Here is a 144,179-nt window from a genome sequence, read left to right as displayed (position 1 = left end):
GTGTGAAAGGGGTATTATTTCAGCCAGGACCTGCAGTGCTCTGAATCAGCCCACTGCTCTCTGCCCGGCTGTCAATGGCTGTCATTTCTGCCTGGTGGTGGCTGTCCTCCAGTTACCACGAGCATGTAATCCCACATGGCAATGAGCATGGAACCCCTGGCAACCAGCATGGAACCCCTGGCAATGAGCATGTACAGATGGAGCCACTTAAACCTTGCAGGGGCTGGCAATACTTACCCGCCACTGTGGTGCGTGCACACGAGACGCTTGCATGCCCCGTGGCAACGGAGCTTCCCCCGGGTCCCCGTCGCCTCCCCCGCCGGTCCCCCTCGCCACCCGGACACCCCCCCCCCTAACCCTGCCTATCTCCCTGAAGCGGAGACGGGCAGGATGCCGCTGCCCCACCGACTGAGTATTGGGACGCACAATCGTCCCAGTTCAGTGTAGCCCCTGTCCATTGGTGCTGGCCAGAGGGGAGACTCTGGTGAGCCCTGGCCAAAGATGACAGGGGCTACATCTGTAGGTAAGCAGCACTTATGTAGAATAACTTTTAATAGGCATTATGGTGTTTGGCATAATAGGTAATGGACAATATGGTGTGTGGCTTAACATGTAATGGGCATTGTGGTGTAAATTTTCAATGCACGCCTATGGCGCGCAATGCCCCTGTTTATGAAGCATATTGTGCATTATTGCTCAATCTGTTTGGTATAGTGTGCATTTTGGCTCAATACATGTGGCAAAATGTGAATTTTGCCTTAATCTGTGTGGCATTATGTGAATTTTGACTGAATCCGTGTGCCATAGTGTGAATTTTGGCTCATTCCATGTGGCATAATGTGTAAGAGGCAAGTACAGTATAAGGGGGTTACTATTGTGTTGCATGATTTGTATAAGGGGTATATGGTGTGGTAAACTTAGGTGACCACATAAAAGGCGCTGAAATGTTCTCTACCAAGTTTCGGCTTTCAGTATTCTTTTTATGACTGGAGTGCCGCCTGACCCAGCAAGTATCTTAGGACATCGGCATCCTGCGGGTGCACCTTTGGAGGGCACCCACCAATATATCTCGCTGCCTTTTCCAGGCATATATAATTAGTTGAAAGCATTTACACAAATAGAGACACACCCATGAGCAGACCACCCAAACAGAGCACTGGTCACGACTCCCACATTATTAGGTGTTGGCCACAACCCCTATTATTGCGCATAATAGGCCCTTGATAATTTTCAGCTCCAGGCCCATTTAGACCTTAATCTGGCACTGCCCCCAACACCCAAAAGACTTGAAATGGTACAAAGGAGGTTGCAGGGACCACAGGCGCTTACTAAGTTCACAAATATAAATGTATTAAACTTTGTCCAATGTGGACTAAAAACACAATAAAAATTGATCACAATATCAATACCAGATAAAATGACAGACAAACAAATGAAATGTTCCAGGGATTGCTCCTTACCCAAGCCTAGTAGTGGAGCCACAGGTGTAAAGTGCAAAGTAAAACTCCCCCTGCCAAGTGCTCATTGGCAGGGGGAGTTACATGCGTTTTGCCAGGGAGAGGGTTTACATGCTTATTGCCAGAGAGGAATTACATGCTCATTGCTAGGGGTAAGGTGACATGTTCGTTGCCAGGGGGGTTACATGCTGTTGCCAGGGGGAGCTATATACTCATTGTTGGGGGGGGGTATAACCTCCTTGCCAGGGGGCAGTTATATGCTCATTGTCAGGGGAGTTGCATTCTCATTGCTAGGGAGGAGGAGTTACATGCTCTTTGTCCAGGGTATTCCATTCAAATCGTGCCAGCACTCCTGGAATCTGCACTTCTGGGTAGCGCTGGGTGAGTTACGCTCCTCTGACAGACATTTGGAGGGCCAATTTGAACAGAGACTGTGGTGCTGCTTCCCCGCTGCCAGCAGCTGCTTCCTGTTCTCTGGGACACAGCGAAGGAGGAAGGAAAGGGCCACCGGCACACCCTCTTTTCTCCATCAGAGCCACCCTCCCTACGCCTCTGATCATATTCATTTTCCAACTAGTTTTCTTAATTACATTGATCACTATATTGCTTTTCCCTAAGTATGTAGATTTTCACTCTCAAACAATATTGTTTTGGAAAACTCCATATATCTGGAAGTTCTTTTGTAAATTTATGTAAGTGACCATGACACACATTGTACAAACACAATGTAAATTCATATCAGCATTTAGCTCTGGGTCAAATGCTGCCTCAAATGTTTACATAGTTGCTAATATTTTAATACAATTACCAGGTAGACATTAAGGTGTGTTTTGGGCATAAAATGCAGCACACAAGCATCATATTTGTTTTTGTTTGCTGCTTATTATTATATACTCTTAGAGATGCAGAAAATGGTGGAAAGGGGCCGACAAGTGTAGGCTAAATACAGTAAATGGGACATATACCAGGATACAGAGGCATGACTGAGGAATACTTTAGCCTGTCATTGGTCATATATCTGGGGCTTGACCCCTAGGGCAAAATATGCATTGTTGAGTAAAGACCCATACGCACTAGGCAACTATGAGCTGAAAGCAGCTCAGTTACCTGCCTGAGCTGCTTTCAGCTCGAAATCCACCCAGTATGTACAGGGCAGCGCTGAGTGGTGATCTCTGATGCGTGTCTATGTGGTGGCCGGTGCACGAAGGGAACGGGTTCCCCTTACCTTGATGCTTCAGGGGCAACTCAGGTTTGTCCGTTCTCCTGTTCTCCGGTGGACGGGGGCGAGACACTTCAATGAAAGGGGACAACGTTCTGCGGTACAACTCAGATTTATTATGAAATAAAGGCAACTTGTGCCCACTGACCCTCACGGCACAGTAGTACTTGGGATTTAAGGCACGTTAACAAGTAACAACAGTTATGGATATGAACTGGCAATTAGGCTCAGCAGTATCAATAACAGGCAACCTTATCACACTGCACATGTACCCAATAGGGCCTACAGGCTTCACGTGTTCAAGGTACCATGACGGCATTCGGGGTCAAACACCCCCGCTTTAACGTTACTACTGGATCAATGAGTCGGCACGGCACCGTTAACACTGAAGGTTACCTTTGACATATACACACATCAAACCGTACATGGACATACCACGATAATACATATATAACAGTAAGCAACGATTTGGTTAACTGGTGCACCAGTGTACCCTCTTAACCAATAACCTGAGGTGACGTCACCCTTAATGTAACTCAGTCCCGGTCTACCTGCGCACAGGGGTTGGGGAATGTCACGGCCGCAAGGGCTTTCGGTATAACAATAATCTCAGTATCCTTTAAGCCTAAGGGGTCCTTGGCCAATGGTGGATTAGACATATCCCATGAAGGTTCCGGAACTGTTTGTCCTACAAACGGAAGCGTCCTGTTAGGGCAGGGCTACTGGGCAGTATACCCTACCCCACGGGCAGCAAGCCCCTATGTGAAGCGTTGGGGCCTTGCAGTCCCTCCCTTGCGGGAGAATGGTATCCCACTGCCGCGGAGGGCCCAGAGGAATTTACTTTTGGGCACTGGGGAACTCTTCCAATCCTTTGGGAGGACGGGTGGCCAATTGGAGACCTGTTATAGGGGTCTGTCCCAATTGAGTGATTAAGTGGAGGGTGGCGTTTGGTGGGGCCGACAGGACAAATGCAGTGGCAATTAGAAGGCTGCTGCTGGGGCTGGGCTAGGAGAGAATACCAGATGGCTGGTCTCTGCTGCAGGCTCCTGCCCGTCCCGTGCTCCAACTCCGGGCTCTGGTAGCTTGGGGCGGGTGTCTCCGCTGCTCCTGGTTATCTGGCCGGGGACACCAGTGTGGGCGCCGCAGACGCGGCGTTGCCGCACTCTGTGTCTTCCCGGGTCCTGGGTCAGCTCTGCTGGTCTTTCTGGGGCGCCGGGCGTGAAGGCTGACCACGCGGCGCTCTCTCTTTCCCTGCTGTGGGCGGCGGGCTCTGAGGTCCCCGCTTGACGCTGCTCTCCAGCTGCCGTCTATTACCCGGCACCTGCTCCCCTCTCCTTCACGGGCGCCTCTCCCGGAGCGGCCGTGACGTCACTCTCGGCTGCTGCCGCTCTGGACTCGGCTCCTGCTGCGGCGTGGCGAAAGTGTCCGGTTGCCGCTCGACCCACTCGCCCTCTCTCTGCTTCACGTGAGTCCTTCTTCTCTCTCCTCACCTCACGAGCCCGGCACTTCCTTCCTGTCCCTCACAGCCAATCCACACCTCTCTCTCCTTCCTGTCACTCAGGGTTGCTGCTGCTGCAGCAGCTGTTCATCAACCCTGCGTGTCCCATCCGGCATTTCCGATGGGGAAAGTCTTTCAGGGGTGTCAGGGCACCACATTTCCGCATCACCGCTGGCCCAGCCGCTCATCTGCTGGTATCACCTGCAGAACAGCAGAAAACAATATACTTTGAGCGCTGTGGGCTAGTGTTTTGATGCTGTGTGCAAGTGGCTGCCCTCTGGGAGGGGGTTGCCGCCCCCAAAAAGTTAAAAGAAAGAAGAAAAATACCAGTGGGCGCCTTATGCACACAAATACAACAATTTATTGAATGGACATATCAAATAAAGAATTAAAACTAATTTAACACAGAATATACACACAGGAAAAAATTAATTAATTATAAGATAAGCATAAAATGATTAAAAAACATGTGCAATAGTAAAGTGCTGATTCAATGTGGTATATAGTTACCAAGTCCCGGTAGGTGTTTCTCATATGCGCATATGAAGCCAGGTACTAATGTCCCGATTTAAAAGGTAAAAATACCAGCGCTCTGTGGGAGTGAATGAATATTGTAGAGTCTCCCAACAGGGATTTTGTAATCCACAAAAGATGTTCCTTACAAGGCTTTGTAGCAGCAAACCAAAATTGCAGAGTCGGTGCAGTCAACTCTTTTTGTGTCGATGAAGACGACAGCCGCAGGTCTTACTTGCCGATATGATGTCTTCAGCAGATCCCCATTCGGGTAGATGAATGCGCCAATCCGCCACACGCCTGACAGTGTTGGATGGTAACAGAGCAGCTGCACCGGCCAGCGAGCCAAGTGCAAGCCGCTGAACACTGTGGCGGGCGGAGACTGCCTTGTTTGTGGGTCTCGTGCGCTCTGCTGTGACTGTAGCAGTCGTGTGCCGCAAGATGGTAAGGTGGCTGTGTGTCGTCTTCAGGGACACTCCGCTGTTGCGCTTTTGAGGTAGTGACAAGGACCGGGGTATATTGGATGTCGTGGAGCTCAAATAAATGAGAAGTTCCTCCAGGTCCACTGTCTCAATGGCGGCAACAGGAATTCCTATTCAAGACGCGTTTCGCCGCGCTACGGCAGCTTTTTCAATTGAGGATAAGGAATTCAGCTGAGTGGGCTGGTCTTATACCTGGCTAGGTGTTGTACACAGGTGTGTATGACCAATCATTAGTAGCTTTACTGTTGACAGATTCATTTCCGTATCTCTTGTTACGAGTCAGCTGGAGAGATCGTTATAGCCTTTTAGCAGGATAAACATAGCTATTTTATGCACAGTATCAGCGTCCCATATTAGCACATGTATATGTATGGATTCTAATATATTAAATAAAAGTAGAAATAAAAATAAATTATTATTTTTATTTCTACTTTTATTTAATATATTAGAATCCATACATATACATGTGCTAATATGGGACGCTGATACTGTGCATAAAACAGCTATGTTTATCCTGCTAAAAGGCTATAACGATCTCTCCAGCTGACTCGTAACAAGAGATACGGAAATGAATCTGTCAACAGTAAAGCTACTAATGATTGGTCATACACACCTGTGTACAACACCTAGCCAGGTATAAGACCAGCCCACTCAGTTGAATTCCTTATCCTCAATTGAAAAAGCTGCCGTAGCGCGGCGAAACGCGTCTTGAATAGGAATTCCTGTTGCCGCCATTGAGACAGTGGACCTGGAGGAACTTCTTATTCATTTGAGCTCCACGACATCCAATATACCCCGGTCCTTGTCACTACCTCAAAAGCGCAACAGCGGAGTGTCCCTGAAGATGACACACAGCCACCTTACCATCTTGCGGCACACGGCTGCTACAGTCACAGCAGAGCGCACGAGACCCACAAGCAAGGCAGTCTCCGCCCGCCACAGTGTTCAGCGGCTTGCACTTGGCTCGCTGGCCGGTGCAGCTGCTCTGTTACCATCCAACACTGTCAGGCGTGTGGCGGATTGGCGCATTCATCTACCCGAATGGGGATCTGCTGAAGACATCATATCGGCAAGTAAGACCTGCGGCTGTCGTCTTCATCGACACAAAAAGAGTTGACTGCACCGACTCTGCAATTTTGGTTTGCTGCTACAAAGCCTTGTAAGGAACATCTTTTGTGGATTACAAAATCCCTGTTGGGAGACTCTACAATATTCATTCACTCCCATAGAGCGCTGGTATTTTTACCTTTTAAATCGGGACATTAGTACCTGGCTTCATATGCGCATATGAGAAACACCTACCGGGACTTGGTAACTATATACCACATTGAATCAGCACTTTACTATTGCACATGTTTTTTAATCATTTTATGCTTATCTTATAATTAATTATTTTTTTCCTGTGTGTATATTCTGTGTTAAATTAGTTTTAATTCTTTATTTGATATGTCCATTCAATAAATTGTTGTATTTGTGTGCATAAGGCGCCCACTGGTATTTTTCTACCTGCAGAACAGCGGCGGAGTGGATGGCTTTCCATAGCATCCTATTTTCTGCAGATCCATCACATAAAATTCAGTTAAAAAAAAAACATTTAAATTACAGGTTGTAATGTAACAAAATTGGTAAAAAGCCAAGGGGCTGAATACTTTTGCAAGGCTCAGCACCCCACTTTTGCAAGGCTAGTGGCACCGCACACAGCACCCCGCTGCCACTAGCCTCTTCTATTAGCAATATGGAGGCACTAGGCAGACACTGTTAACATTAGTGCCTGCCGGCTTTAACAAAACCCTTACTGCTTCTGCTGCTCTTTCCAGCCCTGCCCGATGATGTCCGCATTCAGACTGCTGATTCTCTACCATCTCCACTACCGCTGCTCCCTGTTTCCATCCAGAGATGCAGCACACAGTGGCGTAGCTAAGTTTTGGGCCCCCCCCCCGCCGTTAGGGGGGGTGCCCACCCCCCCCGTCGCCGCCCCGCCGAGCACCCCTACCCCGCCGCCCCGCCGCCCATGCAAACCCCCCCTCAATCCCCCACAGCCTTACCTATCGAGCTGGTCCCGGCGGCTCCGTTCTTCTGCTGAGGATCACCAGAAAATGGCCGCCCCCATACAGCAGACAGTTTCAGAGAACTGTGTGCTATATGGGGGCGGCCATTTTGTGGTGGTCCTCAGCAGAAGAACGGAGCCACCGGGACCAGCGCGATAGGTAAGTCTGCGGGGGATTGAGGGGGGGGTTTAACTTTAGCACCGCAGCCCCCGGCGCCCCCACATGCACAGCGCCCCCCCGCGGTGGCGGGGGCTGCGGTGCTATAGTTACGCCCCTGGCAGCACACCAGCTTCCCTGATACTGTCACACTGCAGCAGCACACTCAGCTCCGTCACCATCTACACTCCAACCAGAGATGGTCCTAAGCATTATCCTATCCAAGATTTTTGTGTGTGCCCCTAGCAAATTCCATTACTTAGGTAAAATGTTAATGGGGACTTTAGGTAAAGATTAGCGCCTCACTACTAGGGATAGCGAGGGTTGGAAGCAGCTAGACCCTAGTCCCCCTACATCCCCACTCTTCCCATAATAAGTCCCTTACCTTTAGTAGTGGTTTGGTCTGAAGGAAGGGAACAGGGAGGAGACGGCCCAGGTTGTCACTGCTGGCCACAGTGATCGGGACACATAGCTGCAGAGAAAAAGAAAAAAAAGCATTCAGTGCTTGAAGTGGCGGTATGCCATACTGCTGTATACCGCCCACTTCGAGCACTGCGTAATGCAATACTATTAATGGGCAATACTGTGTGTCATAACGCAAATAAAGGGCACTTATATGAATCATGGGCAACACATGCCGTGTAATGTGTCTTAAATTGTGCTCCTCTTATTGTGCAAATTGGCTACGGCCAACCCAAAAAAGTCTTCAAGACTGGAGGCCCCAGTTATCATAAATTTGGGGGGGGGGGGTGCCAAGCGCTCCCCGAGGTGACTTTTATTCAAAATTTGCAACTTTTTACATAAGTAAAACAGAAGTGACAAAACAAGATTGGCAAAATACACTGACCACTGGTACTGTACATCTGTATATGACTGAGGGGCTTATTCAGCCCTGATGACAGGGCTGCAAATGAACATTGCTGGTGGTGATCATCGGAGGACTGTATATGCACACAGCTAGCAGTCCCTGCGCAAGCCCTCCATGCGGTCACAGCCAGCGATGGCCCGTATTCGCAGGCCATACAGGTCGAAAGTCCAATAGGAAGTCACTGCCAGTCACAGTGAAGCCAGTGCAGTCTCATCAATTACATCTGGCTTCCCTACAATGGCGGATTTTACCTGGGGGTGGGGGCTGCAGCCCTGCAGCCTATAGGTAAAAACCGCCACTTGTCATAGGTTAGACAGAATGAAGGTCAACACACATTAGGTTGACCACTAAAGGTTAGGTCTACACATGAATAGGTCGACATGGTCAGAAAGTCATCACAAGCATTAGGTTGACAATGTGAAGGTCGACAGTCAGAAGGTTGATTTTTTAAATTTTTTCCATGTTTATGTTGCCGTAACGCCACATGGACAATGTATGCATCCCCTCGCACGATTCTATTCTCCCTCCACGCCCTAGTGCAGGGATGGGGAATCTTTGGCCCTCCAGCTGTTGTGGAACTACACATCCCAGTATGCCTTGTTACAGTTTTGCTATGTGGCCATGCTACAACTGTTGCAGGGCATGTTGGGATGTGTAGTTCAACAACATCTGGAGGTCCGAAGGTTCCCCATCCCTGTTCTAGTGGATGGTAGGGTAAGAAATACCACCTGTTGGGGAAAACATTTTTGAAAACTTATTTCGACCTTTTGACTGTTGACCTTCCCATTGTCAACCTAATACTTGTGTCAAACTTCTGACCCTGACAACTTTAGGCCTGTCGACCTATTTCATGTGTTAACCTATACTCTGTCGACCTTTAGTGGTTGACCTAATGCAGGGCCAAAACTAGGGTTTCTGGTGCCCAAGGCAAGGCAGTCATTTGCCCCCCCCCCTAACTTGGGGGGGGACCAAGTGACTACTTTGCCCCTTGCACCGGAGGCTGAGCGAACCCTGTGCCCACATACCTGATGTGCAGCGGGGTCCTGGGACGGGCAGCAGGGTCCGGGGACGGGCAGCGGGGGTTCCGTCCCGGCAGCGCCATGGCGGCTTTCACTTGTTGCAAGCTACACTATTTGCCTGGCGGCGGGAAGCGCTGCTGATTTTGAAAACACTTGCCGGACGCTGATTGGCTGAGCGAATTCAGCCAATCAGCATCCGGCAAGTCTTTTCAAAATCTACTTCCCGCCGGGCAAATAGCGTAGATTGCTACCAGCTGCCGCTATGCCCGTCCCTGGCCCCCCGGTACCCATCCTCGGCCCCCCGTTGCCCGTCTTCGGACCCCTGCTGCCCGTCCTCAGACCCCCACTGCCCTTCCCCGGAATGAGGGCATCCTCCACTCTCTGTACATCAGCTGTTTCTCCAACAATATGAGACTTGTAAGTATATGAAGACATATATAAGTTAGTTGGATAAGGTGTTGGACCAGTGATGGAAATACTGGACGCAATGGAGGTGGTTGACTTCAGGCACCTGCCCTGAATAGGGCACCCAAACACTCCAACTTCCCCCAATGTCCTGGCTGCTTTTGCATAGGCCCTGAGCCAGAAGCCGCTCACAGGAGTCAGAGTCTGGGCAGAATAGCGTGCAGCAGGCACCTAAACTGCATGCACTATCTGGTGCTTCTATTACTGTCTCTTTTCCACCCCAACCCTCTAGCACAAACAGCTGTTACCTCTGCTCTGGAAGTGGAAGCAGTGTGTGCACTGAGCAGCATTCTGCAACAACAAGGCCTCCTTTCAACAACAGCAGTGAGTGGGGGTTGGATATCTGGATGTTGTACTGCAGCTGTTCTCAAACTGTGGGTCCTGACCCCAAAGTGGGTCCCGGCCTTCTCAGCATGGGTTCGCGACTCCATGTTGCTGACCATCAGGCTGATGACTTTTCTAATCTCAGTCAGTGATTCAAAGAGCCTGAAAGATCTGTTGAATTGTCCGTTATGTTAGACTCCTTCCATCATTTTGTGCCTCCACAATGCTGCCATGTATGTGTTCTCTGCTGCCTACACGTTTGACGTGATGACCTTTTGCATTCAGTTGCTGGGGTCCTGTAATTATTTCTATTGTCCAATGGGGTCCCAGAGGGGGTGTATTTGTGTTGCAGTATATTGGGGGAGTTTGTGTTGTAGTGTATGAGAGGGGGGTGTCTGAGTGTATTAATGTATGAGGGGGGTGTCAGTGGGGTGTCTGAGTGCGCATGGTGCGGGGGGGTAACTTTTAGAGTGTATGAATGTGAGGGGAGGTTTCTGGCTGTTGGAATGTATAAGAGGGGCCTGCAGTGTATGCAGGAGGTGTCTGTGTGTTTTAGTGTTTGGGGGGTGGGGGGGTGAAGTTGTAGTGTATGGCAGAGATTTGAGGCAGGGGTGTTTGGATGTTGTAGAGTGTGGCGGAGATAGCGTGATGAACTATCCTTTGCGTCACTGATCGCATATGTTAGTGCATATGGATGCGATGCCCAAGCAATGGGTGGTGGGATGCACTGGCAAGGTTAATGCATAACACCGTTTATTAAATGCCAGTTAGGAGATGATTACTTGGCACTTTCTCTCTCTCCACTCCTATCTATGGGCCCAATTCAAACTTCGCTGGGCTGCAAATCTTCGGAGCCCAGCATTCAGGTAGATGCTGCCCCACTAGAATGTGTTCGCATTCATGCCAACACGGGGTATTCCATTCGGAAATACTCGCCATCAAATGAATTTCCCTCTCTTGTGCAGCCGCCAAGTAAATCTATACTTACTCAGCACTGCGATGGCCATGGGGAGATCAAGTTCACTTACTGTATGAAGTCAGCATCCCTTTTTAAATGGCCAGGCCCGCTATGATCTAACGGCTAGTGAGCCATCGCAGGCTCCATTCGCAGGGAGGCCTGGGGAATGCACACAGTGTACCATGCGAGTGCGAGGTATATCAATAATCGTCAGGGCTAGGAATTCCCTGTGAATAGGTCTGTATTGGGCTGACTGTCCAAGGCTTAGTACACCTTCCCCGTGTATGAAAACCTGATGATATTAATTTCCTTAATATTTTAATCCTGGCTTCTCTTTCCTGCCTCTTAATCTATATCAAGCCTCCTAAGAATCTACTTTTCTTGTATTTAGCACCTTCTAGATGATTGTGGGCTGAATGTTCTAACATTCGCCGCCCTACATCTGCCCTTCGCCGGGTACCGCATTCTTAACAATTGCATATGCGATTATTAACACAAGGGAAAGCTCTTGCGATAAAAGCTGTCCCTTGCTCCGGCGCTGGACTTCCGGATCTGAGAGCCGGAGTCCGTCTGTACATGCGTAGAGCACCGTAGCTCTATCTTCAATAGAACTTCCATCTTAGTAAATAAACCCCTTATTATAATAACACACAAGAGGAAATAAATATGTTACAAACACACAATGGAAACAGACATCAAAAAGACAATATAAATACTTACAGCTCTCAGAAATCATTATTTATTAAAAGTACTCACAATCAAACTGTACCTCTCCTGTCTCTCTAACATAGTTCCTCAAAATTTAACAGAGCTCATTTATTTTAATATTTGTGGAAGTTTTTACAAAAACACCAGATAGATTGTAAGCTTGCAGCAGGGCTCTCCTACCTCCAAGTCTGTCTGTTGTTTCCCAGTTTTATCACTGTCTACTATTGTAAAGCGCTACGGAATCTGCTGCACTATATAAGAAACTGTTAATAATAATAATAATAATAATGCCATCTGAAAATGGCGTTAGTCCATCTAAGCCTATTGGCTACTCTCCAATGCACATGCATGGTCAATAAAACGTATGGAGGAGTCCTTCCACACATCGAACACAATGCAGGGACAGGCTACTTTCAGAGCGCCTTTCAGGTAGATGTAGTGTGAGACATCTGCGCAAAATACAATAATCCTATACTGAAATGTGATTTTGGGTGCACCAGAGCATGCAATTATTGATAACTAGACATCTTAATGAGAAACAGTTCATCCTTTAATACAGCTTATGAGTATTGAGTTCAAAATGGTGTGTTGTTTTATAAGTCGATAGAAAATAAACATTTACACCATTCCATTAAAACAATGGGGTATTTTTTTTTTTCATTTGGAAGCCATTAAATTTTAAGGAGGCCTCTCAGGCAAATATGGTTTTTGGGGTTTCTGAGGAAGTTGTGGGGGCCTCTACCAATAAAATTAACAAGAAATTCTGAGGATACTATTAAACACCAGCAACACAATCATATTGAACAAAATGTAGTGCCCCCAGTTCATATTATTATAAGAAACCTCAGATTACAAATGCCACAGTGCCTTTCATGCTGGTGATGTGGCTATGTGTGGGGGCACCCCAGTGTGTTGTTAAGCTGCCTCTGTTGAAAACCACAGCTTCTCACTGGTGATTTAAGAATTACCTTCCTCAACTGAAAAATATATCTAGTGGTTTTGAAGTGAAAAATTGCTGTCCGGCCAGCACTACCCCGCTAAGCAGGGAAGTGCTCTAACCTGCTGCTGTTGCCGATTTCTGCCTCTGCATCTGTCAAACAGTATGGCATCACAGCAGCAGTGTCCCAGGTCATGCCAATGATTCCTGAGAGGACCCTAGATGGGGGAGGAGGGAAATGCAGTCACACATTCTAGCCATGGACAGAATGACAAGAGCTACCTCCAAGCCTGGAGCATATATATATATATATATATATATATATATATATATATATATATATATATATACGAAGTATCAAGAGGGTGCGTGCGGTAATGGTAGACCATCTAGAACATTTTTTGCCTGTTTGAGCTTAGTAAATACTTATTTAAGAGACAGAATTAAAAACAACTAAATATTTATTCACAATGTTAGCAAGAAAAAAATCATGCGATCAATGTCTTCCTCATACATCAAGATACAAGCAATTTCACAGATATATCCAAAATTGCTTCACTGATTTAGACACAATATAGCAGAATAGATCATCACGCCCCAATGCATTTCATCATATAGGCTTCATCAGGGGTTAGTTCCAATGTAGCCAAGAACTTTAATAATATTCTCATAGATATATTTTAGTGTCATCAACTTTCAACAGCACAGTCACCCCCAGAATAACTGATCATAGTAGTCACTAATGGAGGACTGTCCTAAAGGCAAATTTTGTGCCAATAGTGATGAAGAACACACCCAAAGTAATTTGTTAGGGTACCGTTTACACTTACCGGCCACAATTACTGTAAGTGGGCATTTTGTATAAGGAGCACTATTGTGTGCTGTAATGTATATAAAGGGTAGTGTAAAGTGAATAAGGGGCACTTCTGTGTGATGGACAGAAAATGGATTCCGGGTAAATAACTGCACATAGCCCCGCCCACATGCTGTATACAGGTACACTCACCTATATACAGGACATATGGTCTGAAACGCGTTGGAGGAGGGGACTTGTAAAACACTGGACGATACATCAGGACTTAACACCTACAATAAGCATCCAGGGACGCCTGTGGTTTATCATCTCATGCTCTGTTTGTCTACTTTGCATAGTGGACATTAAAATCTGGTGAGAGTCCATTGTTTACACCCATCATGAAATGTATTGTTTTTTAATCTATTAAAACGTTATTTCACTATCAGGACATATATTCTTTGGTTTTTCTACATATGGAATAATCTGGAGAATATTGAAGCATCCATTGGAGTGTCATTGCTCCCTCAATCCTGAGAGCTGATTGTCTACTATTAAGTGGACAATTACACAGTGTACGGTTCTCATCATATACAATTAAAATCTGTTAGAATTTGTATCTGACGGTATTACACTATATTTGGTATTTTCTTTTTATGTCACACAAGCCATTATCAGAGATATCTATGATGAAGTGACATCTGGATCTATACATAGAAGGAGCGCTTGAAACACTGTCGGTATTTTCTTCCATCACTTCTGTGTGATGTACAGTATAAGCTCAGGATTCTTAGGTTCTAACCTTTCTGAATGAAACTTAACATGTTACATTTCTTTTATGTTGTATGTACCAGGGAATGACTTAATTTCTACACGACTGTAAATAACCTAATCTGGGTGTTAGTACCTTAAAATTACATATTGTGACTTTTAGAACCTAAAAAATACCTAATTCTGTTACTTAAGTTGAAACTATATAAAATTACTTCGGAAATGTGTGCAATGAAAAGTTTTCATATGTAATTCATATATACAAATGTTTTATTTTACAGCCTTGCTGCGCAGTGTAAGGAGCGAGACTGCCATCTGAGATTCACTGGTGCAAACGTATGCATGCCCTCATTTGCCACTATAGCAAAGCCATGGCTGCGGCCTCATGTGGTATAGTGCTCTACTGGAAGGCAGTGGCAGGTCATGAATGCAGTGGCTTCACATGGAGGATGCGGGCCACACCCAAGTGTCAACCACTGATGGGTGATCCCAAAGTACCGGCTACTGCTCAGAGCTGGGTGCTGCACATAATGTCACAGTGTAGGAGATAGCACTGCAGACATACAGTCTCAAGGGGCAGCCAGCATCTCCTGGACCCCCACATTTATAGAAAAGGGAGGTCGGTACACTTATCCATGCCAATCTCATGAAGTCACAACCTGTCTCGTGAAGCCACAATCACTTTTTAGTGTTTTCAACACCAAGGGCGGGATGTATTAATATACATCGCCGCCCTTCGCCGGGTGTCCGCCGCGATGCTGCCGCATCGCGGTGCGGAAACGGAGACCCCCGCGATACCTGTACTGTGGTCTCCATCTCCTCCCTGCCGGCTCCTGATGCCTACACACCGGGGACAGCTAAGCAGGTTGTCCCCGGCGCCTCCTCCTCCCCCCTGCAGCGGGAAGGACGTCCGGCTGCGTTGATAGGGGGAGGAAGGGCTTACCTTCTGGGGGTCCTGGAGGACCTGCAAGAAGGTAAGCCCAAGGGAGGGGGAAAGGGGGGGTCAGTGACGCGGTGGGGTTGCGGCGACGCGGGTTGCGGCGACGCGGCGGGCGGCGAAATGAAGCCCATAGGCTTCTATAGGGCGGATGGGTAATAGTACATAGGAAAATGCGGTAAAACCCCCATTTTACCACATTTTACCTTTAGTACATCCCGCCCTAAGTGAGGAAGGTTAAGTGATGCCACAGCACAGCACTGTAATAAAGGCGCAATGTTTCAAACATAATTAAAATGTTGTATGATTTTGTTTCAATTTCATGCAATGCAGAAATTCCTAAAGTTATATTTTTATAACCTATAAAATCCTAAAGCGGGTTTGGCCAAACTTTTCAAGTCGGCAATCTACTGTCAAAGCTGACATGTTTTCGTGCTCTACCTGGGTGGAACAATATGGGGGCATGATAGATAAAAGGGGCGTGGCCTCACCGCATTAGGTGTAGGGTCTTGCCAAAATCACACATTGCCCCCACAGAAGGGAATCACATTGCACCCCCCATAAGTGAACCATATTGCCCCAAACAAGAGTAAAACACATTGCCCACACAGGAAAAAAAAAAAAGAAACCTATATTGAATTGCCCCAGCCATTCTGACCAATCAAAGCAGAGCTCCAAAGTCCAGAAACAGCCTCAGTGTGGCAGACCAAACGGGAGCCAGCGGCGGTTACTACCTTAGCCAATAAACAGTAGGCTAAGTTTGTATACCCCCCATTGCACTTCTGGAGACCCCTACCAAGGCCCCGCGACAGGGGGGGGTCAAAGGGGACAGCTGACCCGGGCCCCAATGATCAGAGGGGCCCCAAATTCATCCCCGCTTAGCCGCCTGGTCACTAATTTCTCCCTGTACCCAGCTGCCCAGCAATCGATTGCTGCGGGCGGCTGGCACTTGATTCCCCCATCTGCCCCTAAAACAAGAATTTTCATGGCAGTCGCGACCGTCGCAGCCATCGTGGCACCGCTGGGACTCGGGAGAGGGGAGGGTTCTTAGGGCGGAATGTATTAACATACATCGCCGCCCCTCACCACGCCTCCGCCGGGATGCCAGCGCATTTGTACTAACATTTGCGGCTGGCATCACGGTGTAATGTGGTTTACGGGGGCTCTCCATCACCTCCTGGACTCTGCGGAGTCCCTTGCATCTCCTCCTCCCCCCTGCAGCCGGATGGACATCCCCAGCTGTGACATGCTGCTGGGAGATGAGGAGCAGCACGGAGGACAGGGGAGGGGGGTGTGGATGGCAGGCAGCGGGCAGCGATAGAAGCCCTTAGCCCATAGGTGACGATATCCTGCCCGCTGAAGACGGTGCAGCTGGGTTTTAGTAAATTTGAAAATGCGGTAAAACGGGGGTTTTACCATATTTTCCTCATGGTACATCCCGCCCTTACTGTGTTGCCTGGGGATAGATGGACGGTCGGCACATGCAGCTCCCACGGGCACCGCTTACATACTCACACTGACATGACCCTGCTGCAGAAGGCTCCCAGCCGCCGCTTATACACACTGACATGAGCTGGTGCAGCTGCGGAAGGCTGGAAAATGCCTTTAGCAGCAGCCTGGCTCATGTCAGTGCCTGCAAGCGGCGGTAGCTCGGTGTCCCCATAGGCTGTCCCCTGGTAACAAGCATTTAACCCGTCTGGCAACAAACATTATCCCCCTGGGCAAGAAGCATGTTATCCCCCTGCAACAAGCATTTAATTACCCTGGCGATGAGCATGTGATCATTGTGAGCATTGAGCAGGTGATCCCCACTGGGCAACGAACATGTACTCCCCCATGGCAACAAGTATGCACTCCCCCATGGCAAGGAGCATGTAACCCCCTGGCAAGAAGCATGTAACCCCCTGGCAACAAGCATGTAACTCCCTGGCAAGTAGCATATAACCCAATGGCTGGCACCGAGCATGTAACCCACTGGCACCGAGCATGTAACCCCCTGGCACCCAGCAAGAAACCCCTGGTAATGAGCATGCAGGTAAGTGTGTAATGGGCATTGTGGTGTGTGGCATAATGCGTAGTAGCTATCAGTTCAGAAGTGATACTGTTTGCACTGGGGGCAGCCATTATATGGGACTGCTTGCCACCAATATGCCCACCATCCATTCCTGCTTCACACAACTACTATTGTTTGAGGGGATGGGGGCCCCCAGAAATATCAGTGTATGGTTCCCCAAGATTTCTGTCCCTACCTGCGCCTCTTAGAGTCCTACAGCTGGGGTGTTTGGGTCATGGAGCCAGGAAATGCCCGTGTCTCTTCAGATGTCTGTGAAGTCGGGACCTAGATTGCTGGCCGGGAACTGAGGCAATCTCCCCCACCGTAGACGCCATAAAAAGCTTGCTTTAGGTGCAGCACCTCGCGTGTCTCATCTTTGGCCTCAACAGGGTCCCGGCACTGGGAGTCGCTTCTCCGCCTCCTACTGCTGTCCATGCGATCTGCTGTTCTATCCACAGCTCGCTGCTTCCCACCACTGCTGACAAGATCAAGCAGGCTGCCAGGCTTCTCACTTGTGGTGCGTGGGTGCACGGGTGATGATACTTGTTCACCCACTCATTGCATTACTGGAAACGCTGAAGCCTCTGCTTGTTTCACCAGCTAGTTGGCTGCAATTACAGAAGTTAATCATGACCAACCAGCGGGAGCTCTGCAAGCTAGCGGTAGATCATTTGGCCACCCCAGTCCTAAAGCATGGATTGAAAAAAACTAAGTTTAGTTTTTTAGATCCTAATAATGCGAGGCTTAATGATGTATTATGAATAAGGGACACTACTATGTGATGTAATATGAATCAGGGGCACTACTCTATGTGAATAAGATTGTGTTACTGTGTGATGCAATTTCGAGTGGGGGTTTTATTGTGTGGACATTGTAAGAGCACACCCCTTCACTGTGCATCCATTTATTAAATATAGGAGGGGAGGCACAAATTTAGAGTTTGCATGGGGGAGCTGAGCATCATCTGCCCTACTTACTGTGATGTGTAGAGATTTCAAACCAGCAACAACTACAATTTTTCGAACTCCCCTTAAGACATCTTCATGCAGAGGAAAAATAATAAATTTTTATGTTAAAAAGCAAACAAAGAAAAAATCATAACCGTTGTCAGGGGCTAAAACTTGAATAAATAGAACACTAAAACATACATTTTCCACAGTTAGTAACTGTGAGTTTGGTCAACATGCAATTTACTGTTTTGTTATAAGGTGGAGATGGAAGAGCCTGGGAAAAACCTTGAAACTGTTGAAGGGGTGGGAGGGCCTCAGTATTGTCATTTCTAATGAGTAAACTAGTTGGGTGCGAGCAGCTTTCTATATTAGGAAGGCTACTTTGTAGATATTGAAACTGTTCAGTTCTTTACAATGTGCAGCAGGGTTCTGGGTACTTGCGTAGTTTCAGGTACTGGGTACTTGCGTCTGAGTCCCCTTGCGGGGCTCGCTTCGCTCGCCCACGCTGCAGGCTCGGTGGCTTGCTACGCTCCCCGCGCTATGCTCGCCACGCTATTTAAAATCAACTCCACGCCAACATGGATAGTAGAGGTATGAACTATCCATGTTGGCATGGAGTTAAGTTACTTTTTTTAACATAGTTTGTGGCGAGCGTAGAACCCAGAATGGTTCCGTGAAACAACACAAGTACCGGGTTCTGCACATTTGAATAAGATGTAAAGTAAAATAAATCAAAATCATCAGAAATTAATAAATCAAAAATTAATTAAATAATCAGAAATTAGGAGTCTTGGCCGTAACTAGGATTTCTGTCACCGTGGCAAGGCAGTAATTTGGTGCCAGCCACCACCTACACTATTGGACAATATTATCCCATGCACCCCAAATGCCCTAAACATATTTTACATGCCCCCCCACCAGCTGCATGTTACACTACATACCCCTCTGTGTGTCTCCATAGATTCCCCAACATCACTGCCTTACATCACTGCACTACATGCCCCTATATACTGAACAATGCTGATCAATTATCCTACTCCCTACAGGTTGCACTATACTAATATCCTACATTCAGTGGCGTAGCTACAGGGGTCGCAGCGGTCGCACCTGCGACCGGGCCCCTGAGCACATTGCAGGCTTTCTGGGGGAGGGCGGGCTTGCCGCCGGGGCTCTCCATCTCCGGGGACTTCATAATTCAGCACGGTGGTAGCGGGGAATCCTCCCCGACAGGGCCTCCAGCCCCCCGTCCCCCGCTCCGGGGATGCAGTCCTGGCTGCTGTCAGCCGTGCCCGCTCCATCACTCTCCAGGCACATCATCAGCTGCTGCCCGGAGCTCCGCCAGTGTGCAGACCCCCTGTGACTCAATATTTTATTTAAATAAACTACTATCCTATGTTTAAATGTTAGTTCTATTATTAACATAATATACTTGATGTATTAAAATATAAACTGACCGAGATTTTAATTTTGTTGTATGTAGGGGGGCCCCAAGCTGACCTTTCGCACCAGGGCCCATGAACCCTTAGCTACGCCCCTGCCTACATTAATATCCTACATCCCCCTAAGTGCTGCATTTTATCACTACACTACATGCCTCTCAACCCTGCACTACATACACTATATGCTACACTATCCCTAGACTACATCCCCCTTCATTCTGCACTACATCACTACACTACATGCCACTCAACGATGCACTACATACCGTAATTGATAGATTATCTCTAGACTACACCCTACAAGCTGCATGATATCATTACACTACATGCACCTCAACAATGCACTATATACACTATATGCTACACTATCACTAGACTACATCCCCTACATGCTGCACTACATCACATAGAAACATAGAAACATAGAATTTGACGGCAGATAAGAACCACTTGGCCCATCTAGTCTGCCCCTTTTTTAAACATGTTACCTCAAACCATATTTGATCCTTATTTTTTTGTAAGGATATCAATATGCCTATCCCAAGCATGTTTAAATTGTTCTACTGTATTTGCGTCTACCACCTCTGATGGTAGGCTATTCCACTTATCTACTACTCTTTCTGTGAAGTAATTCTTCCTCACATTTCCCCTGAATCTTCCTCCCTCTAGTTTCAGTGCATTTTCTTGTGTTCTGTTGCTCCTCTTCCTGTGAAGAATGTCTCCCACCTGTACCTTGTTAAAACTACACTTCATGGCCCTATACACTGCACTACATCACTACACTACATGCTGCACTTCATCAATACACTACATGCCTCCAGTGCCAGGTTAAGGTCTAAATGGGCCTGGACCTGACAATTACCAAGGGCCTATTATGTACAATAATAGGGGTTGTGGCCAGCACCTAATAATGTGGTGTTCTGTTTGCTTGGTCTGCTCATGGGTGTGTCTATTTATGTAAATACTTTCAACTAATTATATGCCTGGAAAAGGCAGGGGGCTGGTATAGGAAAAATGCAGGGAGATATATTGGCGGGTGCCCTCCAAAGGTGCACCCGCAGGACGCCAATGTCCTTAGATACTTGCGGGGTGAGGCCAGTCATAAAAAAATACTAAAAGCCAAAACTTGGTAGATAAAATTTCAGCACCTTTTATGTGGTCTCCTAAGCTTACCACACCATATACCCCTTATACAAATCATGCAACACAATAGTAACCCGTTTATACTGTACTTGCCTCTTACACATTATGCCACATGGAATGAGCCAAAATTCACACTATGGCACACGGATTGAGTCAAAATTCATATTATGCCACATAGATTAAGCCAAAATACACACTATACTTTACCAAATGGATTGAGCAATAATGCACAATATGCCTCACAAACAGGGGCATTGCTCTCCGGCGCGCATTAAAAATTTACACTATAATGGCCATTACATGATAAGCCACACACCATAATGTCCATTACGTATTATGCCAAACACCATAATGCCTATTAAAAATCATGCTACATAAGTGCTGCTTACCTACATGCTCTTTGCCAGGGGTTCCATGCTCATTGCCATGTTGGATTACATGCTCATTGCCAAGGGGGAATACATGCTTGCAGTAACTGGGGGACAGCCACCGCAGGGCAAAATTACAGCCAGAGAGCAGGGGACTGCCCGGCTGTATTCAGAGCTCTGCAGGTCCGGGCTATTTGAAATGATACCCCTTTTGCAAAAGAAAATGCAGGAATTTACCCCGAAATATAGTGCCAGGATCATGCTGGGAAATTCCCAGCACCTTTTACACCAGCCTAGTCCCTGGATTTTCTGGTGTGTTTCTTTAAACAACCGGATATATCTTCGGAACCCACTGACCAATTTACATGAGACCAGTATCATATTGAAGAACTTTCAAGTGGGCTTTAAATAATTTTGGTCCCTTGAAATTGGGCGTTTGGTTCCAGAGAAATCTGCCATGAAATTACATTTCAGAAATGTAAAAATCGGTTTACCCGCAATATCTCTGGAACCAATGAACCCATACCTAACCTAGTATCAGAGTGAAGGCCCAGCGATTTGGGTTCGAATGAGATCAATCTTGAGCTTCTGTGATGCCGGAGTGTCCCACAGCACTCCCTTGATGGCAGTGGTGTAACTATTAATTTTTCTCCCTCCTGTCAAAAATGTTGGCAGCGCCCCCCCCCCAGTTACACGCTGCCATCCACCGTGACCTGCCGCCGTGACCTGCCGCCGACTCATCTGACTCACGGCTCTCCATGCTCCCTCCCGCTGCTTATGAAAAGGGTCACTCACAAAATGGCTACTCCCATACAACAGACCATTTTTAAGGATACTAGAGGAGACCGCCGCCTCCTCTAGCATTCACAAAAATGGTTTGCAGTATGGGGGCAGCCATTTTCTGAGCAGCGGGAGGGAGCCTGGAGAGCTGTGAGTCCGTGACCGCAAACAGATGAGCTGGCGGCAAGTCACGGCGGATGGCAGCGGGTAAACATAGCCCCGCTGGCGCCCACACTTTCTCTGCGCCTCCCTGCCACGGGCTGCGGGACTATAGTTACACCACTGCTTGATGGTGGCCCCTATCTATACACTGCCCTACACAACTAAATACCCTACATTCTACACTACATCCCTTGTACTTTACCACTGTAATTAGTGGATAGGTGGCTGAATGGTTGTGACTTACCCAGGAGAAGTTCTGTCACTAGGGACCTCCAGTGGCTACTATTTCAAACAGTGAAGAGTCCACAGGAAAAGTTGGGGATTGAGCCTTGGCAACCAGTTGCCTCATGTAGAGACCACCAGCTCAGACACCACAGCTGTCCTGGGGAGTTTAGCAGACAGGAGGAACTTGTGTGTGTGCAGGCAGGGCAGAGGTATTCCGAGACAGTAGCAAACAAAGGAAAGATCCCAGGCACTGGCGTTCACCCGCATCAGCAGGAAGAATTACCAAATTCCAGGAGGCGTTGCCAGGCCCCCTATGAAAAAAATAAAAATAAAAATATTTGCCATGTCTCTGCATGGACAGAGCAGCCTCCCTGTTTGATCAGTAAGTATATATGCATATTAGAATAAGACACTCATTCAGTGTGTCTGATGTGAAAGAGTGTACCCATCCTTAAATGTATCAGGCAGGACCGCTAAGACGAGGCACATAACACCAGACAATTTTGGCATCAGCTATGCCGTACATTCTGGTGTCCCAAGAAAAAAGAAGAATCTATATTTCTGTTACCTGTTATGGCACATTTTGCAAATTTAACCACAAAGACATGTCCATACAGACTCACAATTGTGCAATAAACAAACAGAATGTTATTCTGTCACAATGCAGTTATATGAGATTATAAGGTATATGGGTCTAATTCAGCTGGCTTGCTTCTGCGATCCACTGCGCAATTCCTGGTGGTGGGGAACTGTACATGCGTCCTGTGCATTATGGGTCCTGTGAATCATGGGATAAGACCTGATTGACTGGTACATTGGGGGTTATTTTGATCCATTCCCAAGGACTGTATGTTCGCATGGGGAGTGATGTTTTGTGTATGCGCATGCGCAGCTACATTTCTGTGCATGTGCATATTCTGGGAGCGTGCAGCTGCGTTGAACAAACTGTTCGCTGGGTGCATGCACCCAAGACTGCGGCTGGGGGGCGTGGGGCAGCGGCGGATAGTCGTGCTTATGGAAATGCCCAGCAATTTATGGGCATTCCCATGAAAACACTGGGCGTTCACGTGGAAATCGCCCGGTGACGTGGGCACCAGGTGCGGGCAGCTGATATCACCACTTCCTTCTGAAGGGCCAGCGCTACCAATAGGCAGGAGCGCTGGCCACTGGAGGACGCCCCTTGTTAAGCCCAACATTTAATTGATGTACCACCCAAACAGCAGCCGGTCCTGTGACCACTGTTTTTTTAGTTTTTTATCCATTTTTTTGGTTTTCTAGGGGGGTCCCTACTAATAACTCCCTCACCCACGACATCCTTCTGTGCCACTACTACTCCCAACCACCTGTCATGTGTCCATACTACTATTAAATCTCTGGTTGGCAATACGAATAAAAAAATAAAAATAAACATCTTATTGTTAAAGCATTTTTTTCTTTAAGGACTATTTTTATTTTGTAGCATATTTTTTATCCAGTTTCTTTTATTATGCATATATTTAATATTGGGGATGTGCACTGGCCACTTTTCGCGTTTTGGGTTCTGATTACCTTCAGGTTTTGGGTTCTAATAGGTTTTGCCAAAACACCCCCTCAAGGTTTTGGGTTCTGATTTTTTTTTTTTTAAAAGCATAAAAACCGCTAAAACCGCATATTTTTTTTTTTTTTTTTGGCCTAGTGGCCTAGGGCGCCGGCCACTGGAGGGCGACATTTCGCCCCCCCACCGTGCCGCGGGGGTACCTGTCCTGCGGCTGTGTATATAAAGCTTGCGGCGGCAGCGGGGGGTCCCTGCAGTCAATAAGAAATAGAGCGCTATCCGCCTGGCTACGCAGAAGCGCTTCTGTTGTGGAAACACTGGCCGCACGCTGATTGGCTGAGATTCAGCCAATCAGCGTGCACCGTGCGGCCAGTGTTTTCACAACAGAAGCGCTTCCGCGTAGCCAGGTGGATAGCGCTCGTTATTTCTTGACTGCAGGGACCCCCGTTGCCTGCCGCCGCAAGCTTTATATACACAGCCGCAGGACAGGTACACCCCCCCCCCCCCGGCACCGGGGAGCCCCCACCCCGACTCGCCTGGGGCGCTCCGGTGCCTTGCACCGGCCCTGGGTGCAGCGGATGCAGCTGCTATGGGGCCCGGCGGCTTGGGGGGCAGGAGGGCCCAGCAGGCATTCCCCTGCACCCTCCTGAAGCTGTTCTTTTTTGAAAAAAAAAAATATTAAGTTGTGCGCAGTGGCTGCTGCGCTGTCTTGGCTCCATCAGTTGTGCAGCCCTGTAGAACATGTGCATGAGACCCGGCGCCGGCAACACAGGGCTGCATCTCTCTGGCGCCTCTCTCAATAGAGCTGCAGGAACACTGACAGAGAGCCGGCCCAAGACAGCGCCTGGGATTGCAGGGAGGAGGAGCCTGCGCTGTGCATCGCAGGGAGGAGGAAGCCCACACTGGGGATAGCAGGGAGGAGGAAGCCTGCGCCGGGGATAGAAGGGAGGAGGAGAAGGCACCACTCCAGGGTGTGCAGGGAGGAGGCACCGCACCGGGGAGCGTGGGGAGGAGGAGGCACAGTGCTACTATGAGGAGAAAACGTGGCGGATCGGAGTAGGAGGCCCAGCACAGAAGAAGCACATCTGGAGGTACCTGCACTATGACTGAGGGGGGAGGAGGGGATTAATGGCTGTCACTGATTTTCAAACCCCTGCTATCCCTCCACTACAACCCCACTCCTACAACCCCTCTCCTACAACCCCTCTCCTAAAACCCCTCTCTGTCTCTACCCCCCCTCTCCTGTACAGCCCTTCTCTCCTGTACAACCCTCCTCTTTCCTCCTCTAGAACCACCCTCTCCTGCTCTACACCCCACATCTCCTATACAACCCCATCTCCTTCTCTACACCCCCTTTCCCTCTATACACTCCATCTCCTCCTATACATCCCCTCTCCTCCTCTACAACACTGTAGTAATGATAATGGGGGGGCCCTTACATTTTTTTTGCTATGGGGCCCACAGAGTACTAGTTACACCCCTGCACTTAGCATCACCCCTGGACTGATACAGCCCACTTAGCAGCACCCCATGAATTATGCAGAAGACTTGGCAGCAACCTATGAATTATATGACACACTTGGCTCACCCCAGGAATTATGCGTCACACATGCAGGCACCCCTGACCTAATACAGCACACATGGAATTATAGGGCACAGATGGCAGCAGACATGGAATTATATGGCAGACATGGCAACATTCCTGCAGTATAAAAAAGAAAAACTTTTATTCTTTTAATTAGTAAAAAGAGCAGCCCACCTGGAATTATACAGCAGACTTATGCTGGGTACACACCAGGACGACTAGGGCCCGATCAGCACAATCTAGATCCGATTCCGATCAATTGGATGCAGATTGTGTGCTGATTGGGCCCTTTTCTGAGCTGGTGTGGAGCGATTCCGATCCGATGCGCGGTCCCGCGGGTCGGTCGGTCGTTATTGAGATCCTACCTGCTGCAGGTAGGATCTCAATGACGACCATACAACCGGGTGCGGGTCGCCATCGGATCGGACCCGCTCACGGTGCACATCGTGAGCGGGTCGTGCCCTCCCGCGTCATCGTGAGCGGGTCGGACGAGACACTGACGACCCGCTCACGATGTGCATCGTGAGCAGGTCGTCCTGGTGTGTACCCTACATTAGCAACACCCCTTGAATTATACAGCACACTTGGCTCACCCCTGGACTGATGCAGCACATTTACCAGTCCTTGCAGTAAAAATAAAAAAGGCATCTCCCATGGTCTGATACAAGACACATGGGGACACTCCTGGAATTATACGGCACGCATGGGGGCACCCCTGGAATTATACGGCACACATGCGGGAACCCCTGGTCTGATACGGGACATATGGAGGCATCCCTGGACTGATATGGGACACATGGGGGCACCCATGGAATTATACAGCACATATGCGGGCACCCCTGGACTGATACGGGACACTGGGCAGCACAGCTGGACTGATATGGCACACTTAACACCCCTTGCAGGTTAAAATAAAAACACCTTTTTTTATTTCAATAAAAAATTGGGGGCAGGTCCCCTGGACTGATAGGGGACACTGGGCACCCCTGGTATTATGCGGCACACAAGCGGGCACACTGGACTGATACGGGACACATGACTGATGCGGGACACATGGGGGCACCCATGGAATTATATGAGACACATGCGGGCACCCCTGGACTGATATGGGACACATGCGGGCACCCCATGTCTGATAAGGACACATGGGGAAACCCCTGGACTGATGCGGGGGAAGCGCTGCTGGGTTTGGAAACACTGGCCGCATGCTGATTGGCTGAGATTGAGACTCAGAAGCACTTCACGCGCCGCTGGCCTGCGGATAGCGCTAGTTGTTTATATGTCACTGCAGGGACCGCGCCAACTTAATACACAGAGTATTGATACTGCAGGTACCCCTCAGACACCACCCCCCCACCCCCCATGAACCCCCCTCATCTGGAGCGCTCTGGTGCCTTGCACCGGCCATGTGCCTGACTTCCGCTTGCCGTATGAAGATGGCGCCGGAGCCGGGACTTTTATAGAGATTCGGTCTCGCGAGAATCCGACGCGGGATGGTGGCGGGACACGACAAACTCCTCGAATCTGGCCTCGGATTAGGTAAGTTCGGGGGGGGGGGGGGGGAGGGGGGGTTCGGATCTCTAGGCTCCGAACTTGCTCATCCCTATTTAATATTCAACTATTTCACTGGCATGTTAAGTATGCTAGTGCAAAATGGTTGGGTACGATATCCCGACCCACGGCACAATGACGGTCAGGATAATGCCAGACCCCATTGAGTATTTTTATCTTAACCGACCCTTCCTACCAGGATCAGATTAATAATGGATATATGTATGGATGTAGTGTGTAATTGTATGTATGTGAGGAAGTATATGGATGTGTGTGTGTGTGTGTGTATATATATATATATATATATATATATATATATATATATATAGATTCTTGTTGCCAGGCACTCGCTGTTTGAATAGGTTGGTAACACCCGGTGCCCTCCTCAGTGGGGTCTTACGCCCTTGCAGATAGTTGGTACAGATAGGCCAGGACGGGCAAGACCCGAAACATGTTGGATCGTGTTTGAAAATAAAGTAACACGTTTGTTCACTAAGAAATCCTGAGAGTGCCACCTATCTGTACCAACTATATATATATATATATACAAAATGTAGATCCAGACTGCGCACAGCCACAAGCTTCAGAAAATAGGAGTGCGTCCTTGGGTCAGGATGTAGTGCAGCTCTCTCCAAATAAAGCCAGACCGTAGCTTTAATTGTCCCAATCACATGTAAAAGGAAATTGGAGAAAAAGCGCAGATATGAGCAAAGTGTAAAACAAATTTTACTAAAAGTGCAGGCTCACATACATCATAGATAACAGCAAACAGCTTGCCACAGTGATATCCAACACGGTGCACCAACGACTTGAATAGCCGGGACCAGCCTTTTCGCCGCCGCCAGGGCCTCCATGTTCAGGAACTCCAAAAGCACAGCGTTGTCAGTTTAGGCCACGCCCAACCGGTTTCATCATCTGGGGACTTCGTCAGGGGGTGTGGCCATCCAAAGTACCGGCGTTATACTTATAGTAGGTCGCACAGCTGATATTGATGTGCTGACAAGCTGCTTTAGTCATGCTCCAAGCTCTCACTGATACCTATCAACATCGTTAAAGCTAATTGCCTAGCAGCAGTAATAAACCATTTATAAAGACTCAAAGAAAGAAACAATATATGTGCCTCTCACACACATAAGTAAAATACAATCCATACAAAAAAATACAAATATAATACAATACAATTAATATACAACAATTCAAAAATAAAATAAAATGCATATACATAGAAAATATAAATCTGCACAATATGCAGGTATGTAAAAATATCATAAAATGTTTAATGATTACTTTTTAAAAAAAATTATGTAGCGAAGCATAAAGAGATACATATACTCATTGTAGCAACTCCACATTATAAGAAACATGCCATCATTATTCATGCAAGAAAGAGAAAAAAACTTTTATATATAAACAGGATTTGATATACTAACATGTAATCATGTATAAAAAAGAAGAAAAGGAGAAAAGAGATAACTATTAGTCACATTATATAAACAGAAAGTCCGTCTATAGCTTTGATTACGGACAGCAATATTCTCAACATTACATATGTCAAAGGAATATACATATATTTCAATACTAGAAGGAAATCAGGCTGTGCAGTCAGCCCATACCAGGATCACTCTATCCAATGCACTGTATGCGATAGCTCTGGGGTCTGCAGACCCAACACAGTGCTATGCCAGCAACATAGATATAAGAGCGCTCACTCAGTATAGGGAAGAATATATATATTGTGTATGAGACACGTGGGAGTAGAAACAGATATAGGTGTGTGTGGCAGGAGAGTGAGACTGAGATGTGAAGGAATATGAGAGAAGCACTGTATAGATATCTATATATGTATCAGAGACAGAATGAAATACAAATAGATACTCAGCTGCATAGGGTGCCAAGATCTGGGAAGGGATGTCACTAAGGGTGCCAATGAAATAATTACAGATGCCTTTGAGATACTTCCTTCCTCTCAATACAGTCAGGTGGTTGGAAAACATATGAGACAGCGCTTTCACCTGACTATCTGGAAAATAGTGTGTATGTGTGTGAGGGGAGGGGGGGGGGGGAGGCAAAAGTTTTGCCTAGGGTGCCAAGAAACCTTGCACCAGCCCTGATGCCCATGCACATCTAAGGTTACCTTTGAGTAACCTTAATTGTGCGTGTGCATTCCACATCATTCGAATGATTTGGGTGTCCCCCCACAGCCTGCGTATGGATGTTTATATTAAACATGCATTCACAGCCCATGCATATAAATGCGGCATGCAAGGGGGGGCGTGCATATAGGAATTCGCAGGGCAGCATCGGGTGGTCTCGCAAGGCTGTGAATTAAATCCGAGTAAGGTCCATACATAGACAACTAAGGCCCAGATGTATCAAGCTTCAAAAAGTGATAATGTAGAGAGTGATAAACAACCAGCCAATCAGCTCCTACCTGTAATTTTTCAAACCCAGCCTGTAAAATGACAGGTAGGAGCTGATTGGCTGGACGTTTATCACTCTCCACTTTATCACTTTTTGAAGCTTGATTCATCCGGCCCTTAATCCTTTAAATCTGTACAAATCTCACTTGTAATCAGAAATAAATTAATGAATTCCGCCGCTAGTAGCTAGCTGTTAAGTGTTTTAATAAGTACATGACAAAGTGTGAATAGTCGTGTAAATGTGTATGTATTCAGGAATTTCCATATTGTATATCTATGTACATGTGTTATATACTGTCTGGATTATTATGTTAGGAAGTTGTCTCACAATCTTTATCATTTGTTTGCACATATATATACGCTGGTATTTGGCTGCCTGTCACTGTGTCACTGAAGGGTTAAGCGGGCAGGTCCTGCACCTGCTAAATGTGAGCACACAGGGTGTGTTGACTCAGGTACGGGACAGCAGCACTATATAAACTAAGATGATTCTACGGGAGAGATCAGGAAAGAGAGAAAAACAAGACAGAAAGAAGGGGAAAAGAAAATAAGTAAAAGGGTATTTAAAAAGAAAGGTAGAGGTAGAAAACAAACCTGCATAGAAAGAGTAATGAGAAGCTATAAAATCAGATTAAGAAGAGGTGTCAAAGATAATAATAAGATTCAGAAGAAGGAGGAAAGAAGAAAAGTTTAAAAACTATAAATAAAATACCATGGAGAATCTTGAAAATAAGGAATAAAAAAAAAAACAAGACGGGAAGTAGAGAGATGGTAATGACTGAAAAGAAAAGAAAGTAAAGAAAGTAGAAAGAAAAAAGTGGGAGAGACATCCCTTACTCCAGGGACACGTGTCTCTTCCAGGATTTAAAGCATCGTCAGCGAGAGACAGAGGGAGGGGAGAGGACCTTAGAAGAAAAGAGGAGGGAGAGGGTGAGGAGAGAAAAAACACTAGGTAAGAGAAGGAGATAATATAGAGGTAACAGACAGGTGTCATAGAGTTGACACAAATGACACTGTGACACCCCGCCGGTGGCAACGTACATTCTGCACAGGTAACATTTTATCTTTACTTTCAATATGGCATACATCCATTACTTTTTCAAATGAAGGAAATAATTGAACATAAAACCATACTGTACGATTTGTACATATATTTTCTGTACTACAATCTATTGGAGCTCATTGCCTTATTGTATGACTGATGTACACATTTTGTATATACCTGCTACTTTAATTGTGTAAGTTTATGCAGTTGAACCTGTTTTTTAAAGAATAGTTTTCATGTTTATTATTATGTTGTTAGTATTAGGGGATAAAAGGTGTAGAACACTGTGGGATTTATCTATTTTTCCAATCTGGTCCCATTAGACCCTATAATCTGTTATGTAACTGGTCAAATTAGAGGCGCCATGTAGGAACATTTTTCTCCTACTATGTCCAAACCAAAATTGTTCAGTGTTTGGTCCAAAGCAAAATGATGCTGTTATATATATAGTTATATATATATATATATATATATATATATACTTTAATAATAATAGACAATAGTGGCACATACACTGCACAAATGTGCGTAAAATGATAGTACAGTATTTCACTGTCTGTCCCTTGTGAATCTTTGTGTCATTGTGTCTCTGTTTACAGAACACTTTGCTTCAAGCTCATTCACTTTTTGAAGTGTTTCCAGGAGGCGCTAGCCCTAAACTGTCCCTGATAGATATAAGTGAAAATCTTACCCACAGTTATTTGCCATCTGTATGTCCATAAAATATTTTGATTGTGTATATTCATAATGAGCATCTGCATCATACATCCTTTTAAATTCTATTATTTAAAGTTACCTGTACTGCCCGTACCGATATTACATATGCCATTATGAAAAAATGTAGCTTTATTAAAACCGTTCTTTAGGGTAATGGCAGTAATACATTACAAAAGTAACTTATTCTATATGTTTTATGGTAACATAAGTGTTAAAGATAAAATATCCTGCAGGGATAAACCATTTGACCTTAAAACAGTCATGGCTGCCACTTTTTGTCTCCATTCTACATCTCTTACCCCTTCAGAAAGGGTATTTCATTATGCAGAGCGTGGTCTCCTGTAACAGGCTTAGAAATGTCTTTATCTCTGTTCATCCACTGGAATATATGGGATTTTAATGTTTTGAACAAAACTTAGCAACGTATACAGCACAAGTAAAACTGACCAATTCACAACATATCATTTAGATAAAACATAGGTAATTACCATGTGAATGAATTCTATGTTCTGTGTCACATACAGAGTTATTACTAATTCTGATGTATCACAATAGTAGTTGTAAATAGCTAAAATGATAAAATACTAGTATATATTTTGTATGAGAGACCTTATGGTGTGATAGGTTTCCATTGCTCGAAGAAAAAACTTTGTTTAAGCTGGCTAAGTAAGCATTTAATGGATTAACGCGTTAGTCACACAAACATGTAATATCTCTGTCACAAACATTTGACTTGCGTGCAGTAGAACAGAGAGTGGCCTGACCATAGTTTTACAGGTTACTTCTCTTTCCTTGCAAGACTGGAAGGACGCAGGATTGGGCTATAGGTAAGTTACACAGCAGAGTAATCTGTACCAGATGTAGAGGACCATGAAACACTTGCATCTGGTGGCTTTTTCTTATGCGGGGCCTTATTTGCTAACTGTCTTCGTTTCCAAGGATAGTCCCACGCATTAAAAACTTCTCCATGGTAATTTTTGCTATGGAGAATGCTTTTTATTTTTATTTTTAGAATATTGTCAACAACTTTCTTCTTTTCTTGTGTACTAAACATCATTCTCAGTAATGTTTTATAGTTTATGTAAAGCAATATCTATTGAACGTCTTCAAAATATTGTCACAAACGTTATGATATTGGGGGGAGTACATCAGCATTTCTGTATGGAGTGCACCCTCACGAGAAGAGCTGAAAGCAAGTTTATATTAATTGCTGTGACATCATGCCTGGAACTGAGGCAGTGAATTTGTCCCCTCTGTAGATTGCTGCACATGTGCATAAGCACTATACACATGTGCAGACCACCGCTGAGCACCTTCAGCGATAATTTCATATGCTGGGGCGCTTGTACAGTAATTGACAGGCAGGGGGCTTACCAGGGGGACACCACAAAAATGGTGGGTGCACCCATAGAAATACTGTGCAGGCCCCAGGGAATGCAGGCATTCCCTGCCTGCTTGGGGCAGGCGTCTGAGGTCACATGATGTCAGCACCCACCCCCTCTGTGGGGGGTGGGTGCCTTTGTGTGAATACCCCATTACAGCCCAGTTACATCTACCATGCTGCAAGAGGAGATGCCCTTGAGATCGGTATGACTCTGCATCTCCTGTAGTTTGCGTTCACATGGGTGAAAATGTATTATACCTTCTTGTTGTTTCTTACGTCATCACCTTACTGAGGTGAAGCACCAACATGTATTAACATGTTGGAAGCAGTGAAACCTCCCTCTGGCGATCGCTGGCAGGCCCACCACAGCACATCATTTTAGAGCTCATGTGCCGCGTGTCTCCTATGACCAGCTATCTGGGCATGTGCAAGATCTTGTGAGTCTAGCAAGGTCTTCTGCACAGCCAGGAGCCAGCAGATATCGCAGCAAGGGAAGCACTGTTCCTACTGCGGTGTATGTTATATTATAGGGGGCATAGCACACCTGTCACTGAGCAAACTACTTCATAAATGGGGAGAAGCTGTGTTTATACCAAATCTCCCCCATAGCGACCAGTCATACATTTACCCCATTGTTCTGAAGAACAGTGTGAATCATGCAAATTACGCTCCACAAACAAGACGTGACCTCAGCACTCAGCCCCAATGTTTAAAGTCACCCGTAAAGGGGATATACAGTATAACTGAGTGTTAACAAGTGTATAGGTATATATTTAATTGTTAAACATAATATTTCATTTGAAATAGTAACTAAGGTTGAAAAAAATACGTTAGTCCATCGATTCATTGTACTGTGTTATGCATTCAATATATTTACAATCAAACATATAAATGATGCTATATAGAAATATTCATGTTTCAATCAGAATGTCATAGTCATGTCTAATTATGTTCAGCCACAGAAAGTCTTTTGTAAATACATTTATTGCAATAAAAAGTTACAGTGGTTAAAATATATGACCTAGCACATTTGCAAGAACACTACAGCATCGAACAGCTGGTGATGAGAAGTTATAGAGAACATTCATAAGATCCTATATTGTGTACCGCTTCTGTAATTATAGGCCATTGTGATAAGGTCAAAATGACATCTACAGTATACATACAATATAAACATAGGAGACTGCAGCACTGTACTAGTGCTTTATTGGGTGTATGATATCATATTATTGTAGATACCAGAATATTTGTACTATTCTTTATCTTCAGGTTTTTGTGCTACACAACTCTGCGGAATGGGCAGCAGCGGTACAAACCTTCCATCCGTCACGCACACGCATTTGGAACTTCAGGATTCCTCACTCAGTAGCTTGGACAAACCTCCTGAAGAGGGGACACCTGGGTACTACCTGCCATTTTGTGACATACTTTACAGTAGTGATGGAGGAAACTGGGCTGCTAAAAGTCTTTTGCCAAATGGACATAGAGGAGATGGGCAAAAGGAACCTGAGCAATGCCCTGTTATAGACAGTCAAGGACTTCACCATGAGCTGGAGTACCAAACCTCACTACATCTAGAAGATCATTCCCTTGAACAAATGCAAACCATGGTAGTAGGGGAAGTTTTAAAAGACATCGAGACGGCATGTAAGCTTCTCAATATATCTGCTGGTGAGTAGCATTTCTTTTTAATCTATGCACCCAGTCAAAAAGATTCTATGTAGCTTATTAAGCATAGAAAATGTATTTAAATGCACATTTTTACTGTTTTCATGGTTTCTTTCTGTGGCTGTATAAGTAAGCAATATTAAGCAGGAAATAGGAGACAACACCTTGCTTATCCTATCTCCCAAGATAAGGGGAAGCCTAAAAGGCTTGTACCAAACCCTACAGATTAAAGCATAATTAAAGAGGAGTATAATGCTCTCTGCTGCAATTTGTGAATTTACAAAGTTACAGGATGATTTTGTACTTTTGTGAAAGCCACAACTCACATTTATCTTTACTATATTTTGATATGGATCACAGACAGGGCATAAAGTGGTCATGCAGAGGTGGGGGAACTAATTTCTCTATGCCACCTAATTATCCCCCTTCCCCTCCCCCCATTAGTCATAGACAGGGCCAGTGGTAGGGTTTTTGGCATCCCCCCTGCAAACTAGAATGCTTTTCTGTGAGAATTACTGTGCAGGGCCAATGTGGAGGTTAAAATGTCCCACCTCACCATTAGAGGTGGTGGAACTCAGTTCCACCCCGTTCCCCCTCACTTTAACCCCTTATCACAGGATAGTAAAACCGGTTCTCAAAAATAAATAGCTAGGCTTTATCACTGTTTTGGGACAATTAGACCACTTAATAGCTCAGTTATTTCTGTCAAGCATATCCATGCTTAAAACCTGGTTGGCTAATTAAGCAAATTAGGGATAAAACTGACCCTGAAACTAAGGTTGGTTTTAATTAACTTAAGCACATGCTTAACCGGCTAGCTCTCCTAAACTGTATGTTTGTTCTCTGTCAGAAGGTTGACAGAATTTTAACATTTACACCACAATATTGAATGTCAACATGGTTCAGACTGTCGACAGGTTGACACACCATCACAATGTTCACAAAGTGGACATCTGAACTGTCGCACCCACCCCCATATATCATACCTCCCAACATGACCCTCTCCAGGAGGGACAAAATACTCTGTTTCTGGACTTCCCTCTTATTTATGATTGTGATCACCTGTGTGGAAATAACTTTCTTAAGGTGCATACACACTGTACAATTTTCTTTGACCAATTTCATTGAAAGACACTTCCCTTGAACCCAGTGTCCTGGATGAAAGATATTGATGACAAAGATCTAGCTACAGTTTATAGGCTCTTTTTGTAAGATATCCATGCATGCACAGTTGACGAACAATCTTGATGAACAACTGGCGGGTATGCGCATCATCATTCATCGTTCATCGCAAACGCACTGAAAGATATTTTGACCAATTTCATTCAGAATGGCCGAAATGAACGAAATTGGTCAAAAAAATTAATCAAACATTAAGAGGGAAGTCCAAAACTGAGCACCCTTCTGGAGAGGGTCATGTTGGGAGGTATGATATATTTCATAACTATTCCCGCTGGGCCTAATTCAGACCTGATCGCAGGTAAAATTTGGGTACTTGTGTACTAGCACGGCGCCCATCGCATCGCAGACCATAAGGCATGCGATGATATGCGATGTAATGCGATGGCAGCCGATGTTATACAATTTAAAATTGTATACCATCGAATTGTATGGCATTGTATGCCATTCTATCGCATATACAATGGTATGCAATTTAAAATTGTATAAGCACCCTAATGGGGGCTTACAATGTTAAATGCACCCCCACGCCACCCCCACTATGAACGTGAACCCGAAGCGTGGCGAGCGCAGCAAGCCCGCGAGGGGGGGCGGTACGCATCCTATGACCTTTTCCTACCCCCACTATCCACGTCGGCGTGGAGTTGATTTAATATAGTGTGGCAAGCACAGCGAGCCACCGTGCCCGAAGCGTGGCAAGCGCAGCGAGCCCCGCGAGGGGACGCGGAACACATGTAAAGTAATACACAGCCCCTCGCGGGGCTCGCTGCGCTCGTCACGCTTATAGAATCAACTCCACGCCGACGTGTATAGTGAGGGTATGAAAATGTCGTAGGACGCATACCGCCGCCCCTCGTGGGCTCGCGGAGCCTGCCACGCTTCGGGTTCACGTTCATAGTGGGGGTGGCGTGGGGGTGCATTTAACATTGTAAGCCCCCATTAGGGTGCTTATACAATTAAACATCTTATAGGGGGCTTATACAATTTTAAATCCATCGCAGTGCATCGGGTGTATAGCATGCGATGCGATTATATGTCTTGCGACCAAATATCGTGGGCGCCGTGCTAGTACACAAGTACCAAAATTTGTTCTCAAAATGGGCATAAACATGTGCACTGAAGGTAGGGCAAATGTATTTGCCCTTTTTAAGAACAAATTTGTCCTGCAATCAGATCTGAATTAGGCCCACTTTCTTGACACATAAAATGAATACATTTCTATCTCCTTATGCAAAGTATATAGAGTGTATGGACATCCTCATATATCACCATCAGTAATCTTCTTGGCATGAAAAAACTGCATTCATATTTATTGACTTCATTACATTTCATTTGCATAATATCAACCTTATTATAATAATCCAAGTTTTGACATGTGATTCAAACTGTCAATATGAAGAGGGATAATTGTACTGAAATAAATTTTGGGTAAAATAACAATAGCAGCAAACAACTGAAATCAACTGTAGTCTAAACTAAGTGAAAAACCTTTAGCTTTTCTAGAAATTATTTTATCTTCATTTATAAAAGATTATAGATGACAAATGGCTTTATGCAGTTGCGCAACTTGAACTTTGTGGACCCCATAGCAAAATCTTAAAATGTCGTCCCCCCCCCCCCCCCCCCCCTTCTGACATTATATCAGCTGCTTTATTCAGTTGGGTTCCCGCATTTATATATATATATATATATATATATACGCAAACCAAGGGTGCTGTGTAGTATTCCATTATGCACCACTACACAGCTTCTTTGGTTTGAGTACACATATATACAGTAATTGTACAGCTGAATAAAGCCACTGTTGTAAATTGTGATTGTATCTAAATGTAGATATTTTTGGTGAGTGTGACATTATTAGATACATAGTCGTAGTATTGAGTCCCTTAACTGTGTCCATTTAAGAATGTTTTATGTATATATGCTTTAGTAATTGTTATGTATATGTGTATATTGTGATTTAATACTGTGATATAATAAATATCTCAATAATCAATATTAACAGGGGCCATACGGGAGCACATTATGGGGAGGGGGGATAGGGCTAGCTATAGGGGAGCACACTATGGGGAGGAGGGATGGAGGGCAGTACACAATGGGAAGGGGGTATGGAGCTGGCTATAGGGGAGTACACTATGGGGAGGGGGTATGGAGCTGGCTATAGGGGAGTACACTATGGGGAGGGGATATTGGGCTGGCTATAAGGGAGAACACTATGGGGAGGGGGTATGGGGCTGGTCCAAGGGAGCCCACTATGGGGAGGGAGTATGGGGCTGGTCCAAGGGAACACACTATGGGGAGGGGGTATGATGACTTACCATAGTACAGGGGTCCAGGGTGTCGGTTGTTACCGTCCATGACCGCCGCAGCAGGGAGGTACGGAGGCAGTGCTGCTGCACTGCATGAAGCTTGGAGGAGCGGCATGCAGATGCAGGTCTTTTGATTGCAGGGCAGGGCCCGCTCTTGGGGCAGCCGGCGCCACGGCTAAGGGTAAAAACCGGACCCAGACAAGACCCCGGACCGCCGGACCAGACATCAAAATCTGCAGTCCGGAGCTTGTAGTGTCCCGTCCTGGGGGTGTCCTGTCCGGGGGGCTTCACGTGACAGCTGTCACCAGGGAGTGGAGGAGGGGGAGAATAAAGCCTAATGGAAAGGTTCAACCTAAGTTGAAAGATAGAGCGCTATCACCCGAGTTATTTTCTTAAAAGCAGCAACTTGAATAAGGGGAGGTCAACCCCTTAGAAAATGCAAAGAGAAAAAGGTTTTTTAAGCAGCACTTAACAGTGGAGGACACTAAATGGTAAAAAATAACAATTTATTACACAGTTAAAAAATCAATCAATTAAAAGCATATCCACATGATAATGGGGGCAATGGGGCGAGTGTTGGTAGGACCAAGTGGTGAGGGGGACCAAAGTATATGACCTGCACTGATCCGTGGAGATGAGTCCTGATGGAGTACAGTCCAAGACTAGTCTGGGATATCGCTGGAGGGATCGGTCCTGAAGGATGTTGGAGCAGGACCAATCTTAAACCTCAACCAGTGTTGCGAAAGGTGATTCCAGTAAGGGTCTGTAATTTCCAAATCGGGTATAGTTGGTAAGATGACGGCAATCAGATGAATTAGCAGGAGATGGTCCAAAGTGACACTCAAGGTCCAAACCAAGGGGGGGCACCAACCTGCTCCAACATCCTTCAGGACCGATCCCTCCAGCGATATCCCAGACTAGTCTTGGACTGTACTCCATCAGGACTCATCTCCACGGATCAGTGCAGGTCATATACTTTGGTCTCCCTCACCACTTGGTCCTACCAACACTCGCCCCATTGCCTCCATTATCATGTGGATATGCTTTTAATTGATTGATTTTTTAACTGTGTAATAAATTGTTATTTTTTACCATTTAGTGTCCTCCACTGTTAAGCGCTGCTTAAAAAACCTTTTTCTCTTTGGAGAATAAAGCCTCCCTGTATGGTCCGGGCATGAGGCTGTAATCTCCCCTTCCCCATGTCCCTGGTGAAAGCTATCACAGGTATCCCCATGGACAAGACACCCTCCAGACAAACACCCCCTTGATAGCCTGCACCCTCTATAGTTAGGCCACTGGCTTTATGGAGTATTGCTTATACTCTTAGATGTGTAACTCCAAGAGGCAATGGAGACTCTTGCCTACGGGCTCCAAGCTCTTTAGGGGTAACTGCTTGTTCACAGTTGGATCCAAGTGTTACTGCAGCTCTTCCAGTGCTTATGTACAGTTAATCAGTTCTGTTCCAGGAGCACTGATAATGGAGGAGTTTAGGGTTAGGTACTTAGAAGGGAAGATTGGGGTCAGGCTGCGTGCAATGGGGGTTAGGTTTAAGCGGCACGTACAGGGTTAGACACTAGTGAGGAGGAATATGGTTGGTCGGCAGGTATGGAGGGTTAAGAACGGCAGGGAAAGGTGAGTATACTACCTGACCCTTGTTGGGATTCCCCCCATTTTGATGCTGGCATTAGTATTCTGATTGCGGGCATCCCCAGCTCTGTTCATCTGTATGTATCTACTGCTGACGCCAGCAATAGGGGAAAGGACAGTTCCTGTCTTGCCCCTCTCAGCCTTTGTGTATCAAGCAACAATGCACCCGTGACCCATCGTTGCTGCTAGACTGTGATGTGGCCTGGGACCCACTTACTGAGGAACTCTGATTCATGCTTCAATCCTCTGAATCTTGTGAGTTTGATCCTGATCCACTGCCTTTTGTCACACCAATTTTAACTTGCCTCCAGGTGACACCTCTGTAGCCTCTCAAATACATATTAGAATAAAATCCAAGGGAGATATTTCTGTTTTTCAGAATATAAAAATGTGTTTATGAAAGGTTGATCAAATCTGACACGTGCCCACTTGTAACTGAGTGGAGATATGTGGGGATGTAAGGGGTCTAACAAAGGGGTCTAACAAAGGTTGAGTACAGAAATTGCAGATAACTGCAAACAAATAAAGACCTGCACAGAGATGCATATACTGTAGATTGATGTACTGAGGACATACACAGGATATGGTCATTAGGTTGACCCTATTAAGGTCGAAATGCATTGTGTCGGCCACTGAAGGTCGACATGGCCAACAAACAACAGGATTTGATGGTGGACACAAGCATTAGGTTGACACTGGCAAGGTCGACAGTCAAACGTTGGAGTTTTTCACATTTTTGTTTTTTGAGCTGCCATGTGCCGACAGGCGGTATTTCATGCCCTGTCATCCCCTAGGGTGTGGAGGGGAGACAAAATAGTGTGCCGAAGGGGATGCAGTACACTTTGACAGTGTCCATGTTCCCTATGTCGACATTCCGGAAAAAAATCATGAAAAACTCATGTTGTCATATGCTTTACAACATTAATGCTTATGTTGACCTTCCAACCCTGTCTACCTTAGCCATGTTGACCTATTTCAGGTGTCCATCTAAGGCCTGTTCACCTTCAGTGGTCTACCCAATGCATGTCGACCTAAATTCGGTCGACCCAGTGACCCCTACCCACATACACAGACATAATGATTATAGTCTGCAGTGCTATATTGCTGCTTCCCATTATAAGTCTGCAGGTATGGGCATTGATGCTTTCAGCATGAGCCCCGTTATCTTCATGAGTTGCTACATGTAACAGTGGAGGATACAGTATAAGCTCTCTTCCATAGGCAGTGTTGCTCATGAGCAGCATATAGACAGTAGAAACTAGAATATATAGAACAGTGAGAACAATATTAGTGCATATGAACAAGTCAGTTATCTCTCTGGGGTATAAACAGTTCTATCCACAATAGTTCCCTCCAGACACAGAATATTCAAAACAGTTAAGTGGGAAAGCGAGTTTGGCTGGGCGGGGTGAGAAAGTAATCGGCTAGTGCTAATATGTATGTCATTATGCAAGTGTATGCGTTCCAGTGTGTGACTGTTTATTTTAATACCTAAGACTGTACGTGGATATATTATTTGTTCCTGTCTGTCTGAAGCAGTATGCATTTTTAATATATTATCAGGATTAAACTGATTTTCTGTTCGCAATTTGTGATGTATGATTTCATTGTAGGAAACGGTGCTTTTTAATGCTAAAAAAAGACTATATAAATACAGTATATAACAGAGTTTTATTAATTCATTGGAAGGTGAAACATTATACTAACAAATAAAAATATAATTCTAATAGAGACATTGTGCTGCTGTCAGGTGGATATGTAATTTTGGGGGACATATTTAGCACCAATTATGTTTTTGAAATGTGTGGGAAGAAATCAGAAACAATAAGAGAACATACAAACCCCACACATATAGGGGATTATTCTGGTTCACTCGAAAAGGCACAATCACTCTCTCATGGACAAAACCATATGCACTGCAGGTGGGGCTGATGTAACATGTGCAGAGAGAGTTAGATTAGGGTGGGGGGTGTACTTTAAACTGATATCTATATTGTAGTGTAAAAATAAAACAGCCAGTATTACCCTGCACAGAAACAATAGAACACCCAAATATAACTCTCTCTGCACTTGTTACATCAGCCCCACCTGCAGTGCATATGGGTTTGTCCATTAGAGAGTGATTGTGCCTTTCTGAGTGAACCAGAATAACCACCATGCTACTATGTTCCATCATAGCGTCATTTTACTGAACTATAAGTACCTATTTCAAATATTTTGTTATAATTTAGCATATAGGATAAAAACATGTATTGAGAACTCCATCTGTAACCAACCTCCAGTGAAGGTTCCAGTCTAGTTCCAGTATTTAAGTTATTTTCTAGTTAATTATTTTACGATTAAAGATAAACGTTGAATGAAATGTCCTCTACATATTCCCATATTCATTGCAATAAAAGTTGAGTGTCTATCTATGAGAAGACATACTCCCAACCTAAACATTCTCCTTCTCTAATTAGATCCCATGGAATGGTCCTCAGGTAATGTTCAGAAGTGGATACTGTGGACAGAGCACCAGTATCGCCTTCCACAAGTGGGTCGAAGCTTCCAAGATCTAACCGGAAGAGATGTGTGTGCACTGAATGAAGATGGCTTCAGAGAGAGGTCTCCATTGTGTGGGGATGTGTTGTATGCTCATTTGGATATATGGAAGTCAGGTAATACAGCACCAGTATTGGTACAAGAGGGATGTAATGATCTATGGAGTACATTTACAAAAGCTTCCAAAAATAAAAATAGTTGGTGTTGCCTATAGCAACCAATTTTTCCAGAATCATTTCTATATTGCATCTTATTTATTTATTACATTTCTTATAAAGCGCTTACATATTCCGCAGTGCTTTACAGAGATAGAATATATGAACATTCACATCAGTCCCTGTCCCAGTAGAGCTTAAGGTGCCCACACACGCACCGTTCCCGGCGTGCGTTGTGGGCTTAACTAGCACACATAGCATCGCATCGTATGCCTTGTGCATACGATGTGCATGCGATGCGATGCAATGCTATGCTAGAAAAAGCTAGTACAAAAAGTATGTGCAGCACATACTTTTTGTACTGTACGATGAGGTGCCGCGGGAGCGCGCACCCCATCGTACAGCATCGCACCGCCGGGATCGGTGCGTGTGTGGGCACCTTTACAATCTATATTCCCTACCACATGTACACGCACACACAGACATTCTAGGGTTAATTTGTTGGAAGCCAATTAACTTACAAGTATATTTTTGGATTGTGGGAGGAAACCAGAGTACCCGGAGGAACCCCAAACAAGTACAGGGAGAATAACTCCACACAGTTAGGGCCATGGTGGGAATTGAAGCCATGACTTAAGCGCTGTGAGGCAGTAATGCTAACCATTACACCATCCGTAATGCCCATCTTAAAAAATGACAGACATAATCTAATTGGTTCCTATGGGGAACACTGCCACTATTCATTTTTAGAAGCTTTAGTAAATCTACCCTTGTAACTTTCCCGAAGTTACTGCAATCTAAATCCTTTACATGTCTTTGCAGCAGCCTGGATGAAAGAGAAGACAGGACCTCCAGATCTGAGATATTGCGGTAAGGTGGAAAATTATGAAACTCGACTAAACTTGATTCACTAAGCCCCCTAGCAGAGGATCTCAGCATTTCAAACTGATAATGAGCGAGATGTACTAAGCCTTTAAAAATGCTAAAATGAAGAGTGATAAATGAGCAACCAATCAGCCCCTAACTGTTATTTTTCAAACCCAACCAGTGACATGGCAGATATGAGCTGATTGGCTGGTTGTTTATCACTTTATTTATTTTTTAATTTTTTAAGCTTAATACATCTATCTCAATATTTGTAAATGTCATGATTTTGGGCAAAGAACAGATGACAGTAAAAGAGTAAAAAACATTTTTTTCTAACATTTGCTAAAAATATATATTTTTTCTTATTTATTGCAGTAAGTTCCTGTAGGAAAAGATTTAATCACTAAATGATGCAGCTCTTTACACATACCACCCAACATGTTCACTTTATAAATCTATTAGGGATGTTGCCTTGCGGGGATGAAGCGGCTGCAGGCCATGCCCCAGTTCTACATCCCTACGGGGGCATAGCCAGTGCTGTGTACATTGCTGGCCATTCCACCAGCCCCTCTGCCTCTGTGAATAGACGCTGTGCGCATGCGCGCAGTGTCTCTTATCCGCTCTGAAGTGCCGTGCAGGGGGGGGGGCACTCTCACCTGCCCCTCTCCCACCACTGGACACTGCCAGCCCGATCAGGATGCAGGACTGTCCCTAAAAAACAGCACAGTCCACCGAAACGTGGGACCGTTGGGAGGTCTGCTTTACATGATGCCACTAAACACTGTCACAAATCCCCTAATTTCATGACTTCCTCCTCTGATACATGGAAAGAGACACACTCATGAATGTGCAGGAGTGATATACATAGTTGGGGACTCTGTGTTGGGTGGAATCAGGACTGGTCTGAAGTTTGCTAGCCTAGCATGCTATGTGAGAACTTTTGGAGTTGCACCTCCAATGCAACTACAACCCCTCCTCCACAGTATCAAATGACACACATTCACTCCAAGAATTGTGAGTACTACTCAAAACCAGGCCCTTTTTCTGAATAAACACAATTGTGTACATTTGCAGTTATCCCTGTGTACGTAGATAAATTGAACATGATGGGGTAAATGGATTCCATCATTTTATCGAATGGCCACATCCCGTATAGGGGGTTCTACAATGGGAATAATGTGTATACTGTAAGGTGCTCTACCATGGCATACAGTAATGTGTATAATGAACACTACTATGTGGTGTATTGTGAAAAATGGACACTGCTTTGTGGTGTAATGTGAATAATGGACACTGCTCTGTTGTGTAATGTGTATAAAGACACATTGCTTTTTGGTGTAATGTGTATAACGGACACTGCAGAGCACTTTATAGCTAATAAAAATGCTTACGTTGGAGGGTATGCATACAAAATATGCTCCATGCAGAGCAGATAGGACGGACAGAGAGAAAATAAGGAAGAGAAGGAAGAGGCTGGGAGGGAAAGGGAGGATAGGAACAGACCTTTGATTTGAGGCACAGTGTATTGGTGGCTGGTTCCAGTGGAAGGAACAGTCACCATGAAGCAGAACAATATTTAAACAGCAATATGGACCAGTAGCTAGGAAAATTAATACAGTACCTCTGCTGCCGCTCAGCAGTGGTGGTGTGGGTCAGATGCCTAATTTAACCAACCACAGGTCCTAACCAGGGTGGAGGGGCAGTGTAATTGGCTATCCCGGGGCTATCATCTGACCCGGGGCCCGTTTACACCAATGGGGGAGCCCAACCTCTCAACCGCAGTGTCCTTCAGTCAGTATGGAGGGTGGAGTGAATAGGGGCTAGGGGTGCACGGAGGCTAGGGGCAGCCCAGCGGCTTACCTTGTTTCTGGGCTTTCCCCTAGTGTGGCAATCGGCTGTCCTGGCGCGTCGTTCGAGGGCCCGGTACTTGGAGATGATGTCATCTCCAAGCACCACCCCTGCACCCGTGTGCGGTGTAAATGGTACCAGTCTGAGAATATTCCAAGTCGGCACAGCAGTGTAAATGGGGCAAATTCCGGATCTGACCCGGATTGGAACTGTGTTCTAAATACCACATCGGATCCAGGATTTTGGTGTAAAAGTGGTATAAGTAACCTAATGAGTGATCCAGCTTCACAGAAACACAATCCAAAATTAGGGTGTATCCGGGCAAACAGCTTATGCGCCTTGACAATTATCATGTGACTCCAAATTGTATATTTGTACTTTGCTGATTTGTATAAAAAAAAGCAATCATTAAGGTACTTAGGGCGGGATGCATTAATATACATCGCCGCCCCTTGCCGCCCAGCCGCCGCGATGCTAGCGCATATGTATTAACATATGCGGCTAGCATCGCACTGCAGTGACGGAGGCCCCCCGCAATACCTATAATGTGGTGTGCGGGGGGTCTCCGTCACCTCCTGAGCACCTCCTCCTCCCCTCTTGCCGGGACAGCTAAGCAAGCTGTCCCCGGCGCCTCCTCCTCCCCCCTGCAGCCGGAAGGATGTTCGGCTGCGTCGCTTGGGGAAGGAGGGGTTTACCTTCTGGGTCCAGAAGGACCTGATGCCAGGTAAGTCAGAGGGAGGGGGGGTCGCCGGAGGCGGCAGGTTTGCGTCGTGCGGCGATAGAAACCCATAGGCTTCTATAGGGTATCACCAGGTGGCGATACCCTGCTATGCGGTGACGCGGCTGGGTTTTCATGTATTAGAAAATGCGGTAAAACCCCTGAAATCGCATTTTCAGCTTAGTACAACCCGCCCTTATTTACATGAATGATGAGGTTTCTAAAAATGTTTATTAATTGATCTTATGTATTATTATTTGCCCATTTCAATTGGTTGAATTTAAATGATAATAATATGTTGTATCCTATTTTGCAGTGTTATTACAAATTATTTTGAGACTTACTTATGCCACAGGGATTTAATGGTTAAAAAAAATCTAAATATATTGTGCAAATTAGCATTCTTTTCAAGTATATGGCCTATGAAATACAGATGTGTCCACATACATCTTTGCTATTTTTCTCAATTTGGCACAACATGCACAACACGGCTTTTCAAATGTAGCAAGTAGATGGATTCTTATATTTTTTTTGCAGCAGTAGAATTTGTATAAAGTAATAGATTAGAGAAGCAAATTGTAATAGTAAATATAGAGTAGAATAAGATTCTTGGGGGGAGATTCTCTAAGAATCTCCGCCCCCCTTCGCCGCCCATCGCATTTATAATTATCGCATATGTTCTAACATATGCGATAATTATAGCAAAGGACAGCTCTTGCTTTAAGAGTCGCCGGGTCCCAGCAGGTCTCGGCGGCTCCCCCCTCCCTCACACACCCGGCGCTGCTGCTGCTGCGCCGGGCTCTCCTCCTCCCTGCACCCGGAAGAGGATCAGTGCAGGGAGGAGGTCACAGGTCCGGGCAGCACAGCTCTGTGCTGCCCGGACACAGGTGAGGGGGGAGGGGGCGATGCGGGCCGGCAGGGGGTCCGTGCGGGGCGGTGGGGGGTCGTTGCGGGGCGGTGGTGGGATGCGGTAGAAGCCCATTGGCTTCTATGGGGCATCGCCAGATTTTTCTGGCGATGCCCCCCCGCCGTGTTAACCCGGTGGGGGATGCTTACAGCATCCCAAAATGCGGTAAAACCCCAGATAACGGGGTTTTTACCGCATTTTTAGCTTAGAGAATCTCCCCCATGAATTGTACTGTATGTTTTAGAGAAGTAAACTTTCACAATTCATGAAATTGAGTACGAATCATTACAATGCTTGGGACTGTGGTATCAAAATTAATTGGCATTGCCTTTGTTTTATGTAATCTATTTCCAGGAGGAAGTGGGGTTGTAGCAGAATGTTGGGCAGACACAGAGGTAGACTCCTCCAGTTCCGGGCAGCCCATCCATTTATGGCAATTCCTAAAAGAGCTTTTACTGAAACCACACAGTTATGGACGTTCCATCCGCTGGCTTAACAAGGAAAAGGGTAAAAATGATTTTTTATTTTGTACATTTTTTTTTTTTTTTGTTCAAGATGGTATTGTAGGAATACCAGTATTCGCTTTCATCAAGGTTACAAAAAGTGACTCTGCAGCAGATAGATCTTGGTCTAAAGCTGGCTATACATTAGAACTACCTGCATACGATGCAGGTTGTATGATCGATTGAACGAGCGATAGTATGTGCTATAAAAAAACACATACAATCTGCTTATCTGTGCATCACATATGATCAGTGGAGTGACCTCTCAACCTGTGGGACCGTGCAGCGCCCTGAAATACCTCATGATGTGCATGTGACATGCACATAATCGATCGCACGACCCGTCAAAGGTATGCGTTTAGTCCTAATATCGTTTTGACGTATGGCTAGCTTAAGTATATTGTTCTGCTTGGGAACCATGGTCTCCTTCCGTGTCTGTCCTTTTATGTGCCCAAAAAAGATCTGAGTTTGTAGTATACAAACTAAAGATAGTACCCATACACAGGGATCTATGCTAATTTAAACTTTCACATTGGGATAGATGCCGGAACAGCTAATTATTTATACTCTTTTCACATTGCACAAATAAATAACCTGGGTCCAACCCGGGTTGTTGCCGGGTTGACCCGGCTTGACGTGTGAAGTGAAAGGGCCTACCGAAATTACCTGGGTCCAGCAACCAGACATTCCGACCCAAGTTAAAAGAAGGGTTATCCCGGATCCCATTCACACTATAGGGTGGAGGCAGGTTCAGCTCCAAGTGCTGCCTCCTCCACCCCCCACAATGATGTCAGCAACCTGGCTTATTGCTGGGTGACATCGCATCTCAAATGTCCAAATCCTGGGTGTGACCCAGAATTTGCAATGTGAAAGGGTATAAGCAGCAAATGATGCGTTGCTTTTGCTCCATTGGACATCTCAATTTTAATTTTTGGTGGACTAACTAATATCTGCATTTACTATTATCTGCAGTTGTGTTGCAGAGAAAATTGCACTTGTATTAGCGCCCATCTCTGAATCAGGCACGTCGATAATATACATTTCCTACACCCAATCTCTATCCCCTTTTTACCTTTGTTACTGATTAATCACGAAAACAAATTTCAGTCTGTAACTAATTATGATGCATATAAGACTACAATAGTAGTCAATAGTAGTTTTGGGATATACATCTTATTCCAGAGAATATAGAATCCTTATTCCTGTAAAAAGAGATTCAACAATATCACACCTTATTAGTGTTGAAAAAGTGATAAAAAAAATTACACAGGGGGAAATTTACTAAAATGGGAGTTTCATTTCACATGGGATGTTGCTGTGGGTAACCAATCAGAATCTACTTATTTATTTAGCACCTTTTACAAGGTAATAGATAGTATCTGATTGGTTGCCCATAGCAACATCCCATCTGAAATAGAACTCCCATCTTAGTAAATTTCCCCCACAGTCCTAATGCTACATTGGTGTGTAAAGAGAGACATAAAGACAATAGTTGTATTCTAGTAATAAGGATTATAGCCTGTCTGGTGTCCTCTCTCATCTGTTATAATGGAACAAATTCCAAGTGGTCATTATGAATAGGGCTAGAAAGAAAATGACAAAGGCTAATGACCAGAGCTTTTGGTAATATCTTTACATCATTATTTAATCATGATATGGGTCAGTAGCTTATTCCGACCCATATCATGAACCATGTTGGTCATTGTTTGGTGGGCTCTGGAGAAAATGCTTTACTTTAAAGAAGTTCATAAGATATACAGTAGGTGTGGCACAGGGATTAGTTGAAACATTTTATAACAAGTGATTGAGAAGTAATGCACTCCCGGGACCACCCCTGTATGTTATCCCTTAATGACTTAGACAACTTCCTACTTTGTTGTCTCCTTCCCTAGTTTGTTAGCTTTAGATTGGGTTAATCTACATTTCTGCTACCTAAAAGGAATAAGCTTTTGGAAAAAAATAGGATGACCATTGGCTGAGAAATGATAACTTTTCAAATGTTCTAGTTTTTTTTTTTTACCTGATTCTTTAAGATTAAGAATATTGGGGCAGATGTATTAAGCTTTAACAAGAGATAAATGCAAGTGTGATAAGGAGAGATAAACATCCAGCCAATCACCTGCTAACTGCCATGTTACAGGCTGTGTTTGAAAAAAGTCAGTAAGGAGGTGATTGGCTGGACGTTTATCTCTCCTGATCACCCTTGCATTTATCTCTTGTTAAGGCTTAATACATCTGCCCTATTGATTCTAGCCATCCTAACTGTATGCTTACAGCATGTACCAGTGGCATAAGTTTGTCCCAGTTTCCCGGAGGCAAGATGAAAATTGGTGCCGACCCCCCCCCCCACACACACACACACACACACACAACGTTAATCAAAATATATATAGTCTGTTATCAAATATACATTATGTACTCTATATACAGAGAGAGAGAGAGAGAGAATATTCGATCTGATAACATCTTAGTTAACTCCCCAACTTGCAATAGAACTGTTTACTTACTTGTATTTGTAAGGCTTTAACCTTTGAACTTGGTTTATCAGGGTTAAAAAAATGTATGCATATGTAACGTGGGTGATATTATTATAATTTCCCCCATCTTGGCTTTATCTGATAGTCACATGTTCAAATACAAGGAACAAGACAAGAAGCCAATTGAATAGTAGAGCAATTATGTAACACAGAAAGCCTGTAGAATTTTTTTTTTTAAAGTGGTACTATTAAAGGTTTATGTTGAGTATACTCCTCCTTCTACCTGCTTCTACTTTGTGATTAGGATTATAAACATGAATAGCTTTTGCAAAAATTACTTCTTCCGTTATGGACTCTACAAAGCCGAAATTTCTATAACCTTAGTTCTTTAACCCTTTGAGTGCCAAGTGAATTTGTTAAAATACTGTAGGTGTGAAAATTGCCAAGCTAATGTTTTTATTCATCATAATGGCCTGTAATGTTTTCCTTACTGTGTATAGGAAATCAAATCTATATTACACAATATTTGTTATTTGAATGTATATAACAAATTTGAGTAATACTGGCACCTTTAGGGGATATATTTGTCAGTTTTTGTACGGTTTGTTTTCTATTACAAAAAAAAACTCCCATTAATTTATTTTTCTTAGACATTTTTAGCAGTAGATCAATGAATAGGGTCAAATCTTATAGGCCCACTGTGCATGTCCCTGGAGCTCAGATACCCGAGGCATACCTCCCAATTAACAGTCCCGCAACAAATGTGAGCGACGCTGGCATTTTGAGCGGATGTTTTGCACATCTCTCACAGAGATGTTGGCAGTTACAGGGTTAAGCTTAATGTTGTATAAAGAGGGAATATGCATATATTCTGGCACAGTCTTTGATTGGTAAGACTATTCAAACTGAGGTAAATACACTGTCAAGCCGCAAAATTATGTCTATGGTTTAGGGAATGTTTCTGTAGCATTCTCTGGGCCCATTCATTTATGTGGAAGGCACTTTCAACTAATTTGGTTATGAATCCATTTTTGCATATAACATAGACCTATACATTCGGATTGTCTTCCATGGAGTGGGTGTGATCTTGCAAGACAATGCGACATGTCACACTACATATCCAACAGTGGTTGGACGAGCATGACCAAGACATCTAAGTACTTCCATGGCATGCTAAATCCCCATACTTTAACCCAAATAAGCATTGGTGAGACCACCATGACTGCCAAGTTTGCTATATGGATCATCAGCCACATACCCTTCAGCTGTGGGGTACACTGCATGGCTCCAGGTACCGTTGCCAACCTCACAGCTCATCTACCTGCTGTCTACACTAAACATGGCGGTTACTGTGGCTATTAGCTGGTGGTAATATTACTGTGACTTGACTGTGTATTCAGGACTGATGATTTGTTACATGCGCCACCACTAGGCAGCTTTAGGCATTTGCCTGGGGCGCCGGCCACTAGAGGGCAGCACTTGGGAGCAGACCCTCTGGATGGGGGTGAGCGGCTCCCTCTCTCCCCCCCCCCCCCCCGTGGAGCGATTATGCGGCCATCGCCGCTTCTCCTGCCACCCACAGGCCCCCCGTGGAGCGTTGCTGTGGCCATCGCCGCATCTCAAACCCCACCCCCCGGTGGAGCGTCACTGCAGCCATCGCCACATCTCGAACACACATCCCCCCCCCCTCCCCCCCCCCCCCCCGTGGAGCTAGACGCTGCGGCCATCGCCGCATCTCCAGCTGAGCGAATCGGCAGTGGTGTCTTGCACCAGCCCTGGTTACATGGTAAGTGGGGATCTAAACCCTGCGCTTCACTTCCAATATTCAAATAATATACATACACAGTGGTTATGGTATAAAAATTAAATTACATTTTATTTAAATGGATTTAACAGTATAAATAGGACAGTTTAAATAGCAATAAAAGAACACTGTAAATATGTGTTTAAAATAAGCTGAGTATATGCTAAATATATAAAATGATAATAACTGCTACTTCCGGTATACACACACAAATTCTGCCAGCACTATGCTTTTTCTAAGATTATTTTGCCATAGGCTGACATTGGCCTATTGATCTTTTTATATGGAAGGATTTAAGGGATGTAAATTTAATCATGGAGGTTTTTGGGAGGGAAATAGTGCTCACAAAGAATGGGGTTAGTAAGATGGCACAACCTGTTTTTTCAGGGAAACAATCTTTGGGGGTAAAATGAGAAAAATAGGTTAATAAAAGAAATGGTGTAAGGGTCTTTAAATGTAAGTTTTCTAAACATAAAAATATACTTTTGTAGATTACATTATTATTGTAGAGAATAACCAGGATGTTCTAGGTTGTTTGTGTTTAGTTATATTGTAAATAAGGCAGGATGGTTGTAAAAATGAAATACAGGGATTTTGGAGCTAATTTACTGCTGCTTGCTAAGCAGCGGTCGTTCACTGCTTAGCCAGCGACTTAACGCCGCCCCGCCAAATGCCCGAGCATGTCCTAAAACACGTCCCCTCGCATGTGGCTGAAGGGGAGAGAAATAATTTGATGGTCACCAATCATCGAATGATTTCTCAAATAATTTCTCTCCCCTTTGGAAATAAAAGTCAAATGATTGGTTGCCCATAGCAACATCCCATCTGAAATATTTATTTATTTATTTATTTACAGTTTCGGTACTTATGTAATAAGAAACCACAGTTTCTTATATATCGCAGCAGATTCCGTTCCGCTTTACAATAGTAGACAGTAATAAAACAAACTGGGTAACAACAGACAGACTTGGAGGTAGGAGAGCCCTGCTGCAAGCTTACAATCTATAGAACTCCCTTAGTAAATTTCCCCCACAGCATAAAGTTGTATATGTTTAAAGTTGTAATTTGTTTTTAAAAAAAATGCCTAAATTGCCCAGCAGATTCTGTACCACTGGGTTTATATTATAAGCACTGTAGTAGATTTGGATCATGATCGGTGGATGGAAGAGCAGGAGCAGCAACCCAGTACTAGTGCAATGGCTGATACCAGTCATGATAGAACTACAACATCTATTAATGTTAATCAGTGGCCAGAAAGTTTAAGAAAGGGTAACTGAAATATAAATATTTCGCAATGTTTAAGAAAAGAGGTTTAAAACAGCCACTTTGGTTTCCATAAAAAGAACAATAAGGCTGTGCTCATAAATCCCTGAGAGTCTAAGGGTGTCCACATTTTTTTTTATGTATTTCTGACATTTTTTACATTGTACTCATTGAGAAACTTCCAAGTAAGGATGTTGATGATAACATAATACAAATGGCTAGTGTGGATAAATAACAGTATGAGGGAGATATTTTTGTATCTGGCAGGATGTTGATGATGTTGTTTAAGTCAGAAACCAGTGGCACTAGTTCTTGCCAGTTATAAAAAATAAGGACATGTAACCAAAAAAGCCAACTATTGGATGTATAATTATTACCCAAATCATGATATTCGTGAAGGCATCTGCTCCACTTTTTTAGGCCAAATTTAGTAGAGGTAGGAATGTTGATCTAGGCACCTCCTCCATGTTACATCATTTGTAGCGAGTTCATGAAATGTGTTTTACAAAATTGTAATAATTTGTAAAATTATAAAAAGAAGTCCAGTATCAGTTGCCAGCTTTTTGGACCAGCACATGCAATCTCTGCCACTAACACCCTAATTATCAACCTGCTCATTAATGATTGTGGGTAGTCCATTTAAAATATTGTTTTGTGGGTCCGCAAACAAATCAAAAGTGTCAGTCCCTGTCTCTGAAGTGCTTGTTTTTTTGTTGTTTATCTGTATGTGTCCTTTCTAATATACAACATATAGGTGAATGGGAGAACCCAAGGACAAGTCCATCTTGCATGGTATCCGGACTATTTGTCTACAACAAGAAGATAGACAGCCATTAGGTCGACACCATTAGTTTGACAACTCAATAGGTCGACATGCTTTTAGGTCGACATACCATTAGGTCGACATACCATTAGGTCGACATGTCATTAGGTCGACACTGTCATTAGGTCGACAGTGTCTAGGTCGACAGTCATAAGGTCGACATGGTTTTTTTCACTGTTTTTTGAGCCGACATGTGCCGACAGGCGGTATTTCATGCCCTACCATCCACTAGGGCAGTGTTTTTCAACCACTGTGCCGTGGCACACTAGTGTGCCTTGAGCTGTTCTCAAGTGTGCCCCCAGATCTAGAGATGCCCAAACCAGTTTACAGCCATCACCAGTTTAAGTGTTATTTACTGGTCTCTTCTTTTCATTTAAAGGGCCAATGTATTTTATTTTTGTTACCTGTGGGGACCAATGTGATTGTTTTTTATATGGGGGGCAATAGGTTTGTTTTTTTCCTTTATGGGCCAATGTGTTTTGCCCTGTGGGGATGTCATGGTGTACCTTGGCAATTTTAAAAGCTTATTTAGTGTGCTGCAAGGTAGAAAGGTTGAAAATCACTGCACTAGGGCGTGGAGTTCGATTATAATAGTGTGCCGAGCGCAGCGAGGGGCTGCGGTTCACTTCAAACTGTGTCCATGTCGACTGTGTCGACATTTGGGTAAAAAAACAGTAAAAAAACCATGTCAACCTTTTGACTGTCGACCTAGACACTGTCGACCTAATGGCAGTGTCGACCTAATGGCATGTCGACCTAATGACATGTTGACCTAATGGTATGTCGACCTAATGGTATGTCAACCTAAAAGCATGTCGACCTATTGAGTTGTTGAACTAATGGTGTCGACCTAATGGCTGTCTATCTATCTTGTTGTAGACAAATGGTCCCGCATCCATCTTGCACAGCTTCTCTTTCAATTATGGGCTATTTGAGGAAATTAGTGATGGTGCATTTTGCAGATGCATACATTTTACTGGTTTGGTTATTGTTCTACAGTTTTTATTAATTTACAACAAATTATAACCAGAAGTAAAGTTGTGCTTCACATATGTCACTTTTAGTCAATTAATTAATTATTCATTCTTTTATGGCATTTTCTCTTCTCAGATATAGATGTTGATATAGCCCACATCTCAATTTAAATTTTCTTTTAGTAATCTATTCGATCAATCTACTGTATCTTTAGTATCTTGACAGTCTCACTCCAGGTCTTGGCACCCTATTATGATGCATAAAACTGCATAATGATAGTGCAGGCCCTGTATTTAAATTTTTACAATAATTTAATGTCAACCTCTATAGGGCTATAATTATATCTTAAAACTTAAAATATGATTTATGTACGCATTAGAAAGGTTAAATGACAACAACTTCTCAAGATGCACAGCTCAATTTGAGTCACCATAATGTCATTGGAATGGTATGGTATGGACATAATCAGGAGCAGTTTATATTTCCATTTGTAATATCATAAAAGCCATAGAAACATCAATTCTAACCTCTCTCTCTGGCCTTGTTATATTGTTTCAAATCTCCACAGGTATCTTCAAGATTGAAGATTCAGCTCAGGTTGCGCGACTGTGGGGTATCCGAAAGAACCGTCCAGCAATGAATTACGATAAACTGAGTCGCTCCATTCGACAATACTACAAAAAAGGCATCATCCGCAAGCCTGACGTATCCCAACGCCTTGTCTACCAGTTTGTTCAACCGCTATAAAGTGTGTCTGTGGCTGTAGAAGGAGCTGAGGAGCGCTAAAGAGATTAGTGTTTGGAAAGAAGCAAAATCTGGATGCAGAGCAGATACCACCAAAGAGAGCAGCTCATAAACTTGCAGAAACTTTTTTTTCTACAGAGCATGATAGAGGATTATATCAAATCTCACATATACTAGTTGCAACAAAAAAAAAACCACACATGCTTCAATGACACAAGAAAACTTTACACTTTACATTTTCTTAAGTCATCTTAACTACCGGCTTACTTTAGAAGTACTCAGTGATGTGAGACCTACTGGACTCAGTGACCTTAGAAGACAATGGGAGGTGGGGAGAGCAGGACAGAGTGACCATAGAACACTGCAAACATATAAGAGAAGATTTAACAGTCTATCCATGCTTTAGATCAGGATCACATGTTGCAATGATGTGCTTACATTAGAGCCTATGGCAATTGTCGCAAATTTCAAGGTCCATAAAATAATTAAAATGGGTTTGGAGTTCTAAACCCAAATTAGAGCAAGCTTGGTGTAAATCACTGCATGAATCTCTTCAGCCACAATTCTCTTCATGAAGTTATAACTCCCATTCGCATTATTTATTTTAGCAACATAGCCTTTACATTGTACTATACATTGAATGGAAGGAACTCATAAATGGTCAATATAGGTGCGCAACCATTACATATATATTTCTTTCTTATACATAACATGTAGTTAATTATTGTAGCAAACTCACCAACTTTTTATGATGCCCTCCTGTAGATCATGGGGGGGGGGGGGGTATTGCTCAGGTGTGAGTTATGAGTGAGCATGGTGTGGTGAGTCAATTTGTCGCCCTACTCACTACTCAGCAGAGGAAGTTGCAGAACTGAGCAGCAGGGATGCCATGATAAAGCAATTCCCTATGAATCCTGTAGTCATGCCCCATGATTGTCATTCTACTGTGGTTGAAGGAGGCTAGTCTGCTCTCTTAGAAGTTCAGGAGAACTTACCGAAATGTATGGGTCTCCCAAACATTACAGGTGAATAGGCATTGTTAGATTGTACTGACGTAGATTCACATGCTATGATCTGCTAATTAATTCTTCCTTACATTGAATAATAATTATATTTAGTTTAAAGTACTGCTAAATACAACTGATTCATTTAGCAAAAATCATTATGGACTGAGCGTTTAGGTATTATGTATACCTGCACACATTTTCGGATTTACTTTCACCTATAGCTTCTGTATTTCTTATACCATTTAACTGTATTTGACTTTATATGACCTTTATTAAATAATATTTGAAGATAAAATGTGTCTATAAATGTTCAGGAGGCCAAACACACTATAAATACTAACCATGTAATATATTAATAATATGCAACTGATATTTTGATTTAACAGTATGTACTGTTTTCTCGAAAATGTCCTGTGACATTATGTACATATACAGACTTGGGAAATTAGTGCTCAGAAGGAAAAGTTATTTATAGAAATGTGTGTAATATGCAAAAACAATGAATAGTTTGGCGCGGGTGTTTTAAAAAAGATGTTCCACTCCAAAACCTTTAATTTTTTTAAAGAAAAGATGTACACAATTTATTTGAAAAAATACATGCATGATCAAAAATTATACATACATTGATATATGATATATAATAAAATGCTTAAAATATATGTCACCCAAATAAGGTGCTGTGGTGGGCCACACTTATATCAAATCTCTGGCACCACCGCAGATGGCTTAGGGGTGAAGTCCCGGATAAATTGCAAGTGCGTCCAAAGTTCCTCTTTGAAAAGTGCTAAGATGTGCAAATCAGCTACGCGTTTCAGAGACCAACGTGGAACATCTTTTTATAAACACCTGTGCCAAACTATTCATTGTTTTTGCATATTGTTCCCACAGGAGAAGGTGTTCCTCCTCTATGTATAGTGGGCAGCAGTGTTTTAATCTTATTGCGGCAAAATTTCAAAAAACGTTTTTGATTGATAAATGTCTGTAACATCATATTCCAATAACACATTTAGCTTCAATGTAAGCATGACTGTAATGAGGCAAGAGTAACTGAAGTAAATTAGGAGCTTTACACATCTGAAAGCACATGTGCAAACAGTGGCTATGTAACCCATAGGTAAGTTTTTAGAGTCGGTATATTTCATGATTTAGCAAGCCCCCATAAAAACCCAAGGAAGTTGCTTTTCCAATGGAAAAATGGGCTGAAGTGATATATTTCATTTTTGTGAGAAAATTTCAAAACTGGCTGTGTTTTTTCTCTCTCTCAAGATTTCCCACAATATATTCTGAATGAATAGGCCCCTTAGTACACTGCTTAGCATGAGAATTGTGCAGTACTATATGTGCCTGAATGCCTATTTTTGTAATGTGTTTGTTTTATGTATTGTGCCATGTGAATTTAGTTGTACATTTATTTGTTTCAATATACGTGTATTTGTCCTTAAGCAATGTTGTGTGTAGTGGTGTGTGTATGTGTGTCTCAAAGTAATTTTTATTAGTGTTAAATAAACAGCTCTTTGTAAACCCCTGTCACTCATTCCATATCTATTGTACATTAATAGCTTTTATTGCTCAATATCCTTATTCCCTGCAAAGTTACCCACATATATTTACTTAATAATATCTAATAGAAATTTAATTAAAAGGTTATCTGTCTGTGGGAAAGCCTGTTATCTACTCTATATGTTCTTAGACGTCGGTTTAAGCTTATTGTGGGTGTAACAGTGGCGACAACAAGATTTCACTAGTTCCCACGATGTCTTCTGATCATAGTGTGAACACAGTGCCTATTTGCAGACTAATGCAGTCCTATTGTATGTAGGCACCTCCCTATAGCAGTCTCTCACGGTCAAGTAAAGGAGGGAGGGGGTTAAGCAAGTAAAGTAACAAATGCACATAATACAATCATAATGTGTCTGCAAACTTTCATTCATTTATAAGTGTATCAGGTCATTAAAACCAATTAGCATATATTAGCCAAGAAGCTTACTTAATAAAAAATAAATTGTGTTAAGTTTTCTTCAAGTCTGCAACAAATGTTCAAGCATGGAGTTTTAAATGCTGAACATAGTGCAATTAAATGTAAAGAAAATTATTTGGCAAATACACCATTTTTACATGTAAATCACTATGGGGCTAATTAAGGTTGGATCACGGGAGCGCTCCATCCCGCATTATGCCTGATGGTGGGGTTCTGTGCATACGCTGGATGGGTCCTTTGATTGCACAGCAGAACAATGAATGCCTCTTCCTGATTGGCAGGCAGAGTCGTTTGCAAGGAGGGCCAGGGGTGAGGGCAGACAGCATTACTGGACATGGGAGCATGTCACCCCATTTTCTGGTAGTGGCTAGGCCAAGGACTGCTCTGCAAGGCGCAGTTTCCTGGGCCTCACAAGCATGAATAAAGTTAACCTTACTCAGGCTACAGTCGCAGAGGGACATTACAACCAACAGCCGTGATGTTCCTCTAGACCAGGGCTGGGCAACACCAGCCCTCCAGATGTTGATGAACTACACATCCCAGGATGCTTTGCATTAGTTTTGCTATGTGGCCATGCTGAAACTGATGCAATGCATGCTGGGATGTGTATTTCATCAACATCTGGAGGGCCGGTGTTGCCCAGCCCTGCTCTAGACTGTAATGTGATCACAAATGCAGGCAGGGGGTGATATGCACCTCCTCCTGCATTTGCATTACTTGTATGCCCAGAAATTTTTCATGCTCAGCTGCAGTGTGCGCCAGTGGTGCCTGCAGCCGTAGACCACTGGCGCATCAACTCTTGGAGCGCCCCCCCCCCCAGTCCCTCCCCCCCTGTCGCCCCCCCCCCCGCCCCTCTGCTCAGGTCCTGCTCAGGAAAGTCACTGCCGCCTGGTCACTGCTATGAATGGCAGCAGGGGCAGCAGCATGGGAACTCCGGCATGCGGAGGGGTGGGAGTGGTCTGCCCCATCTGTGGGTATTTCTTGGGCAGGAAAAACCTATCCTGATAGGTATGTCCTGCCTTAGAAAAACACAACACTCAAGGGGTTAAGGATCAGATATGCTAAGCTGCTCAGGCCCTGTATCTGTAAAGCAGTATAAAAATCATTAAAAGCAGGGGTTAAAGTAGGCCGGAATGTATTAGAGAAAATGAGGGAAATCATCGCACATTGGCTTACCCCACTTAGACTCTCCTGGGGATTTGTGGTATCGGACAATGCCAGTAACATCGTGAGGGCATTATATATGGGCAATTTCCAAATTGCAACATGTTTAAGCCCACACAATAAATTTGGTGGTGCAGGAGATGCTTGCGGTGGCTCGTAAAATTGTGGGACACTTTCGCCATTCTGCCACTGCCTGCCACTGCCTGCCAAAGACTGGAGAGCCATCAAAAACTCCTGAACCTGCCCTGCCATCACCTCAAACAAGAGGTTGTGATGTGCTGGAACTCCACCCTCTATATGCCGCATTGAATGGATGAGCAACAAAAGGTCATTCAAGCCTACACAGCCACCTACGGCATAGGCAAAGGAGCCATCTTGAGTCAGGTAGTTCCCCTGATCAGGCTGTTGCAGGAGCAGCTAGATAAAGTGAAGAAGGAGCTTAAACATTCCGATTCCACAAAGCATGTAGCTTTTGTGGATAAAGCTCTTCATATGCTTTGCCAGGACACGAGAGTGGTCAGTCTATTAAGTTCAGAGGAATACATTCTGGCCACCGATCATCGGTTTAAAGCGTATGTTGTGTCTCTGCCTCTGTTTCCGGTGGACTACAGCGGTGCAAACCTGCCGGTCAGGAGATTGTCATCTGAAGTGGCCTGTGACATGACAACAGCTCCTCCATTTTCTCCCACACCTGTGTCTGCGAGGAAACAGCTCAAATTTCCAACCCGACCCGCTGGCGGTGATGCAAGGCAGACAAGAGTTACTTTAGACATCTGGTCCGGACTGAAGGACCTGCCAATGATTGCTGACATGTCTACTGTCACTGTATTTTAAGCTGTCATCATTGAAAAAATGTGGAGGATTACTTTAGTGACAGCATCTAAATAGACATGTCAGACAGTCCGTACCTGTAGTTGCAGGAAATAAAGGCAGTTTGGAGGCCCCTGTACAAACTGGCTCTATTTTACCTGAGTTGCGCCCCCCCCCCCCCCCCCCTCCATTGTGTACTCCAAAAAAGATTTTTAGTCCAGCCAGGAACCTGGTCAGCGAGCGAAGTAGCAGGTTGCTTCCACAAAATGTGGAAAAAATATTGTTCATCAAAATGAATGATCAATTCTTCAACAAAGACCAGCAATTGCCCTGTAATGGTGGATTCCAACAGGTACGAATTGATAATCAGTGAGGATGAGGATATATACGTACTGAAGGGGGTGAGGAATCGGAAGATCAGGACGACATCTTACCTCTGTAGAGTCGGTTTGTACAGGGAGAGATGAATTGCTTCTTTTTTTGTGGGGGTCCAAAAAAAAACAATAATTTCAGCCACAGTCGTGTGATTGGTTTGTTAAAGTGTGCATGTCCTATTTACGCAACATAATGGTGGGTGGGAGGGCCAAAGTACAATTCTTGTACCTCTTTTTTTTTGGAATTATGTGCTCTTTGGGGCACATTAGCATAGTCATCCAGAGGGGATGCAGTCAAAATCCCGATGGTCAAAATCCCGATGGTCAAAATACAGACAACCATTGACCAACGGTAAAAATCCCGACAAGTTCAAAATACCGACATTTAAAATCCTGACAAGGTCAAAATCCCGACAAGGTCAAAATACCGACATTTAGAATCCCGACAAGGTCAAAATACCGACATATGGAATGTAGACAGGTGAAAAAGTCTACATGACTTTCGGTCAACAGGTTGCGAGGTCGACATGGGTTTTTTCACAGTTTTTTTACCCGACATGTGCCGACAGGTGGTATTTTATGCCCTACTATCCACTATGGCGTGGTGGGAGAATAAAATAGTGTGCCCGAAGCATGGCGAGCGAAGCGAGGGGCTACGGTTGACTTCCAAATGTGTCCATGTCAACTGTGACAGTGAAAAAACCCATATCGACCTTACGACCTGTCGACCAAAAGTCATGTTGACTTTTTCACCTGTCTACATTCTATGTCGGTATTTTGACCTTGTCGGGATTTAAAATGTCAGTATTTTGACCTTTTCTGGGTTTTGGTCTTGTTGGGATTTTGACCCTGTCGGGATTTTGACCTTGTCGGGATTTTGACCGTGGGTCAATAGCTGTCGGTATTTTGACCGTCGAGATTTTGACCGTCGGTATTTCATACCGAATCCAACCAGATACCTCTTTGCAACCTTTTGGCATAAAAACAACATTATGAGAAGTAAGGTATTCAGGATAGACTGGAAATTAATGTTCTTGAGGTTAACAATAATGAAAAAAAAAATCTGCAATTTTAGCGAGTGGTGTTTTGGAACAGACCAAGATCCAGAACACTGCCAGAGATACAGACCCAAAACAAGTTTCACTAAACTCTAAAAATGGCCGGTGCGCATCCCTAGCTATTAGTACGTTCACTGCTGTAGTGTGTTTCACACCTTTTTTGTTATACTAATTTTGCAATAAAACAACCAAAAATCCTTTATTTCAAATAGTCTTCATTCACCTTACTGCACACCTACAGTAACTCCGAATAGAGCCAATTCTTAATTTCTTCGATTAGAGGTACTGTAAATTCATAGTAAACAAACCCAATTAAATCTATGCAGCCCACTACACACCAAAAGCTCTGACTCCTCCACCATGGGGCTGATGTAGGCAGTGTGGGAAAAAAAAGTACACACAAAATGGCTTAGCCCATATGTGAGTGAGCACCGGGTGTCACACCTGGTGAGGCCTCTGTTGTTATACTGAGTTAGCTGCTGTACTATTGGAGTTGGACTCTGAATATTCAGAACTATTAACTAGCTAATAACTATACCAAAATACCACACAGAAGTTTTTCATCTAGTAGTATCTGTGGATGATCTGTTGCCAGTGCCAATAATCTGTTACCAAAAAAAAAATAACATTAATGTAAAAGGTCTAAGGCCTGCACATTACTGGTTAGGCTTGAAAGTCTTACAAAACTGAAGCCCCATACACACTAGCCAATAGGCTCTACTACCAATATTGTTAACGATACTGGCAATAATCGCAAATGAACGATATAGCGCAAACACTCTGAATGATATGGTTAACGATATAATTCTGTGAAATCACACGGCCCCCGTTGACAGCACGACTCATTGACATTCAACATTGGGCATGCACGACAGAGGACAGTGGGCCGTTAATGATGTGCGGGAGTGCGCATCGGTAAAGATAGTTAACATACACACTAAGCAAGATATCGCTCAGAAGGGCCAAAAGGAGTAATAGCTTTTAAAAAATCTTCAAGGCTTAAAATAAAGGAACTATCACAATTAATCAACAGGGATATATTGAAGTATTACCAAGCATAGGTAGAAATATGGTAATGCGCTGCAAAAGGGGACATGACCTCATTGAAAGGTGGTGTGTCATCACAAAAAGGGCATGGTATTACACATTAGACCACACACCGTAATGCCCATTACACATTTTAGCAAACTCCGTAATACCCATTACAAATAAAGCCACACGCCGTAATGCCAATTACACATAAGGCCAAGTGGGAGGGAATTGGTCGTAGCCAAGGGGGTGTGAAATGCTCACTGCAAACGGGGAGTGAATTTGCTCATTGCGGGGGGGGGATGCTCGTTGCCAAGGGGGATCGCTTGTGCCAAGGGGGAGTGACACCAGCCGCACACAATTTAAAGAAATAACTGCCAGGCAGAAAGAGCTGTGCACTGCCCAGCTGTATCGTCTAATAAAATTAGCAGGTCTGTTGATGTCTTCAGTGCTCCCGCTGGTGGTATTGGTGGGCCCTCCTGATTGACTGCCAAACCGCGAGCTCCAATTGGCTTGCGGTCCAGCGGGAGCATTGAAGACATCGACGGAGCTGCTGGCTTGCTTAGACCAGGGCTCAGCAAATGTCTTTAAAATCTAGGAGCCAGGATGAAAATGTAGGAGCCAGGCAAACAAAATTTTAGCGACAGTGGGTGCCAAAAATTTAAACAGGACGTTATGCCCATTACACATATACCAATCGTAATGCTTATTACACATAACAATGACATATTATGCCACACAAGATCTGTTTACCTACATGCCCGTTGCTATGGGTTTCATGCTTGTTGCCAATGAGGTTACATGCTCTGCCAGGGGGGTTGCATGCTCTGGCATTGGGGTTAACATGCTTGTTGCCATGGGGTTAACATGCGCTGCCAGGGGTTAGCATGCTCATTAGCATGGAGTTCTGTAGCAATGAGGGGGTTGACAGGGGCAGAAGGACCACAGAACTGAAAGCGGGTGGCTGGATGTTTGTCATACTATGGGTGGGGGGTGTCCAGATCTCTGAGATATGCTGAAGAGGGGTTCACACTGATATCCGTGGCAGGGGAGAGGATTCAAATTAGCTGGCCAACCACACAGTAAAACTTACATTAGCAGGAGGACAGATGCAGGAGGGTGGCTGGGCTGGAGCCACGCTGATAGACGGAATATGCAGCTGAACACTGATCAGAAGTAAGTTCTTCGCTATGTGGGCAAGGGAGCGGGATTGTTGAGCCCTGGCTTAGACAGTGACTAAACAGTCGGGCAGTGAACAGCTCTTGCTGCCCGGCTGTCATTTCTTTCATTTGTGTGTGCGGCGGTGGCCGGCTGTCTAATGGGTGGTCCGGTGCACCCCCAGACCACCCCTTAGATTCGCCTTCGTTACCAATTATGCAATGTGAAATGCAAAACCACTCAGTATTCCCATTGACAAAGGCACAAACCAACAAAGCCAATATTACCAACAAACAAAGCAGAGATAGAGGAAATGAAAAAAGTTCCTTGTAAGAGAGCACTGTTTAGACATCATCGATAGATCATTTACAATTACAATTAAACTTGGGAAACAACATTGTTCTGTAGTTAAAAGAATCCAGAAGTATTTAAAGGGTTTAACCTCCAGAAAACCGAGGGCTGTTTAAGCAAGAGGTGACAGAAACCACCGAAGGGACCTGAGTTGCTGGCACTTTAAGTATCAAGTCGTTCGGGTGCTCTGAGTAGGAGTAGGTTAGCCAATCAGGGATCAGGGATGAAGTTGTGTGTGCTTAGAGCAAGCAGGAAGTTAGGTTGAACTTCCTCTCTGATTCAGCTTTCCCCACCCTCCCATCCCTATTTCTCTGTTTCTAGGCGGCGGTAAAGAACGGTCTTGTATATATGGAAATCGTATGTAGATAGTGGGGTGCGCTCTCCTGGCATCGATATATCGTTAGCACATGCCCCTGGACTGGGGATGGGCTGCACAATCCGTACGGGTGGGTGTGATGGCAGAGTTGAACACCAACGATGTTTGAATGGTGTGTGTGATCTTTACCCCTCTTTTCTATGACCATTTTTTAGTGCCGCCACCATTTATAGTCAGATATACCTGTCAATTAATAAATTTGACATTCTATTTGAAACGCCAGCACTTGTGTCTGTCTCGTTATTTTAGTGATAAGTTTATACGTAAAGTTTAAATGTTTGGTTTAAAGTGTGGGGCAAAAGGGTTACCGATGGTGAGTTTATTGAAATTAGGTCTTTTTAAACTATTGAAATTCTGCATTGCAATTTTTATGTTATGTCAACTTGGGTTCAGATGAGGCTATGTGTCATTTATACGGGATGCAGTCAAAATCCTGACAGTGTCAAAATCCCGAATAGGTCAAAATAACGACAAGGACAAAATCCCGACAAGGTCAAAATCCCGACAAGGTCAAAATCCCGACAAGGACAAAATCCCAACATTTAAAATCCTGACAAGGTCAAAATACCGACATATAGAATGTACAGGTGAAACAGTCAACATGACTTTCGGTCGACAGGTCAGCATGGGTTTTGATTGTAGACAGACCTGAGCGAGCAGAGTGTTGGAGTGGAGTGAATTTCTGTGCTGTTCCTGTCTGTTGTGCAGTGAGCGACCACTATGCAGTATTAGCTCCTCAGGTGAAACCCTATATTACCTACATTACAGCTGTTGTGGCTGCTGCCACAGAACACTACTGCTTACCACTGTTATCACTGTGTGTGTGTGTTTGTTACCACTGTTACCAATAAACCTGCAGCTTGGTTAAGGACCCTATGTGGACTAACATATACTTCACATTCTGTAGAGAAATGCTAGAGTGAGTTGACATACTGTAAATAAAAAGTAAGGGCTGTTAGAAGAAATACTATAAAACAGGGAGGAAGTTTGCAGGTGTGAGGTGTAAAAGGATCAAGATAGAAAGAACCAGATCCAAGAAATAAATCTAGTGGGGACAACACTGCAGAATATTATAATTACAGTGTCACAAGCCGAGTGTTAAAGCAGGCTCTCTTACCGGCTAAGTGTCTGCGCAGGCTGAGCTTGCATTTCCGGCGTCCTGTATGCTGTGCGGCTGTCCTGTGGTCATCTCCCAGTGCGCTCCCCTCACGCTGAGTGACAGTTCCCAGTGTCCGGCAATACTCCAGTCCGCAGCCATTGCTCCTGGCAACAAGCATGTGGATACAAACACACTTCCCTGCCTTAGCCTGACATGGGGCTGCCATACTCCTTTCAGTCACATGTCAAGCTGAACCAATCATGTGCAGTTTAAGCTCCCTGTCATACCTACCCGGCCAACCAGGGCCTTCTAATGTGTATAAGTATGCTAAGAGCCCACAGACTGAAGCTAGTGCTTCAATTGTCAATTGACTGTTGTTGGTGCAGTTGTCTCTCTCTCTCTCTCTCACTATCTCTCTCTCTCTCTCTCTGCTGCAGTGTGCTTCATTCCAGGTATTCCAGCTCCTGTGATTCGGTGTCCAGTATAGGATACTCACCTCAGCAATTCTTGGCCTTGCTCCGCATTTGATGTTCCATCCATCGTTCAGTATCCAGTTGATGTTCCAACCATCGTTTAGCATTAGATGTTCCAGCCATCGTTTAGTATCCAGTCGATGTTCTAACCATCATTCAGCATTCGATGTTCCAGCCATCGTTCAGTGTCTAGTCGATGTTCTAACCATCGGTCAGCATTTGATGCTCCAGCCATCCTTCCATGTCCAGTCAATGTTCTAACCATTATTCAAGCATGCCACTTAAAGGACTTCATCAGTGCCCTACACTGCACCTATACCAACTGACTTCCATTGTTATTGTTTACCATCCTGCATACTTACTTCCTGCTTGTTGCCAAGTACAACCTTCCTCGTCACAGGTACTCAGACCCCTGGCGTGACATACAGCATATATCTCTAACGCTTGGGCCAGGTACCCAGTTGTGTTATATGATAACTGTAGACCCGACCAGTTCTTTGGTGCCTCCTCCTGTAACCTTTTTTGTCTCAGTCGTGATAAAAATATGGAATGCACGGGAAATCCAAACTAGTGTGTTTATTGGTTTAACAGGGTAAAATAGGCTAGAAGTAATATATAATATGTATCTTAATAGGCATGTATTATGTTTGTATGTTATACTATTATATAGACTACAATATTACTTTTTTGTATAAATTGATAATTGAAAATACAATTTTCTTCAATACAGTGCCAATCAAAAGAAAGCTAATCAAATTTAAAAGTAATTTGTAATGTATGTAATAAGCATTACATCAATTGTTTCAATAATTCCCCAGCTGTAAACTTTACCCCTATCAGTGGAAAACGCAGGATTTTTAGAGGGGAGTTTCCAAATGTAATCCAAAATCTCTCACTCTGCAGGACATTGGAGTAAGTACACGAGTCCGAGGGGAGTGGTAACAGCCCCGAAAATTGGTCTTTTTATACAACTGATACTGTATGGAATACAATATTAATATTTAACAGTACAGATGGTCTATAGTATAGGCTCGTTTAAACATTTAAATAAGGTAAGTGGTCAGGAAAAGGTTAACCATATAATAAATAAACACACAAACACAATATAATGAAACAGTACTGCACTTTCTAAGCTCACAATCTCCCATTTCATGGTAAGGTTTCTTGCAGCTACTCTCTGGTCCATTGCGATGTTTGAGGTCTCAGATTCACACATACAGTAAATGTAGTAGAAAAAGCTGGTACACTAGACATGTGCAACAGCTGTTCTCCGCCGCTTACACTGCATGATGTGGTGGCAGCCAGCTCTATTGATCATATTATATACCAGCTATTGTTGTCACAATTTGAGGCACTTGCCAAGAGGAGAGGGGTTTCCGGGCAACCAGAAACAACCCCCCCCCCCCCCCCCCCGTGTTTGCCTATGCCTTAGCATCCACATAATAAAAGACAATTATTTCAAAGTGTTAAGTTTAAGAAGATCTTATATGAGTTGGGGACTCATTACGTTCAGCAATGTACTAGTACCACTATATAATCACAGTTCAAATATAGCTTAGAAGTATAATGCATAAATACTTCCAGCATCACAAATATGTTGAACACACTCAAGTGCTACTAGTTATGCCACACCATGCCCCCAGATGACATCATGCCAACACAGTCCCATCAGTGCATTATGCATACTCACTCCTACTTACCTCCCTGGGAACTCCAATCTTGGTACCTGCAGGATACAGAAGGTTCTCTGAAGGAGCATCTACTATGCTGCCTGCAGCCATAGCACTGGTACCTACCAGAACCTACATTTCACTTCCTTGCCATCCACTTGGCTCCTGATGTTGCCTCACACTGTAGAAGTTGTTGCTAGTGGTTGTATATATGTGTCTGCAGGTCCCTCTGTATGTGAGGGGCCCTAGGTAATTCTGGTATTCATTGGTACACTACTGGTTGATTAATGTCAATGATACAGATACACAAGTGGAAAGACATATTTAGGCTAAATGTCTTCCTGGTATTGTTTTGTGATGTTGCATTTACTCATGATTTTATGATATGCCATTCAATTTTTCAATCTTGGGTCTATGCCCACTTGGATTGATTTCACTATTACATCCAGTTTTTCTATATGTGTAAGTCCTTTTTGAATTCTTTAACTAAGAACAATAAGAAATGTTCTTGTGTGTTTTTAGTGGTCATGCCCCAGGTTGTATTGTGATGACTCATATTCCTGGCAAACAGCACAAACTTTGGTACTTATGTAGTAACTGGGCTGCCGATTTTTTGATTGTATGCCTTAAGTTAAGGCATACAATCAGATGCGATGCGATGCGATATCGCATCGCATCCGATATCGCATCCGATATCGGATGCGATGACCCGATTTTTCCATAGGAATCAATGTTAAAATGATTCCTATGGAAAAATGGGTCCTTTTCATACCCCTACTATCCAAGTGGGCATGGAGTTGGATATAAACCTGTGGCGAGCGTAGCGAGCCACCGAGCCCGAAGCGTGGCGAGCGAAGCGAGCCCCGCGAGGGGACGGTATTCGTCCCCTCGCGGGGCTCGCTTCGCTCGCCACGCTTCGGGCTCGGTGGCTCGCTACGCTCGCCACAGGTTTATATCCAACTCCATGCCCACTTGGATAGTAGGGGTATGAAAAGGACCCATTTTTCCCATTGAATTCCATGTTAAAATGGACTCAGTCCATTTTAACATTGATTCCTATGGAAAAATCGGGTCATCGCATCGCATCGCATCGCATCGAATCGCATGGTCGCATGCGATGCGATGCGATCTCCCGATCCGACCCGATTTAGAAATCGGCAGCCCAGTTACTACATAAGTACCCAAACTTTTAAACAAATCTTCATAAAGTTAATATGTTTTCTCCATTGTCCATGGTGGATAAGCCCCTTAATGGTTGTCATCCATTATACTACTAGGAAGAGTTTCCAGCAGTAAGAGGACATTGGGGTATATGTATAAAGGCTAGAGAAGAGATCAAATCAAATGCACCAACAAATCAGCCATTAACTGTCATTTTTTTTCAAACCCTGCCTGTAACTTGGCAGTTGGGAGCTGGTACTTTATCACCTTTGATTATATCTCTTCTCCAGTCTTATTACATTTGCCCCAATATAACTTCAGATTAATGTAATAGAAACATGAGTGGTGTTGTAGGTGTCCTTTCATGAAAGCCCCAAAAATCTCATTCTCTTCAAGTCAACCTTGTGAAATTCAGACAGCACGGATGTGTCTGCTTTCTGCAGAGATGGACCTGCTATGGAGACAAAACAACACTAATGGGGGACTAACTAAGGTGCACAAACTAATGGGGGAACTAGCGGAGGCTGCCTAACTTAATGGGGCCGGTTAAGGGGGGACATACTGAAGTTTTTTTTTTACTGCAGGAGTGTGCAGTATAATTCCAGGGGTGCCTCATGTGTACCGTATCAGTCCAGGGGTGCCGCCATGTGCGCTGTATAATTCCAGGGGCGCCACCATTTGTCATGTATAATTCCAGGGGTGAGCCAAGTGTACTGTATAATTCATGGGGCGCTGCTAAGTTTGCCATATCAGTCCAGGAGAGCTGTCCTATTTTTTAATTAAAAGAATAACAATGTTTTTCTCTTTTTTTAAATGCAGTAGTTCCGCCATGTGTGCTGTATAATTCCATGTGTGCCACCATGTGTGCTGTATCAGTCCAGGGGTGCTGCCATCTGTGCAGTATAATTCCATGTGTGCCGCCATGTATGCTGTATCAGGTCAGGGGTGCCACCATCTGTGCCGAATAATTCCTGGGGTGAGCCAAGTCTGCTGTAAAATTCCTAGGGCGAGACAAGTCTGCTGTATAATTCATGGGGTGCAAAAGGCTGCCTGCCGTCCCGTGACACCCCCCTTCAGCAGCACCAGCATTTATGAGAAGGCACCGGGACCAAGGATACCAGCCGCTGACACCCTGGCACATGCGAGTCGCCCCTGCGGGAGCCGGGCACAGGAGTAGGGCCTGAATATAATGGGGGCAAAGGGGGTCAGAGTTGACTAAGTCCCATAAGACTTTGCACAAGAGGTCAGAGGCTGAGAGGCTTGTGCTGAGCTGTGCTTGGTGGAGCTCATCATATGCTTCTCAGGCCCATGAAGAATAGCAGCTGCTTTGTCATGGGAGGGTTTTTAATCAGAGGTAGCGCTGAGCCTGTCAGGGCTCCTACAGAGTAAGGTACAGAGGGACAAACACAGGCATTTCATGTGGTATTTTTAATATATATATAAGTATATATTGCTTTTACTCTGTGTTGTGACAGTGTAATATTCTCCCGTGCAGTTTGCAGCCAGTAATGACAAGTAGGAGGAGGCTCCACTTTCTAAAGTGCCCCGGGCCCACCGAAGGCTTTATCTGGCTCTGCACAGTAGGAAAGAGCCCTGCCACTGCAGGAGCTGGAGCCGGTACCCATGCGAGTCAGACAGATTATCTTCTGGCTTTAGAAAATCTACCAGGATATGATGGCATTTGATGAAGCGACAATGGTCAGCATGCCAAGGCATCAAGGGTCCTCCGTCATCTCTCTGTAGAGGCACTTTCCAAGCAATCCCGCCTTCCACCCTTCCTGATTTTTTCCAATACCAGCCAAGGCACAAACACTATAAATAGATAAATAGATATACAGCGAGTTGTATATTTAACATTAGAAACATTTGTTGGGTTCATAACCAGTGGAGTGTAGATAACCTGGCAATTTGTAGCTTAAGTGATTCAAATTCAGTGGCAGATGGTATTGCTTACCTATTTGAATTTCGAGCTGTGCTGCAGCTCCCCCTCTGGAGCCAACATTGCATACATTCCATCTAATTTTTTTTAACAGCTGTAAGCAGAATATTAGCAGCGATTCCTTTTTATCAAAGTGCAGGCTACCTCAGACACATACAAGACAGCATAACACACATTGGAGGTCATTATGATTGACAGCAAAGCTGCGAAATTTGCAGATTTGAGGGTCATCAAAATGCTGGAAGAGGGCTGGCAGCTGACATCTGGTGATGTCAGCTGCCTGGCCCCCGCCCCGTGTCACATCTGCATTACCATGGAAACTCCCAGCGTTTTCATGGGGATGCTATCCATCCCCGCCACCCCTCACCCCCTGCCGGCACTGCTCTGTGCAAACGGGCAGGCGAATAATCAATTCGCTGTGCCCGCTCGCAAACAGAGCCTGCAGATGTGCATAAACGCTTATGCACATACGCAGTACCAAACCAATGCGAGAGGATTAGAATGAGGACCATTATGCAATGGTGTGAAACTTTTTGCCTCTTTCCTGATATTCTCTATTTTTGCATATTAGTCACACTTTGTATCAGATTTTTAAACTAAATTTAACATAAGACAAAGACAAACTCAAGAAATACAGTTTTTAAAATATAATTTCATTCATTGAAGAAGAAAAAAGTTATCCAACACCAACTGGCCCTCATGTAAAAGAGCAGTTATCCCTTTAATTACTCAGTCAAACAATGAAACAAATTGAACAAAGTTCAATTAGACTAGGCACAACCAAGCTTGATCGCTGCCATTGCATGTGAATGCAAAATAACTAAATAGAAACTTTTCAGCAAAAACTAAATACAGAAGAGATGAGAAATAATATCCTATGGTCTCACACATACATGTATCCACAAAATGCATGTATGAACAAAAAAATTGGGTCCCGGTACACTGATATCTATGGAACCTTGGAACCCCTCACAAGGTCGATGTTCTCTTTGACCATTCGCAAGTCATTCGCAGACTTGCACAGGGCAGGATTTTACTCTGTTTGAGCAGTGGCTATCTGATCACAGTTCCCTGCAAATTCACAAAGCAGCAATCAGGTCTGAATCAGGCCCAAAGTCAGGGGCGTAACTGATCTACAAAGACTAGCAGAACTGGGAAAGCCCATGTGTTCTTTTTGTTATACTATTGTTTAAGGCTGGCCTGTGCTCATGGGCCAGTGCTGTTAGCATACAATTTCCCAGCCTTCCCTAGAACCATTTCTGTCCAATGTCAATCTGCATCAACTGCAAGCTGAACTGCAACCAGTCATCAAAAGCATAACCCATTTTAATACATTTCAGGGCAGCCAGCGCATTTGGCACGCTATTAGTTAACACATACATAGGTCTGTCCGTTTATTGCCATATATTTTGCCGATATTATGCTGCAAATAGAACAGGTAAATGCAATCAGTAGATAAAGTTTTCACCAGATAAAATAAAAAAAGCTTTCAGAGCTGTCCAACATTTATAAACCAGCTTTGTTAATGATCACTTTGGCGGAGCGAAACAATAGTAAAAGGCAAGTATGATAAAGAACAGTGATATGTTACAATTATGAATATATACAATTGGAAATTTGGAAATACATATCCACACTAAAAATGGGTCTGCATATAGGGCAACAAGGACAGCATGTCCATGTGACGTGAATGTGGCATATGCAGTCCATGGTTTAGAGCAGCAGCAGCAGGCTAGATTCAGTCCGGATTTTCCTAAGATTCTGAAATACTGTCTGCCATTTTACAACACCTGTTATTTCCTGTTATATGTGTGACCAAAGCAGAGGGTCAGGATTTCTAATGCCTTTTAGTGGCTGGGCAATAGGCTGGGGGGGAATGTAGGGAATTACGCTAGGGATATCTGGAGTATATCTGAATTGTGAAGCCTATGTGTTGCTTGTTGGAAAACCTGTCATGCCGTAACCTGTGAATAGCCATCTTGTCAATCCTGTATGCTGTCTTCTTGCTTCATTTATATCCAGTATATGTGATTCCTTGTCACATTATATATACAAATGACTTTACAAATTATAAGTCAAATGGGTTTATTTAGACCTGATCGCTGTTGTGTGAATTGACAAGCCGATCAGTAATTACTTTTTTCGCAATCCGTTCACAACTTGACTGAGGAAACCCAAGCATGCCAAGGAATTTCAGGACGTATATGTGACGTCAGTGGTGGAAGATGTCAGAGTTACGCACACTTGCACAGACTGGGAAAATCATTTGATGGTGAGTGAGTTACAAATGGATTTGCAGATCAGCAATCCATTCGCAAAATTCGCAGACTTGCACGGGTGGAGACAATCTGATCACAGTCCTCTGCAAATTTGCACAGCAGCGATCAGGTCTGAATCATGCCCAAAGTCAGGGGCATAACTGACACAGGCAATGGAGATGCCTGCCTCCTGGCTTCATGCCCTGAAGGGGCACCTGCATGTACAGCAGCACCTGTGTGGTTTCAGTAAAGATCTGCTGTACACATGTTGTAGATTTAATTGGCTCTTTCCCTGGAGCTTTGCTAACACCTGCAATTGGGGATAGGACAGCACCTGTCTTCACTTTCACCTAGAACAGCTGATGGGGCATACACATGTAGTGAAGGGAGCTTTGTGCTGAGTAACATAGCATCGCTCAGCACAGATTGCTCAGCACACAGCACTGCACCAGCAATGTATGCTAAGCAATACCGGCACTTTGTCCCTCTATGGGTGTCCACGACACCCATAGAGGGAGAATAAAATAGTATGTCGAGCATAACGAGGCACCGGGCACGCTGCGTGGCGAGCCCTGCAAGTCCGCAAAGGGCGGGGGGAGAGGGGCGATCCATGGGCCCCCCCTTGTCGGCATTTCGGCGGTCGGGATTTCGGCGTCGGGATTTAGACTGTCAGGATTCCGACCGCTGGGATTTTATACTGATCCCATTTCAAGCATGCTTGAAATATCTAGCCTGGCGATACCTACATGCGGGGCCGCACATCACTATCACTATGGGGCATACACACATAGCAATTTGTACTTCATTTCAAAGCAATCTAGTCTAGTCTCACAACAAGGGGGCATGACCTATGATCTCAGGCTTGTGGGGCCACACTCTCATTTCTGCATGACCAGCACTGTGTAAGCTGCTGGCCATACTGCCTTACACCCTCTTTCTCCCTGAATAGCATCTATTCACTGAGACAGTGGGGCTGAGGGCATGGCCGGCAGCTCTCGAGTCATAATGCTAGCCATGCCTCCACAGACAGTGGACAAAACGGTGAGGGGAGTGGCCTCGCGGGAGTGGCCCCCTGGTCGCAAAACTGCATCCCCTATTTTCAGACGCAAGCAGGTTTGCCCCCCTCCACTGCCACCAATGTTGGGAGGTATGTGGCTATTCAAATGCACAAAGATGTGTCATGTTAAGGGAGCATTAGTGTTGCTAAAGTTGTGTATTCAGGGAGAGATGTATGGAGACACATTTATCTACCGTTATTTGGCAGGACCAGCTTCACCTATTTAACACAGGTCCCTGCAATGACAGAAGGTATTAATAACTAGTTTGCCAAAGAGGGTGAATGAAGTAATGTTCACTGAAGTTCACTCCCTCTTGTGGCTGTTCCTGCACATGCAGTCTGAAATCCCTCAGTGCACCTGCAGCCCTATTGAAAATCTTTTTTGCTTTGTATACCCCTCAGACTTAATCGCTCACACTGTCTGTGTACTTATTACACGTTGTTTATTTGAACATTCACATCAGTACCTGCCCCAGGGGAGCTTACAATCTATATGTACATACACACACATTCATTCTAGGGTTAATTTCTTGGTGAGCCAATTAACCTACCTGAATATTTTTGGATTGTGGGAGGAAACCAGAGTACCCAGAGGAAACTCACCCAAGCATAGGGAGAATATACAAACTATGCACAGTACTTACCATTGGGATCTTGACTGCGCCCCCAAGCAACCCCATAGAAATGGGTGCACCCATACCACTTCTCATAATTCAGGAACTGGATAGTTTTCCTGTACGGAAAGCCTACTCTGGTCTTGGCCAAAGCAATCTATTCACACCACGACATTGACAGTACATTTGGACTGTAGTAGAAAGGAAAATTTCACTTTATTTGTAAAGGGGTAAATAACAGATGTTTAGTCTGTCACAGCTCTCAGCCAATCGGCGGTCTCCAATTGACATTTCAAATCGCCTGCCGATGCGTATCCTAACTAGAAATGAGCGGTTCGGATTCCACGTAATCCGCACCGCTCCAAAGACAGCTGGCCCAATGACCCGCGAGCTACGCTTGTGAGTTTCTGGCTTTGTTCGGAAACCCGAGCACGGGACTCGGATTCTCGTGAGATGCAGAGTTTATAAAAGCTCGGCATCCCGAGAATTCTGCGCCATTTCAGAGACATGCTTCCTGCTGCGTACAGCTCTGCGTAGCAGTGGTGTCTGATGGCACATTCTGCTGGCTAGATTGGTGTTGTAAACTAAACTTATGCACAGGGCCGGTGCTAGGGTGTTCAGCGCCCCCCTGCAAACTATAAATTTGCGCCCTCCCACAAATTACAAAGAGTGCATGCTGCAGAAAAGGGTGTATAATGCCTGTAGTCATAATGCCTCAAACACATAATATGCCCAGTAGCAGCAGTGCCATAATTAGAATTTGTGTTGCCATGTGCCACAAAAGGAATTGGTGACCACACACACAAAAACTTACACTATAATGCCCCTTACACATTATGCAACACAATGTAATGCTTATTGTACATTGTTCCACTTGCTGTAATGCAAATTACACATTACACCACACGCCATAATGCCAATTACGCATAATACCACTCACCATAATGCCTATTACATATTATTCCACATAAGTGCCACTTAAAAACATGCTCATTGGCAGGAGTTACATGCACATTGGCAGGATTTACATGCTCATTGCGAGGGGTTTCTTGCTTGATTCCAGGGGTTTCTTGCTACTTGCCATGGGGAATTAAATGCTTGTTGCCAACGGGGATTACATGTTCATTGCCATGGGGATTACATACCTAGGGGGGATTACAAGCTTTTTTTTCCGGGGATTACAATTATTTTGTAATCCAATTTGTTGTTATTTGAGGTAGAGTGGGAATATTTTGGTATTGGTGCTTCCACAGAGAATTGCCGGGCCTTTAGGAGGTGGCGTGCCTCCAGAATGATCTGTGTGCCTCGGATAGTGGTAGTTGAACCAGTCCACTTGGTCTCTCAGTGCAGCTTGCAATGAACACTTTGGATCCAATCCAAGTGCAAAGATGAAATAGCACTGGCAAGGATTTTGCTGTCCTTTAAGAATAAACACATCTTAAAGGACATATGGTCACTGAGCCCTTGCCAGCAAAATCCTTGCCAGTGCTATTTCATCTATCGGTATTTCATGCCCTATGATAGGGCATGAAATACCGCCTGTCGGCACTTATAGGCTCAAAAAAAACAGTGAAAAAAACAATGTCGACCTTTTGACTGTAGACCTTGCCCATGTCGACCTAATGCTTGTGTCGACCTAATGACCTGTCCTCCTAAATCCATGTCGACCTTGACCCATGTGGACCTTGCTGGATGACGACCTAGTGGTGTCGACCTAATGCTTCCGTCCTAGTTGCTGTAGACCCAATGACCGTATCCCTTGCCATGCAGGGTGACCGGCCAGCAGGTGTGGTGAGCCAACTCCACGGTGAAGGTTGTTGGAGAGGAACCTGGCACAAGCGTGCAAGCGTGGCAGGGGGATGGGGGTGGAGGAGAGATGCTGCTGGAACAGCTGACAGCCGCTCCCTCTCATCAGAGGAGGTGAGCGGCCTGTCAGCGCGGCGGAGGGTGCGGTGTAGCTGGAAGAGCTGACACGCTGCTCTGAGTTTAGCAGCATGTCAGCTCTTAAGGTGCGTACACACGTACAGATTTTCTGGTTGATCTATCTGGTGGGAACAAAACCCTGGAAATGTATGGGAGCATATGACAATCATAAATTTCCAACCAAATGCAGGAAAACAGAAAAAAATATATGCTTTGATAATCAGATAATCAGAACGATTAAACAATTTGTCTGACTGATCACTGTCTTTTTTCAAGTGTTTTCGAACAATTTTTTGACTGTCATATGCTCTCATACATTTCCAGGTTTTTGTTCCCACCAGATAGATCAGACAGAAAATCTGTACGTGTGTATGCACCTTAACAGCTACATCCCGTCCCCTGCCGCGCTGTCAGGCAGCTCAGTCCTGAGCTCTTGATGAGTGCGGATGTTAGCCTATCAGAGGCGGGTGGGTAGCACAAGGGCGCATTTTATTGATTTTAAAAGGGGCAGGGTGCTCAGAGGTAGATTTATTAACTAACAATCAGGGGAACATGCGCTAACCCCGTGCCTTGTGGCAGGGGATAGCGCTTCCCCTGATCTATCACACCTGCTGGCCAGGTACTATATCGGCGGCAGTGTGGGGCAGGAGGCATAGCGCAGCTACGATATTTTGTGCTGCGCCCCTGCCTCCTGCCTGATTTATAATCGGTCAGCATCGCTGACCATTCCGCTGCCTGCAGCTATCGACTTCGACAGCTTCAGACGGCGATGCCCTATGCCTACAGCAGGGACAGCGCTGTCCCTGCTGCTGGCTCTGAGCTGTGCTGGGATCTCACGTGAGAAGCGAGATCCCATGCATGCGCAGTCCAGCCGGCCGGGGGGAAGGAGACAGTGCGTCACTGTTAACTGACGCGCTGTCAGCTGGAGGGGACATCGCCGGAGGGGGGAGTTAGCGCTCCCCCGCTTCGGCGGCAAGATCTTAGTAGATCTTGTCGGTGTCCCCTCCTGCTTCGCCTCGGTACTGAGGCGCTAAGAGCACCGCTATAATAAATCTACCCCTCAGTGAGGAGAAAAACGGGCAGGGCATGGGACCCCGAGAAATAGAGCTAGTGGGAACGCTAGCTACTGATGCTTTGGGCCTGTTTGGAGTGTGGACCTGGAGCTGCAGCTCCATCAGGCCCATGGTTAATCCGGCCCTGTTTATGGGGTCCAATGGCGTAGATCAAGTCCTCTTAGTTCCATGTAGGCATCCCAGGGACTTGGCAAAATATAAACACAAGACACGCGTCACCCACCTTGCGACGCCTAGGAGGAAGAGCCGCAGGATGTAAACACATACCGTGTCTCCTCCTCACAGTCCGTGTATGGTGCTGGGTGTCTCATTTTTATTTTTCCAAGTCTCCTGGATGCGTACATGGAACCAAGAGGAGGCGATCTACACCGGAGGACCCTGGTGAGTATGGATTCCTTCCACAGGTACCAATATTGGATTTTTTTCAGGACCATCGGATGGATATAGGTAGACCTACCTACATGTCAAGACATGTCAAGATAGGTAAGTATCTGTATGAAAGGGCTCTGAGTGTAAGAAAGTTTTATTTTTCAGGTGTGTTTGTGGTTTTATTTAACTATTGATTCTGCTGTGGAATTAATGGGCCGCATATTGGGACCTGTGGTGCTCAAGGTCCCGGTATACGGACCAGGCTTGCTGAGACTCATAGTTCCACAGCAGAACCCAATAGTTTATTCTATTTTTTACACATTTATCAGCTCTCAGCCAGCCAATCAGAGAACGGCCAGTCATTTGACAGGTATTTTAAAATCTAATACCCGCCACTGCGCGTCCCATCCCGACTCCCGCAGCGCTGCTGATATCTATGATCATCACCGCCCGGCCAGGTCAGCACTTGCCGGCGCTGCAAGCTAAGCTCTCAGGGACCCGCTGCCCGCCCCACTGCTCCCACTGATGAGAGCACCGCCGCCCCCTGACCCACACCGCCCGCCCCCTGCGCCCCGACATGTGATAAATCGCAAGCGATTTATCACATGTCAAATTTGGCTCATCAAGTGCCAAATTGTGTGTGAGCCTCCCGAGGAGCTTCTGGGGCGGCTCACAGGAGAATTGGGTCTGACTTGTCCTAAGGACAAGTCGGCCTAATGTATGGGGGCCTTTAGTGTATCCAATGGGTGTGGTATATGGTCCCGACAGTCATTAGCCCGACGTCGGGATCCCAACTGGCCGGACTCAGACAGCGGGGCGAGCGCAACAAAGCCCCTTGAGGGCTATGGGGGGTCGTGGCCCCATGAGGGAGAATAGCCGGTGGCCGTCGGGGTTTTGACAGTCGGGATCCCAAAGTCGGGGTAATGACTGTCGGGATCCCAACTGTCGGGAAACTGTCCAGTACCCGTATCCAATAGTGTCAATAACAAAGTTTGTCATAGGAACAGGATCCCAAATGGAGAAAAAAGAAGGGGTGACCATTTCCCTTACCCACTATTAAGCTTTTGACGCCTCATTAATGAGCTCACTTTAACCGTTGAAATGATGTGTTAATAAATGTATGAATTTTTGTTTATCGCCCGTACATATAACCCTTTATATGTTTTGCCTGACAATGGTGGATTAAAGGTTGAAACATTGCAGTTGGATATGCAGCCACTTGGGAGTTTTTGGATCAGACCACTGAGCACCATTTTTCCCTGTAAAAAGTTGTAGCGTGGAGGCTTTTAGCGGACAGAAGTGAATATCCAGCAAACTCGAATCTACGAATGAAACACTCAATTCCAGTTTGACGAAAAGATACCACCTGACAGGCTAAATATTCAGAACTGTCTATACGTATCTTTTAAGGGTAATTGAATTTTATGAAGTTTTATTCATAAAATAAAATTTATCTGGGACGTATTACACTATTTCTCCTGTATTTTTCTTGCATGTTTTGACATATTCGTGATGGAGGCCTGATAAAAGCGAAGATAAGATTAATCATTTTTTGCATGACCTATCACCACTCTGCGTTTAACCTTTTGCACACAGTTCTTATTCTCAGCCCCAGGGGCAGATCCAGAAGAAAATGATAGGGGAGGCACCATTATATGGGATGGGATTGCACGAGGGGGGGGGGGGGGGGAGGGGGGGTACACACACTCTCAAAGAATGGAGAGAGAAGGTGAGTAAAGAGAGAAAGAAGGAGAGAGAAGGAGGGCAGAGATAGAGATGGAGAGCAGCAGAGAGGAGAGCAAAGCAAGAAGGAGAGCAGAGAGAAAGAGATTTAGGGCAGCAGAGAGGAGAGCAAAGCGAGAAGGAGAGCAGAGAGAGAGAGAGAGAGACAGAGAGGAGAGCAGAGATAGATGGAGGGCAGCATAGAGGAGAGCAAAGAGAAGAAGAGCATAGACAGAAAAAGAGCAGATGGAGAGAGAGAGAAGAGGCGAGGAGAGCACACAGAGAGAGAGAGGAGATTGCAGAGAGAGATTGAGAGAGGAGAACGCAGATAGAGAGGAGAATGCAGAGAGAGAGTAAGGAGGAGGAGACGGTAGAGAGAGAGAGAGGAGAGTGCAGAGAGAGAGAGAGAGAAAGAGAGTGCAGAGAGAGAGGAGAGTGCAGAGAGAGAGGAGAGATCAGAGAGAGAGAGAGAGAGAGGAGAGATCAGAGAGAGAGAGAGGAGAGATCAGAGAGAGAGAGAGGAGAGATCAGAGTGAGAGGAGGAGAACACAGAGAGAGAGAGAACAGAGAGAGAGAGAGGAGAACACAGATAGAGAGAGGAGGAGAAGGTAGAGAGAGAGAGGAGAGTGCAGAGAGAGAGAGAAGGAAAGTGCAGAGAGAGGAGAGTTGAGAGAGAAAAGGAGAGTGCAGAGAGAGTGAGAGGAGAGTAGAGAAAGAGAGAGAGTGCAGAGAGAAAGAGAGAAGGTAAGTGCAGAGAGAGAGAGAGAGGGTGCAGAGAGGGAGAGTGCAAAAAAAAGAGAGAGGAGAGTACAGAGAGAGATATAGAAGGAGAGTGCAGCGAGAGAGAGAGAGGAGAGTGCAGTGAGAGAGAGGAGACTGCAGCGAGAGAGCGAGAAGGAGAGTGTAGAGAGAGCGAGAAGGAGAGTGCAGAGAGAGAGGTGAGAGTTCATAGAGAGAGAAGGAGATTGCAGATATAGAGATGAGAGTTCAGAGAGAGGAGAGTGCAGAGAGAGTGAGAAGGAGAGTGCAGAGAGAGAGAGAGGAGAGTTCAAAGAGAGAGATCAGAGTTCAGAGAGAGAAAAGGAGAGTGCAGAGAGAGGAGAGAGAGAAGGAGAGTGCAGAGAGAGAGATGAGAGTTCAGAGAGAGGAGAGTGCAAAGAGAGCGAAAAGGAGAGTGCAGAGAGGGAGATGAGAGTTCAGAAAGTGAGGAGAGTGCAGAGAGAGAGAGATGATAGTTAAGAGAGGAGAGTGCAGAGAGAGCAAAAAGGAGAGTGCAGAGAGAAGAAAAGGAGAATGCAGAGAGAGAGAGAGGTGAGTGAAGAGAGAGACAGGAGTGCTGAAAGAGGAGAGTGCAGAGAGAGAAAGAGAAGGAGGGTGCAAAGAGAGAGAAGTAGAGTGCAAAGAGAGAGAGAGAGAGGGGGGGAGGGAGAGGAGATTGTTGAGACAGGTATGTGTCCCCCACCCATGCTTGTTGTGCTGAACCCTGGGGATACGGTCATATTGTCGACAGCACTTAGATCGACAGTCATTAGGTCAACATTGTTGGGTCGACATGGGACAATGTCGACATGGGCTTAGGTCGACATATGCGTTAGGTCGACAGGTCTTTAGGTCAACATGGTTTTTTTCACAGTTTTTTGAGCCGACATGTGTCAACAGGCGGTATTTCATGCCCTACCATCCACTAGGGTGTGGTGGGAGAATAAAATAGTGTGCGGAGCGCAGCGAGGCACCATGCCCGAAGCATCACGAGCGAAGTGAGCAATGTGAGGGGCTGTGGTTGACTTTCAACTGTGTCCATGTCGACATCCGGGTCAAAAAACTGTGGAAAAACCCATGTGGACCTAACGACCTGTCAACATAACCCATGTCGACCTAATCCCATGTCAACTTTCACTCATGTCGACCTAGAACCCTGTCGACCTTCCCACCTGTCGACCTAATGACTATCGACCTAACTATGGTCGATAAAACGATCCACACCCGAACCCTGCACCCAGGGGCGTAACTACATATTCGTGGGCCCCATAGCAAAAGTAAGGGCCCCCTATTTAGCAACTGATGGTGATAAATGTATGTAAAACATATTACTTAGACAGGAAAGATGGGCCCCCTTCAGCTCTGGGCCCCATAGCAGCTGCACCCCTTGCACCTATGGTAGTTACGCCTTTGCCTGCACCCTTCCCTTCTTCACTACAAGTACAAGTGTGTGTGCCTAAGGCAGCAGGGTTTCCGACGGGCAGTGCCAGGAAACCACGGGTACCAAGGAGGCAGCAGCGGCTGGGGTCCCACAGCTGCGGCAGGGCGGTCTCGTGGAGCCTGAAGCAGCAGGTCCCATGGTGGCTGAGACGGCAGATCCCACGGAGGAGGCTGCGATGGTTGGTCTAGTTGTGGAGGCTAAGGCAGCAGAGGAGGTTGCAGCGGCGTTTCCCGCAGAGGAGCATTGGACCTGCAGAGAAACGTTGGACGTGTCACATTGAGGGAGTTCTGGCTAGGGATGGCCATCGACTATCTATGATTTGAAATCATCGATGGTTCATCGATAGTTCATGACCGGTGTTGAATACTTTTGCCATCGATGGTGGAGAACCAGATGGTTTCCCTCCATTGATGGAACAGCAAAACAATGTTTTGCTTTTTTTTTTTTTTAAGTGCCAGGACACGGAACATAGCTCTGCCCCCTGTCACCCACAAAGCCCTGCCCCCCCGTGTTTTGATTGGCCCAGAGGCCAATCAATCAAACACAATAGTTGACCATCGATATGTAAAAATATCGATGGTCATCCATTGCATAGTTTAGCACTATCGATGGCCAGTTGCCGAATTGCCATCGATGGCAACCATCATTGGCCCCCATGTGACTTTTGTAATTCGCGTTGAATAGCGCCCTTGTAGTAGGGACGGACATAACCATCGATGATTTTGTTTTAGCATTCGATGGTGGCATTTTGGTGTTTGCCATCATTGAATGGTAAACACTTGATGGTCCTGCACCCCCCTGGAGTGCTTCTGCGCATGCTTGGCAATGCTAATGATAGTAGTGCATGCACCCAAAGGGCTTATTTTGCACATGCACAAATCATAACAATTTTTTTTCTATCGAATTTTTTTGATGCGATGGCCAGTTACTATCGCAGAAAAAGATTCAATGGCAGAAGCCCACCCATCCACTCCCTTTTCCAATGTCTATCGCTACCTCGTGACTCACTGGTAATCTCAAAATTGTACAGTGGGGGCGTTTCTACGATGACACAAACATACAGAAGCCTCTTGTACCGTTCCACGCCAGCCCACTGCAGAATATAATAATAATGTGCCCCCCTTACTACTGTTCAGCAAACGAGTTGTAACTTAAAGACCAGGGGAGTGCTGCAGCAGCTGCAGCGATCTAGAATCTCTGGTTCGATTACCCAGCACTGCCGCAGCCCTTTGCAATCGATTTCTGCGCGCCTGTTTGTTGGGTGGCGCTGTTACTTATGTGCTCTGCAGCAAAGCCCGGGAAGTAACTCGGGGACTCCTGGATAGCGGTAGTAGTCTGGATTCCACTCAGGACTCAGAAGAGGACCAGTGGTAACTAGTGGCCGTACAGAAGCTGTTAGCGCTGTGAGTGTGATTCGTGGAGTTTTCTGTGCATAATTAGTAACACAAATCAGCAGCGGGTAAAAACCGGACCCTGGAACAGCGGTCATCAAACTGTTCCGGAGCTTCTACCACCCGGGTAGGGGGGAGGGAGGGAATCGGTGAAGATGGAGGAGAGAGAGGTATGGGTCATAAAATAGACAGACAGGTGTACAAAGCATGAAGGGCGACAGGGCCATTAGGTTGACACAATCATTAGGTTGACGTGGGGAAGGTCGACAGTCAAAATGTCGACATAGGGGTTTTCACCTTTTTTTAACCTGAATGTTGATACAGTTGAACTGGACACTAAAAAAGTGCACCACATCCCCTTGCCTGTCGGCTCAAAAGAAAAAAACCATGTTGACCTTTTGACTGTTGACCTTCCCCATGTCGACCTAATGTCCCTGTCAACATAACCTATGCCGACCTTCAGTTGTGATGACCTAGTGACCGTATCCAAAATAAATGGGGAGTGAGAGATTACAGCTTCGATTTATGGCCTGGGGATGTTGTAAAAAAACAAAACCTAATGTACCAGATCATACAATACAGGTAGGCTATCTCTCCTTCAACATCTCCACTGTCACAGACACCCAAAGCTAATGGGGATGCTCTTGAAAGGTCGGAAAAAAATGGAGATTTCTTCCCAAATCTCTCATTTTCGCTATCTCTCATCCTATTAAATTTCACCCTAATAGTGTTTACACACGGGGCGATATAGCTTCCGATGTTGCCAATATAGTGAACATCGGAAGCCATATCGCATGCAGTTCGCATGCTTTTTTAGGGCTTGCGATCCCGCTGCGCTGCTGATGCGCGCTCCCGTGTGAGCGCAAATCGCTAGTGAAATAGAGAGGGTAGCCAAGACTATATAGTGTAGATCTGCACTATATAATCAGGGTAGCTCGAGCGACGGGTAGCTTGCCCGGTGATTTGTGGTAGCTCGTCTGACCTTTGACATGATTGTGTTTGCCGCTCGTTTTTGCCATGTAGCGGTTCTCGCTTGGCGGCAGGAGGTCAACGCCACAAGAAAGTGACCTCCAGCTGTAAAGTGACTCACTTTGCAGCCGGAGGTCACTTTCTTGCGACGAAAGCGGGAGATTCTGCGCCTCCTCATAGGTCTCTGAGAGGGAGACTTGCCGCCGAAGGGGGAGGAGACGGAATGCTCTGCTGCTGCCTATGTAGTGTCCATGGAGGAGCCGCTGCCATTCGGGACCTCTACTGCAGTCATCTCAGGAACTGGAGGGAGGTTGCTGGATGCGAACATCAATGTGGTTGGGTCACATTTCACAGCCGAGGGCTGAGGAGTAGGAGGTCCGGGCTGAACAGTGTTCCGGGGATATGTGTCTTGCTGGGAGAATGGCAGCATCAAGTACACCCAGGGTGAGCAAGCCCACCACCATTGTTCTGTGTTCCATACAGTGGTGCATCGTAACTTCATCCCCACAAGATGCATCCTCCCATCCCTGTGTGCCACCTACTTACCACTGGGCATACTCCTCATCCCTGTGTGCCACCTACCCACCATGGGGCATCCTCCACATCCCTGTGTGTCATCAACCATGAGGCATCCTCTGATCCCTTTGTGCCACCCACCCACCATGGGCCTTCTCCCATCCTTGTGTGCCACCCACCACAGGGTATACCCATGTGCCAGCCACCACACTGGGCATCCTCAAGCCTCTGTGTGTCAGCCACCCAGCACGGGGCATCCTTGTGTGTCACCCAATCAACACCGGGCATCCCTATGTACCAATCATAGTTCTGGGCATACCTGAATCCCTGTGTGCCACACTCAAAGCAACTGAATTTCCTTTGTGCCCCACATACCATTGTCATGTCCAAATACATGCATGCCAAACAGCTTCTGTACTGAACATTGTCTTCTCTCCGTACAGAGTTCAAATACAGATCACTCACTGCAGAATTCAAGTACAGATCACTCACATAACTGAATATATTTGTACTGTATGGAGCGCTCTACTAGTGTTCTCCCTGTATATTATGGATGCATAGGTATTCTATATGTCCTCTTCCTATTCTAAGCCCCTCATCCCTGGGTACGTAGTTATTAGTCCTCTCCCTTTATGAAGTCCCCTGATCACTGGATATAAAAAAAAATGTCCCTTCTCCAGTGTTGGGCGGTATGTATGCAACATATTGGACATTGCTGTGTGTGGCATAATGTGTCGGGGGCATTACGGTGTGTGGCATAATGTGTAAAGTGCATTTTTTGGTTATTATGCAGGTTTTTACATTTATCGGGACTCGCATCTCACGGCATATCCTGCCGTGTGTGCACTAGTTTTTTTTTTCTTTCATTTAAAAAAAAAATATTTAAATTAATACCAGCTATAGAAGTTATGGACAGTTCTGTTATTGTTTAATGTAGTGTTAACCTATATAAATAGCTGTAGATGAGTTATCAGCTTAAAATACTTTATTTATTGTTTTATAACTAGTGTGCCTGTGTTCCTTCCATTTATTAAACACAGAAACCACTCCACGCCCTGAAGACCCATGGCATATATTGGACCCACACAATAATAAGGCAGCTCCATGCAGTAAGAGGCAATTCATAGAGAAGCCACAGCTTGAGCTGTGCTCTAAAGACATAGGTTGTATGCAGAAATCACAAATCAAATGAATATCCTCAGAATGTGATATTTTCTGCAAAAGGTGAGTGCCTTCAAATGTAATTTTATATAGAAACAATGAACACCTTAATCTGTCATATGTGCTTGGGCTTCACTGGAGAAAGTCTAGTGTTGTGTGATTATTTTGTCATACTGGACTTTAGATAGTACGTAAGTCAGTTTGTGGGGGAAATTTACTAAGATCGAATGGGTACAAAGTGTTCATTCTAGCACCCACCATCTTTGAAAACCCATGCAGTTCCTGTTCCCTGCCTGGGGTGTTGCTGTCTGCTGTGGTGTTTCTAGCACAGGTCTGGTTTGGATATCAGTGCTGATTTACAGACCACACTGTGCTAGAAGCACTACAGCAGACAGCGACACCCCCAGGCAGGGAAGAGGAACTGCATGGGTTTTCAAAGATGGCGAGTGCTAGAATGAACACTATTGTACGAATGCACCCATTTGTACCCATTTAATTTTAAAAATGGCCAGGATGAACTGTTCAGGTGATTTACTATCAGACGAATTCAGCTGATTTGCCGTTTTGACAAACAGCAACTTTAGCAGAATTTGAATGTAGGAATGTGTACTTATACAAATTAGAATAGATAGAATTAGGCTGTATATGGCCATGAGTTCTACGGTGGTGTGCTCATGTACTATCATTCATACTGCTGGATTCGGCATTCAGCAGAAAATACGAACGGAAAATGCAACACATTTTTCATCCGTATTGTGCTAAAACCTGCTTCTCTGTACAAAATAAAGAAATAATTAAATAAACACCCCCCCCCCTCCCACGAGTATAACCATTCCTGGGCTCTTCGAGCTGGTCCTGGTTCCCAAAATACGGGGGACAAAAGGAGTAGGGGTCCCCCCTGTATTTCATAAACCAGTACCGGGCTCCAACAGCCAGCGGTGACACTTAGTAAATAAGGTCCCACAGCCAAAACATGACAACCGTTGCTGGCCGGGGGAGTGGGGGACTTCCCCCCCCCCCCCAATTAAGGTGCCGGGCTGATTAAATAAAAGGTTAAAAAAAAGCTAAAACATATGACATTGGCTTTTGTAGTATAACTACATGCGCCAGCAAGACTCAATCACATTCTGGAACTTTAAGAACCACAGGTCCCAGCATGCAGCAGGCATCAATGGGTCCGCTGGGACTTGTAGTCCCACTACAGAACTAATTCCCAAAGTGCTGACCCACACACATAATACAGTATAATTTTATAACATACATACATACATAAAGTGTTCACTGTAGGATTTTTTTAGTGCAGTGTGCTGACCACCAGACAGGGCACATTTTATACTAGAAATTTACATTAGTAAAAAAAATATATAAAAGATTGCACACTGCACTGGGATTACGCCCATCAAACCATGGTCGTACTCTGGCTGTGCCCATTACATATTCTGTCGTAATGACAATGACCCATTATGGCACACATTGCAATACCTCTTACATATTATACCACACACCATAATACCTATTACACATGATGGCATACACTGTTAATATTTTATTATTTATTAACAGTTTCTTATATAGTGCAGCATATTCCGTTGCGCTTTACAAAAGGAGACAGTGATACAACAAACAGGGTATTTACAGACAGTCAAAAGGTAGGAGGGCCCGGCTCACAAGCTTACAATCTATAGTACCCATTACACATTATGGCACACACCGTAATACCCATTACACATGATGAAACACACCGAAAGTTCTCAGCGGCATGTCAGCGTGGTGGGGGGGGGCAGCGTAAGGGCGCACAGTGCCACACACAAAAAGGGCAGGGTGCATTTGGAGGTTTAAAAAAAAAAAAAAAAAAAAAAAGCAGGGTGCAGCACCCAGAAAAAAAGAAGAGGGAACACCATCTATTATATCCTATTAATTCCAGTGATTATGTAAAACACAACTGCTAAGCTAAACTAATAGAACATGAGATGTAAATACAGCAGTATGTAGCAGCTCTAGTGACAATAACACCATGGGAAATATAGAGATATAGATTATAAGAGTTGTGTGATTTGAGATATATTTTTTTATTTTTGTCAGGAATAAAAAAGAAGTGTCTGGGAAGTCCCAGGATCTGTAGATCACCTCTTCATCCTGATGTAGCTTATTTTTTCCCTATATTCTACATTTACAACTTTTTTTTCTATTTATTTATTTGTCTATATTTAAAAATAATAATAATATTTTATAGGTTAAAGCTTATCATGGACAAGGTGGGTCTCAAAGCTGTAGCGCCTTGCTTCCCAGGCACAGGCCTGCGCACAAGTAAACATAGCTCTGTTGGCCGTGAAGTAGAGATTCTTTTGAACGGCTCCCTCCAAAGAACGAGTGAGCCGCTGATCCCAAAATGGCGATCCGGATCAGTTTCGTTTTACATTGCCCACAATACAATGCATTGCTTGAGCTCAGCACTGCCACCCTTGGCAGCTGAGATATTTTCTTCTAATTGGAGACTGAGTGAATAGAAAAACAAGCCTGCTTGTGCTGCTGCTGTGTCAAGTGCAGATCTAGATTCTTCTTGAAGCCCTGAAGGAGGTCAACAGCAGACTCAGCAGAGGCATTGCAAGCTTGCTTCACACCATCTTCTACTAGTAGAAAGTTGTGTAGAAGTATGAACACACATTCTCACAGACACACAGACTTTAGTTAGGCAGTGCACATGGTTGTTTTTTTTTTTACTAGATCTGTGTTTGCTGGGATGTGTAGTACTTTTAACTTTAATTTGGAGGGGGAGGGGGCCTTCTTTTAACTTTCATTTCGGGGGGGGGAGGCTTGGCAATGAGCAAATTTAGTCCCGCTTGGCAATAAACAAATTTAATCCCCCTTGGCAATAAGCTAATTTAGTCTCCCTTGGCAACGAGCAAAATTAATACCCCTTTTACACCGCCGCAAAACCCCGGGTCTTCAGCGGGTCAGACCCCGGTCAGCGGCAGTGTAAATGGGACACGCCGTGTCCCTTTACACGGGACTTCTACCCAGGTCCTGGGAACTGGATTGTTCATCAGACAGTCACTAGGTCGACATGCAGAAAGGTCGACATGGGAAAATGTCGACATGGGAAGATGTCGACATGGAACAAGGTCGACGTGGTTTTAGGTCGACATGGACGTTAGGGTGACATGAGGAAGGTCGAAAGGTCATAAGGTCGACATGGGGTTTTCGCTGTTTTTTGACCCGAATGTCAACACAGTTGGAAGTGAAATCGGACCCTCGCATCGCTCGCAATGCTTCGGGCACAGTGGCTCACTTCGCTCGCCACACTATTATAATCTCACTCCATGCCCTAGTGGATGGTAGGGCATGAAATACCGCCTGTCGGCACATGTCGGCTCAAAAAACAGTAAAAATCCCCATGTCGACCGTATGACCTGTCGACCTTCCTCATGTTGACCTATAACCATGTAGACCTTGTTCCATGTCGACGTAAAACCACGTCGACCTGTAACCACGTCGACTTTTTCAACACACCCTGTATGTTACCTTGTCATTTGTTTTTTGTTTGCTATGTACGGCGCTGCGGACACTTTGCGGCGCCTTATAAATAAACGTACTACTACTACTAACCACGTCGACCTAAAACCATGTCGACCTTTCAGCATGTCGACCTAGTGTTGTTGACCTAATGTCGACCTAGTTCAGTCGACCAAACGACCGTTTCCCCAGGTCCTGACCTGGGTAGAACATGACTATGACCTGGGTAGAGGGCAGTCGGTGTAAATGGGTACACTGGGTCATCCGACCCGGCTACCATTTACATCAATGGGGGACCACAGCATCCGCAGGTTGGACAGGGGGGCACAGACAGCCTGCGCTGCTGTCTGCTATATTCAGCAGACAGCAGCGGAGGAGGTGAATGGATGCCGGTGTGAGGCATCCATTCACCTCCAGGACGATGGCTGGAGGGGTGCACGGGGGCTGGGGGCAGCCCAGCAGCTTACCTTGGTGCTGGGCTGTCCCCAGCATGGCGATCAGTGGTCCCGGCGGGGATCACCGCGGGCCTGGCGCTTGGAGATGATGTCATTACATTTCTCTAAAATGTGCAATGTACAGAACGCTTTAAGGAGCCACATCCCGCTGTAAGCTCCTCTTCTCCTTCTGACACCCTCCGTGTACTCCCTGGCTAGCAGCTGTACATGTAACAGAGACATGGTATCTTCTACTCTAGTAAGCCAGTATCCCCTAAATGTATCATCAGGGAACCGCAGCAGGAATCTCCGATCCCTGCTGCGATCCCCCTTTCAGCGCCGCCGGCCGCATCCCCATAGGTTTCTATGGGGGATGCGAAGCTGCCCGATGTTGATACATCGGGCAGCCCGGCTTCGCACCCCTGGGCTACCGCCATTCTGAGATGGCGATAGCCCATTGTAGTCTATGCCTACACATCGCACTGCCCGGCTCGGATGAGAGGGGTCAGCGGGGGTCTGACCCCCCGGCTTCCAGGTTAGGGCTTCGCAGGGACGGGCTCCTTTCGGAGCCCTGTCCCTGCGCCCTCAAAATTGATAAATTGCCCCAATATGATCAATAGCCCAGGACACCACCTCACAAAGGATTATTCCCTGTATTTGTCATTGTACAAGTATATAGGTAGGCATGAGGGAAATGGTTGTATTTAATGGGTGAGTAGACACTTTTATTTTTATATCATAGGGACCCCCTCCTCCCTCCCGAAACTGGCAATGAAAAGGGGTCTTCAAGAGGGAGGCCTGATTTGTACAGTGAGCCACAGAATGTCAGACTCCACCTCCCCCTACTGCCGTATCCGGCGGCGTGTATGCCTGAAATGCTGAGGGCCTATTGGGGAGATATTCAAGGGGAGGGGCTACAGGCTAATTGTAGTAGTAGTACTACGACCGGTAGCCCCACAGGAAGGGACCCTGAGATATATAAGGGGCAAACCCAACGTATTCAATATTCAATTATCTACTTTGTTTACCACGCAGGGCTATTCAATTATTAGTCAATTTCCCCTGTGTAAAACCATAGATTCTATGGGCTAATACTGTGGATAACAATCTATGTTAAGTGCACCACCTAGGTCAGTGTTAGAGAACCTTTGGCCCCAGCTGTTGTTGGACTACACATCCCAGCATTCCCTGCAACAGTTTTATCATGGCCAAATAGCAAATTGTAGCAGGGCATGCTGGGATGTGTAGTCCAACAACAGCTGGAGGGCCAAAGGTTCCCCATCTCTGACCTACGACTTTGCTCTGTTTCTGGACTTCCCTCTTAACGAATGATTGCTATTACCTGTCCTAAACAGGTAAATGGGTAAGAAAGGTGTTTCCACACAGGTAATAACAATCAAACATTAAGAGGGAAGTCCAGAAACAGAGCATTGTGTCCCTCCTGGAAAGGGTCATGTTGGGAGGTATGGTACACTAACTCAAACCATAAATAACTGTCTTTTTTACACAAACTGAGCCGCAGAGCCGCCCAAAGGATCTAGATCTTTTCGATGACCGACCCGGGTCCGCTCAGAGAGCCGTTTTGCCCATCTCTACCGTGAAGCTCTTTTGCATTATGACCTCATCGCTCAACAGCACCACCTCTGGCAGATGCTGGAACTACCTGCTTAACATGAGAAGGAACCCCCATACCACCTGGGACCAATACCAGCCTCCTATCACAGGGGCAGATGTATTAAGCAGCAGCCAGTCATCTCCCAACTTTCATTTTCCAAGCACAGCCTGTATCTTCACAGTTGGAGATGGTTGCAGCGGGTCCCGTCATTGGCGTTGTCGGTAGTGTGTCCCGTCATTAGCACCAGCAGGGGTGCCTGTCATTATTGCTGGCGGCAGTAGGGTCCTGCCGTCAGCTCCAGCGGAGGTGCCAGATGGGGGATAGGACGCGGATGGAGGGGCTTACACGCTGCTCTGAGTTGTGTAATGTGTAGCATGTCAGCTCTTTCAGACGCTCTTAGCAGAGGACTGGACTTCAACAGCATGGTGTCAAGTACATTTTTAAATGCAGGGTGGATTTTCAAATTTAAAAATGGGCAGGGCGCAGTGCCCTGCAAAACAAACCTAGTGTGAGCACTATACATACATAGCCGGAGGGATGGTGAGTATACATTTTTTTTCACAGGTACCCTATGGATTCTACTGGAGAAGAGGACCTAACCTACTGGATCAAAATAGGTAACTATGTATGGAGTGTGTAATAAAAATATAGAAACCTAGAATTTTGACGGCAGATAAGAACCATTTGGCCCATCTAGTCTGCCCCTTTTTTATCCTTCAGGTAATCTCAACCCTTTTTGAGCCTTATTTCTTTGTAAGGATATTCATATGCCTATCCCAAGCATGTTTAAATTGTTCTACTGTCTTAGCCTCTACCACCTCTAATGGGAGGCTATTCCACTTATCCACTACCCTTTCTGTGAAGTAATTTTTTCTAACATTTCCCCTGAACCTACCTCCATCCAGCTTCAGTGCATGTCCTCCTGTTCTATTACTTCTTTTCCTTTGAAGAACATTTCCCTCCTGTACTATGTTAAAACCCTTGATATATTTAAAGATTTCTATCATGTCCCCCATTTCCCTTCTCTGCTCCAAACTATACATGATAAGATATTTTAGTCTTTCCAGGTAAGTTTTGTGATGTAGGCCATGCACCATATACTTTATTATGTGTTTGGGTCTGTTCCTTGGGTATTGGTTTTGTTGTGGGATTAAAAGCCCCAGCATGCCCAGTAATGCCTCGCATGCTGGCACTTGTGGTTATCCAATTCCCAGCATGCGGAGGAGGCTTGCTAGGGCTTGTAGTTCTACTACAAAACACCATACCATATGTTTTATCTTTCTTTATACAATCAGCCCAGCGCCCACTGCCTAGGAGTTGGTTCAGATTTTCATTTCTTTGATTGATGAAATAAGTGAAAAAAAGGGAGCACATTTTTATTTAACCCTTTGAATGCCAATGTTGCTGTGAGCGATCCTCAAAATATCTGCTTAAAATGCCAGAATCGCTCACAGCGACTGTTCTTTTATTATAAATAAATACAAATACAGCCTAGTCAATTAATCAAAGTTTTAGTTAAATATTGCACCCAAAAAAATAATAGTTGCTGTGAGCGGCGCTGGCGTTTTTAACATATTTTTTTTAGGATTTTTCACAGCAATGTTTGCACTCAAAGGATTAATAAGGTCTGCTTGGCCATTTTCACACCTTGTTTGACAAATTCCATTGGCACTCAAAGGGTTAATTAGATCAGTGAATCCATTTCATTGCAGTTCCTATGAGGCATTATTAACCCTTTGAGTGCCAACATCTCTGTGAGAAATGCGCAAAATATCACCTAAAAATGCCGACACCGCTCACATATGTTATGTGTATAAATGTTGTGTACACAAATGCTGTGTAAAAAAAGATTATTTCCTATATAAGGTAAACATTACAGGTCATTATAATGAATAAAAATATTTGCTTGGCAATTTTCACGCCAATTTTGACAAATTCACTTGGCACCCAAAGGGTTAATCCAAGATATGTTATCAATCTCCCTGAGCATTACCAATCCATTTTGCCATGATCAATTTTCTTGCGGTTCAGAAAAAGTGGCAGCAGAAAGCATTTTGTACAGAAGTCAAAATAGAGTCTTTGGGAGAAATTTACTAAGATAGGAGTTCTGTTTAAGATGGGATGTTAAAGAAAGTGAAGATAAGTCCTTCACTTTCAAAGCTGTATGGTTGGCAAGGGCTTTAGTGACGAACTCAATTTGAAACAAACACTTGAACTGACAGACCAAATGTTTCCATGGGTTGGCCACCGCTGTTTTAGATCATATGTTTTAAGGGTCGTGCGCATTAACAATATATTTTGTGCACACTAAACGATATGCATGATTAATGGCGTAGATAGCGTGAGGCAGCCCCCGCTGCTGCTTGGGGGAGCGGGGGCTGCGTGAACGTCGGATTCTGGCACCGGCCACTACACTCCACCCCTTGCTGTGCCCCGGCCGCTGTCTCCCCTGCTGCGTCTGTATTCCGCCGGGAGTCGGGACCGCATATCTACTAATCTGCGTCCCGGCGCCTGGCTCCTTGAGTCAAATGTCCATTACAAAATGGCCACCTCCTTAGAGCAGACCGTTTTTTAAGATGCTAGAGGAGGCAGCAACGACCTCCTGTAGCATCCTTACAAACGGTCTGCTGTAAGGAGGCGGCCATTTTGTAATGGACATTTGACGCCAGGCGCCGGGACGCAGATTAGTAGATATGCGGTCCTGACTCCCGGCGGAATACAGACGCGGCGGGGGAGGCATGGTAAGAACGGGGGCAGCGCTAAATTTAGGGAGGGGGGGCGCCGAAATTATCTGGCAGGGGGGGGCGCAAATTTTGGCACTACGCCCCTGTGCATGATATTGTTATCGTACCTATCATTGGCTACAATCCCATAGTAGAGTAAAAGAGAGAACAAGGTTTCTTTTTTTAATTGGGTTAAAACCTCTTCTCTGAATCTATTGCAAAACACAGTGCTTCTGCAATAATTAGGTTCTTGTTTGTTTCTAGTGTTAAAATAAGGATTTTTCAAGTTTTATATAAAGTACGTGTTATGTTGCAGGTGTTTGATAAGTCTAACCTCAATATTTCACTTACAGGAATAAATGGAACTAGGTTATCGATGTTGCTTTTTAATGCTCAGAGTTTCCAACTGTAATGGCGGACTCCCCAACCTACGGCTATGAGAGAGCTGGTCGTCTTCTACTACAAGCGCTGGGCACTAGTTCACATGGATTCTTGGCAGCTTACAAGGTTCTGCAGAATTTCCCAGGACCATTTCCATGGATGAATATATTGGAAGAACTTTGCATGAAAGTGCCAGCTGTAGATGGCGTAACCAGGGAACTCATTTTGTGAGTAAAATATGCCTCATATTTGTGGTTGCAATACAGTTTTCTTGATGAGCAATAGATTTTGATAAACATGTTTCACATTCAGAAATCTAGCCACTATTGTGGTAGGGCCATTCTAGAGACATATAGACAGCTAGTTAACAAATGCCTTTGGATGATATTTAATGGAGTTCCTCCTGTTCTCCTGTTTTTATATGTAGACAGCAGCTAGTGTTTATTTTTATTGTATTACAGCAGCGCACCTTGAGTCTCCTGAGCAGGTACCCTTGACTGAAGAACATACTACTAGGAGTGTTCAGTGTGTATCTACTAAATAGAGATTAATCTTGATGGAATAACCATTATTGGTTGTGTGTCTGTTGGAATGTGTGGACTATCTAAAATGGTTACCATTCATCCCAAACTGGATTCAGCTATATCATATTATGGAGATAGTTCTTTCATTAGAAGATAGGTTACCTCATAACAACAGGAAGACCTAAAGCACTTAAAAAAATATATATATACATTCCTCGGGTAAAAAACTAAAATTTGGAAAAACAGTTGCCTTTGTGTAGAGATGATCCCCCAGCTGGCCATGCTGTTGCTTTATTTTATGCGTGTGTTATTTCGTATTCAATATATGTTGCTTATTTTATTTGTTTTCTTAAGGTCCATACACACTGGGCAATTTTGCTGCTGCTGTCATCGCTGGGGTGGAAAGCCGCTCAGTGCATACACCCTGAACCGCTTTCCCCCTGCCCAGTGCTGTCAGCAGGGGCGGACAGTTTTGCATAGTGCAGTGCTATGCAAAGCCGTCCACAAAGTTGCTCATATGCTGGTGATACAAGCATATGAACGGCTTTCTCGGCGATAATACGTGAGCGCGCATCACCGCTCATCGCTGGACCATACACACTGGGCGGTTTCAGCTTAAAGCTGCTCAAACTAGGTGTTTTAAGACGCTTTCAGCTCAAAATTGCCCAGTGTGTATTGGCCTTTAGTTTTTCATCTTGTATTCCTAGATAAATGTGTGTATTATGTGAGGGATGTAGAAAAAAGGATGACTATCAATGTCAACAGCACAATGTCGACATTTTGACAGGTTGGGTATTATATGTTGACCTTTTAGAATGTCAAAATAAGAATATGGATATTGTCATACAGTGGTGAAGTGTCAATATGCCATAGTTTAAAAAATAAAATAAAAATTATTAACAGTTTCTTATATAGCGCAGCCTATTCCGTTGCGCTTTACAAATGGAGACAGTGATCCAACAAACAGGGTATTTACAGACAGTCAAAAGGTAGGAGGGCCCTGCTCGCAAGCTTACAATCTATAGTGTCAACCTATCATTCCTGTAGTTGTAGCGATATCTTCCCTGTCCTCATGTTGCTGTTACTTCCAGACCAAACTTCCAATACTCGCGTTCAAGTTTTTATTTCTCTGCTATACTTTCTAATGCCTAACCCTAATATTGATATTGTGAAAATTAAATTTTCCCCTGTTGCCATTCTGAGAATGTTTACACATTTTGCCTGTCATCATTATAACAATGTCTACATCATAACTGCTGATAGCAGTTTTAGATTGTCCACACCTATATGCTGCTTTCCCACTGCCTACACGGGTAATGACCCGTTTTTTTTAAACGGGTCTTTAAACGGGTAAGAGCCATAAGACTCTTTCCCACTGCAGCTTTTAAACGGTAAATTACCGTTTAAAAGCTGTTTTTGTCACATTCACACTTACCCGTTTAAAAACCCGTTTAAGCAGTGTAAAGATAGGGGGGGGGGGAATTAAAAAAAACAAAAAACGGCGTGGGGTCCCCCCCACTGCCGTAACCAGCACCAAATGATATTTATAAGTTTGACTGCGCTAGGATTTTTGAGCGGCCTTAATACTGTGGTTTAACGGAAAAAAGAATTTATTTAAGGCGCTAGTGAGAATATATGTGAATAAATGAATGGTAATGGCAACTGGAGAAAAGATATATATATAACCAAAACAGCAATAGAAAGAGTAATGAAAGAAAGCAGTAAAAAGGTAAAGGTGATGTGCTTGCCTGTTGAAAAAAACGGGGTTAGTAAAAAATATGTTTACAGCCCTTCTTTGAGTAGTGGCGTTTTTTGTTGTAAGAGAAGGCAGCTCCAGGGATGCGATCTACAATGTCCCTACAATACCTTTTCCGTTGTATAGGATAGGGCAAGGCAGGTCTGTGATGTAGCGCTCAGATCTTGTTTAATGTCCCGGGGAGCTCCGTGCGGCTTCAGCGCGGCTTCAGCGATAAAACCGGAAGTTCGGGCAGCGTGTTTCCGGATCACGCTCCCGCCATCCAACGCGTTTCAAGTGTTCCCACTCCATGGGCCTTATTTTGGTTCATTCTTTCTGACAAAATCCTTCTTAGATGGACAAAACCATGTGCACTGCAGGGGGGGCAGATGTAACATGTGCAGAGAGAATTAGATTTGGGTGAGTAATTTTGTTTCTGTGCAGGGAAAATACTGACTGCTTTATTTTTACACTGCAATATAGATCTCACTTTGAAGTAAAACCCCACCCAAATCTAATTCTCTCTGCACATGTTACATCTGCCCCACCTGCAGTGCACATGGTTTTGCCCATCTAAGAAGGATTTTGTCAGAAAGAATGAACCAAAATAAGGCCCTTTGTCAAGGATGATGCTCTCTTGCAGGAGCTGGCTTTTTATTGCATAAAAACTTTATTTAAATGTTTAAAAAGAACACTTCTTTTTTTCGTTTATCGGAAGTGATCACAGGAAGTAGTCATATTTCCAGCGGCAAGCACATGTTCTGTTAGAAAGGGAGGAAAACAAGGGAAAAGAAGGGAGAATCGAAAGGGAATTGCTGTTTATAAATATATATACATATATGGAGGTTATTTTTAGGATTTCTTTAGAGGAAGACATTGAGATCTATGTCTATGTTCAATCCTGATGGGGTTAGCGTTTTTAGTTCATAGATCCATTTTGTTTCACTTCGTCTTAGCTCTGTGACAATGTCTCCGCCTCTCCAATTGGGGATGATTTTTTGGATCACTGTGAATTTTAATGTCGAAGAATCTTTATTGTGATGTTTCGCATAGTGGTCTGACACACTATGTGTTGTCAAGCCTCTTTTAATGTTGTAAACATGTTCTGCCAACCTGGTCCGCATTTTTCTTTTTGTTTGGCCAACATATTGATGTTTGCAGGGGCATTCTAGAACATAAATGACTCCTGTTGTTTCACAACTGGTCTGTTGTTTCAATTTATATTCTTTCATGGTTTGGTTTGATGTAATGGTTTGTATAGGTTTTGTTATTTTCTTATTTGTTGATTTGCATCCCATGCAGTTTAAACATGGGAAGAATCCAGGTGATGTTGTTTTTTTTTATTTTGGTGATCTATTGGTATATAGCTTCTTGTAAGTTCTTGTTTTAGGGTTGTGGCTCGTCTGTATATGATTTTTGGTTTTTGGGGGATGATCTGATGTAGTTCTGGGTCCAATTGGAGTACATGCCAATGTTTGTGCAAGATATCCTCAACTTGTTTGAAATTGCTGCTGTATTGTGTGATAAAGGTGACTTGGGGGTCGAATTCTGTTGTTGTTTTTTGTTTGTACTTGATCATTTGTTGTCTGTCCATCTGCTGTATTTTTATTCTGTCTTCTTCTAATTTTGTTTCTTCATAACCCTTTTTCACGAATTTCTGTTTGGCTGCTAGACTCTGTTCGTTATACGTTTCTACTTCCGTGCAGTTTCTTTTTATTCTCCGGAAGTTTCCATTGGGGATATTTTTCACCCATTTGCGGTGGTGGTTGCTGTTATGCGGTAAGATGTTATTCCCGTCTACCTCCTTGGTGTGGGTTCTGGTCAGGATTGTGTTTTCTTTGATGAATATTTCTAAGTCTAAAAAGACTACCATCTCCTTGCTTGTTGTTGTTGTGAACTCAAGGCCGTAGGTGTTCGTGTTCAAGTGATTCTTGAAGAGTTCTAGGTCATTTTCTGGACCATCCCATATAAAGATGACGTCATCTATATAACGATGCCAGCTTATCAGGTGTTTCTTGTAGATGTTATTGGTCCAGATTTGCTCGTTCTCCCATTGCGCCACAAACAAATTAGCGTATGACGGTGCGAAGGAGGTCTGCGAAGTCTGGGGTACTGCGATGGGGACCTCCTTCGCACCGTCATACGCTAATTTGTTTGTGGCGCAATGGGAGAACGAGCAAATCTGGACCAATAACATCTACAAGAAACACCTGATAAGCTGGCATCGTTATATAGATGATGTCATCTTTATATGGGATGGTCCAGAAAATGACCTAGAACTCTTCAAGAATCACTTGAACACGAACACCTACGGCCTTGAGTTCACTACAACAACAAGCAAGGAGATGGTAGTCTTTTTAGACTTAGAAATATTCATCAAAGAAAACACAATCCTGACCAGAACCCACACCAAGGAGGTAGACGGGAATAACATCTTACCGCATAACAGCAACCACCACCGCAAATGGGTGAAAAATATCCCCAATGGAAACTTCCGGAGAATAAAAAGAAACTGCACGGAAGTAGAAACGTATAACGAACAGAGTCTAGCAGCCAAACAGAAATTCGTGAAAAAGGGTTATGAAGAAACAAAATTAGAAGAAGACAGAATAAAAATACAGCAGATGGACAGACAACAAATGATCACGTACAAACAAAAAACAACAACAGAATTCGACCCCCAAGTCACCTTTATCACACAATACAGCAGCAATTTCAAACAAGTTGAGGATATCTTGCACAAACATTGGCATGTACTCCAATTGGACCCAGAACTACATCAGATCATCCCCCAAAAAACAAAAATCATATACAGACGAGCCACAACCCTAAAACAAGAACTTACAAGAAGCTATATACCCATAGATCACCAAAATAAAAAAAACAACATCACCTGGATTCTTCCCATGTTTAAACTGCATGGGATGCAAATCAACAAATAAGAAAATAACAAAACCTATACAAACCATTACATCAAACCAAACCATGAAAGAATATAAATTGAAACAACAGACCAGTTGTGAAACAACAGGAGTCATTTATGTTCTAGAATGCCCCTGCAAACATCAATATGTTGGCCAAACAAAAAGAAAAATGCGGACCAGGTTGGCAGAACATGTTTACAACATTAAAAGAGGCTTGACAACACATAGTGGGGGTTATTCTAGTCCATTCTTTCTGACAAAATCCTTCTTAGATGGACAAAACCATGTGCACTGCGGGTGGGGCAGATGTAACTTGTGCAGAGAGAATTAGATTTGGGTGGGGTTTTTCTTCAAAGTGAGATCTATATTGAAGTGTAAAATCATGCAGTCAGTATTTTCCCTGCACAGAAAAAAAATAACTCACCCAAATCTATTTCTCTCTGCACATGTTACATCTGCCCCCCTGCAGTGCACATGGTTTTGTCCATCTAAGAAGGATTTTGTCAGAAAGAATGAACTAGAATAAACCCCAGTGTGTCAGACCACTACGCGAAACATCACAATAAAGATCCTTCGACATTAAAATTCACAGTGATCCAAAAAATCATCCCCAATTGGAGAGGCGGAGACATTGTCACAGAGCTAAGACGAAGTGAAACAAAATGGATCTATGAACTAAAAACGCTAACCCCATCAGGATTGAACATAGACATAGATCTCAATGTCTTCCTCTAAAGAAATCCTAAAAATAACCTCCATATATGTATATATATTTATAAACAGCAATTCCCTTTCGATTCTCCCTTCTTTTCCCTTGTTTTCCTCCCTTTCTAACAGAACATGTGCTTGCCGCTGGAAATATGACTACTTCCTGTGATCACTTCCGATAAACGAAAAATAGAAGTGTTCTTTTTAAACATTTAAATAAAGTTTTTATGCAATAAAAAGCCAGCTCCTGCAAGAGAGCATCATCCTTGACAAAGAGTGGGAACACTTGAAACGCGTTGGATGGCGGGAGCGTGATCCGGAAACACGCTGCCCGAACTTCCGGTTTTATCGCTGAAGCCGCGCTGAAGCCGCACGGAGCTCCCCGGGACATTAAACAAGATCTGAGCGCTACATCACGGACCTGCCTTGCCCTATCCTATACAACGAAAAAGGTATTGTAGGGACATTGTAGATCGCATCCCTGGAGCTGCCTTCTCTTACAACAAAAAACGCCACTACTCAAAGAAGGGCTGTAAACATATTTTTTACTAACCCCGTTTTTTTCAACAGGCAAGCACATCACCTTTACCTTTTTACTGCTTTCTTTCATTACTCTTTCTATTGCTGTTTTGGTTATATATATCTTTTCTCCAGTTGCCATTACCATTAATTTATTCACATATATTCTCACTAGCGCCTTAAATAAATTCTTTTTTCCGTAACCAGCACCAATCTGAAAGAGCCGGGGCTGGTAATAAAAAATCAGGAAACCCGACAAATAGGGGTTCCCTGATTTTTTACAACCAGCCCCAGGCTCCAGGTCCGGGGCTGGTTCCCAAAATACGGGGGACAAAATGACTAGGGGTCCCCCGTATTTTAAGAACCAGCCCCAGGCACAACCAGCCAGCAGGGTAATGCCACAGCCGGGGGACACTTATTATATAAGTTCCCGCGGCCAAAGCATTAACCCTACCGACCAGTCAGCCTGGCCAGGGGCCCTGGGGGAGTGGGGACCCCCCCAATAAAGGGGTCCCCCCCCTCCAGGACTTACCTGACCAGGCTGAAGCCTGGTGCTGTCCTCGATGCCCCTGGGCGGTGGGCATCGAGCTGATGGTATGGTGTAAAAAATAGAATAAAAACCATTGTCTTTTACTGGTGAACTATGAGTCCCAGCAAGCCTCCCCCGCAAGCTGGGACTTGGAGAACCACAAGTCCCAGCCTGCGGGGCATTAAAGGGCCCGCTGGGTCTTGTAGTTCCACAGTAAAAGAAAGAGTTAAATAAACACACTGACACACGTGAAAAATAAAAGTTTAATACATACATAACACATACATACTGATACTTACCTATCTTGAGCCCGTAGGTAGCCCTGGTCCTGATGTCCTGGTCCGTGTCGGCGTCTGTATCCATGTCGGCATCCCTGTCGGCGACGGCGTCGGCGGTCCAGAGTCCGAAGAAATCCATTTGGGAAGCTGTGGAAGGAAACCATACTCACCTGTCCCAGCGCGACGTAGTCCAGGTAAGGTCTTTGCAAAAAAACAAACCGAACACCCCCGAACCAAGCGGACACGGAGACGCACGGTGTTTGTTTAAATCGTGCGGCTCCGCCTCCCGAATGCCGCTATTGGCCGCCTTGGCCGCAAGGCGGCCAATAGCGGCATTCGGGAGGCGGAGCCGCACGATGTAAACACTGTGCGGCTGTCCGCTTGGTTCGGGTGTTCGGTTTGTTTTTTTGCAAAGAACTTACCTGGACTACGTCGCGCTGGGACAGGTGAGTATGGTTTCCTTCCACAGCTTCCCAAATGGATTTCTTCGGACTCCGGACCGCCGACGCCGTCGCCGACAGGGATGCCGACATGGATACAGACGCCGACACGGACCAGGACATTAGGACCAGGGCTACCTACGGGCTCAAGATAGGTAAGTATTAGTATGTATGTGTTATGTATGTATTAAACTTTTATTTTTCACGTGTGTCAGTGTGTTTATTTAACTTTTTCTTTTACTGTGGAACTACAAGACCCAGCGGGCCCTTTAATGCCCCGCAGGCTGGGACTTGTGGTTCTCCAAGTCCCAGCTTGCGGGGGAGGCTTGCTGGGACTCATAGTTCACCAGTAAAAGACAATGGTTTTTATTCTATTTTTTACACCATACCATCAGCTCGATGCCCACCGCCCAGGGGCATCGAGGACAGCACCAGGCTTCAGCCTGGTCAGGTAAGTCCTGGAGGGGGGGGACCCCTTTATTGGGGGGGTCCCCACTCCCCCAGGGCCCCTGGCCAGGCTGACTGGTCGGTAGGGTTAATGCTTTGGCCGCGGGAACTTATATAATAAGTGTCCCCCGGCTGTGGCATTACCCTGCTGGCTGGTTGTGCCTGGGGCTGGTTCTTAAAATACGGGGGACCCCTAGTCATATTGTCCCCCGTATTTCGGGAACCGGACCTGGAGCCTGGGGCTGGTTGTAAAAAATCAGGGAACCCCTATTTGTCGGGTTTCCTGATTTTTTTAATACCAGCCCCGGCTCCTTCAGCCTGGTGCTGGTTACGACAGTGGGGGGGGACCCCATGCCGTTGTTTTTTTTAACGGGTAAAGGGCTACCCCTTTCCCACTGCCGAAAAAACGGCTCTTACACGTTATACACGGGTAACAAAAACCGGTATTTGTTACCCGTGTAAAGCAACCTGGAGCTTTCCCACTGCAGCTCTAGCCGTTTAAAAAGGCTAAAAAAACGGCATTTTACCGTGTAAAGCCTGCAGTGGGAAAGGGGCATTACACGTGTTGCGTTTTTTCAATGTTGGAAGTTTGTTATCTCCAGTTTATTCAATATCTGGTTGGGCTTCCTTTCCATGCCCTTGCACGGAAAAGCCTAATTCAGACTATGCCACTGGCCCGATGTCAGTTGTCTGATGGTTTCTTTATTGCACATACACTGCAGTGTGCACTTGTTGTAATAGTGCTACGGCTCCGGTTGCAATGTGGGGAAAGCTGCAGCCTGATTACAAGGCAGCAGGCATCCTCAGACACAGATTCACTGGCCACTGCAGGTTATTTTTGTTAGACATTCTGAGCATTCTTAATGTATGTACACACAGTGTGATTTGGTTGCTGAGCAATTTTGGCTTAATATCGCTCAGCGCCCATATCACTGTGTACCCTTTTGATCAGCGATTGTTGACTGAAAATCTCAAGCGATTCTGTCTTAAAATATTTTCTGTTTTACCTTTTTTTGATAATTGTTTTATTTTTTTAACTGTTTTATTTTTGTTTGAAATGGTAGTCTTTCTGGAGGGGAATAAAAGGACAGGGGCCATTTTAATTTTAACGTGCGGCGTGAGAAGTGGGGTGCAGAGTGCTGTGCGCTGGCAGCTGCTGTCCTCGTGAGAGGGAGGGTCCAGGGGAGGCGCTGGTGACCTCATTTTGACTAGAAATTGCTGGTGAACAGTGCAGCTGTGCACCAGCGACCAGTGATTTCTATTCAAAATTGAAGGCACATGCTCCAGCGACAATTACAGGGCTGGTTGCTGGAGCGCGGTTCTAGTGATATCGCCCTGTACACACTAGAAAACACTGGCGATTATGGTCACTCAGCAACCGTTTAGTCAGCGATTCTGGCTAATATCGCCCTGTGTGTACAGGCCTTGAGGGTTGCTCAAATGGCTGTCACCATGTGGATCCAATGCACTGTCTGTGGATGCATGCAGCAGACCTGAGAGTTTACAATAGACTCCTACTGCATTAATATAACTTTTCAGATCCACTGCTAGGTGCACCACTGAAATCAGGCAAGAGTAGCTCCCCACTCCACCTTCCTTGTCTACTTATTTAGTTATTCGGGCAATTGACAGGAATGTCCACAGTGGTGTATTTATAATGGGTGCACCCACTTGTTTTTTTAAAATACCCTCCGCAGTCCAGTGACAGATGCAGCAGCGCTGCAGAAATTGATGTAAAAATGTCCGCTTCTCCATTTTTACGTCTATATGAGCAATGGAGTCCAAGACCTCTAGTGCTCAGACTCCACACTGCTGCTGGTGCAAAAATCGCAGAAAAATTGCCTGCCACGCAGCAGGGTCCAAGATGCTCTAGTACTCGGACCCTGCTACTCCCAGCAGAGAGGTTGGTGCCAGCTTGCGGAGGCTGCACACAGGCCTCCTCCTCTCTTAAATCGCCCATAGATGTTTACTTTCACATACACTGTTCACAATCATAATAAAAAAAACCTCACATGAACTATTAAAGCTGATCTTTATGCACGCATCAATGGTCTGTGATGGGGAATGAAAAGTGCCTGGGCCATCTCTGACTGTCAAATTATTTTTTTCTTTATCGTTAGAATTGCCTTTTTTTTGGACATTTCCCCCCCAAAAAAATAGATGTGATAGATGAACAAGGATTAGATTTAACCCCTTCCTGACAGAGCCAGTTTTTGCGTTCCTGACAGAGCCCTTTTTTTCAAATCTGACATGTCTCACTTAAGTGGGGATAACTTTTTTTTGCTTTTACTTATCCCAGTGGTTTTGAGATTGTTTTTTCGTGACACATTGTACTTCAAATTAGTGGTAAATTTGGGTCGATACAGTCTGTGTTTTTTTGTGAAAAATACCAAAATATCGTGAAAAAATGGAAAATTTAGCGATTTGCAAAATGTTAAATTTTCTGCTTGTGAGACAAATAATCTTACCACTCAAAATAGTGAATAACTAACATAGACCATATGTCTACTTTATGTTGACATCATTATTTCAACTTCCTTTTAATTTTTTGGGACACTAGGAGGCTTACAATATGAATAGCAAATTCTCAAATTTTCAAGAAAATTTCAAACACTGATTTTTTTAGGGACCAGTTCAGTTCTGATGTGACTTTGAGGGACTTGTATGTGAGACACCCCCATAAATGATGCCATTTCAAAAACTGCACCCCTCACAGTATTCAAAACAGCATTTTGGAAGTTTGTTAACCCTTTAGGTGTTTCACAGGAATTAAAACAAAGTGTAGGTGAAATTTCAAAATTTCTTTTTTTTTGCAGATTTGCAATTTTAATACATTTTTATAAGGAACACAGTACATTTTACTAGAGAAATGTGACTAAAAATTGATTCCCCCAATTCTTTTGTTTTCATAAATATCCTATATGTGGCCCTAGTGTGCACGGTGACCAAACCACAGGCTTCATAATAGAAGGAGCACCTACTTGATTTTGGAGCCTCCTTTTTATGAGATTATTTTTTAGGCACCATGTAGGTTTCAAGGCACCATAAGATGCTAAAAGTTAGGAACCCCCCCACAAGTGACCCCATTTTGCAAACTACACCCCTCAGGGAATTCATCTAGGGGTATAGTGTACATTTCAAACCCCCAGGGGTTTCACCAATTGTGGTACAACTGGGCAGTGAAAATGAAAAATTACATTTTTTTTTACACAAAAATGCAGTTCTGGCTCCAAATTTGTCATTTTCAGAAGGTATGAAGGAGACAAAGCACCCCAAAATCTGTGCCCCAATTTCTCCCGAGTACGGCAATGCCTCACATGTGACCAAAAAATACCAGTTGGGTGCATGGCAGGACTCAGAAGGGAAGGAGTGATTTTTGGATTTTGCAGCTCAGATTCTGGTGGAATTTTGGTGGGTGCTATGTCGCATTAGCAAGACCCCCCAAGCACCAATACAGTGGAACCCCCCCACAAGTCACCCCATTTTGCAAACTACACCCCTCAGGGAATTCATCTAGGGGTATAGTGTACATTTCAAACCCCCAGGGGTTTCACCAATTTTGATACAAGTGGGCAGTGAAAATGAAAAATTACATTTTTTTACACAAAAATGCAGTTCTGGCTCAAAATTTTTCATTTTCAGAAGGTATGAAGGAGAAAAAGCACCCCAAAATCTGTGCCCCAATTTCTCCCGAGTACGGCAATGCCTCACATGTGACCAAAAAATACCAGTTGGGTGCATGGCAGGACTCAGAAGGGAAGGAGTGATTTTTGGATTTTGCAGCACAGATTCTGGTGGAATGAATGGTGGGTGCTATGTCGCATTAGCAAGAACCCCCAAGCACCAATACAGTGGAACCCCCCCACAAGTCACCCCATTTTGAAAACTACACCCCTCAGGGAATTCATCTAGGGGTATAGTGTACATTTCAAACCCCCAGGGGTTTCACCAATTTTGATACAAGGGGGCAGTGAAAATGAAAAATTAAATTTTTTTACACAAAAATGCAGTTCTGGCTCAAAATTTTTCATTTTCAGAAGGTATGAAGGAGAAAAAGCACCCCAAAATCTGTGCCCCAATTTCTCCCGAGTACGGCAATGCCTCACATGTGACCAAAAAATACCAGTTGGGTGCATGGCAGGACTCAGAACGGAAGGAGTGATTTTTGGATTTTGCAGCACAGATTTTGGTGGAATGAATGGTGGGTGCTATGTTGCACCAATACAGTGGAACCCCCCCACAAGTCACCCCATTTTGCAAAGTACACCCCTCAGGGAATTCATCTAGGGGTATAGTGTACATTTCAAACCCCCAGGGGTTTCACCAATTTTGATACAAGTGGGCAGTGAAAATGAAAAATTATTTTTTTTACACAAAAATGCAGTTCTGGCTCCAAATTTGTCATTTTCAGAAGGTATGAAGGAGACAAAGCACCCCAAAATCTGTGCCCCAATTTCTCCCGAGTACGGCAATGCCTCACATGTGACCAAAAAATACCAGTTGGGTGCATGGCAGGACTCAGAAGGGAAGGAGTGATTTTTGGATTTTGCAGCTCAGATTCTGGTGGAATTTTGGTGGGTGCTATGTCGCATTAGCAAGACCCCCCAAGCACCAATACAGTGGAACCCCCCCACAAGTCACCCCATTTTGCAAACTACACCCCTCAGGGAATTCATCTAGGGGTATAGTGTACATTTCAAACCCCCAGGGGTTTCACCAATTTTGATACAAGTGGGCAGTGAAAATGAAAAATTACATTTTTTACACAAAAATGCAGTTCTGGCTCGAAATTTTTCATTTTCAGAAGGTATGAAGGAGAAAAAGCACCCCAAAATCTGTGCCCCAATTTCTCCCGAGTACGGCAATGCCTCACATGTGACCAAAAAATACCAGTTGGGTGCATGGCAGGACTCAGAACGGAAGGAGTGATTTTTGGATTTTGCAGCTCAGATTCTGGTGGAATTTTGGTGGGTGCTATGTCGCATTAGCAAGACCCCCCAAGCACCAATACAGTGGAACCCCCCCACAAGTCACCCCATTTTGAAAACTACACCCCTCAGGGAATTCATCTAGGGGTATAGTGTACATTTCAAACCCCCAGGGGTTTCACCAATTTTGATACAAGTGGGCAGTGAAAATGAAAAATTACATTTTTTTACACAAAAATGCAGTTCTGGCTCAAAATTTTTCATTTTCAGAAGGTATGAAGGAGAAAAAGCACCCCAAAATCTGTGCCCCAATTTCTCCCGAGTACGGCAATGCCTCACATGTGACCAAAAAATACCAGTTGGGTGCATGGCAGGACTCAGAACGGAAGGAGTGATTTTTGGATTTTGCAGCACAGATTTTGGTGGAATGAATGGTGGGTGCTATGTTGCACCAATACAGTGGAACCCCCCCACAAGTCACCCCATTTTGCAAAGTACACCCCTCAGGGAATTCATCTAGGGGTATAGTGTACATTTCAAACCCCCAGGGGTTTCACCAATTTTGATACAAGTGGGCAGTGAAAATGAAAAATTACATTTTTTTACACAAAAATGCAGTTCTGGCTCAAAATTTTTCATTTTCAGAAGGTATGAAGGAGACAAAGCACCCCAAAATCTGTGCCCCAATTTCTCCCGAGTACGGCAATGCCTCACATGTGACCAAAAAATACCAGTTGGGTGCATGGCAGGACTCAGAAGGGAAGGAGTGATTTTTGGATTTTGCAGCTCAGATTCTGGTGGAATTTTGGTGGGTGCTATGTTGCATTAGCAAGACCCCCCAAGCACCAATACAGTGGAACCCCCCCACAAGTGACCCCATTTTGCAAACTACACCCCTCAGGGAATTCATCTAGGGGTATAGTGTACATTTCAAACCCCCAGGGGTTTCACCAATTTTGATACAAGTGGGCAGTGAACATGAAAAATTACATTTTTTACACAAAAATGCAGTTCTGGCTCAAAATTTTTCATTTTCAGAAGGTATGAAGGAGAAAAAGCACCCCAAAATCTGTGCCCCAATTTCTCCCGAGTACGGCAATGCCTCACATGTGACCAAAAAATACCAGTTGGGTGCATGGCAGGACTCAGAACGGAAGGAGTGATTTTTGGATTTTGCAGCACAGATTTTGGTGGAATGAATGGTGGGTGCTATGTTGCACCAATACAGTGGAACCCCCCCACAAGTCACCCCATTTTGCAAAGTACACCCCTCAGGGAATTCATCTAGGGGTATAGTGTACATTTCAAACCCCCAGGGGTTTCACCAATTTTGATACAAGTGGGCAGTGAAAATGAAAAATTATTTTTTTTACACAAAAATGCAGTTCTGGCTCCAAATTTGTCATTTTCAGAAGGTATGAAGGAGACAAAGCACCCCAAAATCTGTGCCCCAATTTCTCCCGAGTACGGCAATGCCTCACATGTGACCAAAAAATACCAGTTGGGTGCATGGCAGGACTCAGAAGGGAAGGAGTGATTTTTGGATTTTGCAGCTCAGATTCTGGTGGAATTTTGGTGGGTGCTATGTCGCATTAGCAAGACCCCCCAAGCACCAATACAGTGGAACCCCCCCACAAGTCACCCCATTTTGCAAACTACACCCCTCAGGGAATTCATCTAGGGGTATAGTGTACATTTCAAACCCCCAGGGGTTTCACCAATTTTGATACAAGTGGGCAGTGAAAATGAAAAATTACATTTTTTACACAAAAATGCAGTTCTGGCTCGAAATTTTTCATTTTCAGAAGGTATGAAGGAGAAAAAGCACCCCAAAATCTGTGCCCCAATTTCTCCCGAGTACGGCAATGCCTCACATGTGACCAAAAAATACCAGTTGGGTGCATGGCAGGACTCAGAACGGAAGGAGTGATTTTTGGATTTTGCAGCTCAGATTCTGGTGGAATTTTGGTGGGTGCTATGTCGCATTAGCAAGACCCCCCAAGCACCAATACAGTGGAACCCCCCCACAAGTCACCCCATTTTGAAAACTACACCCCTCAGGGAATTCATCTAGGGGTATAGTGTACATTTCAAACCCCCAGGGGTTTCACCAATTTTGATACAAGTGGGCAGTGAAAATGAAAAATTACATTTTTTTACACAAAAATGCAGTTCTGGCTCAAAATTTTTCATTTTCAGAAGGTATGAAGGAGAAAAAGCACCCCAAAATCTGTGCCCCAATTTCTCCCGAGTACGGCAATGCCTCACATGTGACCAAAAAATACCAGTTGGGTGCATGGCAGGACTCAGAACGGAAGGAGTGATTTTTGGATTTTGCAGCACAGATTTTGGTGGAATGAATGGTGGGTGCTATGTTGCACCAATACAGTGGAACCCCCCCACAAGTCACCCCATTTTGCAAAGTACACCCCTCAGGGAATTCATCTAGGGGTATAGTGTACATTTCAAACCCCCAGGGGTTTCACCAATTTTGATACAAGTGGGCAGTGAAAATGAAAAATTACATTTTTTTACACAAAAATGCAGTTCTGGCTCAAAATTTTTCATTTTCAGAAGGTATGAAGGAGACAAAGCACCCCAAAATCTGTGCCCCAATTTCTCCCGAGTACGGCAATGCCTCACATGTGACCAAAAAATACCAGTTGGGTGCATGGCAGGACTCAGAAGGGAAGGAGTGATTTTTGGATTTTGCAGCTCAGATTCTGGTGGAATTTTGGTGGGTGCTATGTTGCATTAGCAAGACCCCCCAAGCACCAATACAGTGGAACCCCCCCACAAGTGACCCCATTTTGCAAACTACACCCCTCAGGGAATTCATCTAGGGGTATAGTGTACATTTCAAACCCCCAGGGGTTTCACCAATTTTGATACAAGTGGGCAGTGAACATGAAAAATTACATTTTTTACACAAAAATGCAGTTCTGGCTCAAAATTTTTCATTTTCAGAAGGTATGAAGGAGAAAAAGCACCCCAAAATCTGTGCCCCAATTTCTCCCGAGTACGGCAATGCCTCACATGTGACCAAAAAATACCAGTTGGGTGCATGGCAGGACTCAGAAGGGAAGGAGTGATTTTTGGATTTTGCAGCACAGATTCTGGTGGAATGAATGGTGGGTGCTATGTTGCACCAATACAGTGGAACCCCCCCACAAGTCACCCCATTTTGCAAACTACACCCCTCAGGGAATTCATCTAGGGGTATAGTGTACATTTCAAACCCCCAGGGGTTTCACCAATTTTGATACAAGTGGGCAGTGAAAATGAAAAATTACATTTTTTTACACAAAAATGCAGTTCTGGCTCAAAATTTTTCATTTTCAGAAGGAATGAAGGAGACAAAGCACCCCAAAATCTGTGCCCCAATTTCTCCCGAGTACGGCAATGCCTCATGTGTGACCAAAAAGTGGCAGGACTCAGAAGGGAAGGAGTGATATTTGGATTTTGCAGCACAAATTCTGGTGGAATGATGGTGGGTGCTATGTCGCATTAGCAAGACCCCCAAAGCACCAATACAGTGGAACCCCCCCACAAGTGACCCCATTTTGCAAACTACACCCCTCAGGGAATTCATCTAGGGGTATAGTGTACATTTCAAACCCCCAGGGGTTTCACCAATTTTGATACAAGTGGGCAGTGAACATGAAAAATTACATTTTTTTACACAAAAATGCAGTTCTGGCTCAAAATTTTTCATTTTCACAAGGAATGAAGGAGACAAAGCACCCCAAAATCTGTGCCCCAATTTCTCCCGAGTACGGCAATGCCTCACATGTGACCAAAAAATACCAGTTGGGTGCATGGCAGGACTCTGAAGGGAAGGAGTGATTTTTGGATTTTGCGGCTCAGATTCTGGTGGAATGAATGGTGGGTGCTATGTGGCATTAGCAAGACCCCCGAAGCACGGTGAAATTATGAACCTAATATTCCATAGATGTGTGGTATATTTTAAAACACTCCTTTATACATAGGCCGGGTTTGTCGGGGCAAGTGTCACACTGGAAAATAGTTTGCTTTCTTATTCCCTTTTTATAGCAAACTTTGCACCTTTTTTGTGTCCTGCCCTTTTTTCCAGTGGAGGGGATTTCATCAGGAAAATGCTGCCCTGGTACAATACGGGGGCCAGTACTAGAAGTACTGGGGCCCTCTGCCTGCTGGTTCCCAAATATTAGGCCCTTTATGACTTCCTCTTGAAAGTGCATAAATGTCCCCCTCTGGCCGGTAGAACGGAATAGCACGTAAGCGTTATACAGTGCCATCTGGATGATATACACGGCCACCTTCTTGTACCAGATTTTTGTTTTCCGCAGGGCACTGTACGGCTTCAGTACCTGATCTGAAAGATCCACTCCGCCCATGTACCTATTGTAATCCAGGATACAATTAGGTTTTGAGGTGTGGGTACTGGTACCTCGTACAGGGACGGAGGTGGTACTGTCTCCGTGAATTGTTGTCAGTATAAGGACATCCCTCTTGTCCTTATATTTGACCAACAACATATTTTCGTTGCATATTCCCCTGCTTTCACCCCTTCTCATTACTTGGGCAATGTGCGTTTTTGGGAGGCCTCTTTGGTTCTTGCGCACAGTACCGCAAGCTGCTGTACCTCTTGAACCAAGGGCCTTAAACAGGGGGATGCTGGTGTAAAAGTTATCCACATAGAGGTGATAACCTTTATCCAGGAAGGGGTGCACTAAATCCCAGACAATTTTCCCACTAACACCTACGAGGGAGGGGGGGCATTCTGGCGGTTCAATTCTTGAATCCTTCCCTTCATAAACCCTAAACCTGTGGGTGTACCCTGAGGTGCTTTCACACAGTTTATACATTTTTATGCCATACCTTGCCCTCTTACTGGGAAGGTACTGGCGGAATTTAACCCTTCCTTTAAAATGTATAAGGGACTCGTCGATACAAATAAATTTTTCAGGGATGTACACCTCTTCAAATTTGGCACTGAAATGATCAATGACCGGCCTGACTTTGAATAGCCGGTCAAAGGTGGGATCATCTCTGGGTGGGCACTGTGCATTATCGGTGTAATGTATAAATTTAAGAATTGTCTCAAATCGAGTCCGGGTCATGGCCATACGGTAAAATGGAGTACTGTACAGAACATCTGTACTCCAATATTGCCTAATTTCTGGCTTTTTTACTATGCCCATATGAAACACCAGACCCCAAAACGTCATCATCTCTACTGCATCTACAGGGGTCCACCTAGCAAATGATGACGTGGGGTTTTGAGCAATAAACTGCTGGGCATATAAATTAGTTTGGTCCACCATTAAATTTATAAAATCATCAGAGAAAAATAATTTGAAAAAGTCAATTTCTCTGAGACCTGTGGAATCAAATTGGATTCCTGGCATGGCCAAAAACTCAGGAACCTGGGGCTCAAAATTGTCTGGTGGTGGGGTCCATACGAGATCAATTATTGGGGGGGGGGTCTCAGCTGCTCTACGGGGGCGTCTTTGAGGGGGTCCCTCATCACCAGAGGAGGAAGAGGAGCTTAAGGCGAATCCTTCAAATTCCCCGCTTGCATCACTGGCTGTGTCAGAGTCAGAAGCAAGCATGGCATATGCCTCCTCCACTGAATACATTCTCCTGGATGACTGGGAGGACATTTGGGAGGACATTTGGGAGGACATTTGGGAGGACATTTTTATTTTTGTGTTACTGGTAGTGAAATGTTTCAACACGTGTACAGTGTAGGGGGGGGTACAAACTTTATTTCAATCCGGGGGGTATGTAGTGTGTAGTGTGTATGTGGTGCAGAAAAAAAAAAATACTTTATACCAATAAAAAAAAAAAAAATGAAGGGGTTAAAAATAAAAAATTTAAGGGGTTAAAAAAAAAAAAAAAGGTCCTGCGCCAAAAATTGAGCACAGATGTTGGTCAGTAACGTCTGTCACTGAACAGCGCTCAAAGGCAACAGGAATTTGATAAAAAAAAAAAATATATAGATCAACCCTGTGCCGAAAAAGATGATCAGTGATGTACGTCACTGATCAGCGCACAGCGGCCACAGGACACCCACAAAATCACAGTGTGTGTAAAAAAAAAATTAAAAAAAGACCCCACAGCACACACACAAAAAAAAAGGTGATCAGTGATGCGACACTGATTACCAGTGAGGTGCAGCAGGTGCACAACCTTTGGTGCAACTGACAGGTATATATAAAAAAAAAAAACCTCTGTACCCCCAAAAAAGTTGCTGATCACCTCAGATATAGTGATCAGCACAAAAGGCGGGGGCAGCAGACACAAAATTTAGCACTCTCTATCACTCTCTGTCACTATCTCTCTCTATCTCTCTATCTCTCACTATCTATCACTCTATGACACTGCAGCAGCAGCACTGACAGGTATATCTATATATAAAAAAAAACCTGCGCCCCCAAAAAGTTGCTGATCAGTTAATTTATACTGATCAGCACAAAAGGAGGGGGCAGCAGTCAGTTATATCAAAAATATATAGCACAATCTGTCACTATCTCTCTCTATCTCTCTCTCTCTATCTCTCTCTATCTCTCTATAACTATCACACTGCAGCAGCACAAAATATAGCACTCTGTCACTAGGCCTCTCTATCTATCTCTCTCTCTCTATCTCTCTCTATAACTATATCACACTGCAGCAGCACAAAATAAAGCACTCTCTGACACTATCTCTCTCTCTATCTCTCTCTCTCTATCTCTCTCTATCTCTCTATAACTATCACACTGCAGCAGCACAAAATATAGCACTCTGTCACTAGGCCTCTCTATCTATCTCTCTCTCTCTATCTCTCTCTCTCTATCTATAACTATATCACACTGCAGCAGCACAAAATATAGCACTCTCTGACACTATCTCTCTCTCTATCTCTCTCTATCTCTCTCTATCTCTCTCTATCTCTCTCTATCTCTCTATCTATCTCTCTCTCTATCTAGCTAGTACACTGCAGCAGCACAATTTCACAGGAAGGCACAAGTAGCAACAGGATCCAGGAAGCAGTGATGAAGCAGCGATCAGGTAAGTATGGAGCAAGTATGGAGCAAGGTTCTGGTCAGTATGGCGGCAGGGGGGTACGGTGACCGCACTGCACGCTATTCCAGACCGGAATGGCGTCTGCAGTGCAGTCACCGTTAGTTTAAATCCCCCTCCTTGGCTGTGATTGGTCCGTCGGTCCGACGAACCAATCACGGCCTTTGGGGGCGGGCGGGGTGAGGTGGGGTGACACCAGTGTCACCCTTACACCCCGCGGTGATTGGTGCTGTACTTTACAGCACCAATCACCTCTGATCCCGTGTCACCGGCGAACGTTATTCGCCGGTGACACAGGAAAACGCTGTAATTGGCTGTTCACACTGAACAGCCAATCACAGCGATCGCCGACGGGGGGGCGGCATCGCAGCCCCCCCTGGGCATGCACGGACATGTCTGCTGTCAGGGACAGCAGACATGTTGAAACTGTCACCGCGTCTATAGACGCGGTGACAGTTTAAATCCATGACGTACATTTACGCCATGTGTCGGGAAGTGCTTCCCGACCATGACGTAAATGTACGTCAAATGTCGGGAAGGGGTTAAAGATATTTGTAGGCTTTTTCTGAAGTCGCAAATGGCGTTGCCTGATCTGCAATTGTACTATTTAATGTGGTTCTCCCCAACAGAGGATGGGAAACTTCAGCAGGGGCTAATAGCTTGGGCTTGTTTTTCCTATACTGCACAGAAAGTGATTCAGTTGGTAATAAATAAAGTGCAAGTTCTCGGGGTAATGTAATTATAAAGTGTTGCCATTGGAAATACATTCAAAAGGAGTGTGAGGTGAAGTCCGCTCCAAATTTGTTGGCAATTGGCCCATTTTGCCTGGGTACGGTTTTGCAGTCTTTGATCTGACTTCTGATGTTAAAGCCTTTTTGCTACATGACTGCTTGGGAATACCTTGAGTGGAATTAGAGGTAAATCTTGGAATGCTGGAAGATGATGTTTGGAATCTTGTCTTGACATCAGCCTATGTGGCTATTTCATCAATGAGATGCCAAGCGTGCCAAGAGGATATTTACCATCCACCATAAATGGGTTTATAGTCCCGCACTCCTGTTTGCCTCATGTTGGGTGTATTAGGCTGGTCTTGATGGAATCCAGTCCACCATGGTGCTGGAAACCTTCTCGAGCTGGTTTGGATCAGATCTGAACTGATCCGAACCAGCCCAAGAAGGTTTCCAGAACCAGTGCTTGTATCCACGGGAGTTCACCATTGGGACCATCCACACCATGGTGGACTGGATTCCATCAAGATCAGCCAAATACACCCAACAGGCGGCAAACAGGAGTGCGGGACCATAAACTAATTTATGGTGGACTGTAAATATCCTCTTTAATACATTCCAAGCACCTACCATCAGAGACATAATAGGAATGGACAGTACCTTTATACCAGGAACTGTGTGGGATTTTGTGTTTGACACATGCGCAATTTAGGGGGGTATTCAATCCCAGGTCACGACAGTCGATCTGGCCAGACAGCCGTGACCCTGGCCTGTTTTCATTTTGTTTGACCGCAGATCGCCAGGTGCGATTCAATGTCCCACTTTTTGATTGGCGAAAAGGGGGCGTGTCTGCGTAAACGGCCATGGATTGTCGATATTTGGCCGCGATCGCGACAATTTACGGCCGAAATTGACAAAACGGGCCCGATTGCTTTTAAAGTTGGGCCCATTCTGTCGATCTGCCTCTTCAATGCTGTCAGGAAAGACAGCATTGAATAGGCGTTCACTGCTATTTCCCCCGTCGTAAATAGTGGCTCAGATTGAATACCCTCCTTAGTGTCTATAGGTTTACACACGAATGGTCAATGTTATATGTGTTTTAATAAATTGTACTATTTTATGTAAAATCAGTCCAATTGTTTTATATAAGACTCTTTTAGTATAAGCGCTGCTTATTGCACATTATAAAAGCTTTTATTTGTTTGCATACATCAACAAAGAAAAAATAACCTTGTAGAAAAGTATATTATCCACCTTTTATATATACATATAATATCAGTATTATTATAATGGCTTGTTTTTTTTAGGTGACGTCACAATGATTAACCACTAAATACTAATGATAATATATAGTTGTATTTGTCAATGTATTCATACCAGCTCTGTTTAATTACAAAAAGCTCAGAGATTCAACTTTTATTACTAGCACCCAATGTATTTAAGTTCTAATTTCCTCACAGATAATCTCACTGATATATAATGTTCCTAGCAGATTAGATGATCGTACATTTCTGTGAGAATGAGTAGAAGAGCAAATAGGCAAGATGTAAATATTTCAGGTATTCAAAAAAAGGTATTTTTATGGGAATTTCTCAATTGGCTGCTTGTTCTATTGGGGGAAAAGAATAGTAGGAGAGTTAAGCAAAAGAACAGGGGGTGCTTCTAGCCTATTTGGTTGCCTTGTGGTATCCTGTAGCAACACATTCTACCCTGATTACTCGTGAGTGAGTCTGCATGTAGTCAACAAGGTGCATGTGAGCACTCAAAAAGTTGGTGTGGCCCAGCCAGCATCACCTCTGGGGGCAGGGTAACCCTGTCAGCATCACAAATGGCGGCATGCTTGGCCGTTGACCTCACTATCGTATCGTACTCATAGGCAGTGGCGTAGCTACATATGTGACAGACCCCGCAGCGGCTTGGCGGAGCATTGCCAGCGGGGTCTGTGGTAGGCGCCTCTGGCTGAACTGACAGGTGACCCAGGCAGCAGTATGCTACATATGCACCGGGTGGGGACCCATTCATTCAATATGCACTGCACTGGGTCCCCGCTCATTAGATATGCACGGAGCGGGACCAACTCACTGACTCATTGCTGCCTGTCAGCTCAGCCAGCGGTGCCCGTAGTCCATCGCCTCGCCCCTTCTTGGGGGGGCTAGCCAGAATTATTTTGTGCAGGGGGGTGAAAAATTTCTAGCTATGCCACTACTCATAGGAGTGTGCCCAGCAGCTGCAGAGGGGCTGGGCTTTACCAAAGCCCTCCATTTCATGTGAGTATACGCCTCTATACATGTGGCAACCCAGGTTTCCTACTAGTATTGTTTCAGTGTGTAGATTTGTTTTCAGAGACTGATTGGGTAATCAGACAAACATGCAACAGGTGTATAAAAGTAACACATTTATTTGGTAAAAATAGGTGAAATGGGTATGCTGTAGGTCACCAGGTGACCTACAGCATACCCATTTCACCAACTGGCACCCTGTCCACCAAGGATAATCTGTGACCGGACCAGCTCCCACACCACTCCAACGGCCAACTTTATTGGGACTACCTACAGCCAGCACAAATACGGCAGGAGAGCGCAGCCTCCCCACAAACAGAGCCCCAGGCTTGGAGAAAACACTTTTTGCCTCAATTACTGAGATACAATAAGGAAGCGTAATAGGAACGGACACAGGACAGGACAACTACACTTAACAGTGGATGACTATACAAATCTTTTAAAAATGGTTTCTACACAATAACAGCAGTACCCTTTTAACCTTTAAGCAATTGAATATTGCCTTTTAATACCAAGTATTTTTACCAAATAAACTTGTTACTTTTATACACCTGTTGCATGTTTGTCAGCTTAGCGCAGTTTGAACCCCCTTTTTTCTTGGTACTGTATTGCTGTCTGGGCTTGACACCCAGACATTCTCTTACTGCTGCTTCAGCAACACAGCTCCTCCCTGGGCCGCCCCCCTGGGACACCTAGTGCCCCACAACTTCCTTTTACTGATTGGGTAATCCCTGAAGAAACCAGGTAAGAATAGGAGCTCCATTATATACCTTCTGGGGTATTTTTAAGTTACCTGTCTATCTACTAAGGGCTCCTTCACATTGTATTATTTTTAGAAGAAATTTAATTATAATTTGTAAAATTTTGTGAAAACTAAAATGGTTTGTATTTCATATAAAAAAAATTAACTGTATTGCATCTTGTACTTTATTCTCAGAAAGCCAAGACTTGCCTTGCTTCCGCTGCAGTTGCAGAGAAACTTATTCAGCATCCTGAATTTGGTGTTTCCTTTGTTGCCAGCACCATGTATCCAGCTTTTGGCAGAGGCCATCAGTGTAAAGGATTGCTTCTCAGATGCTTGGTTACTTCACCTTACACAACAGCTTCTGAGAAACTGTGGCATTGGGACCCCTCTTCTGAACCCTCACGTGGCAGAGAGATTGCAAATACTATGCGCAGACCTAAACCCGGTTGCCACTGAGAAATTTAAGTTAGGCTGGTATAAAGAGCCTGTTCCCAAAGCCGTCAGTGAGAGGGAAGCCGCTCTAGAAGATGTCAGTAACCCAAATGTAAAAGTCTGTACTAATGAACTGAGCACAATTTCCCAATCTCAGTCACAGGAAGCCGAAATGACACAAATAACCACCACAGAGGAGATTTTGCCAGCACCCGTCAAGGTACATTTGATCAGAATATTGATCACCTGAATGAAATGTATCTAACATTCACTCTGACTTTTCATCTAGAAGTGAAACTTTACTCAGCCTGTCACCTGTATGATACAGCAAACATATCTGCATAGAAACCACACTACTATATGTGTGATTTATTTATTTTTTTACTTGTCTGCATGAAGTATATTCAGAAAGCCATGTGCTACTGCCATAACCATGTGCATTACACTTCCGAGCTTTCCTGTGGGGATTGGTTTGAAATCGCGGCAGCATGGAATCCTGACCACCGAAATCCCGACAAGGGGGAAACGTGGATCGCCCCCCCTTGCGGGCCCGGTGCCTCACTTCGCTCTGCACACTAATTGATTCTTTCTCTATGGGTGTCGTGGACACCCACAGAGGGACAAAGTGCCAGGATTCTGACCGCCGGGATTTCAACTGCATCCCTTCCTGTGGTATCCACAAGCTTTCAGCACATTCTGTGGTTTTCAATTAGTTCAGTTTTTATTGTAAAACTGGAAATTATTCTGTGCTTTTTTACTGTTTTTATTTTTTTTAGGGGGGGGGGGGGGGGGGGGAGTCGTGAATCGACGGCTAGTTTGGCAATCCAGGTGTTTTTGCCATTACCAAAATTTTTCACCTAGGCAAAAAAAAATGGTCACACCAATTGAATAGGGCAAATGCCCATGCACCTTTTTAAAAGGTGCAAATAAAATCACTAGTTGAATGCCCCCCAAAGATGGGATGTTGCTATGGGCAACCAATTAGAATCTACTTATTTATTTAGCATCTTCTAGAATATAATATATTCTTACTTATTGGTTGCCCATGGCAGCATTCCATCTTCAAAAGAACTCCCATCTTTGTAAATAAACTACTGAATGTCCATTCTCATTGTGTTCTTTTAACCCCTTGAGTGGTGGGTTTTGCTGGGGCTGGACAAACCCACCACAGAACATAGGGCCCTCCCCTGCCCAGCCACCATTCACAGCAGTGACCACAGGCGGCAGGCTTGGGGATGTTCACAGCAGCTTGGGAGTACTTGGGCGCCTGAACTCCTGAGTGCTCCCGTGTCCCCCGAGCCGCCCGAACATCCCTGAGCCTGCCGCTCAGTGGTATGCCCGGAAATTTTCCAGGACAGCCCGCTGCGGCCAATAGGTTAATATCAACAGAATTCTTATGCTTATGCTTCCTCTCACTATGTTGTTTCTGAATGATCATACGGTTCACAGATGATATGCTCTCACTAACAGCATTCTATCTAATTATCCAAATGATCTTTTCAAAAGTTTCTGTGAGATGTAGGTTTTGTCTTTTACTTCTCCCATTACATTTTTTGTTTCAACTTTTCTTTCAGGCTCACATCTCTATGCTAAAACAACGCCTTAATCTAGACACGGACTCTGAGGTGAAAATGGAGGAATTCATTTTTTGATGAGTCTGTTGTCTATCCATAGGGTTACATTTGTTCTTTTTTTGTGTTCTAGTCACCTGACCATGGATTTGTGTTACAACTACAAACAATCTGTGACTTGTGTAACCCCTTGCAGGTGTGTAATATTCAAGTTTCCCATGCTTCCCATGATCGTACTGTGGGTAGACCAAACATAAATAGGAGGATATGTAATAACATACCGTTTCCCTTGGCAACCTCTCTTAATAATTCCTGTATGCACATATGGCATTATATTTAATTGTATTTTCATACTTGTGCAGCATGGAGAGTGTAATGGTTAGCATTACTGCCTCACAACACTAAGGTCATGGATTTGATTCCCACCATGGTCCTAACTGTGCAGAGTTTGTATATGTTCCACATTCTTGCTGGGATTTCCTCCAGGTACACTGGTTTCCTCCCACAATCCAAAATACAGATGAAGCCATGCTGCCAGAGTCCAACAGAATGGGGCCCCATTTTGTCAGAAGCCCCTGCAGCCGTCTTCCGTCTTGCCCGCTCTCCCCCACACCCTGCCTGCTCCCTGCCTGTCTCCCTTAAGTGGAGATGGGCAGGGAAGCATCCTGTCCTCATCGTCTTGCTGATGGGAATGCGCGAGCAAGTGAGATGCTCAAGCGTCCCCATCAGCCCGCCAGCCTGCGCCAGCACATGAAATCTGGCGATCGGGCAGGATGGCTGACAGCAGGTCCATCTGTATACTGGTAGGTTAATTGGCTCCCAATAACATAAACCCTAGAATGAATGTGTGTGCGTGTATATGTTGTAGGGAATATACTGTAGATTAGATTATAAACTCCATTGGGCAGGAAATGATGTGTACATTCAACTATTCTCTGTAAAGCGCTGTGGAATATGTGTGCGCTATATAAATAACTGCTAATAAATAAATCAGCATTGTAGTACCATTTATAATCTGCATAACTATAGGATTATACAGAGCAGCTGGCGCACTTTTCCACTTTTTATCACCACTTCATATATTTACCCTGAATGAGCTATAAGGTACATTCATCTTTTGTTATGCACTGCTTGTGTCGGCTGCTTCATCCTGTTCCTCTTTTGCAGCTCCAAACTGTCTTCACCACTGTTGGTGTCTCGCAGATTTCTCTGAAGTGCCTTTTTCAGCTCTGTATTCACTTGGACGCCATTTCACCGGACCTCAGTTATGCTCATGCCAAATCTTTGGCCAGCGCTCTCTTCATTGATCGGGTAAATGGCAATATAGCACATCAAGGGATTATCAATTTCTATTTCTTATTTGCATACTGACCTGCAATGACCAGGTATGTAATTAGAATCTTTGTTGATGGGATGTCTGCAGTCAGAATGCCGACTCTGGAATCCCAAATTTATGTATGCAGGGGAGGGTTAGCTGCGAGAAGGGTGAGGTTATGGTTTGTATGCAATATATTGATTTAGGTAACTACATTGATCCCTGCTATACTTCTATACTGGCCTGCCTGCTCCTGCAGTTTATCAAATATATTGATTTGGGTAATTAAAGACAGTGCTAATATATTTTTTCTAGATTTTAGTTGTCTTTACAAAGTTTAAATATAATTTAACCTTCAAGTGCTGGCACTCTGCTATTTGAATGTTTGTTTATATTGGAGTTTTATTGCCTGCCTTGTAATTGGGGAGGGGTGGATTGCTCAACCTTTAAATTAGTGGTATTGAAATCACATGGACAGGATCCATCATTCATAAGGGAGCTTTACTAGGCTATTGAAGCCAGGGCTGTTGGGTTATATTAGAAGGGTGTTATTTAGAAGGGTTATATAATGAAACAACAAATTCAGGATTTATTCAGGACTTGAACAGATGAAACCATCACCAAAACATCTTCAAGCCTAAGAAAGTTTAAAAAACTACGTGCCATTCACCCTTTTGCAATAAACTCTAAAATTGAATGTATGTACCTACCTTACACTCCAATATACTCACACTGTCACTATGCTGCCTGTTTGTGTATGTCATACTGTTATTCTAATAACATAATCTGCTTCTAATTTGTGCTACCGGTGTTTGAAAATTTAGACATTGATGCCTTGCTAATTGGAGCCATATTAGGCTGGTGTCTGCTTGGCCTAATACAGGGTAACTTGACAACTTAAAACATTTACTTCACTGCAAGCTATAGCATTGTATTCAATCTATAGTCAGCGGAGCTAGTCAGAGTGCACTCATATATATGTAGGGTTTAGAAATTACGGTACTTCTGTATTATCACGGCGCCCCCGATATTAAGTCGCACGACTTTTAATCGCATCGCATGCCATACACCCGATGCACACCGATGTGATTTAAAATTGAATAAGCCCCCTATACGATTTTAAATTGTATAAGCACCCTAATGGGTGCTCACAATGTTAAATGCACCCCCAGTATGAACACCAACCCGAAGCGTGGCGAGCGGCGGTGGTATGCGTCCTCCGACCTTTTCATACCCCCACTATCCACGTCGGCGTGGAGTTGATTTTATAAAGTGTGGTGAGCGCAGCGAGCCACCGAGCCCGAAGCGTGGCGAGCGGACACGTATTACTTTACATGTATTCCGCGGGGCTCGCTGCACTCGCCACGCTATGGGCTCGGTGGCTCGCTGCGCACGCCACACTATATAAAATCAACTCCACGCCAACTTGGATAGTGGGGGTATGAAAAGGTCGGAGGACGCGTATCGCCGCCACTCGCGGGCTCGCTGCGCTCGCCACGCTTCGGGTTCACGTTCATAGTGGGGGTGCATTCAACATTGTAAGCCCCCATTAGGGTGCTTATACAATTTAAAATTGCATCGCATTGTATGCCATATACAATGCTATACAATTTTAACATTGTATGACATCGGGGGAAATCTCGTCGCATCGCATGCCTTATGGTCTGCGATGCGATGGGCGCCGTGAAGTACCGAAATTACTATACACCATGTACTACAACCTATTGCTCTTCATGGTCTGCTCTCAAAATCAGTCTCTTTTCTCTCTCTCTCTCTCTCTCTCTCCCCCTCTCTCTCTCCCCCCCCCCTGAAACTCAGCCCGCTATACACATTTCTGCCTCTTATCCATGACCCTCTTATTTAACACTCATGAGATTTTTACATATCTCTCTACATTGACAATAACATCCACAAACTGTCGCCATAAACAACATTCACAAACCACCTGCAGCTACACCTATCTCTCTCTACTGCTTCTATTAGCTGGTGACATTTCACTTAATCCAGGCCCCAGCTGCTTGCCCCGCTCGCAGGCACCTAACTCTCAGGAACATAGTAATCCAGCTAACCTCATAAACATCAAATGCCTCCATTCAGCCCCCAAATCACTAAAATGAGCGCTATGGAACGCGCTATGTAACGCACGCTCTGTTGGCAACAAATTAACATCCGTCCACGACCTCTTCATTTCAAACAACTTCAACCTGCTAGCTATAACACAAACATGACTCTCACAATCAGGCACAGCCTCCCCTGCAGCCCTGTCACACGTTGATCTCCACTTCACACACACCTCCAGGCCTGTGACAGCAGTTGAGGTGCGGTTGGAATATTACTATACCAATCCTTCACATATACAGTTCTTCCGCAGTTTCCATCACTCAGATTCACATCATTTGAAGCACATTCCATCAGAACTTACACTCCTTTCTCGCTGCATGTTGCAGCTATCTATCGCCCACCTTGGCAACCAACACGATTTTTGGAAGATTTTTCTGCCTGACTTACTTTCCTCTGACATCTCAACCATCATCATGGGTGATTTCAACATTGCTATTGATAGCCCAAAATCTGCTGCTCATGCCTTCAAACTTCTCTCTAACCTCTTCTCTCTGCCTCTCTCAATGGACTGACTCCTCTACTCATCGGGAGGGCCACTGCCATGATCTTGTATTCACTAAGCTGTGCTCAGTGTCTGAATTTACCAATATTAATTTCCCTCTCTCAGATCACAACCTTATCACCTGCATGCTGTCCTCTAGTACTTCAAACTCAAAAACAATGAAATCCCTTAATCCACCTCAAGCATGCAGAAGTATTCATGATATTAGTTTTCAAGTACTCTCCTCCTCTCTGCAGCAACAGCTTGCTCCTATTTCTGCATTCACTACTCCTGAGATGGCGGTATCACACCTAAACCTAACTCTCAAAACAGCCCTGGATGAAGTGGCTCCAGTTACCCACCACACTCCCCGTAGGCCTAGACGCCAACCGTGGAACAAGACACCTACAAAATCTCACGCATAGTTGAGTGTAAATGGTGTAAATCTCACAGTCCAATGGATTTCTTTACATATAAGACTATCTACCAGTCCTATAGTTGTGCCCTGGAAACTGCCAAACAAACATATTTCCAAACTCTCATTTCTGCTCAAGCTTCTAACCCAAAACATATTTTTAATACATTTAAATCCCTTCTCAACCCTCCCTCACCCAAGCCACCAGCCACTATCCATGCACAAGATCTTGCTTCCTACTTCAGGGATCAGATTGACAAGATCAGAGATGAATTGGTATCCTCCAACTCAGTTGGTGATCTGCTCCATTCCATGTCTGAGCCCTCTGACGCATTTACTTCATTTGATCCCACAAATGAAGATGAAGTATCTGCACTTTTCTCTTCCTCCCACTCTGCTACCTCTCCTCTTGACCCTATACCCTCACAAATAAGTAAATCTCTGTCTCCTGTGCTCATCCCAATCTTAACTTAAATCTGTAACCTCTCTTTCTCTACTGGTGTCTTTCCTTCATTGTTCAGACACGCAGTTATTACTCCGATTCTGAAAAAAAATCAAAATTCTGACCCAAGCTCTCTCTCAAACTACCGTCCCATCTCTCAACTTCCATGCACCTCCAAACTACTTGAAAGACTTGCCTACACTCATCTCAGACACTTTCTTAACTCGCATAACTTACTGGACCCGCTTCAGTCAGGCTTTCGTGCCCAACACTCCACAGACAGCCCTAACTAAAGTTGCGAATGATCTGGTCACTGCTAAGTCTAAAGGCCACTATTCACTACTAATTGTTCTTGATCGCTCTGCTGCTTTTGACACTGTTGACCACACACTTCTCATACAAACACTACAATCCCTATGTCTTAAAGACACAGCCCTCTCTTGGTACTCATACTACTTATCTAACCGCTCCTTTAGTGTTCCTTTTTCCTGATTCTACCTCCATTTCGCTACCTCTTTCATTTGGAATACCTCAGGGTTCAGTTTTAGGTCCTCTGCTTTTCTCAATATATACCTCATCTCTTGGCAAACTAATCCACTTTTCTGGATTTCAGTATCATCTGTATGCGGATAATACTCAGCTCTACCTATCCTCCCCGGACCTGTCCCCATCTATATTGAGCCGTGTCTCTGAATGCCTTTCTGCTGTTTCATCCTGGATGTCATCTCACCACCTCAAACTTAATATTTCAAAAATAATTAATATTTTCGCCATTAAATAGTAGTTGCCAACCTGATATCTCTATTGCTGTTGAGAATATGACAATCACTCCTACAGCTAAAGCTCGCTGCCTAGTTGTGATATCCTTGCCTTTGAACTTTCCTTTGTACCCCACATTCAATCTGTCTCAAAATCATGCCACATGCACCTAAAAAACATATTCAAAATTCGCCCTTACCTTACACAAGACACTGCAAAAACTCTAATCCATGCTCTCATCTCACGCATTGATTATTGCAATAGTCTCCTTATTGGCCTTCCCCAATACAGACTCTCACCACTACAGTCCATCATTGAATGCAGCTGCAAGGCTAATTTTCCTAGCCAGACGTTCATCGTCTGCAAAGCTACTCTGTCAGTCACTTCATTGGTTACCTGTATTCTACCGTATTCAATACAAAATTCTTTTACTTACACACAAAGCCATAAACCAACATACATATCTTCTCTTATCTCAAAGTATCTTCCAACCCGACCTCTACGCTCCTCTCAAGATCTGCGTCTCTCATCCACACTCATTACTTGCTCCCATTCCCGATTGCAAGACCGTGTCCCCCTGCATGTTTCATGTTATCCCAATACAGAGTCTATATTTTTACAATTTGTGATACCTGTAGTCATTTATGTTACATTGTATGCTATATATTCTCTCCTATAACAAGTTAGTGTGATTTTCACTGTTGTGTTTGTACCAGGTTCTTTCTCTCACATCACCAGCTTCCCGTTCTCTCACTGCCGCCCTTACTGTGTTTTGCAACAAATATGCGTGGCCAGCATGCAGCACTCTAATTGGCCCAATATTGGTTCAAGCAAAAACAGGTAATTAGAATAATCAGTCCTGTCTGCAGTTTTAATATAACTGTGGGGAAATGTACAGTATTAATTTTCTCTACAGTCATTTGTTTATTCTTGCCATACTTATGACTTGTCTGTTTTTGCTCATTGAAATGATCAACTATTAGTTTTACATATATAGTTGTTTAGTTCTGACACTCCCTCTCCCCCCCCCTCTCTCTGTGAATTATAATAGGTTCCGTGTACGCGGATTTTCTTAGTCGCATGATAACAGAATGCCTCATGTCGCATCAGTTGTATCTTTGTTTTAGGTGAGTTCTAGCCTCTACATGTCCTTACATTTTATAGTGCATGCTTTTCTAGCTTTATCCGTTTTACATGTTGAGGAGTATTTACATTGAATATCACGCTACATGAAATAGCAATTCTATTTACAGGAAGATCCTCTGTTCTTTATTGATTGGATCTGTAAACCTAAAGTAATGAGAAGAAAGTAAGGAAACCTAAGCGCAATAACCAAACAGATCAAAAGTAATCCCAAAAAAACCCATTGTTTTCAATGTGGTAGTAGAGTTACATAACTATGTAATACCCTCTGGAAAGAAATTCTTTATTAAGTGAATACATTTCTTAATGCCCTATATGTAGGTAAAGGTGCCCATGCATGAGTGATGTTCTCCGTACTTTTTGTACGAGATTGCATCTAGTTCAAAAAGTCCGTGCCACACATACTTTATGTGCTGTGCATGTGAAAAACGCCCTGTGTATGAGCGGCTTAACAGTAAGGGTCTGAAAATGAAAACCTCAGTCATAATGAGGACTATGGTGACTGCAATCTAAAAGCTTGATGCTTAACCCCTTCCCGACATTTGACGTACATGTATGTCATGGCCGGGATGTACTTCCCGACACATGACGTACATGTACGTCATGACTTCAAAGTGCCACCGCGTCTACAAACGCGGTGACAGAGGGACGATGTCTGCTGTCCCTGACAGCAGACATCCTCCCTCATTGCCCAGGCGTCATGGGCGATCGCTGCGATTGGCTGTTCAAACGTGAACAGCCAAAAGCAGCGTTAAACTGTATGATGTGTAAAATTTAGACTCTCCTGCCCCCTAGTGTCCAAAAAAATTAAAGGAGCTTGCAATAATGATTTAAAAATAAAGTTTAGGTATGTTAGTTATTAACTATTTTGAGTGGTATGATTATTTGTCTCACAAGCAGAAAATTTTACATTTTGCAAATAGCAAAATGTTCCATTTTTTTACGACATTTTGGTATTTTTCACAAAAAAAAAAAAACTGTATCGACCAAAATTTACCACTAATTTAAAGTACAATGTGTCACGGGAAAACAATCTCAAAATCACTGGGATAAGTAAAAGCAAAAAAAAGTTATCCCCACTTAAGTGATACATGTCAGATTTGAAAAAAAGGCCTCTTTCAGGAAGGCAAAAACATGCTGCGTCGGGAAGGGGTTAAATACGCTTTTAAAACACATGCAGCCTGTATGCTGATCCATGTATCACTTGGAGAACTCCATTGGCCATGGAAATTTACAGCAGGCTATTTGATTTCCTTGTGTTATTCAATTAGCCCCAAAGGAAGCCCGCCAGCAGCACAGGGATTTTTTTTCATGTCTGAGGAAACCTGAAAATAAATCCCCGATAACCTGATCACGGCACCCAAAACAGGTAGTTTAAGTAATAGGTCTGGGAGCATATCCTGCATTTTATGGGTTAATGCACAAAAACATATAATTTAAAGGGCAAGAAAAAGGGGCTCTAATTGAATAGCTCCAAACATTAAAGCCTACCTCCCCTTTCTCATGCTTATTAAATAAATGCATCTAATTGAATTTCCACCTTAGCAGTCCATAAGACCAATAGATTTATAGATTATTATAACCAATTACTCTATAATGATCCTTTTTCTTTATAATAATAATAATTATTATGATTTTTTTAGATATTCTATTTTACGTTCACCTTCTGTGGGTTGCACAGAATAGACCTTATGGGAAGATATAACAATTCTTGGTTAATATTACAAACTAATACCAGGCATCATTGAAAGCCAGCACTCTGATTTTTACTTTTACCTACATTAGATTGATTGCATTGTTTGCTTTTTTTGTTTTGCAGTCCTATCCTAGAGGTATCATGCTCAGAAGTCTCTATCAGTGTATTGCACTTGTTGACTGAAAAGAAGGTAAATTGCTATATGGAATAAGCTTGCTCGACCTAAACTATATATAAAAATTAAATGTATTTATCATGATTGCAGGACTTTGTTCGGGCTGTGCACACACTTTGTGGAATGCCCTCCCACGCATTATAAGACTCCTCTGCTAACCCTTTAAGTATTCCTAAAAACTCACCTCTTCAAGCAAGCTTATCAAATTCCAGAACCAGCCACATAACCTTTCCTATCCAATTGCATCCCAACTGTACAGCCCACACATATATGCGGTCTTACTTTTTTCATCCTGACCCCTGGCCAAAATTGTTGGGTCACGGTATCATGCACCACCAAGAAGCTTTGCAATCTGGTGGACTTCATGCATTAGATAACACCAATCTTGTGTAACTGCCTATTTCCCTATAGATTGTAAGCTTGCGAGTAGGACCCTCCTACCATTTTGACTGTAAATACCTAGTTTGTAATATTACTATTTCCAATTGGAAAGTGCAACAGAATGTTCTATAAAATAAACTGTAAATAAATATAAGTATTCTGTTTGCCAATTGTCATTACTATATAAAACAAGACTGAGTAATAACTGACAGATAGGGGTTGCCATGGTCAACCTCTCGACTAGCAAGCTTCTCCATTATTATAACTGAAATAAACACTATTTTTAGTCAGTAATTTACTGTTTTCTGTTCTAGCAGCCTGTCTAACCTGCAACTATAAAAGAATGTCACAAGTCATGGCATCTTTGAGATCAAATTACTTTACCTATTAAATCATTTACCACATTCAGTTTTACACTTTATTACTCAGACATAATTAGTATATTTACATTTGTCTTGTGTTTCTTTTCTCACAGGATAAATTATCTGCTTCAGAGTTTGATCTCCTACTTAACTTCCTTTGTGATGCTGCTGATAATTTTTCCAAGTCCGTAACATTTTCTAAATTACTATTGGTCATTCTAACAAGCAAACATGACCTGGTGAGAAGATTTTAGTTTATTTATTTATTTAAAGCAGTTTTAATATAATGTAGAACACTAAAGGCTGGATGCGGTTACACACAAGCCCTGTTTGTCAGATACAAAAGGCTGATTCTGCTCGCAGTATCTCTGTTCTGAGATTAAATGCACAGCTGCCTGAATCCGTTCAGGCATTTTCTGTGGCTAATTGAATACACCCCTAAAAATAATATCTGGACAGAATTGTTAAGGCCTTTCATAAACATAAATGGAATTCAAAATATATATTTATTACAAATAGTCAGTTAACTTTATTTTGTATTTATTATTATTTGTACACTAAGCTAAAAGGGAGCTATACCTATACATTCTAGTTGATTTAAACTAAAGTTGTTTTATTTATAGAGAGCGGTTTAGCAGATGTTCTAGATAGGATGTATATGACATATTCAAAAGTGCTCGTCAGTGCAAAAGAAACCACTAACCTAAAGGGTTGAATTCAGTTAGCTATTGGTCTTCTCATGGATAAGGGGGTGGGGGAACATTACCTAGGCACAAGTGGCGCTGCAATGAAAGCAAAAATTGTAGGAATATGTGATTCAGTACAGATGTAGCCACAATTGAAGATTTGTTATGCCATAACTTTGGTTATGTTGACGTGGCGGTGCTCCCCTGAGAGTAAATTGGATACAATGTTGAGGAGAAGAAAAAAGTACTATTTGTTGGGGGCACTCTTTTAAAGTGGTCAAAATTCTATTAAAATTTAAACATGGACACACAAAGAAACAACAATAAACATAGAACATATATGTTATGTGCTAAATATATGTGTTAATCTACTCTATTAATCCCTAATTTGGTCGAATCCTGGGGATAACCAAAATTAATAAAGGTTACATTTTAGTTAATTTATTATTTTTCTGACAACTTTAAATGAGTGCCCCCAGCAAAAAGAGAGTACTTTTTTTTTGTTTTCCTCAACATTAATCTGGATTCTGTTAGCTACTGTATTGGGTGGTAACACATTGATCTTAGGGTAAGTACATACTTATGGGTTAGCCACTTGCAAGGGACTTTGGAAAGCCCTACTTATTGCAGATTTATGTTTGTGACTCAAGCTACACTTAACACAGGATGTAAATGAATAATCCCAGGCACTTAACCCAGGAACCACAAGTCCAAAAGTGCTATGGGTTATTGAATTCAGCTGACAAACACCAAATGGTGTTATATTATCAGTAGCACTATTACAATTGTGAGTGTGTCATATGTGTAATGTATGCTAAAATGGTTCACTTTTGCAGATTCAACCTAATCACATCGGACTTCTAACCAGCGCTCTTGAAAGCAACCAAACATTCATGAAAAAGTCTTTGCAAAGTTCTCTGAAGAAACTACAGAAAAATATCAAGTGATCTTTGTACATTATATAATTCTTTTGTATACCACTTTTATACATTATTGCCTCTCATAGCTGCCAAATGTACCCAGTTTTCATGGGTGGCCAAATGTTAAGCAGTTTTTTTTTTTTTTTTTATTAAGTAAATAAAACAATTGAATTCCCTATTTCCAAAATGACCCAAAAAATGTGTGTTCTTTATGTCTTATCAGTTAAGTAATGTACAAATATACTTCAAATAATTTTATTTATAATTAAGGTCCGTAAATGTGACGGTATTGAATTTTATGTTCTGAGGTCTGTCAAAGTGATGATATTATAAGTGACACACTTAGATTATCATCATAATAATGTCCCTGAAATTATTTTCTATGGCTTCATAAAGCAGTCCATTTATTGTCCATACTGTTAGGTATGTGTAAATATCATGTATAGAGACAGGATTATATGCAACATAAAAAGCTCGAAATATGCATGCAAATATGCATGAAAAATACTTAAAATATGCATGAAAAGCGTCAAAATATGCTAAATAAAAAATACAAAATAAAGTGAAATTTTATAGTTTTTTATTTAAATCAGCATACAATTAGTAAGTAGTAAATGACCCCCAGCAGTATACCCCACATAATGACCCCCAGCAGTATACCCCACATAATGCCCCCAGCAGTATACCCCACATAATGCCCCCAGCAGTATACCCCACATAATGCCCCCAGCAGTATACCCCACATAATGCCCCCAGCAGTATACCCCAAATAATGCCCCCAGCAGTATACCCCAAATAATGCCCCCAGCAGTATACCCCATATAATGCCCCCAGCAGTATACCCCACATAATGCCCCCAGCAGTATACCCCACATAATGCCCCCAGCAGTATACCCCACATAATGCCCCCAGCAGTATACCCCACATAATGCCCCCAGCAGTATACCCCACACAATGCCCCCAGCAGTATACCCCACATAATGCCCCCAGCAGTATACCCCACATAATGCCCCCAGCAGTATACCCCACATAATGCCCCCAGCAGTATACCCCACATAATGCCCCCAGCAGTATACCCCACATAATGCCCCCAGCAGTATACCCCACATAATGCCCCCAGCAGTATACCCCACATAATGCCCCCAGCAGTATACCCCACATAATGCCCCCAGCAGTATACCCCACATAATGCCCCCAGCAGGATACCCCACATAATGCCCCCAGCAGTATAACACACATAATGCCCCCAGCAGTATAACACACATAATGCCCCCAGCAGTATACCCCACATAATGCCCCCAGCAGTATACCCCACATAATGCCCCCAGCAGTATAACACACATAATGCCCCCAGCAGTATACCCCACATAATGCCCCCAGCAGTATAACACACATAATGCCCCCAGCAGTATACCCCACATAATGCCCCCAGCAGTATAACACACATAATGCCCCCAGCAGTATAACACACATAATGCCCCCATCAGTATAACACACATAATGCCCCCAGCAGTATAACACACATAATGCCCCCAGCAGTATAACACACATAATGTCCCCAGCAGTATAACACACATAATGCCCCCAGCAGTATAACACACATAATGCCCCCAGCAGTATAACACAGATAATGCCCCCAGCAGTATAACACAGATAATGCCCCCAGCAGTATAACACAGATAATGCCCCCAGCAGTATAACACAGATAATGCCCCCAGCAGTATAACACAGATAATGCCCCCAGCAGTATAACACAGATAATGCCCCCAGCAGTATAACACAGATAATGCCCCCAGCAGTATAACACAGATAATGCCCCCAGCAGTATAACACAGATAATGCCCCCAGCAATATACCCAACATAATGCCCCCAGCAGTATACCCCACATAATGCCCCCAGCAGTATAACACACATAATGCCCCCAGCAGTATAACACACATAATGCCCCCAGCAGTATAACACACATAATGCCCCCAGCAGTATAACACACATAATGCCCCCAGCAGTATAACACAGATAATGCCCCCAGCAGTATAACACAGATAATGCCCCCAGCAGTATAACACAGATAATGCCCCCAGCAGTATAACACAGATAATGCCCCCAGCAGTATAACACAGATAATGCCCCCAGCAGAAGTGCACATAATGCCCCCAGCAGAAGTGCACATAATGCCCCCATCAAAACCGCACATACTGTAATGCCCCAGCAGAAACTGTGCTGTAAGTTACACTCACCGTTGCCATCAGTTGGTTGGGGTCAGTGTTCTGTCCAGAAGCACCACTGTTCGGGGCCTCCAGCACCCGTGTGGCACGCAGTGATTCCCCGCGTGTCAGCAGAGGTGGACAGCCTGTCAGCACGGCGGGCAGCCTGTCAGCGCGGCGGGTGTGGGATGTAGCTGGAAGAGCCTACAGTACACACTGCGGCGTATCAGCTCTTCCACCCACATCCCACCCCCCGCCGCGCTGACAGGCCGCTCAATCCATTCCTCTGATGGGCAATTCTGTCAGCCTATCAGCGGCGTTTCCTCAGATAAAGAAAAAAAAAGTCAGGAAGTGAGGGTGAACGCTCCGCGCCGACCGCGCTATGCCAAATATGCACCATCAGGACATTTAGGTCAGATATGCAATTTCTGCTGAAAATCGGGCAAATATGCAAATGCATATAATCCGGTCTCTAATCATGTACAATGGTGACCCTAACTCTCTTGCAAATTACTGTCCAAACTGTTCAGAGTACGTCCATAAAACTCCTACGAATGTAAGGCCCAACACACACTAGATGATATATTAACAATATGAGCAATAACTATGGCCCCTATTCTGGTTGGTGCAGTAATGTCCGCGTGCGGTCGGTCCGCCAATGTTTTGTGTCTGCGCATGTGCAGAGGCGTCTCTGCGCATGTGCGAACGGGACGCACGTCCAAATTCCGCATGAAATGTGTACACTACGAACAGGGGGTGGAGAGGGGTGTGAAGGGCTGTTTGGGCTCATTACCATATGTTTACACCCCGCGTTTCATGGGCGTTCCCATGCAAACGCTGGGCGTACGTATGGTAATGCGGTCGTGACGCACGTGTAGGGGGCGGACATATGACATTGCCGGATGTCAGCTGCCCGCCCAGATCCCTGCTTTTGCACGGAGAAATGCCCGTGTGGTCTGAGGTTGCGGGAGCTGCCTGACCACTCGGTCCTGCATTCGATGGTCTGCGACCATCGAATGATGGGGGAGGTTCCCTGAGATGGAGGAGGTGTATTCATGAGAAATACACTTGCGGTCCGTTCGGACAGCTTCTTAACGCATTCGGACGGAGTGAGCGATCCGTACGAAAGGCGGGGTTAAGGACGCACGGTCCTGGCTGCATATTCGGCTCCGTCCGCACAGACCAGAATAAGGCCCTATATCTTTAACAATATATTGTTCTTATGATCTAGTGTGTACTCTCAATATCATTGATGTCAGCATGTACGGATGAGGACCCAATGACCTCACTGAACAATATGTTTAACAATAGCGCTATATTGTTTGCCTGGGAATCGGTGGAAATCGTTTAATTATATAGTTTAGTGTGTATTGGGTTTAATTCATGCACTCTTATCTCATATATTCATAATGCTAGACTGGTCTGCACCCCACCCCCAAAAACACTGCAATAAATTGTTAATGCAGCAGAGAGGCTGATCTTCTGTGCTAAATGTCTGCTGCTCCACTCTGTAAGTACATTCAGTGGTGACCTGTATTCTGTTTTGTCCTAAGCAATCTAGGTTAGCACAGATCGCTCGGGTGCCGGATGACACTCCAACGTCGGGATCCCGACTGCCGGTGCTCTGACAGGGGGGATCCCAACTCACTGGGGCTATTCTCCCTTGTCGGGGTCCACGGGCCCCATAAAGGGAGAATAGAACCTGTAGCAAGCCACCGGGGCCGCAGCATGCCTGCATTGCTCTTCTTTGTGCTTGACCCCCTATCAGAGCACCGGCAGTTGGGATACTGACTGTCGGGATCCCCACTGTCGTAGGCGCATACCACACCCAGATCGCTCAGCACACATTGCTATGCACCAGCGACGTGTGCTGAGCGGTCTGTGCTACCCTTATGTTTGCTTATTAGCACTTGCTAGACGATCTTAGATATTTGGTGGAAGCTCTAAATATCTGAGCCAGCAATTACGATACGTGGGATTGCCATCGCTATGGGGTATACACGTGGATTTATCTGTGCTTAATTTCTAAGTGATCTAGACAGATCGATTTGAAAATAGGCTATTATCGCCCTGTGTGTATGCCCCCATAATTTGTCTCAAAATATATCTCAGCCTTAAGCTCTCCAATCTCTCCACTACACACATTACTTGCACCCATTCATGGTTACAGGGCTTTTTTTGGGCTGCACCTACTCTGTGGAACGCCCTCTCCTGCACAATAAGACCTTTCTTCTTTCTGACGCCTGGCTTCTCATCAGTGGTCATACAGATTTTATTAGGAAACCCATTATACATACTCTGAAGTTTCTACGTAAACTTTATGGAATGTAGACCGTCAGAATCCTGATGGATCCCAGAGATAAGTAAAGGGGTAAGGCACTAGCGCAATCCTAGCCTGCATCATGGGGCGGTCATGAATTAATTATTAATTAATTGGGGCGGTCATTAAGGCTATTGTGAGGGTTGTGGTAAAGATAATGTTTATTTACTTACCTATTTTATCTGCAGGAAGTTTGACTGTTGCGATGCCGTGGTCAGGATTTTAAATGTCAGGATTTCCTGGGCATCACGGATCATGTAATGGTCAGCATTACTGCCTTATAGCACTGAGGTCATGGGTTCGATACCCACCATGGCCCTAACTGTGCATAGTTTGGATATTCTCCCCGTGTTTACGTGGGTTTACTCCGGGTACTTCGGTTTCCTCCCATAATTCAAAAATATACTGGTAGGTCAATTGGCTTCCAACAAAAATGAACCCTAGAATGTCTGTCTGTGTGTGTGTGTGTGTGTGTGTGTGTGTGTGTGTCTGTGTGTGTGTGTGTGTGTGTACATGTTATAGGGAATATAGATTGTAAGCTCCACTGGAGCAGGGACTGGTGTGAATGTTCAACTACAGTATACTCTGTAAATTACTGCGGAATATGTATGCACTATATAAGAAACTGATAATAATAATACCCAACCCAGCATTATGTAGTCTCTAATGTACCATGGTCTGATTTTTACATTTACTGGTGGTTTTGCAATAAAATTCTGGATTTATTATTTTATTTTTTAACCGTGTTTTCTACACCACAGCAAAATCCTTTACAATTGGCCACAACAATAATAAAACAAAACTTGTTAATATAAGACAGTCATAGAGGTAGAAAGGCCCTGCTCACAAGTTTACGATTTATAGGGAAATAGGAAATTAGCATTCTAATCCAACAGATTGCAAAGGTTATTAGTGGGCTATATGATCTGTTCACCCAGCAATGTTGACCAGGTGTTTGGAAGACGTGAAAGGGAAGAAAGAGAAAATATGAGGATATGACTGGAATGTACAGTAGGGAGGTCAATTATTACGAATTTAGATTGAAGGATCAAACTGCAGCCAGTGTGTTGACTGGTATAGGAACCTGAACACTAGATTCTAATAGCGCTATACAATATGAATATGAGAACAGCTTAAATAACAGACCCTATATTGGCGTCAATGGTGACTCGTTTAGTGTGTATGGGGCTTAATACTTCCAAAGCTGTTGCTTGGAAATCTATCCCTTGTATCTACTTTCCATGTTTGCAATACAATGCTACTATAAGTGGATCCATTGAGGTGACCATATTATATAGCCCAGAAAGGAAACAAATCCTAGTTATTTAGAATCAATAGAGGATCTTGGAATCCTTAAAATGAATACCTCAAAACAATGCAACCAAGGAAATAAAAAATGACAGGCCTACATCTGTGCTCCTTGTTTATGTGGTAGTGCATGGGATTGCTAAAGTGGGTAACCAATACACTAGATTTAGGAGAGTCTAAAAAAATGTAAATAACAGGAAAGTGGTCAAAAGACACAATATAAGGCAAGGGAGGAGAGAAACACTGGAATGTAAAACAAAGGATAAATTGGTAAATTACACTGGGGAGTGAGTGGTGAGCTACGGATGAAAATGCTTGTGTGACACATACACACGTCTGAATAGTAGTGTACAGATTTACTTGACTGTTCTTTAGGCTGCTCACCTATCTCTGATTATACACCTAATAATTCTACAAAATCCATGATCTTCACTGCTTATTCCATAGAGGAAATGACGGAATTTTTTGGGGCGAATTCACCTAAATTTTTTTTTCATGAGTTTTATTTGCCCACCTTAAGCCTTTATTCTAACAAATCTGTGTATACAATAAGCCCTATGAAGGTGTGCTTTATGCATAAAAAGACCATTGTGATCCTGAGCTTATTGAGGGACTTACTGATCCATTTATTGCTGATATTTCCTGAAGTCTTGTAGGAGGAAGTGAGGGCCCGCACTGGATCGAAGAAAATAAATTTTCCTAAATGATGGGGAAAAACTGGCCTATTAAAGAAAAATCTCTGTGTAAGTCACTAACTACCGAGCTAAACCCGAGTGGAGAGTACCTGCTGAGAGAGTGCCGGCCTGCGGTCCTGTGTTGGGTCTGAGCTCCGGAGCGTGTACCCGGCTGGGAGAGAGACGGCGCGTGGAGCTGGGCGCGCTGCCTGGGGTCCTCATTCTTTGTTGATCCCGTCTCCGGCAGTGCCTGTTCGTGGAGCGGGCGCCGGGCTGTGACGTCAGACGCCGCCGGGGATCCCGAGGCGCTGCGGGTGAGAGCCGCGGCGGGCAGGAGAACCAGCGGTGCCCGGATACAAGGGGCTGCCCCCACGACTTCTGCTAAACCTTGCCAGACGCCTACAGTACCGGGCCCTCTGCCTAAAAAGCGCCCTACACGGCCCCTGGTTGCTGCGGGTGAGAGACGCAGCTCCAGGGTGGAAAACCAAAGTAAGGAGGAGATCGGCTGTTGTGGGGGGGGCTCCTACCTGGTGTCCAGCGGAGGCCATATACAAGAAAGTGTACCAGGTCCGTGTGAGAGACGGACGAGTGGGCAGATTCCTATACCCAGAGGACCGTTTCCTGAAATCTGAGGGGTTTTTGAACAGAGGCACCTGCTGAGAGACATACCCGTGGACAAAGTTCTGGTGGCGGTGGGTGAGTCCCTGTGGGTATAACCCACTCAACGTGCTCGGTTTACAAAGTCTGTGTACCCAGAAGGGTCAATTTATTGCTTGGGGAGCCCTGAAGTCCCCTGATAGTAGTTGTGGACTGTGTGTGCGGCATCTTACAGTGTTAGCCGGGCCAAGAATACTAAAGTCCAGAAATCTACAGCCTAAAAACGTGACTGTGTTAACGTGGGCCCGGAGGGTTTACCTGCCGTTGAATTTAACTTGTTGGTGACTCCTGACTATACCTGGTAAAGTACCAGCACATGACATTGTGTAAATACGGTTCTCTAGTCTTGGCTAAATATATCAATATCCAGAAACCTACAAAGTGAGTGTGAAACCGAGATACGCTGTGCAGGAGGGGCTACGAGTAGCTGAATTGTGCAGTATGGGTAAAACTGGGCAAAATACGGCGGCGGCCAGATTGGAGAAGTTTGCCCGCTCCCAAGCAGGCAGCAGCTCCCAGACTAGTACTCCTCTCTCTACCCCTACGAAGGAGAGTAAAAATCCACCTCCCCCAGAGGTAACATTACAACAAGTCCTTGAGGCTATCAACACCTGTGAAACTCGTTTGCTAGAACAAATAAACAAAGTTCAGTCTGATATCACACTCCTCAGGAATGATGCTCAAAAAATTCGTGAGAGAATGACCGAGGCCGAGAACCGCATATCTACAGTGGAGGACATTGTTGGCCCTTTACAGATTCAGGTTAAATCCGTCAGTGACCAAATGTCCGATATATGCAAAAAAATGTCCGACATGGAAGGTAGACTTAGACGGAATAATATCCGCTTCATCGGCTTTGAGGAACGTATAGAGGGCAATGCCCCTGAAAAGTTCTTGGAGGAGTGGTTATTCCAGATGTGTGGCAACAAGGCCTTCTCTGCCCAATTCGCCATAGAGAGAGCTCATCGAATCCCAGGCCGGCCTCCTCTCCCGGGTGGTCCTTCCCGTACTTTGATAGCGAAGTTTCTAAACTATAGGGACCGGGACAGTGTGCTGCGGCTGGCCAGGGAAAAGGGGGACTTTTCCTACAATGGAAGGAGAATATCGGCCTTCCCGGACTTTCCTTTAGATGTCCAGAAGGACCGTGCAAAATTTAAGGACATTAAAGGTCGCCTTAGAGAGTTGGAATTAAAATATTCCATGCTCTATCCGTCTAAACTGAGAGTGATAGCGGATGGGGCTACGAAATTTTTTTTCACTCCCGGGGAGGCGGCAAGGTGGCTTGATGCCACTTATCCGGGCAGGAAACAGGTGGCACTGAGCTAAAACCTTTAAATGAAATGTCCTGTTTATATTGTGGCAACATTTTGCATTTGTTTGCTTCAGCTTATCTCTCCTTTCTGAATAGAGAGAATTCTTGTGGCTAACCCTAAGGTTATCAGGACAACTGCTTTGGCAGTGCTTGGTACAAGTTGTGCTTGCAATATAAGGTCTGTAGGTAAATAACGTGGGGGTTTTGGAGTTAGATTATTGTAATTCTGTGTTGGGCGGCGGGGGTGCACGGGGGAGGGCGGGGGTATATCTCTTTGGTGGCCATTAGTTGATTGCTCTAGGAGGCTACTGTAACTTGAGATAGCTTAAAGGGGTGATTTGTGAGGAGTGTGGGTAGGGTTATAGGTATGCCAAGGGAACTGGTTATACAGGGTGGGGGTGGGGGGCGGGGAGGGATGGGTGTCTACGTTTGTTTTTGTTTTTGTGTATGTCCGTTCACAGCAAAATTCAGCAGAACTCGTTCCATATATTGGCACCTCAAGGGCCTAGAAAATTGGCTAACATGCCGGCAGCCTATGAAATATGAACCCAATGCTGGTCCACTGCTTATACATCAAAGAAAATGGCCCATCGGTAAAATCTGGTCCGCGGCCCTATTGGTCAAACTATTGTTTTTTTCAGGAAATATGGGTGTTAGGTGGATCCCTTGTGCAGATTAAATGGTTAAATTCTTGACCTGGAATGTCAGAGGTCTGAACTGTAGGGTAAAAAGGGCTTTGGTCTTGAAACAGTGCAGGAGTTTGGACTCTGATATTATTTGCTTGCAGGAGACCCACCTGCCTAAAGAGCGATTGGGTTCTTTAAAACGTCCCTGGATAGGGCATAGTTTCCATGCCCCCTTCTCTTCTTCTTCTCGGGGGGTTGCCTTGTTAGTTAAGAAATCAGTGGTTTTTGATAAAGGCTCAGTGAAGATCGATCCCGGGGGAAGATATATCTTTTTGGAGTGTGCAATTGACCATGTGCGATTCTGTATCCTCACAGTATATATCCCACCCCCGTTCTCATACGATGTGGTGAGAATGGCGGTGGAATTTGCAGCATCTTTTCCGGACAATATAGTGATTTGCTTGGGGGATTTTAATAAGGTACCTCAGCCTCACCTGGACAGATGGTATAGGCCTGATAAAGTAAGTCCTAGGGAAAGCAATAAATTTTCTGAGTTCATAGAGGAGATAGGGTGGAAGGATCCCTGGAGAATCAGGAACCCAGATTGTCAGCAGTTTTCCTGTTACTCTTCTTCCCATAGAGTGTTCTCAAGGATCGATTTGATTCTGGTCTCTGAGAATGCCCTTACCAAAATTAGGCATGTAGACTATAGGGCTCGGGGGATCTCAGATCATTCCCCGGTTATTATGGAGATTGATCTAGAGATCCAGACAGGGTTCAGATATTGGAAACTGCAGGCATATTGGCTACAACAAATGGGGGAACAGGGGGAGATGGAGAAAATGATAGTTGAATTTTTTGTAGGAAATGATGGGTCCTCTACAAATCTTGTTGTGTGGGACGCCTTTAAGGCATATTTAAGGGGGGTGTTTATCAAAAAGATAGCCTTCCTGAAGTTGTCTAGTAGAAAGAGGGCAGGCGAACTGGAAGAGAAAATGATTAGTCTTGAAAACACCTTCCTGTCTAATAAGACAGATTCAGCAAGGTTGCTGTGGCTGGCTGCCCAAAAAGAGTGGGTGGAGTTTCTCCAAGAGGTAACTTGCCGACGGCTTACCTCAGGGTCAAACAGGTGGTACGCTGAATCGGATCGGACTGGGAAATTCCTGGCACACATTATGAAACAAGAGAGCCCCTCTAATATTATTCCCCTGATCAGGCTAGAAACGGGCCAAGAGGTCACCAATACCCCTAAAATATCAGAACTTTTTTCTACACACTTTGAAGAGGTATATAGGTCTAAACTAAGTCGCAGTAATGAAGAAATTTGTCAATATCTGGCAGGCTTGGAACTCCCAAATCTGCTCTCCTCCTCAAGAGATATATTGGAGGCCCCCCTGACAGTGGAGGAAGTAATCGCGGCGATTAACTCCCTTCCAGGGGGTAAAGCCCCTGGCCTTGATGGCCTCCCTGGGGAGGTGTACCAGAAATACATTGGGAAGCTGGGTCCTCAGTTGCTGAGGGTTTTTCAATGTATGGAAAAAGAGGAGTGTATACCGCAGTCTTTGACAGAGGCTGCAATTATTATGATCCCCAAAAGTGGCAAAGATCTGACACGAGTTGACTCGTACAGGCCTATATCTTTGATAACATCAGATGCAAAGATATATGCTAAGATATTGGCAACTAGGCTTCAGAGAGTAGTAGATCAGGTGGTCCATCCCGACCAAACGGGCTTCATGGAAGGGAAGTCGACCATGATTAATCTCCGTAGAGCATATACTTATCTCCAGACCGAGGAGCTGAGGGGGTCGGATGCAGTGCTCGCGTCATTTGACGCGAACAAGGCATTCGACTCAGTCGAATGGCCTTTCCTGTGGAAAACTCTGCAGGCCTTGGGGTTTGGGGAAAAGTTTATAAAACGGATCTCACTGTTGTATCAAAACCCAAGGGCTCGAGTGACCATCAATGGGTTCACATCCCCCTCTTTCTCTCTCTCCAGAGGGACCCGCCAGGGTTGCCCTCTATCCCCTCTGCTGTTTGCAGTCGTGGTAGAGCCCCTGGCGTGTGCACTGAGATCAGCCCTGGGGGGCGAGAACGGGGGAGGGGGACCTAGCAGGAACCTAGTTTCGTTATATGCAGATGATCTGCTGGTGGGTCTATCAATGCCTGGGGACTTATCGGTGGTAATGCAACTCATACAAGAGTTTGGGGGATATTCCGGCCTCTCAATGAACTGGGATAAATCCAACTATATCCAGCTGGGAATTGAGGGTGCAATGAGCCTAGTGCCTGTAGGACAGTTAAAGAGGGTGGAAAAATTCAGATACTTGGGTATCTTATTTACCAGAAACTCAGGAGACTTTATCTCCCAAAATATAATTCCATATATTAGTTTATTAAAATCCAAATGCCGTAGTTGGTCCAGACTTCAGATATCTCAAATAGGACGGGTTAATTTGGTCAAAATGGCATTATTGCCTAAATTTTTGTATATAGTACAACATTCTCCAGTTTTTATTGGGGATGAGCACTTTAGGAAGATCAAGAGCATAGTATCCTCATTTATCTGGCGGGATAAAATCCCTAGAGTAAAAATGGATGTTATGAGTCGGGATAGAGATAAAGGGGGTATGGCCCTTCCGGATTTCAAAATATATTATATGGCCGCTCAGATGGTTCAAATATGTGCCTGGGTAAGGTCTGGAGAAGACTCAGCCGAGTTGCGAAGCCTTGTGGAGTGTGTGGATCCTGACTATACACCTCTTCAGAGATTGTTTGTGAGGGGGCTCCGGAGGGATCTCCCTCCTATAATCAGCCAAGCGGTTAAAATCTGGAGATGGTCTTGTAAACTAACAAAAGCAGTTGGTCTCGATCCGGACACTCCAATTCTTTCGCTAACAGGTATGGGGGACCTCAAGGAACAACAAGGAGGGTTAGTGTGGAACACCTACGGGGCCAATACTTTGGGCCATTGGTGTCAGGGAGGGGAGCTGAAATCATTTTCCCAGTTGCAGGCAGAATTTAGTATTCCTAAGGCAGTCTTTTTCAGATATCTTCAAGTAAGGAGTGCTATGAATGTTGGGGGCAAATCCACCAGGTGGGAGGTGGTGGAGGCTCCGTGCAAATCCTTCATTAAACAACTAGCGAAGGGCAAGCGCTTGTCTAAAATGTATCACTATCTACATTCATTTGTTCAGGCTGAGGATTTAAGGGTTCTACGGGAAAAATGGACCAAGGACATCCCCCAGCTTGATGTAACAGGCTGGAGGGTCGCCTTGGATGGCCCACGTCAGGCAACAAACTTAATGCGGACTCAACAGGTCCAATTCAATATTCTGCATAGGACCTATGTAACACCTGTCAGACTTAAAAAATTTGCTGGGGGTGGGTCTGATAGATGCCCGAAATGTGGAGAAGGGGATGCCACTCTCGACCATTTGCTGTGGAGTTGTAAGATGGTTAGCAGGTTTTGGGATGATATAATTGAAACTTTGGTCTTGATTGGTGTCCCTCGAAATGCCCTAAATAAACTGAATTTGGTCCTTGGGATATGGGCAGAAGGGACAGTCCCCCGGGAAATGAAACAGATGGCAAAAAACCTAGCGGCTCTAGCGAAGGTAATTATCGCACGTAGGTGGATGTCCCCTTTGGGACCCCTCCATGGGGAATGGGTTAATTTAGTTAACCAGACTAGTGAACATGAAAAGTACGTGTATGCATCCCGGGGTTCGAGTACTAAATATCTGGGTATATGGGGATATTGGAACCGGTCAGTAGACTATAGGGTCAATATCAGAGAGAGGGAGATTGTATAAGCACTGGTTTAGGGATCAAATTTAAATAA

General features: G+C 44.4%; 2 protein-coding genes across 5 annotated transcripts; both read left to right on the top strand.

Moving 5' to 3' along the window:
• The first annotated feature begins 30,304 nt into the window (after positions 1 to 30,304).
• On the top strand, positions 30,305 to 57,396 carry SPDEF (SAM pointed domain containing ETS transcription factor). Its single transcript, XM_083171110.1, has 6 exons — positions 30,305 to 30,415; positions 33,779 to 34,180; positions 41,772 to 41,969; positions 42,831 to 42,878; positions 46,703 to 46,855; positions 54,762 to 57,396. Exons 2-6 carry the CDS (start codon positions 33,805 to 33,807, stop codon positions 54,938 to 54,940), a joined length of 954 nt encoding a protein of 317 aa, XP_083027236.1. The 5' UTR covers positions 30,305 to 30,415; positions 33,779 to 33,804; the 3' UTR covers positions 54,941 to 57,396.
• Positions 57,397 to 82,896: 25,500 nt separating this feature from the next.
• On the top strand, positions 82,897 to 132,451 carry FANCE (FA complementation group E). 4 transcript variants are annotated; one of them, XM_083173121.1, is made up of 13 exons: positions 83,230 to 84,237; positions 84,295 to 84,604; positions 85,717 to 85,900; positions 94,476 to 94,730; positions 118,527 to 118,986; positions 120,341 to 120,391; positions 120,471 to 120,533; positions 121,505 to 121,648; positions 126,587 to 126,710; positions 126,922 to 126,997; positions 128,833 to 128,899; positions 129,741 to 129,866; positions 131,150 to 132,448. In XM_083173121.1, the coding sequence occupies exons 4-13, from the start codon at positions 94,534 to 94,536 to the stop codon at positions 131,258 to 131,260; spliced, it is 1,419 nt and encodes a 472-aa protein (XP_083029247.1). In that variant the 5' UTR covers positions 83,230 to 84,237; positions 84,295 to 84,604; positions 85,717 to 85,900; positions 94,476 to 94,533; the 3' UTR covers positions 131,261 to 132,448. The 4 variants fall into 4 exon arrangements, with proteins under 4 accessions (XP_083029249.1, XP_083029245.1, XP_083029247.1 ...); XM_083173119.1 differs by lacking the exons at positions 83,230 to 84,237; positions 84,295 to 84,604 and adding an exon at positions 82,900 to 83,203; XM_083173120.1 differs by having other exon boundaries at positions 83,230 to 84,604.
• Positions 132,452 to 144,179: the final 11,728 nt, after the last annotated feature.

The sequence above is a fragment of the Crinia signifera genome, chromosome 2 (assembly GCF_055691185.1).
Source record: "Crinia signifera chromosome 2, ASM5569118v1, whole genome shotgun sequence".
Lineage (NCBI taxonomy): Eukaryota > Metazoa > Chordata > Amphibia > Anura > Myobatrachidae > Crinia > Crinia signifera.
The sequence above is the reverse complement of the archived record's forward strand: the minus strand, read 5'-3'. Positions and strand labels throughout refer to the sequence as shown.

Excerpts from the sequence above, each read along its gene's own strand:
- SPDEF (XM_083171110.1), top strand. The coding sequence starts at position 33,805 with ATGGGCAGCAGCGGTACAAACCTTCCATCCGTCACGCACACGCATTTG. Across the intron at positions 42,879-46,702 it reads TCCAGATCTGAGATATTGCG|GAGGAAGTGGGGTTGTAGCA; the intron begins GTAAGGTGGAAA and ends ATCTATTTCCAG. Across the intron at positions 46,856-54,761 it reads CTGGCTTAACAAGGAAAAGG|GTATCTTCAAGATTGAAGAT; the intron begins GTAAAAATGATT and ends AAATCTCCACAG.
- FANCE (XM_083173119.1), top strand. The coding sequence starts at position 94,534 with ATGGCGGACTCCCCAACCTACGGCTATGAGAGAGCTGGTCGTCTTCTA. Across the intron at positions 121,649-126,586 it reads GCGCTCTCTTCATTGATCGG|GTTCTTTCTCTCACATCACC; the intron begins GTAAATGGCAAT and ends TGTTTGTACCAG. Across the intron at positions 129,867-131,149 it reads TAACAAGCAAACATGACCTG|ATTCAACCTAATCACATCGG; the intron begins GTGAGAAGATTT and ends TCACTTTTGCAG.